This window comes from Copadichromis virginalis, linkage group LG2 (genome assembly GCF_057382275.1).
Source record: "Copadichromis virginalis isolate Kocher_CV1m ecotype Utaka linkage group LG2, C_Virginalis_male_GT1.1, whole genome shotgun sequence".
NCBI lineage: Eukaryota > Metazoa > Chordata > Actinopteri > Cichliformes > Cichlidae > Copadichromis > Copadichromis virginalis.
The window spans coordinates 9811636-9955814 of record NC_140619.1 but is presented as its reverse complement, the minus strand read 5'-3'; the positions used below and the strand labels follow the sequence as shown (position 1 = coordinate 9955814).

At 41.0% G+C, this 144179-nt stretch overlaps 6 protein-coding genes and 2 long non-coding RNA genes across 10 annotated transcripts; 7 read left to right on the top strand and 1 right to left on the bottom strand.

The window, feature by feature from the left end:
* The first annotated feature begins 48094 nt into the window (after positions 1 to 48094).
* On the top strand, positions 48095 to 51398 carry LOC146716981 (TBC1 domain family member 2A-like). Its single transcript, XM_085435549.1, has 6 exons — positions 48095 to 49527; positions 49560 to 49643; positions 49731 to 49851; positions 49936 to 50121; positions 50746 to 50867; positions 51197 to 51398. The coding sequence occupies exons 1-6, from the start codon at positions 49274 to 49276 to the stop codon at positions 51396 to 51398; spliced, it is 969 nt and encodes a 322-aa protein (XP_085291675.1). The 5' UTR covers positions 48095 to 49273.
* Positions 51399 to 68967: 17569 nt separating this feature from the next.
* Positions 68968 to 70685, top strand: LOC146716980 (TBC1 domain family member 2A-like). The gene is made up of 4 exons (XM_085470575.1): positions 68968 to 69138; positions 69223 to 69408; positions 70033 to 70154; positions 70484 to 70685. The coding sequence occupies exons 1-4, from the start codon at positions 68968 to 68970 to the stop codon at positions 70683 to 70685; spliced, it is 681 nt and encodes a 226-aa protein (XP_085326701.1).
* A 10144-nt stretch (positions 70686 to 80829) lies between these two features.
* Positions 80830 to 85351, bottom strand: LOC146716979 (uncharacterized). Its single transcript, XR_014922559.1, has 3 exons — positions 85117 to 85351; positions 83281 to 83417; positions 80830 to 81997 (listed from the first exon to the last, which is right to left on the bottom strand). It is a non-coding gene; the product is annotated as an uncharacterized LOC146716979 (long non-coding RNA).
* Positions 85352 to 87571: 2220 nt separating this feature from the next.
* On the top strand, positions 87572 to 89289 carry LOC146716978 (TBC1 domain family member 2A-like). The gene is made up of 4 exons (XM_085470556.1): positions 87572 to 87742; positions 87827 to 88012; positions 88637 to 88758; positions 89088 to 89289. The coding sequence occupies exons 1-4, from the start codon at positions 87572 to 87574 to the stop codon at positions 89287 to 89289; spliced, it is 681 nt and encodes a 226-aa protein (XP_085326682.1).
* Positions 89290 to 103421: 14132 nt separating this feature from the next.
* On the top strand, positions 103422 to 109476 carry LOC146716977 (uncharacterized). Of its 3 annotated transcripts, none has more exons than XM_085470526.1 (5): positions 103422 to 103665; positions 104724 to 104804; positions 105532 to 105689; positions 106115 to 106172; positions 107111 to 109476. In XM_085470526.1, exon 5 carries the CDS (start codon positions 107670 to 107672, stop codon positions 108657 to 108659), a length of 990 nt encoding a protein of 329 aa, XP_085326652.1. In that variant the 5' UTR covers positions 103422 to 103665; positions 104724 to 104804; positions 105532 to 105689; positions 106115 to 106172; positions 107111 to 107669; the 3' UTR covers positions 108660 to 109476. The 3 variants fall into 3 exon arrangements, with proteins under 3 accessions (XP_085326652.1, XP_085326661.1, XP_085326648.1); XM_085470535.1 differs by having other exon boundaries at positions 104724 to 104811; positions 106118 to 106172; XM_085470522.1 differs by having other exon boundaries at positions 104724 to 104811.
* Positions 109477 to 110862: 1386 nt separating this feature from the next.
* On the top strand, positions 110863 to 112580 carry LOC146716976 (TBC1 domain family member 2A-like). The gene is made up of 4 exons (XM_085435539.1): positions 110863 to 111033; positions 111118 to 111303; positions 111928 to 112049; positions 112379 to 112580. Exons 1-4 carry the CDS (start codon positions 110863 to 110865, stop codon positions 112578 to 112580), a joined length of 681 nt encoding a protein of 226 aa, XP_085291665.1.
* A 7114-nt stretch (positions 112581 to 119694) lies between these two features.
* LOC146716975 (uncharacterized) lies at positions 119695 to 124844 on the top strand. The gene is made up of 3 exons (XR_014922549.1): positions 119695 to 119804; positions 124463 to 124690; positions 124788 to 124844. It is a non-coding gene; the product is annotated as an uncharacterized LOC146716975 (long non-coding RNA).
* Positions 124845 to 136107: 11263 nt separating this feature from the next.
* LOC146716974 (TBC1 domain family member 2A-like) lies at positions 136108 to 137825 on the top strand. Its single transcript, XM_085470507.1, has 4 exons — positions 136108 to 136278; positions 136363 to 136548; positions 137173 to 137294; positions 137624 to 137825. Exons 1-4 carry the CDS (start codon positions 136108 to 136110, stop codon positions 137823 to 137825), a joined length of 681 nt encoding a protein of 226 aa, XP_085326633.1.
* The last annotated feature ends 6354 nt before the right edge of the window (positions 137826 to 144179 follow it).

Genomic DNA, 144179 nt, shown 5'->3' with positions numbered 1-144179 from the left:
AACATTATGCTGTTATTTGTTAAGCACTTGTGCACCTTGTGAAAAGAAATAAGTGGCTGAGATGGATGTCATATGTGCTATTGATATTATTTTACTTGTTTCTAGTTTTCACGGTGCTCCATGATTGTGAGAGGAATAAAAAAGAATTGTGGACATCAGTACGAAGCATGGATTCTTTTGACCAGAGTAGATACACTGGTCCCTTGAATATACTAATCTTTTTGAGGTGGGTGACTGTTCCTGTGTATTTACAGAAACAATGGTTGTGATAACCTCAGCTGTTTCAGAGGGTGACTGTTCGTTGCTTTGCGCACTTTTAAATCTGTATACAATGGTTTGTTCCCTTTTTGTGTTCTGAGGTTTAAACAAAGATGTACTAGATGTATTATACCGGTCCCTCGAATCTACAAATCTTTTAGATGTGGATGACTGTTCATTTTCATCTGTGTTTACAGAAACACTGGGTGTTGGAACCTCAGTAGTTTCTTTTTGGCTGACAGACTCTGGAGCTGTACAAGAGGAATAAAGAGCTGCAATGCTTTTGTGAACCTGACCTGGGAAGGGAGAGAAATATATTTTTGTTTTGTTTTTGTTTGTCTTCTTGTTTTATTTTATTCCTTGTGGGATTTGGATCCAACAAGTAAAGTATGCATATTATGCACACACACAAACACACATGCAGCTATTACCATTTCTTGTATTCTTGAATAAAGACATTGATCTGACACATTTAAAATGCAGCCAATTGTTTTTATTGTTATATTATTAAGAAAAAAGAAAAGGTGGGGGTGGGGGGATGTAAAGAAGAGCTTAAAGGGCTAGAGGAGAGAAAACCCCAACAATTAGCAGGGCATTTTTTTACTTGGACAAATTGTTAATAAAGTTTCCATATCTGTAACAATGATGACAATATAATTGTTTATAAACAATTATATTGACAATTATATGTGTCCAGTATGTTGGCTCATTTTCTTTTACTTTTTGCATTTGAAAATAAAGGTTGGGCTGATTTTGACACCATTACAAGAAGTGTTGTTAATGATTCTTTTTGAATTAAAATCAGGTTACCACAAATTGTTTTTTAATTTAATTTCATTTGAAATGTTTGTCAGTGGGTAAACAATTCGTAATGCAAAGTCAGAAACATCGAGTTATTCTTGTACTGCATGCTTGCAATAAATAAGTTGTCCTAACAGTCAGTCAAAGGAGCTTGGAAAGAAAAGCGTCTGGACTTCTTTGAGTTGAAGTGACTGATATATATATTTTTTGTCTGTTTGTTTTGTTGGTTTTTGTTTTTTGCCCTTTATCACCATTCCTCTTCCCTGCTGTTTTTCTTTCCCTCTTTCTTTCTCCCCTTTCTTTCCCCCAGTCATGTCTGTCCTATGTGTAGCAAGTGAAAATAAAATAAACAATAAAAACAAAGGTGAATCAAATAGACCAATACGGCAAGGCCGGGATGGTCCATTTGGTAAAGTAAATCCGTTAGTTATATTTAACATAATGTTAAATGGCAACATTCTGTTTACAATGTTACCATTTCACATTATGTTAAATGGTAACATTCTGTTTACAATGTTACCATTTTACATTGTGTTAAATGGTAACATTCTGTTTACAATGTTACCATTTTACATTGTGTTAAATGGTAACATTCTGTTTACAATGTTACCATTTTACATTATGTTAAATGGTAACATTCTGTTTACAATGTTACCATTTTACCTTGTGTTAAATGGTAACATTCTGTTTACAATGTTACCATTTTACCTTGTGTTAAATGGTAACATTCTGTTTACAATGTTACCATTTTACATTGTGTTAAATGGTAACATTCTGTTTACAATGTTACCATTAACACCGTCGATCTTCACTGACATGATGCGATCCGATATGCGGGTAACTTCGACCACGTTGTGCCGGAGCTTTATTATTAGACTTCTGACACCTGGCAAATAAACTCTCATGCGATATGAGAACATAACAGCAAAAAGCCAGTAGCTGGTACATGAATGGATAACAATGGGATGCAAATGGAATGTGAAGGCAACAGGTAGTAGGGTGAATTAGGGTTTCGTGTGGTCTTCAGTGCATGAATTTTATTGCCACTTTATTTCAACTTTTTATTAATGTACTCAAAAGAAAAACAAGAACCACAAAGGAGATTCTTGTGATTCTTGTTTGTGCTATCTGTTTGTGAAAGAAAGCACATTTTACCACATCATACTGTGTTTGCTGCCATTTATTTTACTCGTCCTGCCTGAGTGTCTGGGCTGCGTTTGTCTGTGCACCTTTATTCTGGCCTTCTGCTGATGGGTTTCACATGCTGGGCTTTCCCTCTTGGTCCACACCCAGCAGCCTGCTGCTGACCACACACAGCCTACAAACTGATCCATCCATGCATCCATCCATGCATGCATGGCCTGGTTATTGTTGAGTTATCACCTCCAGCTCCTTGCTCATAACCAGGTAGATACTGGGCTGGGCCTGATCTCTGAGCTCAATAACAATGACAAAAATGCCAAACACTTTACTCTTCATGGTAAAAAATGTTTATAATACAGTAAAAACTGGATGTAGCCAAAATCAGTGTTTTATATACAGTGTAAGTGAACAACATTGCTACACTGCTGGTGTTTGATTGATAGAGGCTTTCTTTATAAGAACTATGATATCATTTCTTTTGCTGATTAACAGTTTTTATATAATTTTTATATCATTTATAGCTTTCAAGAAGCCAAAGATCACTGGACGAAAAGACTACAGACCTGTGGCTCTGACATCTGGTCAGGAAGTCTTTTGAGCGCCTGGTTCTCTCCTATCTTAAGACCCTCACGGCCCCCCTCCTGGACCCCCTGCAGTTTGCATACAGAGCCAACAGGTCTGTAGACGATGCCATCAACATGGCCCTACACTTTGTCCTGCAGAATCTATGCTAGGATCCTGTTTGTGGACTTCAGCTCTACCTTCAACACCATCCTTTCAGACCTTCTTCAAGGATTGCTTTCCCAGATGAATGTGCCTGATCCCATCTGCCGGTGGATCACTGACTTCCTGACGGACAGGAAGCAACCAGTGAGGCTGGGGAAGAATGTCTTGGACTCCCGGACCATCAGCACGAGCTCCCCTCAGGGCTGTGTTCTTTCTTCTATGCCCTTCTCCCTGTACACCAACTGCCGCACCTCCAACCACCAGTCTGTCAAATTAATTAAGCTTGCAGATGACACCACCATTATTGGACTCCTCTCAGACGGGGATAAGTCTGCCTACAGGATGGAGGCTGAACATCTGGTGTCCTGATGCAGCCGCAACAACCAGGTGCTGAATAAGTGTTATTTTCATTTACCACTGGCCCAAGTACATTTTTATTGGCTTGTGAACAAAGCTGTAGTTTTTGTATTTTTAAATATTAACGCAATTTAATTGAGACATTATTTATATTATTTCACTTTCAATGTGAAAAATGCTGGAAAAACGTTGAAAATAATGGTCACCCCTGTTCGCTGCAATGTAAAATAGTACAACTGCTGTCAGCCTTCATTAAGTTGCATCATTTAAACATTTGCATATTTTTATTCAACTTCTGCAGGATGCTTTGATGAAAGACTCCCTTTTCCCAAGTAGAGGCTTTACTAGAGGTCACAGGAACAGCACTGCTGTTTTGGATGCGGAAAAATGTTGTCTTTCACTCTACCTGAGCTCAGTGTTTCAGTAAGGGCTCCGCCTCATTGTAGCTGACGCTGAAATGTTTGTGTGGGTTGCCATGACAACACCAGAAGTGCATCTGAGATCGTGTCCAAATTCATGGGCTGCATCCTCCTGAGGACTCGGTGTTCTGACAAAACGTCTTACTTTGGCAAAACGTCCTACCGTAAGTAGTTCATGCGTTCTCGGCGGCTCTAGTGACCCTCGAACTCTCGGCTAGCTATCGAGGTGGTGGATAACATACGTCTCCCCCACAAGAGCACGAACCTACAACTTTTCTACTACTGGTTTTACAAGGCGTACACGGTAAAAACATTATGCTGTTATTTGTTAAGCACTTGTGCACCTTGTGAAAAGAAATAAGTGGCTGAGATGGATGTCATATGTGCTATTGATATTATTTTACTCGTTTCTAGTTTTCACGGTGCTCCATGATTGTGAGAGGAATAAAAAAGAATTGTGGACATCAGTACGAAGCATGGATTCTTTTGACCAGAGTAGATACACTGGTCCCTTGAATATACTAATCTTTTTGAGGTGGGTGACTGTTCCTGTGTATTTACAGAAACAATGGTTGTGATAACCTCAGCTGTTTCAGAGGGTGACTGTTCGTTGCTTTGCGCACTTTTAAATCTGTATACAATGGTTTGTTCCCTTTTTGTGTTCTGAGGTTTAAACAAAGATGTACTAGATGTATTATACCGGTCCCTCGAATCTACAAATCTTTTAGATGTGGATGACTGTTCATTTTCATCTGTGTTTACAGAAATACTGGGTGTTGGAACCTCAGTAGTTTCTTTTTGGCTGACAGACTCTGGAGCTGTACAAGAGGAATAAAGAGTTGCAATGCTTTTGTGAACCTGACCTGGGAAGGGAGAGAAATATATTTTTGTTTTGTTTTTGTTTGTCTTCTTGTTTTATTTTATTCCTTGTGGGATTTGGATCCAACAAGTAAAGTATGCATATTATGCACACACACAAACACACATGCAGCTATTACCATTTCTTGTATTCTTGAATAAAGACATTGATCTGACACATTTAAAATGCAGCCAATTGTTTTTATTGTTATATTATTAAGAAAAAAGAAAAGGTGGGGGGATGTAAAGAAGAGCTTAAAGGGCTAGAGGAGAGAAAACCCCAACAATTAGCAGGGCATTTTTTTACTTGGACAAATTGTTAATAAAGTTTCCATATCTGTAACAATGATGACAATATAATTGTTTATAAACAATTATATTGACAATTATATGTGTCCAGTATGTTGGCTCATTTTCTTTTACTTTTTGCATTTGAAAATAAAAGTTGGGCTGATTTTGACACCATTACAAGAAGTGTTGTTAATGATTCTTTTTGAATTAAAATCAGGTTACCACAAATTGTTTTTTAATTTAATTTCATTTGAAATGTTTGTCAGTGGGTAAACAATTCGTAATGCAAAGTCAGAAACATCGAGTTATTCTTGTACTGCATGCTTGCAATAAATAAGTTGTCCTAACAGTCAGTCAAAGGAGCTTGGAAAGAAAAGCGTCTGGACTTCTTTGAGTTGAAGTGACTGATATATATATTTTTTGTCTGTTTGTTTTGTTGGTTTTTGTTTTTTGCCCTTTATCACCATTCCTCTTCCCTGCTGTTTTTCTTTCCCTCTTTCTTTCTCCCCTTTCTTTCCCCCAGTCATGTCTGTCCTATGTGTAGCAAGTGAAAATAAAATAAACAATAAAAACAAAGGTGAATCAAATAGACCAATACGGCAAGGCCGGGATGGTCCATTTGGTAAAGTAAATCCGTTAGTTATATTTAACATAATGTTAAATGGCAACATTCTGTTTACAATGTTACCATTTCACATTATGTTAAATGGTAACATTCTGTTTACAATGTTACCATTTTACATTGTGTTAAATGGTAACATTCTGTTTACAATGTTACCATTTTACATTGTGTTAAATGGTAACATTCTGTTTACAATGTTACCATTTTACATTGTGTTAAATGGTAACATTCTGTTTACAATGTTACCATTTTACATTGTGTTAAATGGTAACATTCTGTTTACAATGTTACCATTTTACATTATGTTAAATGGTAACATTCTGTTTACAATGTTACCATTTTACCTTGTGTTAAATGGTAACATTCTGTTTACAATGTTACCATTTTACATTGTGTTAAATGGTAACATTCTGTTTACAATGTTACCATTTTACATTGTGTTAAATGGTAACATTCTGTTTACAATGTTACCATTTTACATTGTGTTAAATGGTAACATTCTGTTTACAATGTTACCATTTTACATTGTGTTAAATGGTAACATTCTGTTTACAATGTTACCATTTTACATTGTGTTAAATGGTAACATTCTGTTTACAATGTTACCATTTTACATTGTGTTAAATGGTAACATTCTGTTTACAATGTTACCATTTTACATTGTGTTAAATGGTAACATTCTGTTTACAATGTTACCATTTTACATTATGTTAAATGGTAACATTCTGTTTACAATGTTACCATTTTACCTTGTGTTAAATGGTAACATTCTGTTTACAATGTTACCATTTTACATTGTGTTAAATGGTAACATTCTGTTTACAATGTTACCATTTTACATTGTGTTAAATGGTAACATTCTGTTTACAATGTTACCATTTTACATTATGTTAAATGGTAACATTCTGTTTACAATGTTACCATTTTACCTTGTGTTAAATGGTAACATTCTGTTTACAATGTTACCATTTAACATTATGTTAAATGGTAACATTCTGTTTACAATGTTACCATTAACACCGTCGATCTTCACTGACATGATGCGATCCGATATGCGGGTAACTTCGACCACGTTGTGCCGGAGCTTTATTATTAGACTTCTGACACCTGGCAAATAAACTCTCATGCGATATGAGAACATAACAGCAAAAAGCCAGTAGCTGGTACATGAATGGATAAAAATGGGATGCAAATGGAATGTGAAGGCAACAGGTAGTAGGGTGAATTAGGGTTTCGTGTGGTCTTCAGTGCATGAATTTTATTGCCACTTTATTTCAACTTTTTATTAATGTACTCAAAAGAAAAACAAGAACCACAAAGGAGATTCTTGTGATTCTTGTTTGTGCTATCTGTTTGTGAAAGAAAGCACATTTTACCACATCATACTGTGTTTGCTGCCATTTATTTTACTCGTCCTGCCTGAGTGTCTGGGCTGCGTTTGTCTGTGCACCTTTGTTCTGGCCTTCTGCTGATGGGTTTCACATGCTGGGCTTTCCCTCTTGGTCCACACCCAGCAGCCTGCTGCTGACCACACACAGCCTACAAACTGATCCATCCATGCATCCATCCATGCATGCATGGCCTGGTTATTGTTGAGTTATCACCTCCAGCTCCTTGCTCATAACCAGGTAGATACTGGGCTGGGCCTGATCTCTGAGCTCAATAACAATGACAAAAATGCCAAACACTTTACTCTTCATGGTAAAAAATGTTTATAATACAGTAAAAACTGGATGTAGCCAAAATCAGTGTTTTATATACAGTGTAAGTGAACAACATTGCTACACTGCTGGTGTTTGATTGATAGAGGCTTTCTTTATAAGAACTATGATATCATTTCTTTTGCTGATTAACAGTTTTTATATAATTTTTATATCATTTATAGCTTTCAAGAAGCCAAAGATCACTGGACGAAAAGACTACAGACCTGTGGCTCTGACATCTGGTCAGGAAGTCTTTTGAGCGCCTGGTTCTCTCCTATCTTAAGACCCTCACGGCCCCCCTCCTGGACCCCCTGCAGTTTGCATACAGAGCCAACAGGTCTGTAGACGATGCCATCAACATGGCCCTACACTTTGTCCTGCAGAATCTATGCTAGGATCCTGTTTGTGGACTTCAGCTCTACCTTCAACACCATCCTTTCAGACCTTCTTCAAGGATTGCTTTCCCAGATGAATGTGCCTGATCCCATCTGCCGGTGGATCATTGACTTCCTGATGGACAGGAAGCAACCAGTGAGGCTGGGGAAGAATGTCTTGGACTCCCGGACCATCAGCACGAGCTCCCCTCAGGGCTGTGTTCTTTCTTCTATGCCCTTCTCCCTGTACACCAACTGCCGCACCTCCAACCACCAGTCTGTCAAATTAATTAAGCTTGCAGATGACACCACCATTATTGGACTCCTCTCAGATGGGGATAAGTCTGCCTACAGGATGGAGGCTGAACATCTGGTGTCCTGATGCAGCCGCAACAACCAGGTGCTGAATAAGTGTTATTTTCATTTACCACTGGCCCAAGTACATTTTTATTGGCTTGTGAACAAAGCTGTAGTTTTTGTATTTTTAAATATTAACGCAATTTAATTGAGACATTATTTATATTATTTCACTTTCAATGTGAAAAATGCTGGAAAAACGTTGAAAATAATGGTCACCCCTGTTCGCTGCAATGTAAAATAGTACAACTGCTGTCAGCCTTCATTAAGTTGCATCATTTAAACATTTGCATATTTTTATTCAACTTCTGCAGGATGCTTTGATGAAAGACTCCCTTTTCCCAAGTAGAGGCTTTACTAGAGGTCACAGGAACAGCGCTGCTGTTTTGGATGCGGAAAAATGTTGTCTTTCACTCTACCTGAGCTCAGTGTTTCAGTAAGGGCTCCGCCTCATTGTAGCTGACGCTGAAATGTTTGTGTGGGTTGCCATGACAACACCAGAAGTGCATCTGAGATCGTGTCCAAATTCATGGGCTGCATCCTCCTGAGGACTCGGTGTTCTGACAAAACGTCTTACTTTGGCAAAACGTCCTACCGTAAGTAGTTCATGCGTTCTCGGCGGCTCTAGTGACCCTCGAACTCTCGGCTAGCTATCGAGGTGGTGGATAACATACGTCTCCCCCACAAGAGCACGAACCTACAACTTTTCTACTACTGGTTTTACAAGGCGTACACGGTAAAAACATTATGCTGTTATTTGTTAAGCACTTGTGCACCTTGTGAAAAGAAATAAGTGGCTGAGATGGATGTCATATGTGCTATTGATATTATTTTACTCGTTTCTAGTTTTCACGGTGCTCCATGATTGTGAGAGGAATAAAAAAGAATTGTGGACATCAGTACGAAGCATGGATTCTTTTGACCAGAGTAGATACACTGGTCCCTTGAATATACTAATCTTTTTGAGGTGGGTGACTGTTCCTGTGTATTTACAGAAACAATGGTTGTGATAACCTCAGCTGTTTCAGAGGGTGACTGTTCGTTGCTTTGCGCACTTTTAAATCTGTATACAATGGTTTGTTCCCTTTTTGTGTTCTGAGGTTTAAACAAAGATGTACTAGATGTATTATACCGGTCCCTCGAATCTACAAATCTTTTAGATGTGGATGACTGTTCATTTTCATCTGTGTTTACAGAAATACTGGGTGTTGGAACCTCAGTAGTTTCTTTTTGGCTGACAGACTCTGGAGCTGTACAAGAGGAATAAAGAGCTGCAATGCTTTTGTGAACCTGACCTGGGAAGGGAGAGAAATATATTTTTGTTTTGTTTTTGTTTGTCTTCTTGTTTTATTTTATTCCTTGTGGGATTTGGATCCAACAAGTAAAGTATGCATATTATGCACACACACAAACACACATGCAGCTATTACCATTTCTTGTATTCTTGAATAAAGACATTGATCTGACACATTTAAAATGCAGCCAATTGTTTTTATTGTTATATTATTAAGAAAAAAGAAAAGGTGGGGGGATGTAAAGAAGAGCTTAAAGGGCTAGAGGAGAGAAAACCCCAACAATTAGCAGGGCATTTTTTTACTTGGACAAATTGTTAATAAAGTTTCCATATCTGTAACAATGATGACAATATAATTGTTTATAAACAATTATATTGACAATTATATGTGTCCAGTATGTTGGCTCATTTTCTTTTACTTTTTGCATTTGAAAATAAAAGTTGGGCTGATTTTGACACCATTACAAGAAGTGTTGTTAATGATTCTTTTTGAATTAAAATCAGGTTACCACAAATTGTTTTTTAATTTAATTTCATTTGAAATGTTTGTCAGTGGGTAAACAATTCGTAATGCAAAGTCAGAAACATCGAGTTATTCTTGTACTGCATGCTTGCAATAAATAAGTTGTCCTAACAGTCAGTCAAAGGAGCTTGGAAAGAAAAGCGTCTGGACTTCTTTGAGTTGAAGTGACTGATATATATATATTTTTTGTCTGTTTGTTTTGTTGGTTTTTGTTTTTTGCCCTTTATCACCATTCCTCTTCCCTGCTGTTTTTCTTTCCCTCTTTCTTTCTCCCCTTTCTTTCCCCCAGTCATGTCTGTCCTATGTGTAGCAAGTGAAAATAAAATAAACAATAAAAACAAAGGTGAATCAAATAGACCAATACGGCAAGGCCGGGATGGTCCATTTGGTAAAGTAAATCCGTTAGTTATATTTAACATAATGTTAAATGGCAACATTCTGTTTACAATGTTACCATTTCACATTATGTTAAATGGTAACATTCTGTTTACAATGTTACCATTTTACATTATGTTAAATGGTAACATTCTGTTTACAATGTTACCATTTTACATTGTGTTAAATGGTAACATTCTGTTTACAATGTTACCATTTTACATTGTGTTAAATGGTAACATTCTGTTTACAATGTTACCATTTTACATTGTGTTAAATGGTAACATTCTGTTTACAATGTTACCATTTCACATTATGTTAAATGGTAACATTCTGTTTACAATGTTACCATTTTACATTATGTTAAATGGTAACATTCTGTTTACAATGTTACCATTTTACATTGTGTTAAATGGTAACATTCTGTTTACAATGTTACCATTTTACATTGTGTTAAATGGTAACATTCTGTTTACAATGTTACCATTTTACATTGTGTTAAATGGTAACATTCTGTTTACAATGTTACCATTTTACATTGTGTTAAATGGTAACATTCTGTTTAAAATGTTACCATTTTACATTGTGTTAAATGGTAACATTCTGTTTACAATGTTACCATTTTACATTGTGTTAAATGGTAACATTCTGTTTACAATGTTACCATTTTACATTATGTTAAATGGTAACATTCTGTTTACAATGTTACCATTTTACCTTGTGTTAAATGGTAACATTCTGTTTACAATGTTACCATTTTACATTGTGTTAAATGGTAACATTCTGTTTACAATGTTACCATTTTACATTGTGTTAAATGGTAACATTCTGTTTACAATGTTACCATTTTACCTTGTGTTAAATGGTAACATTCTGTTTACAATGTTACCATTTTACATTGTGTTAAATGGTAACATTCTGTTTACAATGTTACCATTTTACATTATGTTAAATGGTAACATTCTGTTTACAATGTTACCATTTTACCTTGTGTTAAATGGTAACATTCTGTTTACAATGTTACCATTTAACATTATGTTAAATGGTAACATTCTGTTTACAATGTTACCATTAACACCGTCGATCTTCACTGACATGATGCGATCCGATATGCGGGTAACTTCGACCACGTTGTGCCGGAGCTTTATTATTAGACTTCTGACACCTGGCAAATAAACTCTCATGCGATATGAGAACATAACAGCAAAAAGCCAGTAGCTGGTACATGAATGGATAAAAATGGGATGCAAATGGAATGTGAAGGCAACAGGTAGTAGGGTGAATTAGGGTTTCGTGTGGTCTTCAGTGCATGAATTTTATTGCCACTTTATTTCAACTTTTTATTAATGTACTCAAAAGAAAAACAAGAACCACAAAGGAGATTCTTGTGATTCTTGTTTGTGCTATCTGTTTGTGAAAGAAAGCACATTTTACCACATCATACTGTGTTTGCTGCCATTTATTTTACTCGTCCTGCCTGAGTGTCTGGGCTGCGTTTGTCTGTGCACCTTTGTTCTGGCCTTCTGCTGATGGGTTTCACATGCTGGGCTTTCCCTCTTGGTCCACACCCAGCAGCCTGCTGCTGACCACACACAGCCTACAAACTGATCCATCCATGCATCCATCCATGCATGCATGGCCTGGTTATTGTTGAGTTATCACCTCCAGCTCCTTGCTCATAACCAGGTAGATACTGGGCTGGGCCTGATCTCTGAGCTCAATAACAATGACAAAAATGCCAAACACTTTACTCTTCATGGTAAAAAATGTTTATAATACAGTAAAAACTGGATGTAGCCAAAATCAGTGTTTTATATACAGTGTAAGTGAACAACATTGCTACACTGCTGGTGTTTGATTGATAGAGGCTTTCTTTATAAGAACTATGATATCATTTCTTTTGCTGATTAACAGTTTTTATATAATTTTTATATCATTTATAGCTTTCAAGAAGCCAAAGATCACTGGACGAAAAGACTACAGACCTGTGGCTCTGACATCTGGTCAGGAAGTCTTTTGAGCGCCTGGTTCTCTCCTATCTTAAGACCCTCACGGCCCCCCTCCTGGACCCCCTGCAGTTTGCATACAGAGCCAACAGGTCTGTAGACGATGCCATCAACATGGCCCTACACTTTGTCCTGCAGAATCTATGCTAGGATCCTGTTTGTGGACTTCAGCTCTACCTTCAACACCATCCTTTCAGACCTTCTTCAAGGATTGCTTTCCCAGATGAATGTGCCTGATCCCATCTGCCGGTGGATCACTGACTTCCTGATGGACAGGAAGCAACCAGTGAGGCTGGGGAAGAATGTCTTGGACTCCCGGACCATCAGCACGAGCTCCCCTCAGGGCTGTGTTCTTTCTTCTATGCCCTTCTCCCTGTACACCAACTGCCGCACCTCCAACCACCAGTCTGTCAAATTAATTAAGCTTGCAGATGACACCACCATTATTGGACTCCTCTCAGACGGGGATAAGTCTGCCTACAGGATGGAGGCTGAACATCTGGTGTCCTGATGCAGCCGCAACAACCAGGTGCTGAATAAGTGTTATTTTCATTTACCACTGGCCCAAGTACATTTTTATTGGCTTGTGAACAAAGCTGTAGTTTTTGTATTTTTAAATATTAACGCAATTTAATTGAGACATTATTTATATTATTTCACTTTCAATGTGAAAAATGCTGGAAAAACGTTGAAAATAATGGTCACCCCTGTTCGCTGCAATGTAAAATAGTACAACTGCTGTCAGCCTTCATTAAGTTGCATCATTTAAACATTTGCATATTTTTATTCAACTTCTGCAGGATGCTTTGATGAAAGACTCCCTTTTCCCAAGTAGAGGCTTTACTAGAGGTCACAGGAACAGCGCTGCTGTTTTGGATGCGGAAAAATGTTGTCTTTCACTCTACCTGAGCTCAGTGTTTCAGTAAGGGCTCCGCCTCATTGTAGCTGACGCTGAAATGTTTGTGTGGGTTGCCATGACAACACCAGAAGTGCATCTGAGATCGTGTCCAAATTCATGGGCTGCATCCTCCTGAGGACTCGGTGTTCTGACAAAACGTCTTACTTTGGCAAAACGTCCTACCGTAAGTAGTTCATGCGTTCTCGGCGGCTCTAGTGACCCTCGAACTCTCGGCTAGCTATCGAGGTGGTGGATAACATACGTCTCCCCCACAAGAGCACGAACCTACAACTTTTCTACTACTGGTTTTACAAGGCGTACACGGTAAAAACATTATGCTGTTATTTGTTAAGCACTTGTGCACCTTGTGAAAAGAAATAAGTGGCTGAGATGGATGTCATATGTGCTATTGATATTATTTTACTCGTTTCTAGTTTTCACGGTGCTCCATGATTGTGAGAGGAATAAAAAAGAATTGTGGACATCAGTACGAAGCATGGATTCTTTTGACCAGAGTAGATACACTGGTCCCTTGAATATACTAATCTTTTTGAGGTGGGTGACTGTTCCTGTGTATTTACAGAAACAATGGTTGTGATAACCTCAGCTGTTTCAGAGGGTGACTGTTCGTTGCTTTGCGCACTTTTAAATCTGTATACAATGGTTTGTTCCCTTTTTGTGTTCTGAGGTTTAAACAAAGATGTACTAGATGTATTATACCGGTCCCTCGAATCTACAAATCTTTTAGATGTGGATGACTGTTCATTTTCATCTGTGTTTACAGAAATACTGGGTGTTGGAACCTCAGTAGTTTCTTTTTGGCTGACAGACTCTGGAGCTGTACAAGAGGAATAAAGAGCTGCAATGCTTTTGTGAACCTGACCTGGGAAGGGAGAGAAATATATTTTTGTTTTGTTTTTGTTTGTCTTCTTGTTTTATTTTATTCCTTGTGGGATTTGGATCCAACAAGTAAAGTATGCATATTATGCACACACACAAACACACATGCAGCTATTACCATTTCTTGTATTCTTGAATAAAGACATTGATCTGACACATTTAAAATGCAGCCAATTGTTTTTATTGTTATATTATTAAGAAAAAAGAAAAGGTGGGGGGATGTAAAGAAGAGCTTAAAGGGCTAGAGGAGAGAAAACCCCAACAATTAGCAGGGCATTTTTTTACTTGGACAAATTGTTAATAAAGTTTCCATATCTGTAACAATGATGACAATATAATTGTTTATAAACAATTATATTGACAATTATATGTGTCCAGTATGTTGGCTCATTTTCTTTTACTTTTTGCATTTGAAAATAAAAGTTGGGCTGATTTTGACACCATTACAAGAAGTGTTGTTAATGATTCTTTTTGAATTAAAATCAGGTTACCACAAATTGTTTTTTAATTTAATTTCATTTGAAATGTTTGTCAGTGGGTAAACAATTCGTAATGCAAAGTCAGAAACATCGAGTTATTCTTGTACTGCATGCTTGCAATAAATAAGTTGTCCTAACAGTCAGTCAAAGGAGCTTGGAAAGAAAAGCGTCTGGACTTCTTTGAGTTGAAGTGACTGATATATATATTTTTTGTCTGTTTGTTTTGTTGGTTTTTGTTTTTTGCCCTTTATCACCATTCCTCTTCCCTGCTGTTTTTCTTTCCCTCTTTCTTTCTCCCCTTTCTTTCCCCCAGTCATGTCTGTCCTATGTGTAGCAAGTGAAAATAAAATAAACAATAAAAACAAAGGTGAATCAAATAGACCAATACGGCAAGGCCGGGATGGTCCATTTGGTAAAGTAAATCCGTTAGTTATATTTAACATAATGTTAAATGGCAACATTCTGTTTACAATGTTACCATTTCACATTATGTTAAATGGTAACATTCTGTTTACAATGTTACCATTTTACATTGTGTTAAATGGTAACATTCTGTTTACAATGTTACCATTTTACATTGTGTTAAATGGTAACATTCTGTTTACAATGTTACCATTTTACATTATGTTAAATGGTAACATTCTGTTTACAATGTTACCATTTTACCTTGTGTTAAATGGTAACATTCTGTTTACAATGTTACCATTTTACATTGTGTTAAATGGTAACATTCTGTTTACAATGTTACCATTTTACATTGTGTTAAATGGTAACATTCTGTTTACAATGTTACCATTTTACATTGTGTTAAATGGTAACATTCTGTTTACAATGTTACCATTTCACATTATGTTAAATGGTAACATTCTGTTTACAATGTTACCATTTTACATTGTGTTAAATGGTAACATTCTGTTTACAATGTTACCATTTTACCTTGTGTTAAATGGTAACATTCTGTTTACAATGTTACCATTTTACATTGTGTTAAATGGTAACATTCTGTTTACAATGTTACCATTTTACATTGTGTTAAATCAGAGCGTTCTCACTCCCGAGGCGTAACATGTCGACGTTTTGTCACGTCCCGCGGCGTTCCTGAGGAACGCGAAAGGAGACCTTCGGCGTTCTTATGGTACGCGGCGGGTTATGGCTGGAATCCAGTGCAATGACGCTCCCGCGGTAGTAGACGTTCCAGCCCTGTATTCCAGCCCTAAACCTAACCTTATCCCTAGCCCTGACCATAACCTTATTCCTGACCTTAACCAGGACTTTAATGATGTTAAATAGCGTGTTTCTAAGCGATTTGAAGAAAAAGAGCGAACATGTGTAGGTTCAGTCCAGACGGTTCTCATATTTCCTCTTTTTCCGAGGTCGTCATTTAGGAACGTGGTGGGTAGCCGAAAACGTAATATGGTGACGATTTGTCACCTAGCGTAAAATGTTACGCTTTGGGAGTGAGAACGGGTTGGTTAAATGGTAACATTCTGTTTACAATGTTACCATTTTACATTGTGTTAAATGGTAACATTCTGTTTACAATGTTACCATTTCACATTATGTTAAATGGTAACATTCTGTTTACAATGTTACCATTTTACATTGTGTTAAATGGTAACATTCTGTTTACAATGTTACCATTTTACATTGTGTTAAATGGTAACATTCTGTTTACAATGTTACCATTTTACATTATGTTAAATGGTAACATTCTGTTTACAATGTTACCATTAACACCGTCGATCTTCACTGACATGATGCGATCCGATATGCGGGTAACTTCGACCACGTTGTGCCGGAGCTTTATTATTAGACTTCTGACACCTGGCAAATAAACTCTCATGCGATATGAGAACATAACAGCAAAAAGCCAGTAGCTGGTACATGAATGGATAAAAATGGGATGCAAATGGAATGTGAAGGCAACAGGTAGTAGGGTGAATTAGGGTTTCGTGTGGTCTTCAGTGCATGAATTTTATTGCCACTTTATTTCAACTTTTTATTAATATACTCAAAAGAAAAACAAGAACCACAAAGGAGATTCTTGTGATTCTTGTTTGTGCTATCTGTTTGTGAAAGAAAGCACATTTTACCACATCATACTGTGTTTGCTGCCATTTATTTTACTCGTCCTGCCTGAGTGTCTGGGCTGCGTTTGTCTGTGCACCTTTATTCTGGCCTTCTGCTGATGGGTTTCACATGCTGGGCTTTCCCTCTTGGTCCACACCCAGCAGCCTGCTGCTGACCACACACAGCCTACAAACTGATCCATCCATGCATCCATCCATGCATGCATGGCCTGGTTATTGTTGAGTTATCACCTCCAGCTCCTTGCTCATAACCAGGTAGATACTGGGCTGGGCCTGATCTCTGAGCTCAATAACAATGACAAAAATGCCAAACACTTTACTCTTCATGGTAAAAAATGTTTATAATACAGTAAAAACTGGATGTAGCCAAAATCAGTGTTTTATATACAGTGTAAGTGAACAACATTGCTACACTGCTGGTGTTTGATTGATAGAGGCTTTCTTTATAAGAACTATGATATCATTTCTTTTGCTGATTAACAGTTTTTATATAATTTTTATATCATTTATAGCTTTCAAGAAGCCAAAGATCACTGGACGAAAAGACTACAGACCTGTGGCTCTGACATCTGGTCAGGAAGTCTTTTGAGCGCCTGGTTCTCTCCTATCTTAAGACCCTCACGGCCCCCCTCCTGGACCCCCTGCAGTTTGCATACAGAGCCAACAGGTCTGTAGACGATGCCATCAACATGGCCCTACACTTTGTCCTGCAGAATCTATGCTAGGATCCTGTTTGTGGACTTCAGCTCTACCTTCAACACCATCCTTTCAGACCTTCTTCAAGGATTGCTTTCCCAGATGAATGTGCCTGATCCCATCTGCCGGTGGATCACTGACTTCCTGATGGACAGGAAGCAACCAGTGAGGCTGGGGAAGAATGTCTTGGACTCCCGGACCATCAGCACGAGCTCCCCTCAGGGCTGTGTTCTTTCTTCTATGCCCTTCTCCCTGTACACCAACTGCCGCACCTCCAACCACCAGTCTGTCAAATTAATTAAGCTTGCAGATGACACCACCATTATTGGACTCCTCTCAGACGGGGATAAGTCTGCCTACAGGATGGAGGCTGAACATCTGGTGTCCTGATGCAGCCGCAACAACCAGGTGCTGAATAAGTGTTATTTTCATTTACCACTGGCCCAAGTACATTTTTATTGGCTTGTGAACAAAGCTGTAGTTTTTGTATTTTTAAATATTAACGCAATTTAATTGAGACATTATTTATATTATTTCACTTTCAATGTGAAAAATGCTGGAAAAACGTTGAAAATAATGGTCACCCCTGTTCGCTGCAATGTAAAATAGTACAACTGCTGTCAGCCTTCATTAAGTTGCATCATTTAAACATTTGCATATTTTTATTCAACTTCTGCAGGATGCTTTGATGAAAGACTCCCTTTTCCCAAGTAGAGGCTTTACTAGAGGTCACAGGAACAGCGCTGCTGTTTTGGATGCGGAAAAATGTTGTCTTTCACTCTACCTGAGCTCAGTGTTTCAGTAAGGGCTCCGCCTCATTGTAGCTGACGCTGAAATGTTTGTGTGGGTTGCCATGACAACACCAGAAGTGCATCTGAGATCGTGTCCAAATTCATGGGCTGCATCCTCCTGAGGACTCGGTGTTCTGACAAAACGTCTTACTTTGGCAAAACGTCCTACCGTAAGTAGTTCATGCGTTCTCGGCGGCTCTAGTGACCCTCGAACTCTCGGCTAGCTATCGAGGTGGTGGATAACATACGTCTCCCCCACAAGAGCACGAACCTACAACTTTTCTACTACTGGTTTTACAAGGCGTACACGGTAAAAACATTATGCTGTTATTTGTTAAGCACTTGTGCACCTTGTGAAAAGAAATAAGTGGCTGAGATGGATGTCATATGTGCTATTGATATTATTTTACTCGTTTCTAGTTTTCACGGTGCTCCATGATTGTGAGAGGAATAAAAAAGAATTGTGGACATCAGTACGAAGCATGGATTCTTTTGACCAGAGTAGATACACTGGTCCCTTGAATATACTAATCTTTTTGAGGTGGGTGACTGTTCCTGTGTATTTACAGAAACAATGGTTGTGATAACCTCAGCTGTTTCAGAGGGTGACTGTTCGTTGCTTTGCGCACTTTTAAATCTGTATACAATGGTTTGTTCCCTTTTTGTGTTCTGAGGTTTAAACAAAGATGTACTAGATGTATTATACCGGTCCCTCGAATCTACAAATCTTTTAGATGTGGATGACTGTTCATTTTCATCTGTGTTTACAGAAATACTGGGTGTTGGAACCTCAGTAGTTTCTTTTTGGCTGACAGACTCTGGAGCTGTACAAGAGGAATAAAGAGCTGCAATGCTTTTGTGAACCTGACCTGGGAAGGGAGAGAAATATATTTTTGTTTTGTTTTTGTTTGTCTTCTTGTTTTATTTGATTCCTTGTGGGATTTGGATCCAACAAGTAAAGTATGCATATTATGCACACACACAAACACACATGCAGCTATTACCATTTCTTGTATTCTTGAATAAAGACATTGATCTGACACATTTAAAATGCAGCCAATTGTTTTTATTGTTATATTATTAAGAAAAAAGAAAAGGTGGGGGGATGTAAAGAAGAGCTTAAAGGGCTAGAGGAGAGAAAACCCCAACAATTAGCAGGGCATTTTTTTACTTGGACAAATTGTTAATAAAGTTTCCATATCTGTAACAATGATGACAATATAATTGTTTATAAACAATTATATTGACAATTATATGTGTCCAGTATGTTGGCTCATTTTCTTTTACTTTTTGCATTTGAAAATAAAAGTTGGGCTGATTTTGACACCATTACAAGAAGTGTTGTTAATGATTCTTTTTGAATTAAAATCAGGTTACCACAAATTGTTTTTTAATTTAATTTCATTTGAAATGTTTGTCAGTGGGTAAACAATTCGTAATGCAAAGTCAGAAACATCGAGTTATTCTTGTACTGCATGCTTGCAATAAATAAGTTGTCCTAACAGTCAGTCAAAGGAGCTTGGAAAGAAAAGCGTCTGGACTTCTTTGAGTTGAAGTGACTGATATATATATTTTTTGTCTGTTTGTTTTGTTGGTTTTTGTTTTTTGCCCTTTATCACCATTCCTCTTCCCTGCTGTTTTTCTTTCCCTCTTTCTTTCTCCCCTTTCTTTCCCCCAGTCATGTCTGTCCTATGTGTAGCAAGTGAAAATAAAATAAACAATAAAAACAAAGGTGAATCAAATAGACCAATACGGCAAGGCCGGGATGGTCCATTTGGTAAAGTAAATCCGTTAGTTATATTTAACATAATGTTAAATGGCAACATTCTGTTTACAATGTTACCATTTCACATTATGTTAAATGGTAACATTCTGTTTACAATGTTACCATTTTACATTGTGTTAAATGGTAACATTCTGTTTACAATGTTACCATTTTACATTGTGTTAAATGGTAACATTCTGTTTACAATGTTACCATTTTACATTATGTTAAATGGTAACATTCTGTTTACAATGTTACCATTTTACCTTGTGTTAAATGGTAACATTCTGTTTACAATGTTACCATTTTACATTGTGTTAAATGGTAACATTCTGTTTACAATGTTACCATTTTACATTGTGTTAAATGGTAACATTCTGTTTACAATGTTACCATTTTACATTGTGTTAAATGGTAACATTCTGTTTACAATGTTACCATTTCACATTATGTTAAATGGTAACATTCTGTTTACAATGTTACCATTTTACATTGTGTTAAATGGTAACATTCTGTTTACAATGTTACCATTTTACATTATGTTAAATGGTAACATTCTGTTTACAATGTTACCATTTTACCTTGTGTTAAATGGTAACATTCTGTTTACAATGTTACCATTTTACATTGTGTTAAATGGTAACATTCTGTTTACAATGTTACCATTTTACATTATGTTAAATGGTAACATTCTGTTTACAATGTTACCATTAACACCGTCGATCTTCACTGACATGATGCGATCCGATATGCGGGTAACTTCGACCACGTTGTGCCGGAGCTTTATTATTAGACTTCTGACACCTGGCAAATAAACTCTCATGCGATATGAGAACATAACAGCAAAAAGCCAGTAGCTGGTACATGAATGGATAAAAATGGGATGCAAATGGAATGTGAAGGCAACAGGTAGTAGGGTGAATTAGGGTTTCGTGTGGTCTTCAGTGCATGAATTTTATTGCCACTTTATTTCAACTTTTTATTAATATACTCAAAAGAAAAACAAGAACCACAAAGGAGATTCTTGTGATTCTTGTTTGTGCTATCTGTTTGTGAAAGAAAGCACATTTTACCACATCATACTGTGTTTGCTGCCATTTATTTTACTCGTCCTGCCTGAGTGTCTGGGCTGCGTTTGTCTGTGCACCTTTATTCTGGCCTTCTGCTGATGGGTTTCACATGCTGGGCTTTCCCTCTTGGTCCACACCCAGCAGCCTGCTGCTGACCACACACAGCCTACAAACTGATCCATCCATGCATCCATCCATGCATGCATGGCCTGGTTATTGTTGAGTTATCACCTCCAGCTCCTTGCTCATAACCAGGTAGATACTGGGCTGGGCCTGATCTCTGAGCTCAATAACAATGACAAAAATGCCAAACACTTTACTCTTCATGGTAAAAAATGTTTATAATACAGTAAAAACTGGATGTAGCCAAAATCAGTGTTTTATATACAGTGTAAGTGAACAACATTGCTACACTGCTGGTGTTTGATTGATAGAGGCTTTCTTTATAAGAACTATGATATCATTTCTTTTGCTGATTAACAGTTTTTATATAATTTTTATATCATATATAGCTTTCAAGAAGCCAAAGATCACTGGACGAAAAGACTACAGACCTGTGGCTCTGACATCTGGTCAGGAAGTCTTTTGAGCGCCTGGTTCTCTCCTATCTTAAGACCCTCACGGCCCCCCTCCTGGACCCCCTGCAGTTTGCATACAGAGCCAACAGGTCTGTAGACGATGCCATCAACATGGCCCTACACTTTGTCCTGCAGAATCTATGCTAGGATCCTGTTTGTGGACTTCAGCTCTACCTTCAACACCATCCTTTCAGACCTTCTTCAAGGATTGCTTTCCCAGATGAATGTGCCTGATCCCATCTGCCGGTGGATCACTGACTTCCTGACGGACAGGAAGCAACCAGTGAGGCTGGGGAAGAATGTCTTGGACTCCCGGACCATCAGCACGAGCTCCCCTCAGGGCTGTGTTCTTTCTTCTATGCCCTTCTCCCTGTACACCAACTGCCGCACCTCCAACCACCAGTCTGTCAAATTAATTAAGCTTGCAGATGACACCACCATTATTGGACTCCTCTCAGACGGGGATAAGTCTGCCTACAGGATGGAGGCTGAACATCTGGTGTCCTGATGCAGCCGCAACAACCAGGTGCTGAATAAGTGTTATTTTCATTTACCACTGGCCCAAGTACATTTTTATTGGCTTGTGAACAAAGCTGTAGTTTTTGTATTTTTAAATATTAACGCAATTTAATTGAGACATTATTTATATTATTTCACTTTCAATGTGAAAAATGCTGGAAAAACGTTGAAAATAATGGTCACCCCTGTTCGCTGCAATGTAAAATAGTACAACTGCTGTCAGCCTTCATTAAGTTGCATCATTTAAACATTTGCATATTTTTATTCAACTTCTGCAGGATGCTTTGATGAAAGACTCCCTTTTCCCAAGTAGAGGCTTTACTAGAGGTCACAGGAACAGCGCTGCTGTTTTGGATACGGAAAAATGTTGTCTTTCACTCTACCTGAGCTCAGTGTCCCAGTAAGGGCTCCGCCTCATTGTAGCTGACGCTGAAATGTTTGTGTGGGTTGCCATGACAACACCAGAAGTGCATCTGAGATCGTGTCCAAATTCATGGGCTGCATCCTCCTGAGGACTCGGTGTTCTGACAAAACGTCTTACTTTGGCAAAACGTCCTACCGTAAGTAGTTCATGCGTTCTCGGCGGCTCTAGTGACCCTCGAACTCTCGGCTAGCTATCGAGGTGGTGGATAACATACGTCTCCCCCACAAGAGCACGAACCTACAACTTTTCTACTACTGGTTTTACAAGGCGTACACGGTAAAAACATTATGCTGTTATTTGTTAAGCACTTGTGCACCTTGTGAAAAGAAATAAGTGGCTGAGATGGATGTCATATGTGCTATTGATATTATTTTACTCGTTTCTAGTTTTCACGGTGCTCCATGATTGTGAGAGGAATAAAAAAGAATTGTGGACATCAGTACGAAGCATGGATTCTTTTGACCAGAGTAGATACACTGGTCCCTTGAATATACTAATCTTTTTGAGGTGGGTGACTGTTCCTGTGTATTTACAGAAACAATGGTTGTGATAACCTCAGCTGTTTCAGAGGGTGACTGTTCGTTGCTTTGCGCACTTTTAAATCTGTATACAATGGTTTGTTCCCTTTTTGTGTTCTGAGGTTTAAACAAAGATGTACTAGATGTATTATACCGGTCCCTCGAATCTACAAATCTTTTAGATGTGGATGACTGTTCATTTTCATCTGTGTTTACAGAAACACTGGGTGTTGGAACCTCAGTAGTTTCTTTTTGGCTGACAGACTCTGGAGCTGTACAAGAGGAATAAAGAGCTGCAATGCTTTTGTGAACCTGACCTGGGAAGGGAGAGAAATATATTTTTGTTTTGTTTTTGTTTGTCTTCTTGTTTTATTTTATTCCTTGTGGGATTTGGATCCAACAAGTAAAGTATGCATATTATGCACACACACAAACACACATGCAGCTATTACCATTTCTTGTATTCTTGAATAAAGACATTGATCTGACACATTTAAAATGCAGCCAATTGTTTTTATTGTTATATTATTAAGAAAAAAGAAAAGGTGGGGGGATGTAAAGAAGAGCTTAAAGGGCTAGAGGAGAGAAAACCCCAACAATTAGCAGGGCATTTTTTTACTTGGACAAATTGTTAATAAAGTTTCCATATCTGTAACAATGATGACAATATAATTGTTTATAAACAATTATATTGACAATTATATGTGTCCAGTATGTTGGCTCATTTTCTTTTACTTTTTGCATTTGAAAATAAAAGTTGGGCTGATTTTGACACCATTACAAGAAGTGTTGTTAATGATTCTTTTTGAATTAAAATCAGGTTACCACAAATTGTTTTTTAATTTAATTTCATTTGAAATGTTTGTCAGTGGGTAAACAATTCGTAATGCAAAGTCAGAAACATCGAGTTATTCTTGTACTGCATGCTTGCAATAAATAAGTTGTCCTAACAGTCAGTCAAAGGAGCTTGGAAAGAAAAGCGTCTGGACTTCTTTGAGTTGAAGTGACTGATATATATATTTTTTGTCTGTTTGTTTTGTTGGTTTTTGTTTTTTGCCCTTTATCACCATTCCTCTTCCCTGCTGTTTTTCTTTCCCTCTTTCTTTCTCCCCTTTCTTTCCCCCAGTCATGTCTGTCCTATGTGTAGCAAGTGAAAATAAAATAAACAATAAAAACAAAGGTGAATCAAATAGACCAATACGGCAAGGCCGGGATGGTCCATTTGGTAAAGTAAATCCGTTAGTTATATTTAACATAATGTTAAATGGCAACATTCTGTTTACAATGTTACCATTTCACATTATGTTAAATGGTAACATTCTGTTTACAATGTTACCATTTTACCTTGTGTTAAATGGTAACATTCTGTTTACAATGTTACCATTTTACATTGTGTTAAATGGTAACATTCTGTTTACAATGTTACCATTTTACATTGTGTTAAATGGTAACATTCTGTTTACAATGTTACCATTTAACATTATGTTAAATGGTAACATTCTGTTTACAATGTTACCATTAACACCGTCGATCTTCACTGACATGATGCGATCCGATATGCGGGTAACTTCGACCACGTTGTGCCGGAGCTTTATTATTAGACTTCTGACACCTGGCAAATAAACTCTCATGCGATATGAGAACATAACAGCAAAAAGCCAGTAGCTGGTACATGAATGGATAAAAATGGGATGCAAATGGAATGTGAAGGCAACAGGTAGTAGGGTGAATTAGGGTTTCGTGTGGTCTTCAGTGCATGAATTTTATTGCCACTTTATTTCAACTTTTTATTAATATACTCAAAAGAAAAACAAGAACCACAAAGGAGATTCTTGTGATTCTTGTTTGTGCTATCTGTTTGTGAAAGAAAGCACATTTTACCACATCATACTGTGTTTGCTGCCATTTATTTTACTCGTCCTGCCTGAGTGTCTGGGCTGCGTTTGTCTGTGCACCTTTATTCTGGCCTTCTGCTGATGGGTTTCACATGCTGGGCTTTCCCTCTTGGTCCACACCCAGCAGCCTGCTGCTGACCACACACAGCCTACAAACTGATCCATCCATGCATCCATCCATGCATGCATGGCCTGGTTATTGTTGAGTTATCACCTCCAGCTCCTTGCTCATAACCAGGTAGATACTGGGCTGGGCCTGATCTCTGAGCTCAATAACAATGACAAAAATGCCAAACACTTTACTCTTCATGGTAAAAAATGTTTATAATACAGTAAAAACTGGATGTAGCCAAAATCAGTGTTTTATATACAGTGTAAGTGAACAACATTGCTACACTGCTGGTGTTTGATTGATAGAGGCTTTCTTTATAAGAACTATGATATCATTTCTTTTGCTGATTAACAGTTTTTATATAATTTTTATATCATTTATAGCTTTCAAGAAGCCAAAGATCACTGGACGAAAAGACTACAGACCTGTGGCTCTGACATCTGGTCAGGAAGTCTTTTGAGCGCCTGGTTCTCTCCTATCTTAAGACCCTCACGGCCCCCCTCCTGGACCCCCTGCAGTTTGCATACAGAGCCAACAGGTCTGTAGACGATGCCATCAACATGGCCCTACACTTTGTCCTGCAGAATCTATGCTAGGATCCTGTTTGTGGACTTCAGCTCTACCTTCAACACCATCCTTTCAGACCTTCTTCAAGGATTGCTTTCCCAGATGAATGTGCCTGATCCCATCTGCCGGTGGATCACTGACTTCCTGACGGACAGGAAGCAACCAGTGAGGCTGGGGAAGAATGTCTTGGACTCCCGGACCATCAGCACGAGCTCCCCTCAGGGCTGTGTTCTTTCTTCTATGCCCTTCTCCCTGTACACCAACTGCCGCACCTCCAACCACCAGTCTGTCAAATTAATTAAGCTTGCAGATGACACCACCATTATTGGACTCCTCTCAGACGGGGATAAGTCTGCCTACAGGATGGAGGCTGAACATCTGGTGTCCTGATGCAGCCGCAACAACCAGGTGCTGAATAAGTGTTATTTTCATTTACCACTGGCCCAAGTACATTTTTATTGGCTTGTGAACAAAGCTGTAGTTTTTGTATTTTTAAATATTAACGCAATTTAATTGAGACATTATTTATATTATTTCACTTTCAATGTGAAAAATGCTGTAAAAACGTTGAAAATAATGGTCACCCCTGTTCGCTGCAATGTAAAATAGTACAACTGCTGTCAGCCTTCATTAAGTTGCATCATTTAAACATTTGCATATTTTTATTCAACTTCTGCAGGATGCTTTGATGAAAGACTCCCTTTTCCCAAGTAGAGGCTTTACTAGAGGTCACAGGAACAGCACTGCTGTTTTGGATGCGGAAAAATGTTGTCTTTCACTCTACCTGAGCTCAGTGTTTCAGTAAGGGCTCCGCCTCATTGTAGCTGACGCTGAAATGTTTGTGTGGGTTGCCATGACAACACCAGAAGTGCATCTGAGATCGTGTCCAAATTCATGGGCTGCATCCTCCTGAGGACTCGGTGTTCTGACAAAACGTCTTACTTTGGCAAAACGTCCTACCGTAAGTAGTTCATGCGTTCTCGGCGGCTCTAGTGACCCTCGAACTCTCGGCTAGCTATCGAGGTGGTGGATAACATACGTCTCCCCCACAAGAGCACGAACCTACAACTTTTCTACTACTGGTTTTACAAGGCGTACACGGTAAAAACATTATGCTGTTATTTGTTAAGCACTTGTGCACCTTGTGAAAAGAAATAAGTGGCTGAGATGGATGTCATATGTGCTATTGATATTATTTTACTCGTTTCTAGTTTTCACGGTGCTCCATGATTGTGAGAGGAATAAAAAAGAATTGTGGACATCAGTACGAAGCATGGATTCTTTTGACCAGAGTAGATACACTGGTCCCTTGAATATACTAATCTTTTTGAGGTGGGTGACTGTTCCTGTGTATTTACAGAAACAATGGTTGTGATAACCTCAGCTGTTTCAGAGGGTGACTGTTCGTTGCTTTGCGCACTTTTAAATCTGTATACAATGGTTTGTTCCCTTTTTGTGTTCTGAGGTTTAAACAAAGATGTACTAGATGTATTATACCGGTCCCTCGAATCTACAAATCTTTTAGATGTGGATGACTGTTCATTTTCATCTGTGTTTACAGAAATACTGGGTGTTGGAACCTCAGTAGTTTCTTTTTGGCTGACAGACTCTGGAGCTGTACAAGAGGAATAAAGAGCTGCAATGCTTTTGTGAACCTGACCTGGGAAGGGAGAGAAATATATTTTTGTTTTGTTTTTGTTTGTCTTCTTGTTTTATTTTATTCCTTGTGGGATTTGGATCCAACAAGTAAAGTATGCATATTATGCACACACACAAACACACATGCAGCTATTACCATTTCTTGTATTCTTGAATAAAGACATTGATCTGACACATTTAAAATGCAGCCAATTGTTTTTATTGTTATATTATTAAGAAAAAAGAAAAGGTGGGGGGATGTAAAGAAGAGCTTAAAGGGCTAGAGGAGAGAAAACCCCAACAATTAGCAGGGCATTTTTTTACTTGGACAAATTGTTAATAAAGTTTCCATATCTGTAACAATGATGACAGTATAATTGTTTATAAACAATTATATTGACAATTATATGTGTCCAGTATGTTGGCTCATTTTCTTTTACTTTTTGCATTTGAATGTAAAAGTTGGGCTGATTTTGACACCATTACAAGAAGTGTTGTTAATGATTCTTTTTGAATTAAAATCAGGTTACCACAAATTGTTTTTTAATTTAATTTAATTTGAAATGTTTGTCAGTGGGTAAACAATTCGTAATGCAAAGTCAGAAACATCGAGTTATTCTTGTACTGCATGCTTGCAATAAATAAGTTGTCCTAACAGTCAGTCAAAGGAGCTTGGAAAGAAAAGCGTCTGGACTTCTTCGAGTTGAAGTGACTGATATATATATTTTTTGTCTGTTTGTTTTGTTGGTTTTTGTTTTTTGCCCTTTATCACCATTCCTCTTCCCTGCTGTTTTTCTTTCCCTCTTTCTTTCTCCCCTTTCTTTCCCCCAGTCATGTCTGTCCTATGTGTAGCAAGTGAAAATAAAATAAACAATAAAAACAAAGGTGAATCAAATAGACCAATACGGCAAGGCCGGGATGGTCCATTTGGTAAAGTAAATCCGTTAGTTATATTTAACATAATGTTAAATGGCAACATTCTGTTTACAATGTTACCATTTCACATTATGTTAAATGGTAACATTCTGTTTACAATGTTACCATTTTACATTGTGTTAAATGGTAACATTCTGTTTACAATGTTACCATTTTACATTGTGTTAAATGGTAACATTCTGTTTACAATGTTACCATTTTACATTGTGTTAAATGGTAACATTCTGTTTACAATGTTACCATTTTACATTATGTTAAATGGTAACATTCTGTTTACAATGTTACCATTTTACATTGTGTTAAATGGTAACATTCTGTTTACAATGTTACCATTTTACATTGTGTTAAATGGTAACATTCTGTTTACAATGTTACCATTAACACCGTCGATCTTCACTGACATGATGCGATCCGATATGCGGGTAACTTCGACCACGTTGTGCCGGAGCTTTATTATTAGACTTCTGACACCTGGCAAATAAACTCTCATGCGATATGAGAACATAACAGCAAAAAGCCAGTAGCTGGTACATGAATGGATAACAATGGGATGCAAATGGAATGTGAAGGCAACAGGTAGTAGGGTGAATTAGGGTTTCGTGTGGTCTTCAGTGCATGAATTTTATTGCCACTTTATTTCAACTTTTTATTAATATACTCAAAAGAAAAACAAGAACCACAAAGGAGATTCTTGTGATTCTTGTTTGTGCTATCTGTTTGTGAAAGAAAGCACATTTTACCACATCATACTGTGTTTGCTGCCATTTATTTTACTCGTCCTGCCTGAGTGTCTGGGCTGCGTTTGTCTGTGCACCTTTATTCTGGCCTTCTGCTGATGGGTTTCACATGCTGGGCTTTCCCTCTTGGTCCACACCCAGCAGCCTGCTGCTGACCACACACAGCCTACAAACTGATCCATCCATGCATCCATCCATGCATGCATGGCCTGGTTATTGTTGAGTTATCACCTCCAGCTCCTTGCTCATAACCAGGTAGATACTGGGCTGGGCCTGATCTCTGAGCTCAATAACAATGACAAAAATGCCAAACACTTTACTCTTCATGGTAAAAAATGTTTATAATACAGTAAAAACTGGATGTAGCCAAAATCAGTGTTTTATATACAGTGTAAGTGAACAACATTGCTACACTGCTGGTGTTTGATTGATAGAGGCTTTCTTTATAAGAACTATGATATCATTTCTTTTGCTGATTAACAGTTTTTATATAATTTTTATATCATATATAGCTTTCAAGAAGCCAAAGATCACTGGACGAAAAGACTACAGACCTGTGGCTCTGACATCTGGTCAGGAAGTCTTTTGAGCGCCTGGTTCTCTCCTATCTTAAGACCCTCACGGCCCCCCTCCTGGACCCCCTGCAGTTTGCATACAGAGCCAACAGGTCTGTAGACGATGCCATCAACATGGCCCTACACTTTGTCCTGCAGAATCTATGCTAGGATCCTGTTTGTGGACTTCAGCTCTACCTTCAACACCATCCTTTCAGACCTTCTTCAAGGATTGCTTTCCCAGATGAATGTGCCTGATCCCATCTGCCGGTGGATCACTGACTTCCTGACGGACAGGAAGCAACCAGTGAGGCTGGGGAAGAATGTCTTGGACTCCCGGACCATCAGCACGAGCTCCCCTCAGGGCTGTGTTCTTTCTTCTATGCCCTTCTCCCTGTACACCAACTGCCGCACCTCCAACCACCAGTCTGTCAAATTAATTAAGCTTGCAGATGACACCACCATTATTGGACTCCTCTCAGACGGGGATAAGTCTGCCTACAGGATGGAGGCTGAACATCTGGTGTCCTGATGCAGCCGCAACAACCAGGTGCTGAATAAGTGTTATTTTCATTTACCACTGGCCCAAGTACATTTTTATTGGCTTGTGAACAAAGCTGTAGTTTTTGTATTTTTAAATATTAACGCAATTTAATTGAGACATTATTTATATTATTTCACTTTCAATGTGAAAAATGCTGTAAAAACGTTGAAAATAATGGTCACCCCTGTTCGCTGCAATGTAAAATAGTACAACTGCTGTCAGCCTTCATTAAGTTGCATCATTTAAACATTTGCATATTTTTATTCAACTTCTGCAGGATGCTTTGATGAAAGACTCCCTTTTCCCAAGTAGAGGCTTTACTAGAGGTCACAGGAACAGCGCTGCTGTTTTGGATACGGAAAAATGTTGTCTTTCACTCTACCTGAGCTCAGTGTCCCAGTAAGGGCTCCGCCTCATTGTAGCTGACGCTGAAATGTTTGTGTGGGTTGCCATGACAACACCAGAAGTGCATCTGAGATCGTGTCCAAATTCATGGGCTGCATCCTCCTGAGGACTCGGTGTTCTGACAAAACGTCTTACTTTGGCAAAACGTCCTACCGTAAGTAGTTCATGCGTTCTCGGCGGCTCTAATGACCCTCGAACTCTCGGCTAGCTATCGAGGTGGTGGATAACATACGTCTCCCCCACAAGAGCACGAACCTACAACTTTTCTACTACTGGTTTTACAAGGCGTACACGGTAAAAACATTATGCTGTTATTTGTTAAGCACTTGTGCACCTTGTGAAAAGAAATAAGTGGCTGAGATGGATGTCATATGTGCTATTGATATTATTTTACTCGTTTCTAGTTTTCACGGTGCTCCATGATTGTGAGAGGAATAAAAAAGAATTGTGGACATCAGTACGAAGCATGGATTCTTTTGACCAGAGTAGATACACTGGTCCCTTGAATATACTAATCTTTTTGAGGTGGGTGACTGTTCCTGTGTATTTACAGAAACAATGGTTGTGATAACCTCAGCTGTTTCAGAGGGTGACTGTTCGTTGCTTTGCGCACTTTTAAATCTGTATACAATGGTTTGTTCCCTTTTTGTGTTCTGAGGTTTAAACAAAGATGTACTAGATGTATTATACCGGTCCCTCGAATCTACAAATCTTTTAGATGTGGATGACTGTTCATTTTCATCTGTGTTTACAGAAATACTGGGTGTTGGAACCTCAGTAGTTTCTTTTTGGCTGACAGACTCTGGAGCTGTACAAGAGGAATAAAGAGCTGCAATGCTTTTGTGAACCTGACCTGGGAAGGGAGAGAAATATATTTTTGTTTTGTTTTTGTTTGTCTTCTTGTTTTTTTTTTTGTTTTTTTTTTATTCATATTTTGGATGGACAGAAACGTTAACAAATATACAACTGGAATAATCATACTGTCAGTTCTCTGTCCGTTTCTTAACAACAACCAACAAATAAGGACTAACAGTAACTAAGACAAACAGACAAACAAACAAACAAACAAAAAAAAACAAACAAACAAACAAAAAAACAAAAAAACCCAAAAAAAAAAAACCCAGGAGAAACAAAATGATATACCGCCTCCTGGGAAACATCAGCAAAAACAAAAGTAATGGGGGCAAAACACCCAGGTGCCTAAAAACAAAACATAACCTTGACCACTGATGACATTAAGACAATTTCTTCCCTCTACTGACTTTCAAAGTAAAAAAAAAAGAAAAAAAAAAAAGACAACAACAAAAATACCAATGACACATGAACCCCCCCCCCCCCCCCCCCCCAAAAGAACATTTATCATAATATCTAGGAGACATTGTCGATGTACACCAAAAAAGGACCCCAGACCTGCTCAAAAATGTCTTCTCTCCCCTTAATTCTGTACATAACCCGTTCATATGATGCCATCTTAGACATTTGTTCAGTCCATTCCCTGAGAGAACAGGGGCTGGATGACTTCCAGTGCCTAAGTATTATCCTGCATCCAGTTATGAAAGCCAGACGCATCCACAATCTCTGTTTTTTTGAAAGGATAATTTGTCTTCTTGTTTTATTTGATTCCTTGTGGGATTTGGATCCAACAAGTAAAGTATGCATATTATGCACACACACAAACACACATGCAGCTATTACCATTTCTTGTATTCTTGAATAAAGACATTGATCTGACACATTTAAAATGCAGCCAATTGTTTTTATTGTTATATTATTAAGAAAAAAGAAAAGGTGGGGGTGGGGGGATGTAAAGAAGAGCTTAAAGGAAAGGGCTAGAGGAGAGAAAACCCCAACAATTAGCAGGGCATTTTTTTACTTGGACAAAATTGTTAATAAAGTTTCCATATCTGTAACAATGATGACAGTATAATTGTTTATAAACAATTATATTGACAATTATATGTGTCCAGTATGTTGGCTCATTTTCTTTTACTTTTTGCATTTGAAAGTAAAAGTTGGGCTGATTTTGACACCATTACAAGAAGTGTTGTTAATGATTCTTTTTGAATTAAAATCAGGTTACCACAAATTGTTTTTTAATTTAATTTCATTTGAAATGTTTGTCAGTGGGTAAACAATTCGTAATGCAAAGTCAGAAACATCGAGTTATTCTTGTACTGCATGCTTGCAATAAATAAGTTGTCCTAACAGTCAGTCAAAGGAGCTTGGAAAGAAAAGCGTCTGGACTTCTTTGAGTTGAAGTGACTGATATATATATTTTTTGTCTGTTTGTTTTGTTGGTTTTTGTTTTTTGCCCTTTATCACCATTCCTCTTCCCTGCTGTTTTTCTTTCCCTCTTTCTTTCTCCCCTTTCTTTCCCCCAGTCATGTCTGTCCTATGTGTAGCAAGTGAAAATAAAATAAACAAGAAAAACAAAGGTGAATCAAATAGACCAATACGGCAAGGCCGGGATGGTCCATTTGGTAAAGTAAATCCGTTAGTTATATTTAACATAATGTTAAATGGCAACATTCTGTTTACAATGTTACCATTTCACATTATGTTAAATGGTAACATTCTGTTTACAATGTTACCATTTTACATTATGTTAAATGGTAACATTCTGTTTACAATGTTACCATTTCACATTGTGTTAAATGGCAACATTCTGTTTACAATGTTACCATTTTACATTATGTTAAATGGTAACATTCTGTTTACAATGTTACCATTTTACATTGTGTTAAATGGTAACATTCTGTTTACAATGTTACCATTTCACATTGTGTTAAATGGTAACATTCTGTTTACAATGTTACCATTTTACATTATGTTAAATGGTAACATTCTGTTTACAATGTTACCATTTCACATTGTGTTAAATGGTAACATTCTGTTTACAATGTTACCATTTTACATTGTGTTAAATGGTAACATTCTGTTTACAATGTTACCATTTACATTATGTTAAATGGTAACATTATGTTTACAATGTTACCATTTTACATTATGTTAAATTGTCAGTAGGCCTGGTACCGGAACCGGTACTGGACCCCCTTTTAGTTTCAGCCATCAGAAGAGGGTACACTGTGGTCATAACAATACTCAGACTGTAGCATTTAAAGGTCCCAAAGTGTACTAGGAAAATATCCCCCGCACGATTACACCAGCAGCCTGAATTGTGAATGTGAGGGAGGATGGATCCATGCTTTCATGTTGTTCACTCCAGGCTGATATAAAAATGATATAACTAATACTACTTCTACTAATAATGACAATAACAACAAAATAATAATAATAATGTCAAAAATACCAGTAATAATAATAACAACAATAACAACATAAACAACAACATTACTACTAATAATAATAAAGATAAACAAATGTATTAAAAAATTAATAATGATAATAATAATAATAAAACTGATCATAACAGTAACAATATCAATCATAACAACAACAGTACTAACAACAATAATAACAATAACAATGAAGGTGTTGCTGCAGATCTGAGTCCCGACTCTGCTGCCTTTCTAGTGCGGCAAAGAAAGTAAGAAATAGAAAAAGAAAAACACAAATAAACTGAGTGTGAGGGTTTTTCTACAAGTTACACTGAATATTTGCACAGACATGCTGACTGTTTGCTGGGAGACGTCACCTGTCTTTTATAGAATAGCAGGTAAGCTGTTCTCTGCCGCTGCTCACACACAGACTCACACGTGGTCTGGCAGACCAACTCGTCATCGTACGTGAGCCGGCTGTCTGTGACGTCGTCTCTTCCGCTCATCTGGTGAACGCCGTCACAGACGTAATGTCCTGAGAGGAGAAGGCGCACTTATTAACGTCTCATAAACTTTCAAAGCTGACCTGCATTCAGCACATGTGTCTGAAAGCACCCACTCACCGCTGTAAGCTGAGGAGCCCAAACGACTGATCACGCTGACCAACAAATAGCGAGCAGTTTACTGGGAGAGGGCAGCGGCACCACCCGTTAGCTTAGAAATGGGCTCCATCCATACTTGAAATGAACGGTGTGCCTTTTCCCTTACCTCTTCAGTAAAGGCTGTGTCCTGGCTGATCACCAGCTGCTGTGTCAGAACAATGGGGCTGTTCTTCTTCTCCACGGTGAACGATGGAGTGAACGTAAACCACTTCAGCTGGAGGATCAGCACACTGAAAGAGATGAGACAAAGAGGAGAGGCTCAAAGGAAGACGCAAGGAGGACATGACATGAACAAAACTGACACCGACTGAACTGTGGTGGTTTGAGGCCTTTGGGGACCGATTTGAGGTTACTCACTTTGGCAGGTTCAAGAACAACAGCTCCTCTTTGATCTTCTTAGCTCCGCACTGGCATTCGTAGTCCAACAGGCCGCCCTGCAGCAGGGAGCAGGAGGAACAGGTGCATTAGAGTTAAACTCTTTTACAGATGAATTCACATATTCGTGGGAGCAAGCCTGTTCACAGAATAGAGTCTAAACGAGCTCTTACTTTCAGACTCCAGCCCCGCCCTTCAGCAGCTCCGCAGCATCCTGCTGGCTGGCACAACCTTGCCATTGGCTGCTGCCAGGGACTCAACAGGTTAGAACAAAAATATAAATATTATATCTGAGTTCTTATGTGGACCCGCCTTCCAGACACAACGTCACCTTCCATGAATGTCCACAGGTTAGCGGCCCTCGCTCTGCTGGTCCTCCAAAGTAAGAAAAAATGAGAAAAAATAAGGAGCAGACCAAGCAAAAGAGGGTATTTAAAGAGACAGTGCTCTTAAGGTGCATTTTTGGCGAGTTTTATTATCTAAATGTCATTGTGTCACTTTCTTATGAGGCTTCAGTGAACTGAAAAAGCTTCTGGGATGAGAAGCGAAACGTCTTCAAAAAAGTTAAAGAAGTCCGGTTGCTTTTTTCCCCCAAGCTCCTTAGAGTTCTCTGAAAATGGTCAGGTAGAAGGACTGGACTGAAAATGAGTAAAAAAGCAGCCAAAGCCCAAGGAAGTTGAAAGACTGGAAACTATTGCTGAGGTCATGTCAGTGTAAAAAGTTACCTACAAGTCTGGCACCTTGGAAGCAAAACATAAAGAAATAAGGTGTAAGGCCAAATGTTTGGTCCTGCAGCCAACCGGACCATGAAATATAGAGCACAGGTGAACAAAGTGAGGCAGCAGTTTGCTGATTTCCACCTTGTGCCTTTCATGTTGATCAGCTTAGTAGTTTGCCAGCTTTCTAGCTGTTAAAGACTTTTGGCGAGAGGTTATTCATATTTGAACTCTAATTGAACCCCTCTTTTTTACTGTTTTTTTGTTTGTTTGTTTTTGGGGGTTTTTGTTGTCTTAGATGGCCTGACTCAGCAGGTGGGGGCAGTTTCTGAGTTCACCTTCGTTCAAACAGTGCAGAAATGGTTTCGCTATGCTCCAGACCGGATGGGTGGTGCAGGACGCCCGATATCCAGCCCCGTCATGGAGTAAACTAAAAACAGTAAATAATACATTTAACAAACAAGCAAGCTCTAAATTTAAGCGGAGAGACTGCAGACGTAGCCGCACCATTCCAGGGATTTTTGGTTAGCATGAGGGGTCTAGCCAGGACCCTTACTGGATACTGGGTGGGAATCGAACGTGCGACTCCAAAGATATGTAGTATTACCACTACACTATCCAGCTGCGCTACACTATCCAACAAAAAAAGTTTTTAGAAAATTTGATAAAGTCTGATGCTTAATATTGTAGGGATATTAATCTCCCTATGATATTAATACGGATTAAAATTGTAACATTATGTTTACAATGTTACAATTTTACATTATGTTAAATTGTAACATAATGCTTAACAGATAATGGTTATCCTCTTTTTATATCATACATCATTGTCTCTGTAGGAGGGTCTGGAGCACCCCCTGCAGAGCCGCTGGGCTCAGTACCTTGCAGGCAGGTCCGACGATGACTTCATCATCTCACCTGAGCTCAAAATTCTGGTGCGTGAAGGCGTCCCTCGGGAGTATCGGCAGAGTGTGGCGCTGTTTGGTCCGAGCCAGAACTTTGACAAGCCAAGAGTGCCACACGCAACGCTATCAGCAGGTACAGCTGTAGAGAGAGAGAGTGTGTTGAAATAAGAAGAGAAAATTCTCTCAATTATGGAGACAGTCAAATGGTTTATTTATGTTTGATGTGTGCTTTACATTTGTGTGGCTGTTAATAAAGTTAGCGCGCTCTAGGGGGCGTATGCGTTCATCAAAAAATGGCCGAAGGCTGATGTGTGATTATTCCTCCCAAAATGTCGTTGATGAAGTTAGCTATGCACGTTAGATTTTACTGCGCATTTTCATACCTCTGCCAACAGGTTATGGGCCCAGGAAGCTAAGAAGTTTTCCAAAAGAGTCCATGTCGTTTTGCCACCGAGAGAAACGCCGCGACGTACTGCGCACTCGGTGAGGATTAGCATACCATGCTAGCGCCATGAGCCGACGAGCCGCTGAGTCAAATAGCCGTTGGGCTCGGCTAGTTTTTGATGGGGATGAAAAGAATTACGAACTATGGGAGACGAAATTTTTGGGCCACCTTCGTCTGCAAGGTTTAAGAGACATTATTTTGAAGCAGCCTACCGACGCGGAGGGAGAAGAAGAGAGAGCAAAGAATGCAGAGGCCTACGCGGAGCTGATCCAGTTTCTGGATGACAAAAGTTTGTCTCTTGTTATGCGAGAAGCAGCGGATGATGGACGGAAGGCGCTGGGGATTCTAAGAAACTATTATGCAGGTAAAGGAAAGCCTCGTATAATTAGCCTGTACACAGAACTCACTTCGCTCCAAAAGTGAGAGTGTGACTGAGTATGTGATACGAGCAGAGACAATAATCACAGCCCTGAGGAATGCTGGTGAAACTTTGAGTGATGGGCTATTGGTAGCAATGGTTTTGAAGGGACTGCCAGAATCGTTCAAACCGTTTGCTATCCATGTCACACAAAGTGAAGTTGAAGTGACTTTTGCTGAATTTAAAACTAAACTGCGAAGCTTTGAAGACACAGAGAAAATGCGCGCCGCAGCGTCAGATGACAACATCATGAAAGCACGTGCACGACCGAGCGACAATCCCACGTTTGAAAAATCGAATGACCGTTTTTTAGTCACACACGCAGACATAGTGTGTTTCAGATGCGGACTAAAGGGACACAAAGCCAGGACGTGTCAGCGCAAGCAGTGGTGTAGCGAGCACCACCCATCGGGACTCAACATGCAGACGGAAACGGCGGCAAGACAATGCACGGAAAGTTTCCGAGGAGTGGGGTAGCAAAGACTACGCATTCCGGGTAAGCAGCGAGGGTGCAGCGTTCCAGTCAGAGCATGGCATCAACAAAAAGGGTCTGATGGTGGACACAGGGGCAACTTCGCATATTGTTACAGATATAACGACGTTCAGGAGATTCGACGACAGTTTCCAGCCCAAGTCACACTACGTAGAGTTGGCTGACGGCACCAAGTGCACTGGAGTTGCAGAGCAAAGAGGGGAGGCAGAGTTTTGCTTGATGGACAGCAGGGGGCAGTGCCACAAAACAACCTTGAAACAGGCACTGTACATCCCATCGTATCCACAAGACATCTTCTCTGTGAAAGCAGCTACCTCAAATGGAGCAACTATGATCTTCAAGCAAGGAAAAGACACCCTGCGACACAAAGACGGTACAAGGTTCCCAATATATGAGTACAACAGACTGTACTACCTACAAACAGTAAACACTGAAGGTAAAGACCAGTGTAAGGGTTGCTATGACATGCAAACATGGCATGAAATTCTTGGTCACTGTAATTATGATGACATTCAGAAATTACAGGGGGTTGTTGATGGTATGGCAATCAAAGGAAAAACAGACAAATCTGTCTTGCATTGTGAAGTGTGCACACAGGGAAAGTTTGTTCAAACTAGAAACAGGGACCCTGATGCACGAGCCAAAACCGCCTTAGAGCTGGTACACACAGATCTAGCTGGTCCAGTAGACTCAGAGTCCAGAGATGGATATAGATTTGCACTATCATTCACTGAGCAGATTCTCCACACGGAGCGGACATTCCCGGACTCTCTCATCATTGCTCTTGGGGACTTTAACAAAGCCAATCTGAGCCATGAGCTTCCAAAATATAAGCAGCATATTAAATGCCCGACCAGAGAGGAGAGAACATTAGACCACTGTTACAGTACGATCAGCGGGGCCTATCGCGCGGTGCCCCGCGCTTCACTCGGACTTTCTGACCACGTCATGATCCACCTAATCCCCGCGTACAGACAGAGGCTGAAGCTCTCCAAACCTGTCGTGAGGACTAAAAAACTGTGGAGCAACGAGGCTGTGGAGGAGCTTCGCACGTGTTTGGAGTCTACAGACTGGGACACAATGAAGGCTGCTTCTAACAGCTTGGACGAGTTTACGGACACTGTCACCTCCTATATCCACTTCTGTGAGGACAGCATTGTGCCATCACGCACCAGGGTGAGTTATAACAATGACAAACCCTGGTTTACTCCTAAACTCAAAAAGCTGTGGCTGGAAAAGAGTAAGGCGTTCAGAAGCGGAGACAGGGACTGCTACAGAGAGGCCAAGTACAGGTTCACTAAAGAAGTGGACATTGCCAAACATCAGCACTCTGAGAAGATGCAGCAGCAGATCTCAGAGAATGACTCGGCCTCTGTGTGGAAAGGTTTTAGGAATATAACAAACTACAAGCCTAAAACCCCCCACTCCACTGATGACTTGCTCTTGGCCAACACCCTTAACGACTTTTACTGCCGTTTTGACGAGCCATCAGGCAGCCTTCACACCTTCAACGACCCCAACAATAGAGGCACTTTGGACACTCATTCCCCCACCTCTCCCCCCTCCATAGAGCCATCACCACCTTCAAACTGTTCACCTGCAACACCCGCCCCCTCACCCCACACAAAAGAGGATTTCACACCACCTCCTCCGACCACAACTCTTCATATTCATGAAGCAGATGTGAGGAAGCAGTTTAAGAGTCTGAATGCTCGGAAAGCTCCCGGCCCAGACGGTGTGTCTCCTGCCACCCTCAGACACTGTGCAAACGAGCTGGCCCCAGTGTTTTCTGGCATCTTCAACTCCTCACTGCAGGCATGTCATGTGCCTGCCTGCTTCAAGTCCTCTACCATAATCCCTGTCCCCAAGAAACCTAGGATCACTGGACTAAATGACTACAGACCCGTGGCTCTGACATCTGTGGTCATGAAGTCTTTTGAGCGCCTAGTTCTCTCCCATCTCAAGACCCTCACGGCCCCCCTCCTGGACCCCCTGCAGTTTGCATATAGAGCCAACAGGTCTGTAGATGACGCCATCAACATGGCCCTACACTTCATCCTGCAGCATCTGGACTCCCCAGGAACCTACGCCAGGATCCTGTTTGTGGACTTCAGCTCTGCCTTCAACACCATCCTTCCAGACCATCTCCGAGGCAAGCTTTCCCAGATGAATGTGCCTGATCCCATCTGCCGGTGGATCACTGACTTCCTGACGGACAGGAAGCAGCACGTGAGGCTGGGAGAGAATGTCTCGGACTCCCGGACCATCAGCACCGGCTCCCCTCAGGGCTGTGTTCTTTCTCCTCTGCTCTTCTCCCTGTACACCAACTGCTGCACCTCCACCCACCAGTCTGTCAAGCTAATCAAGTTCGCAGACGACACCACCGTCCTTGGGCTCATCTCGGACGGGGACGAGTCTGCCTACAGGAGGGAGGTTGAACGTCTGGTGTCTTGGTGCAGCCACAACAACCTGGTGCTGAATGCCCAGAAGACAGTGGAGATTATTGTGGACTTCAGGAAGCACACAGCCCCACTCCCCCCCATCATCCTGACTGACACCCCCATCACCTCTGTGGACTCATTCCGCTTCCTGGGTACCACCATCACCCAGGACCTGAAGTGGGAGCCCACCATCACCTCCGTCATCAAGAAAGCCCAGCAGAGGATGTACTTCCTGAGGCAGCTGAAGAAATTCAACCTGCCAACACGGACGATGATGCAATTCTACACTGCAATCATCGAGTCCATCCTCACCTCCTCCATCACCGTGTGGTACGCTGGAGCCACTATCAGGGACAAACAGAGACTGCAGCGTGTTGTGCGCTCTGCTGAGAAGGTGATTGGCTGCAGACTCCCATCTCTGCAGGACCTGTACACCTCCAGGACACTGCGGCGTGCAGCCCGGATCTCAGCTGACCCTTCTCACCCTGGACACAGTCTGTTTGACCTGCTCCCCTCAGGCAGGAGGCTCCGGTCCATTCGCACCAGAACCTCTCGCCATAAGAACAGTTTCTTCCCCTCTGCTGTTGGACACATGAACAATTACCACATGATTGTCCCCGCCACTAACACATGACCCTACGCTGTGTCACTGCATCATTTCATGTTTGGCACTGATCACCACCTGCACTCATGTATATATCTTTCTACGTAGCACTCATAATTCTTATTCTCATGTATATATCTCATGTATATCTCATGCACATATCTTTCTTTCTACATAGCACTTTAATTCTTATTGTCTGCACTGAAGCACCGCAGCAATTTCCTAATGTTGTAAACCTCAACATCTGGCAATAAACCCATTCTGATTCTGATTCTGATTCTGATGACTATTCCAGTGCAGTGTTTGTGTATTTTCTGAAAAATAAGAGTGACACAGCAAAAGCAACACAGAAGTTTTTGGCTGATACAGCCCCGTATGGGCAAGTTAAATGTATCAGGTCTGACAATGGAACAGAGTTTATGGGAAATGAGTATCAGGCACTCCTTAGCAAAAATGGAATCAGGCATGAGACCTCAGCACCATACTCACCACACCAAAATGGTACTGCAGAACGCAATTGGCGTACTCTTTTTGATATGGCCAGGTGTATGTTAATAGAGAAACAGTTACCTAAAGAGTTGTGGACTTACGCAGTGCAAACAGCAGCTGTAGTGAGGAATAGATGTTTTAACAGACGCACAGAACAGACACCATATTTAATGCTGACAGGAAGAAGGCCAAACCTTTCCAGGATGCAGACATTTGGGTCAGTGTGTTATGCCTACAGGCAGAACAAGAGAAAACTAGACTCAAGGTGTGAGAAAGGAATTTTTGTTGGATATGACAAGAACAGTCCAGCTTATATGGTCTACTACCCGGGCAGTGGGAAAGTACAGAAGCATAGACTGGTGAAGTTTGAGAGTAAAACAAGAGTAGAGAGACAAACACAGACTGACAAGGTGCCAGATGATGAGGGTGACTTTGAGACACCAAACAGGTTCACCAAGACCAGGGCCCTGTTTCAGGAAGCCAGTTTAGTGGAAAAACTGAGTAAGTATACCCTGAGTTAACGAAAACTCTGGGTTTTCGGTTTCACAAAGCGAGTTCAGCTGAAGCCTGAGTGAGTCACTATGACGACACACGCCGTGAAGCTAACCTGCCCCCTAGCAGGTTTACTACAACTAACCCTGACTGTCTCCGCCCCTTTGTCGGAAACCTGACAGTAGGAAGTGTCGGACATGGCGTGTCCCTTCCTTTAAGAGCCAGTAGATCGTGAAGCCCAAATTCTCCGCAGAGCTCTCCGCCGGGAGAGAGTGATCAGAGCGCGTTTGGACATTTTATCATTTCCTGATGATTTTCTGTGCGAACGTTACCGTTTCTCAGCACAATCTATAATTTATTTGAATAACATCCTCAGGCCATATATTACGCATGTGACACATCGCGGACATGCTCTCAGTTCATTACATATTATTTGTATTGCACTTCGTTTTTTTGCAAACGGGAGCTTTCTGTATAATATTGGTGACGCTGAGCACGTTTCCAAGGCTACCGTCTGTCGGGCAGTCAGGAATGTTACAGTTGCACTGAAACGTCTCCTGTACTCGTCTGTGGTGTTCCCCGGTCATAGACCCACAAGATTAATCAAAGAGGGATGCCACAAAATTGCAGGTAGCAGGATGAACGAAACTTAATTCATGATGTGGTGATATTTGAACTACTACTTAAATTTTACATTTATTTTCAGGGTTCCCAGGCGTGATTGGCTGTATAGATGGCACTCACATTCCAGTCATTGCTCCTTCACTAAATGAAGGAGACTATGTGAACAGGAAGTCTTTCCACAGCATTAATGTACAGGTACATAGCTCCCTGTAGCATTTCAAACTAACAAATTATTTCATTATAGTAATGGATGCTAATTTGTGTTCTCTGCACTGTGAAGATCATATGTGATGCTGCCAACATTATCACAAATGTGGAAGCCAAGTGGCCAGGCTCTGTCCATGACTCACAAATATTCCGTGAATGTACACTGAGCACAAAATTTGGACATGGTGAGTTGAGAATACTTTAAAATATATAAAGACCAATTGCTTCAGGGACATTTGAACTGAAGTGTATCCTTCTGTCTTAGGAGAGTTCACTGGCTACTTGCTTGGTGATAGTGGGTTTCCATGTTTACCCTATTTGCTTGCCCCTTACCCTGACCCTGAACCGGGCCCACAGCAGCGATATAATCTGGCTAATTGCAGGACAAGAGCCAGAATTGAAATGACTATCGGAATGCTTAAGGCCCGGTTACAGTGCCTGCAAAGACTCAGGGTCACCCCAGAAAGGGCATGTGACATTATTGTGGCATGTGTGATTCTTCACAACATTGCCACAATTAGAGGAGAACACTGTCCTTCTGAACCAAACATCAGCAGTGATCCAAACCATGAACAGCCTGACCCTCCCACGGACATACAAGATGGAAGTGCAGTCAGAGACACCATATGTCACAATCATTTCTTTTGACCCATCACCTCAACATGTTGAAAGACGAATAAACAGATTTTTTGTTCAACTGGCTTTATTGGTCGCCTGTATTTCCTGTACACAAAGTATTAAAAGATGTAAACCTCATAAAGTGTCTCTGTTGCTTCCTCCTCTGTAACAGCTGTCAATGTTTCTTCATTATTTTCCTGTAGTAAAGAAATAAACAACATTGCTGTTCTACTGTACACTCATATAATCTGTGGAGTATTACTCACAACTGCATGTTGGTCTGGCTCAACAGGAGGCTGCACCAGATGCAGTACACCATCACCATCAACTGATAGAATATGAGGTTTATACAGGTCACTTATAACTTACAAGGGACCAAATGGCAATTAACAAACATACCAATCAGCTTACACTTCATTGTCATTATGCTCTCAAAGACAACCAAGACTGAGGGAAGGCAAAATCAGTAGGAAAATAACTTCACTACAAAATAATCCATTATGGTAAAGAGTTTATCAAATGAATGAGTAGCACTGCAAAGGTGACTGTGAAGAAAGGATGTATGCACATCATGTATTATTTTGGATTTACCCCCTATGTAGGCACTTGTGTCTTGCGGGGTTATTGACTCAGAGGATGTCCCCGCAGAGATGCCTTCGGCCACAGGGCGCCCACTGTTTTGGCTGAGGGCCAACTGCTCAGCCTCTGTGAGTGGTGGTGGTGGAGGACCCCCACCTGTTTTTCGGGCCTCTGCTTTTTTTCTAGTGGCCATAATGGGGTCACATTTGAGCATACAGAGTAAGCAAATATGTACTTGTAATGTGCTCAGATAATTTCAATAAGTGCTTACAGAAAGGAAATTAATGTAGCCTCTAACTGCAATTGATTTACATCGGACAAACAGACCAAGCACTATGGCTCATAATACAATTACACCTCACCTGTTTGGACTATATTTTTATATTTCATTTTTACTTGCTGCCAGGAACGTTTGGGGCCTGTTGGGTTGCACCTGCGCTCACATCACATCACAAAATAAAATGTATAAAATAACAAATAAAATAACATATGATAAAATAACGTGTTAAATGGGTGGAAATCCCTCGATCAATGTTTAGATTAACACTCACACATTGACTCTGTCGGCTATGTTTTGCCATGCATGCTCCCTGTCTTTCGCAGCTGTGGCTGTGTTACTTTTTTCCGCGGAATTTGCGTGTTATCGGCATATGCTGCCATCAGAATTTCGGCCTCAAGCGCTGTAAAATACATTGACCACGCCTTCTTTCCCTCCGACTCCATGGTGACTCACTTAATCTGTGCTCCGCTTATCAGGGCTTTATGTATCCTCGTCCGCGCGCTTCACTTGGGGTTAAAGCAACTCCGCGTTGACTGAACTAATTGTTATCAGCCTTTCTGAAACCGAATATTCCGAGTTGGACAGTTCGGGGTTACTCAACCCTGCGTATCGTTTTTCACTCTGAGTTTTCTAAACCGGCTTCCTGAAACAGGGCCCAGAGAACAGACTGATGTGAGTACAGAACACACAGATACTCAGGAACAGATCCCAGTAAGCATGTCTGAGATGAGCAGCCAGTCACAGGAGAATGAACTCGACTGCGAGGCTGCAAGGTATCCTTCCAGAGTGAGAAAGAGGCCTGGGTATTTAAGTGAATATGTTACTGATAAGGAGGATTGTGATCAAGTACTTACAAACATGGATTATTGTTACAGAGCAATGTGTAACATTCCCCAAACATTCAAGGAAGCAATAACTTCATCTAACTCAGAGAAATGGGTCAGTGCAATGGATGAAGAGATGCAATCACTAAGAGAAAATGACACATTTACCTTAACCACTTTGCCTGAGGGTAAGAAGACAGTGGGGGGTAGATGGGTGTACGCAGTCAAAAACAATGTTGATGGATCTGAGAAGTACAAGGCACGTTATGTTGCTAAAGGATATAGTCAGAGGATAGGTGTGGATTATGAAGAAACATTTTCCCCTACTGCTAACCTGACTAGTATCAGAGTGTTGATGCAAAAGGCAGCACAAGAAAACATGCTTTTACACCAGATGGATGTTAAAGCTGCCTATCTTCATGCACCAATAGATTGTGAGGTATTCATGGAACAACCTGAGGGTTATGAGGTAAAATCCGACACAAATGAAAAACTGGTGTGCAAGTTGAAAAAGTCGCTATATGGGCTAAATCAGAATCAGAATCAGAATACTTTATTGATCCCTGGGGGAAATTATTTTTTGTTACAGTGCTCCATTTTAAACCAACATTAAGACAAGACAGACAATACGCTAACTAAGAATAGTACAATATATACATATATATATATACATACATACATAAGTCACTTATAAATAAATATTTGGAAAAGAAACATGTGTAGCTGTAGCAGCAAACAGTGTGTTAAGTGGATGCGTTGTACAGGGAGATGGCCACAGGCAGGAATGATTTCCTGTGTCGTTCAGTGGTGCTTTTCGGTAATCTCAGTCTCTCACTGAACGAGCTCCTGTGACTGACCAACATGTCATGGAGTGGGTGGGAGGTGTTATCCAACATTGTCTTTATCTTGGACAGCATCCGCCTCTCCGACACCACCTTGAGGGAGTCCAGCTCCATCCCCACAACATTGCTGGCCTTACGGATCAGTTTATTAAGACATTAAAACAATCAGGCCGGAATTGGAACAAGTTGTTGCATGAATATCTGAGTGAGAACAACTTTGTGCAAAACCCCGCTGACCATTGTGTTTACACAAAAATGACAGAAAATAAGAAGGTGATTCTGATTGTATGGGTAGATGACCTGATCATTGCTGCTAGTGATGAAAGTGAACTAACTGTTGTGAAGAAAATGCTTGCAGCAAAATTCAAAATGAAGGATTTGGGTAAACTGAGACATTTCATTGGTATAGATTTTGACCAGAGTGATAACTGTGTAAAAATGTCACAAAAACAATATGTGGAAAAAATACTTGAAAGATTCAACATGCAGGATTGTAAAGAAAGACAGACACCTTGTGAGCAAAAACTGAACTATGCTGATGATGCAGAAAAGATGAGTGATGTCAAAAGGTACAGAGAGGCAGTTGGTAGTCTGATCTATTTGGCTACATGCACAAGACCGGACTTGAGTTTTATAGTCAGTAAACTTTCACAGTACTTTACTGAGCCAACTGAAGACAAATGGACTACAGTAAAACATGTACTGAGTAGGGCTGGGCCATATTATACCGTTCACGGTAATACCGGTATAATGTTAGGCAACAATCCGGTTGTTCAGTGATGACGCGACGAATCCTACTTCCGGGTCTAAAGTAGTCGGCGTTTAATATGGCTTTTGTGTTGTTAACATGTTTAATGTTATGTATTTTCTTCTATTTAATCTCAAAAAGCTCCTAAAACAGTCAGTGATCACTGTTGACCTCCCTCGGCTTTTATTACCACTAATCATTTATTTAAGCTCAGTTTTTAAAACCTTACGATGTAACTACAGCCCAGCCCGTGCAGCAGTATATGAATGACTAACCTCGTATTGTGGATGGATTATCTCAGTTGTTCTCCTGGCTGAAGTTTGGTCCTTTTACAGCATCCTGCCATGCGATTACATTTGTTCCTGACCACCGAGAACACTCACGGTAACTTTTATCGAGTGGGAAAAAAAGTTAGCTTGTTTATATTATGCTAACATAGCTGTGTCGCAAGCACGTAGCACATCATTATATACCAGCTAGCCAAACTTCAGTAACCCTACAAACGTCACTGCTATTTAGTTTTCTGTCTTCATTTATGCTGGAAGTGATAGCAGAGCTGTACGTTTTAATTTGTTTCCAAAACCCCGCAGTCAGGACATGCTATATTGTATTTGGATAGAAGCTAGCGAGCTAACTTCCTGCTAACTTCTAACTCCGTTAAATGTCATAAATTCAGTTTTCATGGATGCCTGGATGTTAAACTCAATTGTTACACCCGGTAGAGCAGAACGCTGATCATTTTATTAAAGATGAAAGACTTTAGACAGTTTTTCAACTCTCAGTAATGCCATAGTGATTGTTTGATATATGGACCTGCAGCAGAGTTTAGACCCAGACACGGCTAGTGACGTCAGACTGAACAATCGGATAGGAAAATGAAATATCGCGATAGAATATGAGTAAAACGCGCATGCGCAGTGCCTTTGTTTTCATACGCACATGGCCGATTGTTGAGTGAAACAGATGAACCAGAATTGGTTTGTAAAAATGGTGCAACTTCAGTGATGTGGAACTGGTTTGGTGTTTGTCCGTCAGATACACGACAAAGCACATTTTTTTGCAGAACATGCAAGCGGCCGTCGTTATTGTCGTATTTGTCGGACTAAGATGCTCTTAAATCTGGGAGTAATCTGGGTCCTAAACTCCTTATACTTCAGTTCAAACGAACACTGCAACTTTAATAAAACGATCAGCATTGCTGCTTTACCAGGTGTAACTATGAAGTTTAACTTCCAGGCATCCATTAAAACAAAATTTATTACATTTAACAGAGTTAGAAGTTAGCGGGAAGTTAGCTCGCTAGTTACCCAAGCATGATATAGCATGTTCTGACTGAGAGATTTCTGAAAAAAATCAAACGTACAGCTCTGCTATCACTTCCAACATAAATGAAGACAGGAAACTAAACAGCAGTGACGTTTGTAGGGTTACTGAAGTTGGGCTAGCTGGTATATAATGATGTGCTACGTAATCGCTAGCGACACAGCTATGTTAGCATAACATAAACAGGGAAGCTGGAGGACGAACACTAACACTTTTCCACTTATAAAAGTTAACGTGAAGGTTCCTCATGGTTAGAGACAAATGCAATCGCATGGCAGGGTGCTGTAAACGGACCAAACTTCAGTCAGGAGAACAACTGAGATAATCCATCCACAATACGAGGTTAGTCATTAATATACTGCAACAACATGGGAATAGAGCAGCTGCCAGAGAATTCAACATTAATGAATCAATGGTACAGAAGTGGAGGAAGCAAGAAGAATGAGTTTAATAAAGTTTGATTTATCTGACTGCTTTGTTTCGCTTGATGTGCGTTATAATCCCGTGCACCTCATGGTCCGAAAAATACGTATTGCATACTGCAGTTTAATTTTGCAAAGCACCTCTTTTTAACTTCAGTGGATATTATATATGGTTATGCTCAGGATATGTCAGCCCATTTCTACTGGAAATGCCTTTTGATTAAACTTTCAGCAAGGAATTTGTATTTGCACTGTTACATTTTTATAAAGCTTTAATGTACATAAAAACCAGCTTCTTATTTAAGTGAAAATAAATGGAAGGTTTTCTTTTTGCGCTAGTAATGTTGTGGAGTTGTATTTTGTCTCGCATCAATTATATCGTCAGTTATATCGTTATCGCAAATTTTCAAATATATATCGTGATAAATATTTTTGGCCATATCGCCCTGCTCTAGTACTGAGGTATCTGAAAGGGACAACCGAGAAAGAACTGTGTTACAGGAAATGTGACAACAAAGAACTGAGGTTGTGGGCATACAGCGATGCTGATTGGGCAGCTGATGTAACAGACAGACGGAGTACAACTGGTTATTGCATAAGCTTGTCTGTAGATGGTCCTTTAATCTCATGGAAAACCAAAAGACAACCTACTGTTGCATTATCTACCTGTGAAGCGGAGTACATGGCTTTAGCTGCGACCCTACAAGAAGTTTTGTACCTAATGCAACTGTTACAAGGTATTGATGGACAAAAATATGCACCGCCAAAAGTTCATGAAGATAATCAGGGTGCAATTGCGTTGGCGAAGAATCCTGTGACGAGACAGAGATGTAAACATGTTGACATAAAGTACAACTTTGTGAGATCAACTGTGAGTGCAGGAAAAATAACTCTGGATTATTGTTCAACAGAAGAGATGGTTGCAGATGTAATGACAAAGCCTGCAACAAAAGTTAAGCTGTTCAAGTTTGAGAAGTTTATGTTTGGGCATTAACATGGTATACGAACATGTATACAGTACTGAGGAAGAAACCTTTTGTTTGTTGTTTTTTTTGTTTACTTAAGAGCATCATAATATGAGAGCAAGTGGGGGTGTTGAAATAAGAAGAGAAAATGCTCTCAATTATGGAGACAGTCAAATGGTTTATTTATGTTTGATGTGTGCTTTACATTTGTGTGGCTGTTAATAAAGTTAGCGCGCTCTAGGGGGCGTATGCGTTCATCAAAAAATGGCCGAAGGCTGATGTGTGATTATTCCTCCCAAAATGTCGTTGATGAAGTTAGCTATGCACGTTAGATTTTACTGCGCATTTTCATACCTCTGCCAACAGAGTGCTTTATCCGCACCTGAGCACAGGTGGCTCCTCCTCCTTCCTGTTGGGAATGCTGGCGAGCACTCAGTAATCCTGTTCTGTTTCCAGCTGTGTGAGAAGAGTCGGACAGCTCCTAATCCTGCCTCCAGGCAGGTCCAGCTGGACCTTCACCGAACCCTGACGACCAATCAGCACTTCTCCTCGCCGTCCAGCCCCGCCCTCCAGCCCGGCCCTCCAGCCCTGCCCTCCAGCAGCTCCGCCGCATCCTTCTGGCCTTCTCCGGGCATAACCCTGCCATTGGCTACTGCCAGGTACTCAACAGGTCAGAACAAAAGTATAAATTTTATATCTGAGTTCTTATGTGGACCCGCCTTCCAGGCAGAACCTCACCTTCCATCAATGTCCACAGGTTAGCGGCCCTCGCTCTGCTGGTCCTCCAAAGTGACGAAGACGCCTTCTGGTGTCTGGTGGCAGTGGTGGAAGCCATCATGCCTCAGGACTACTACACCAAGAATCTGGTGGCCTCTCAGGTCAGCAGACACACTCACCTGCTTGCCTGCTGTGATCTGTTTTAGTGATCAGTGAGGCTGATCTCTGTGAGTCTTTGTGCTCAGGCGGACCAGCGCGTGCTGAAGGACTTCATGGCGGAGAAGCTTCCTCGCCTGGCATCTCACTTTGAGGATCACAACATTGACGTCTCTCTGGTCACCTTCAACTGGTTCCTGGTGGTTTTTGTGGAGAGTCTGCCCAGCGACATCCTGATGCCTCTGTGGGACGCCTTCCTGTATGAGGGTACCAAGGTACCATACACCCGAACACACCATGACAGAAATGCAGACAACACTTGAATGCACCACAGTAGTGTCCATGGAAACAAAAATGATTTTGTTTTCACCTTTAGATGTCTTTATTTACATTTTAGGAGTAATAAGACATTGTTTACTAAGCATGGGGAACTGTCATGTGACATGAAATAGGAGTGGGAAAGCAGATAATTCTAGTAACGACCTCACAGTCTACCACAAGCAGCGTAAATCCAGACGATGAGCGGGACAATGCCTTTGGGCTTGTTTCTGCAATGTGACAAATGCAGCACAGCTTTTACATCGTTTGTCTCAGGAAATAAAATCACAGTTCAGACACAGAAATATATACCACACAGGGATAAATGCTGACAACAGCTTCAGCCACGTAGATCCAACCCAAAAGTTTAATTTAAACTTAAAGCTCAACTACCAAGTAAGTTAATATTATCTGGCAACTGAGGAACCAAGTGGCTTATTGGAAATCGATCAGAGCTGTAATGAGTAAAGGGCCCAACTGCACCACAACTGAAAGAGTAATTTTATGACTCACCTCCTCAAAGTTTCCAATTAATTGTGTGGCGTGAGTGTCCTGTTATGAAATGCGTGTCTGTGCTGCAGGTGATCTTCAGATACACTCTGGCTCTGTTCAAATACAAAGAGGACGACATCCTGAAGATTCACGACAGCGTGGAGATCTACCAGTACCTACGCTTCTTCACAAAGACCGTCTCCAATGCCAGGTACGCACTCGCCTCCACCCGCCTTAATCTACGAGCTGTTACACTCTCAGAAGTGTAGCGGATGTAGCTGTTGAATCTTTGAGCTTCAAACCCTTTTTACTGAAATTTTGCGAGAAGTTTAAATTTCCCTGATCACAGTAACAACGATTTAAAGATTTTTAAGTATCTGCAGCTCTCGGATACATGTGGTCCAGTCAGTCCAGTATTTCCTGCTCAAACTGCAGTACCTGAAGTATCAAGCAGCATAAAACAGAAACACTCAAGCTGATCAGTTTCCAGTTCCTCTGTGTTGGTGATCGAGTCCTTTCCACCTGCGTGTGTCCATGCAGGAAGCTGACCAGCATCGCCTTCAACGACATGAACCCATTCCCCAGCCGGCTGCTGAGGAACAGGCGAGTGCTCCACCTGGAGCGCCTGCAGGCGGAGCTGCGTGAGCTGGAGGAGCAGCACAAGGAGGTCATCACCGAGAGCGTCGTACGGAAAGACAAAGAGCTCGACGTCATGGTGAGCGAGGACGACGAGGACCTCTGATCACACGGGACGCTTCAGCTGCTCACTTCGAGACGACGATGAGTTTTCCATGAGTTCAAGAGAATTTTACTAAACCGGCTGTTAACTGGTTTCCTTCACACTAAACACAGGATTGTGTCAGGTTCACCATCTCTACTAACACTACAAGGAAACAGACGCATACAGATTTAACTGCATCACATCTCTGAAACAAGCTTGCAGTAAACAAATGTGTACTGTGTTCACGTGTGTAATAAGTCAGGCTGCAGAAATGTGCAGATGTATTTCAGTGAATTCATTTGGATTAATATGTGATAGCTTATTTATTTCATTGCATCTTTTGCTTTATACCTAAAAATGCGTGACATTTCTAAATGTAGTCACATCCCTATGAAACATGGTTGATTATCAGCTGTAGTCACAGCTGGTGATAAAGTAATTAAATGTCCAGCTATTCAAAAATAGGGCATTCTGCACAATGAGTACTTTTTGGTACTTGAAGTATATTTTGATGCTGATGCTTCAGGGCATTGTGCTGCATTGTCGAAGCTCTCTGGGCTTCCGGTTAGAACGACCTCACAGTGTTTTATTTTGATCTGGTGTAAAGTGCATTGTGCGGAAATGACAGCATGATAGTCACATGATAAAACTGACTTTTCTTTTTTTTTAAATTTTACTGGGTGTGCATCTTGTTCAAATGTCTTTTTCAGCATTTGTACATAAATATTCTGTATATAAATATTTGATTTTCATTTATTTTACAGAGTCCTTTATTTTGTTTCACAAATATGACATTCATGTCAAATGACATCTGCAGACTTTATAATGACCAGCAGGGGGCAGTGTATTGCAGTCTATGAGAACATTTACTGAGACCTGTTTCATGCACTAGTTTCATGTCTCATTGAATCCAACATGATGTTGATTTTGTAAATTAAGGTCACATCTTCATCACATCTAATTTCAAAACACTGATCAATTTAAAAAAAAAAATGAATTCCATACCAATTGCAGGAATAAAATAGGAATAAATAACAAACGAGAAATACATACAAAACAAGAGAAAGGCACACATGAGAGAACAGGTCACATGACAGCACAGCATTATCTACCCACAATTTGAACTAAATAACAGATAGCACAGGCAATGAAAACAAACGGAAATCAGAATAAATTTAAAAACTTTTATTGATGTTAACTTGAAGTGCTGAATTAGCCCTGTTGTCAGTTCAAATCACTTCAATCTATAGCGCACTTTAAGGTCTTTAGACCTTAAAAAGTAATACACTGCAAGGTAAGCTTGCAGCATCTTACTTTAAGGTCAACTGTGAAACTTTGTGGAAAGCCTGAGACAAGTTGATGAGTCAGTGAAGCGCACTTCCTTCTGATGACGGCTATACTGAGGTGAGTTTTTAAGCATATCCTGAACTTTATTCATTATTAGACTTCTGACACCTGGCAAATAAACTCTCATGCGATATGAGAACATAACAGCAAAAAGCCAGTAGCTGGTACATGAATGGATAAAAATTGGATCCCTCTTAGATTGAATTGGTTGCCCTCTTATATTACGTTGTTTTGAACCTAACCGCATCCACTGAATTAATGCAGTTTTCAGGACAGTAAAAACAGAGAACTCTGATATACACAATTTCTGATTGCTGATAGTGTTTCTTAATGCAAAATGGGCTTCCATTTAAAATGCAATTGCTTTATGTTCGATCTTTAGTGAAGAAGGGTCATTTTTGATTCTGTGGACAAGGGATGCAAATGGAATGTGAAGGCAACAGGTAGTAGGGTGAATTAGGGTTTCGTGTGGTCTTCAGTGCATGAATTTTATTGCCACTTTATTTCAACTTTTTATTAATGTACTCAAAAGAAAAACAAGAACCACAAAGGAGATTCTTGTGATTCTTGTTTGTGCTATCTGTTTGTGAAAGAAAGCACATTTTACCACATCATACTGTGTTTGCTGCCATTTATTTTACTCGTCCTGCCTGAGTGTCTGGGCTGCGTTTGTCTGTGCACCTTTGTTCTGGCCTTCTGCTGATGGGTTTCACATGCTGGGCTTTCCCTCTTGGTCCACACCCAGCAGCCTGCTGCTGACCACACACAGCCTACAAACTGATCCATCCATGCATCCATCCATGCATGCATGGCCTGGTTATTGTTGAGTTATCACCTCCAGCTCCTTGCTCATAACCAGGTAGATACTGGGCTGGGCCTGATCTCTGAGCTCAATAACAATGACAAAAATGCCAAACACTTTACTCTTCATGGTAAAAAATGTTTATAATACAGTAAAAACTGGATGTAGCCAAAATCAGTGTTTTATATACAGTGTAAGTGAACAACATTGCTACACTGCTGGTGTTTGATTGATAGAGGCTTTCTTTATAAGAACTATGATATCATTTCTTTTGCTGATTAACAGTTTTTATATAATTTTTATATCATATATAGCTTTCAAGAAGCCAAAGATCACTGGACGAAAAGACTACAGACCTGTGGCTCTGACATCTGGTCAGGAAGTCTTTTGAGCGCCTGGTTCTCTCCTATCTTAAGACCCTCACGGCCCCCCTCCTGGACCCCCTGCAGTTTGCATACAGAGCCAACAGGTCTGTAGACGATGCCATCAACATGGCCCTACACTTTGTCCTGCAGAATCTATGCTAGGATCCTGTTTGTGGACTTCAGCTCTACCTTCAACACCATCCTTTCAGACCTTCTTCAAGGATTGCTTTCCCAGATGAATGTGCCTGATCCCATCTGCCGGTGGATCACTGACTTCCTGACGGACAGGAAGCAACCAGTGAGGCTGGGGAAGAATGTCTTGGACTCCCGGACCATCAGCACGAGCTCCCCTCAGGGCTGTGTTCTTTCTTCTATGCCCTTCTCCCTGTACACCAACTGCCGCACCTCCAACCACCAGTCTGTCAAATTAATTAAGCTTGCAGATGACACCACCATTATTGGACTCCTCTCAGACGGGGATAAGTCTGCCTACAGGATGGAGGCTGAACATCTGGTGTCCTGATGCAGCCGCAACAACCAGGTGCTGAATAAGTGTTATTTTCATTTACCACTGGCCCAAGTACATTTTTATTGGCTTGTGAACAAAGCTGTAGTTTTTGTATTTTTAAATATTAACGCAATTTAATTGAGACATTATTTATATTATTTCACTTTCAATGTGAAAAATGCTGTAAAAACGTTGAAAATAATGGTCACCCCTGTTCGCTGCAATGTAAAATAGTACAACTGCTGTCAGCCTTCATTAAGTTGCATCATTTAAACATTTGCATATTTTTATTCAACTTCTGCAGGATGCTTTGATGAAAGACTCCCTTTTCCCAAGTAGAGGCTTTACTAGAGGTCACAGGAACAGCGCTGCTGTTTTGGATGCGGAAAAATGTTGTCTTTCACTCTACCTGAGCTCAGTGTTTCAGTAAGGGCTCCGCCTCATTGTAGCTGACGCTGAAATGTTTGTGTGGGTTGCCATGACAACACCAGAAGTGCATCTGAGATCGTGTCCAAATTCATGGGCTGCATCCTCCTGAGGACTCGGTGTTCTGACAAAACGTCTTACTTTGGCAAAACGTCCTACCGTAAGTAGTTCATGCGTTCTCGGCGGCTCTAGTGACCCTCGAACTCTCGGCTAGCTATCGAGGTGGTGGATAACATACGTCTCCCCCACAAGAGCACGAACCTACAACTTTTCTACTACTGGTTTTACAAGGCGTACACGGTAAAAACATTATGCTGTTATTTGTTAAGCACTTGTGCACCTTGTGAAAAGAAATAAGTGGCTGAGATGGATGTCATATGTGCTATTGATATTATTTTACTCGTTTCTAGTTTTCACGGTGCTCCATGATTGTGAGAGGAATAAAAAAGAATTGTGGACATCAGTACGAAGCATGGATTCTTTTGACCAGAGTAGATACACTGGTCCCTTGAATATACTAATCTTTTTGAGGTGGGTGACTGTTCCTGTGTATTTACAGAAACAATGGTTGTGATAACCTCAGCTGTTTCAGAGGGTGACTGTTCGTTGCTTTGCGCACTTTTAAATCTGTATACAATGGTTTGTTCCCTTTTTGTGTTCTGAGGTTTAAACAAAGATGTACTAGATGTATTATACCGGTCCCTCGAATCTACAAATCTTTTAGATGTGGATGACTGTTCATTTTCATCTGTGTTTACAGAAATACTGGGTGTTGGAACCTCAGTAGTTTCTTTTTGGCTGACAGACTCTGGAGCTGTACAAGAGGAATAAAGAGCTGCAATGCTTTTGTGAACCTGACCTGGGAAGGGAGAGAAATATATTTTTGTTTTGTTTTTGTTTGTCTTCTTGTTTTATTTGATTCCTTGTGGGATTTGGATCCAACAAGTAAAGTATGCATATTATGCACACACACAAACACACATGCAGCTATTACCATTTCTTGTATTCTTGAATAAAGACATTGATCTGACACATTTAAAATGCAGCCAATTGTTTTTATTGTTATATTATTAAGAAAAAAGAAAAGGTGGGGGTGGGGGGATGTAAAGAAGAGCTTAAAGGAAAGGGCTAGAGGAGAGAAAACCCCAACAATTAGCAGGGCATTTTTTTACTTGGACAAATTGTTAATAAAGTTTCCATATCTGTAACAATGATGACAGTATAATTGTTTATAAACAATTATATTGACAATTATATGTGTCCAGTATGTTGGCTCATTTTCTTTTACTTTTTGCATTTGAAAATAAAAGTTGGGCTGATTTTGACACCATTACAAGAAGTGTTGTTAATGATTCTTTTTGAATTAAAATCAGGTTACCACAAATTGTTTTTTAATTTAATTTAATTTGAAATGTTTGTCAGTGGGTAAACAATTCGTAATGCAAAGTCAGAAACATCGAGTTATTCTTGTACTGCATGCTTGCAATAAATAAGTTGTCCTAACAGTCAGTCAAAGGAGCTTGGAAAGAAAAGCGTCTGGACTTCTTTGAGTTGAAGTGACTGATATATATATTTTTTGTCTGTTTGTTTTGTTGGTTTTTGTTTTTTGCCCTTTATCACCATTCCTCTTCCCTGCTGTTTTTCTTTCCCTCTTTCTTTCTCCCCTTTCTTTCCCCCAGTCATGTCTGTCCTATGTGTAGCAAGTGAAAATAAAATAAACAATAAAAACAAAGGTGAATCAAATAGACCAATACGGCAAGGCCGGGATGGTCCATTTGGTAAAGTAAATCCGTTAGTTATATTTAACATAATGTTAAATGGCAACATTCTGTTTACAATGTTACCATTTCACATTATGTTAAATGGTAACATTCTGTTTACAATGTTACCATTTTACATTGTGTTAAATGGTAACATTCTGTTTACAATGTTACCATTTTACATTGTGTTAAATGGTAACATTCTGTTTACAATGTTACCATTTTACATTGTGTTAAATGGTAACATTCTGTTTACAATGTTACCATTTTACATTGTGTTAAATGGTAACATTCTGTTTACAATGTTACCATTTTACATTATGTTAAATGGTAACATTCTGTTTACAATGTTACCATTTTACATTGTGTTAAATGGTAACATTCTGTTTACAATGTTACCATTAACACCGTCGATCTTCACTGACATGATGCGATCCGATATGCGGGTAACTTCGACCACGTTGTGCCGGAGCTTTATTATTAGACTTCTGACACCTGGCAAATAAACTCTCATGCGATATGAGAACATAACAGCAAAAAGCCAGTAGCTGGTACATGAATGGATAAAAATTGGATCCCTCAGGGAGGCACCACCACTTGATCTTCTCCACCGTCGTCGTTGGCCAAGGTTGAGTCGGAGATCCATCACAAGTAGCCGATGTTGAGGGCCAATATTGGTTGATGGTATGACTTTTACGTTCGTGACTAGGCTGAGATGGGGTCTTCGGACTAGCCAGTAGTCGATTTGGGTGTCTCTGCCGCCGCTGGAGTACGTGATGAGGTGTGCCGGCTTCTTTTTGAAGAAGGTGTTGGTCACGGCAAGATCGTGGGCCTCTGCGTAGTCCAGTACCCGGCAACCCTCGTCGTTTCTGGTCCCAAATCCTTGGCCGCCATGGAATCGGTGATATCCGTCTCTCCCCTTGCCTACATGTCCATTTAGGTCGCCGCCTACCGCCACGTGTTCCTCAGGGCTAATCGTTTGCAGGTGGTCGTCGAGGGCGCGCCAGAATTCTGTCTTCTCCTCGTCGGGGCAGTTGGTCTGTGGTGCATAGCAGGAGATCAGGGGGGGGCTAGAGGGGCTTGAGCACCCGCCCCTTTCCTGATGAGTGCCCAAAGTGCCCTTTTGTTGAGGCAACTTTTAAATTTTTTTTATTTATTTATTTATTTATTTTATGTGTGTGTGCGTGCGGAGTCCTGTCTGTGCCCCTCAACAATAATATTTAACTATTAATCATAGTTTTGCTAAATAAAAGGATCTGGCTTGCATCAGTCACATGATCACATTTAACCAATGATCGCCCTCGACGGCAGAACGCGCTGGTTACGAGCCGGGAACGAGCTCACAAAGAGCACGCGCATTTGTTGCGGTCCGGAGCTGTAGGAGAAACACAAGTTAACTCAGAGACACAGACTGATGCGACAAACCAGTAAGTAGGTGTACAGCGCACACTGTAGTGTGTAGCACACAGGAGTATTAGCTTATTACGTACACGTTGGTAAGCTGTCTTGTTGCAACTGACGAACTGAAACAAACGAGCGTGCTGTGTGTGCAACAGCGTGACAAACATTACCTGTCCTTTTATTAACTGCACAAGTAGTGCTGGTCATAGCTGCTGGCTACCTGTGTAAGGCTGTCATGGGTCTGTAGCTCTGTCACCGTTTTAGGGAACATATTTAGTTTTAAAGCAAGTTTCTGGGCATTTCCTGCCTTTCTGGAGGGATTATATTTCACTAAAAAACGATCTAATATGCATGTCCACATAATAATTATTATAATTATAATATATTAAAAAACACACGCTGTATTTTAAAGAACATACATTAAGAAGCAGATTATATTAGATTTATATTTTAAATAAGACAAAAGTTGGATTTTACAGCAGTAAAATGATTGTATCTCTACAGTTTAAAAATGTAATAAGCTTTGCCCTGCACAGAGTGGATAGTGAAACAAATGGAATCATCATAAATACATTATTTCATATTTATTACTTCCCCCTCCTCATTGCTTTATTATTGTAGCTCTAGTAATAAATAATAATTTAAGGATGCCCATAGTATATACAGTATTCTGAAGAAGGTCTAAAATGTCACTGTGTGTGCATGTGTGTGTTTTATTTAGCTGGATTTAAAAAAATATTACTCATGATATAACATTGTGCAGACATGGCTGGTAAGGACATGAGGAGGAAACAGTAGGAGCTGTATGAGGCTACTAAAGGCAGTGCTATAACATTTTGCTGTCATCATTTTATTATAGATTAAGTGCAAGAGTTGTTAGGTGTGGATAATTAGATTATAGTTTATTGCAATAGCAAGTTGTGCCTTGTTCTCAGATAGACAGCAAGTGGAGAGTGATATATGAAATGATGGGAAGGAAGGAAGAAGAGAAGCAAAGAGTGATTCACAGGCAGAGCCGAGTTTATGTCACAGTTTTTCGTTGCCTTATGGTTACAAGCGCTGTCACCAATCTTTGCATTTTGTTATTATCTCATGAAACTTGTTTAATCAGCTACCATCTCTCCTGTGGACTTTTTAATGTCTACAGTCTCAGATCAACACAGCCCTGCCCTTCCCATATTAGATTCTTGATGAATGTGTGTTGTTGTTATTCAGCATGGTTCAATGTGCCCCTTTTTAACTTTGAGCACCCGCCCCTTTAAACCTCTCTGCACGTCCCTGCAGGAGATAATCCGTAGGACGGTCGGGTCGGCGTCGATCTTCACTGACATGATGCGATCCGATATGCGGGTAACTTCGACCACGTTGTGCCGGAGCTTTATTATTAGACTTCTGACACCTGGCAAATAAACTCTCACGCGATATGAGAACATAACAGCAAAAAGCCAGTAGCTGGTACATGAATGGATAAAAATTGGATCCCTCTTAGATTGAATTGGTTGCCCTCTTATATTACGTTGTTTTGAACCTAACCGCATCCACTGAATTAATGCAGTTTTCAGGACAGTAAAAACAGAGAACTCTGATATACACAATTTCTGATTGCTGATAGTGTTTCTTAATGCAAAATGGGCTTCCATTTAAAATGCAATTGCTTTATGTTCGATCTTTAGCGAAGAAGGGTCATTTTTGATTCTGTGGACAAGGGATGCAAATGGAATGTGAAGGCAACAGGTAGTAGGGTGAATTAGGGTTTCGTGTGGTCTTCAGTGCATGAATTTTATTGCCACTTTATTTCAACTTTTTATTAATGTACTCAAAAGAAAAACAAGAACCACAAAGGAGATTCTTGTGATTCTTGTTTGTGCTATCTGTTTGTGAAAGAAAGCACATTTTACCACATCATACTGTGTTTGCTGCCATTTATTTTACTCGTCCTGCCTGAGTGTCTGGGCTGCGTTTGTCTGTGCACCTTTGTTCTGGCCTTCTGCTGATGGGTTTCACATGCTGGGCTTTCCCTCTTGGTCCACACCCAGCAGCCTGCTGCTGACCACACACAGCCTACAAACTGATCCATCCATGCATCCATCCATGCATGCATGGCCTGGTTATTGTTGAGTTATCACCTCCAGCTCCTTGCTCATAACCAGGTAGATACTGGGCTGGGCCTGATCTCTGAGCTCAATAACAATGACAAAAATGCCAAACACTTTACTCTTCATGGTAAAAAATGTTTATAATACAGTAAAAACTGGATGTAGCCAAAATCAGTGTTTTATATACAGTGTAAGTGAACAACATTGCTACACTGCTGGTGTTTGATTGATAGAGGCTTTCTTTATAAGAACTATGATATCATTTCTTTTGCTGATTAACAGTTTTTATATAATTTTTATATCATATATAGCTTTCAAGAAGCCAAAGATCACTGGACGAAAAGACTACAGACCTGTGGCTCTGACATCTGGTCAGGAAGTCTTTTGAGCACCTGGTTCTCTCCTATCTTAAGACCCTCACGGCCCCCCTCCTGGACCCCCTGCAGTTTGCATACAGAGCCAACAGGTCTGTAGACGATGCCATCAACATGGCCCTACACTTTGTCCTGCAGAATCTATGCTAGGATCCTGTTTGTGGACTTCAGCTCTACCTTCAACACCATCCTTTCAGATCTTCTTCAAGGATTGCTTTCCCAGATGAATGTGCCTGATCCCATCTGCCGGTGGATCACTGACTTCCTGACGGACAGGAAGCAACCAGTGAGGCTGGGGAAGAATGTCTTGGACTCCCGGACCATCAGCACGAGCTCCCCTCAGGGCTGTGTTCTTTCTTCTATGCCCTTCTCCCTGTACACCAACTGCCGCACCTCCAACCACCAGTCTGTCAAATTAATTAAGCTTGCAGATGACACCACCATTATTGGACTCCTCTCAGACGGGGATAAGTCTGCCTACAGGATGGAGGCTGAACATCTGGTGTCCTGATGCAGCCGCAACAACCAGGTGCTGAATAAGTGTTATTTTCATTTATCACTGGCCCAAGTACATTTTTATTGGCTTGTGAACAAAGCTGTAGTTTTTGTATTTTTAAATATTAACGCAATTTAATTGAGACATTATTTATATTATTTCACTTTCAATGTGAAAAATGCTGTAAAAACGTTGAAACTAATGGTCACCCCTGTTTGCTGCAATGTAAAATAGTACAACTGCTGTCAGCCTTCATTAAGTTGCATCATTTAAACATTTGCATATTTTTATTCAACTTCTGCAGGATGCTTTGATGAAAGACTCCCTTTTCCCAAGTAGAGGCTTTACTAGAGGTCACAGGAACAGCGCTGCTGTTTTGGATGCGGAAAAATGTTGTCTTTCACTCTACCTGAGCTCAGTGTTTCAGTAAGGGCTCCGCCTCATTGTAGCTGACGCTGAAATGTTTGTGTGGGTTGCCATGACAACACCAGAAGTGCATCTGAGATCGTGTCCAAATTCATGGGCTGCATCCTCCTGAGGACTCGGTGTTCTGACAAAACGTCTTACTTTGGCAAAACGTCCTACCGTAAGTAGTTCATGCGTTCTCGGCGGCTCTAGTGACCCTCGAACTCTCGGCTAGCTATCGAGGTGGTGGATAACATACGTCTCCCCCACAAGAGCACGAACCTACAACTTTTCTACTACTGGTTTTACAAGGCGTACACGGTAAAAACATTATGCTGTTATTTGTTAAGCACTTGTGCACCTTGTGAAAAGAAATAAGTGGCTGAGATGGATGTCATATGTGCTATTGATATTATTTTACTCGTTTCTAGTTTTCACGGTGCTCCATGATTGTGAGAGGAATAAAAAAGAATTGTGGACATCAGTACGAAGCATGGATTCTTTTGACCAGAGTAGATACACTGGTCCCTTGAATATACTAATCTTTTTGAGGTGGGTGACTGTTCCTGTGTATTTACAGAAACAATGGTTGTGATAACCTCAGCTGTTTCAGAGGGTGACTGTTCGTTGCTTTGCGCACTTTTAAATCTGTATACAATGGTTTGTTCCCTTTTTGTGTTCTGAGGTTTAAACAAAGATGTACTAGATGTATTATACCGGTCCCTCGAATCTACAAATCTTTTAGATGTGGATGACTGTTCATTTTCATCTGTGTTTACAGAAACACTGGGTGTTGGAACCTCAGTAGTTTCTTTTTGGCTGACAGACTCTGGAGCTGTACAAGAGGAATAAAGAGCTGCAATGCTTTTGTGAACCTGACCTGGGAAGGGAGAGAAATATATTTTTGTTTTGTTTTTGTTTGTCTTCTTGTTTTATTTGATTCCTTGTGGGATTTGGATCCAACAAGTAAAGTATGCATATTATGCACACACACAAACACACATGCAGCTATTACCATTTCTTGTATTCTTGAATAAAGACATTGATCTGACACATTTAAAATGCAGCCAATTGTTTTTATTGTTATATTATTAAGAAAAAAGAAAAGGTGGGGGTGGGGGGATGTAAAGAAGAGCTTAAAGGAAAGGGCTAGAGGAGAGAAAACCCCAACAATTAGCAGGGCATTTTTTTACTTGGACAAATTGTTAATAAAGTTTCCATATCTGTAACAATGATGACAGTATAATTGTTTATAAACAATTATATTTACAATTATATGTGTCCAGTATGTTGGCTCATTTTCTTTTACTTTTTGCATTTGAAAGTAAAAGTTGGGCTGATTTTGACACCATTACAAGAAGTGTTGTTAATGATTCTTTTTGAATTAAAATCAGGTTACCACAAATTGTTTTTTAATTTAATTTAATTTGAAATGTTTGTCAGTGGGTAAACAATTCGTAATGCAAAGTCAGAAACATCGAGTTATTCTTGTACTGCATGCTTGCAATAAATAAGTTGTCCTAACAGTCAGTCAAAGGAGCTTGAAAAGAAAAGCGTCTGGACTTCTTTGAGTTGAAGTGACTGATATATATATTTTTTATCTGTTTGTTTTGTTGGTTTTTGTTTTTTGCCCTTTATCACCATTCCTCTTCCCTGCTGTTTTTCTTTCCCTCTTTCTTTCTCCCCTTTCTTTCCCCCAGTCATGTCTGTCCTATGTGTAGCAAGTGAAAATAAAATAAACAATAAAAACAAAGGTGAATCAAATAGACCAATACGGCAAGGCCGGGATGGTCCATTTGGTAAAGTAAATCCGTTAGTTATATTTAACATAATGTTAAATGGCAACATTCTGTTTACAATGTTACCATTTTACATTGTGTTAAATGGTAACATTCTGTTTACAATGTTACCATTTTACATTATGTTAAATGGTAACATTCTGTTTACAATGTTACCATTTTACATTATGTTAAATGGTAACATTCTGTTTACAATGTTACCATTTTACATTATGTTAAATGGTAACATTCTGTTTACAATGTTACCATTTTACATTGTGTTAAATGGTAACATTCTGTTTACAATGTTACCATTTTACATTGTGTTAAATGGTAACATTCTGTTTACAATGTTACCATTTTACATAATGTTAAATGGCAACATTCTGTTTACAATGTTACCATTTCACATTATGTTAAATGGTAACATTCTGTTTACAATGTTACCATTTTACATTATGTTAAATGGTAACATTCTGTTTACAATGTTACCATTTTACATTATGTTAAATGGTAACATTCTGTTTACAATGTTACCATTTTACATTGTGTTAAATGGTAACATTCTGTTTACAATGTTACCATTTTACATTGTGTTAAATGGTAACATTCTGTTTACAATGTTACCATTTTACATTATGTTAAATGGTAACATTCTGTTTACAATGTTACCATTTTACATTATGTTAAATGGTAACATTATGTTTACAATGTTACCATTTACATTATGTTAAATTGTAACATTATGTTTACGATGTTACCATTTTACATTATGTTAAATTGTCAGTAGGCCTGGTACCGGAACCGGTACTGGACCCCCTTTTACTTTCAGCCATCAGAAGAGGGTACACTGTGGTCATAACAATACTCAGACTGTAGCATTTAAAGGTCCCAAAGTGTACCAGGAAAATATCCCCCGCACGATTACACCAGCAGCCTGAATTGTGAATGTGAGGGAGGATGGATCCATGCTTTCATGTTGTTCTAGTGTAAGGGTTGCTATGACATGCAAACATGGCATGAAATTCTTGGTCACTGTAATTATGATGACATTCAGAAATTACAGGGGGTTGTTGATGGTATGGCAATCAAAGGAAAAACAGACAAATCTGTCTTGCATTGTGAAGTGTGCACACAGGGAAAGTTTGTTCAAACTAGAAACAGGGACCCTGATGCACGAGCCAAAACCGCCTTAGAGCTGGTACACACAGATCTAGCTGGTCCAGTAGACTCAGAGTCCAGAGATGGATATAGATTTGCACTATCATTCACTGATGACTATTCCAGTGCAGTGTTTGTGTATTTTCTGAAAAATAAGAGTGACACAGCAAAAGCAACACAGAAGTTTTTGGCTGATACAGCCCCGTATGGGCAAGTTAAATGTATCAGGTCTGACAATGGAACAGAGTTTATGGGAAATGAGTATCAGGCACTCCTTAGCAAAAATGGAATCAGGCATGAGACCTCAGCACCATACTCACCACACCAAAATGGTACTGCAGAACGCAATTGGCGTACTCTTTTTGATATGGCCAGGTGTATGTTAATAGAGAAACAGTTACCTAAAGAGTTGTGGACTTACGCAGTGCAAACAGCAGCTGTAGTGATGTTTTAACAGACGCACAGAACAGACACCATATTTAATGCTGACAGGAAGAAGGCCAAACCTTTCCAGGATGCAGACATTTGGGTCAGTGTGTTATGCCTACAGGCAGAACAAGAGAAAACTAGACTCAAGGTGTGAGAAAGGAATTTTTGTTGGATATGACAAGAACAGTCCAGCTTATATGGTCTACTACCCGGGCAGTGGGAAAGTACAGAAGCATAGACTGGTGAAGTTTGAGACTAAAACAAGAGTAGAGAGACAAACACAGACTGACAAGGTGCCAGATGATGAGGGTGACTTTGAGACACCAAACAGGTTCACCAAGACCAGAGAACAGACTGATGTGAGTACAGAACACACAGATACTCAGGAACAGATCCCAGTAAGCATGTCTGAGATGAGCAGCCAGTCACAGGAGAATCAACTCGACTGCGAGGCTGCAAGGTATCCTTCCAGAGTGAGAAAGAGGCCTGGGTATTTAAGTGAATATGTTACTGATAAGGAGGATTGTGATCAAGTACTTACAAACATGGATTATTGTTACAGAGCAATGTGTAACATTCCCCAAACATTCAAGGAAGCAATAACTTCATCTAACTCAGAGAAATGGGTCAGTGCAATGGATGAAGAGATGCAATCACTAAGAGAAAATGACACATTTACCTTAACCACTTTGCCTGAGGGTAAGAAGACAGTGGGGGGTAGATGGGTGTACGCAGTCAAAAACAATGTTGATGGATCTGAGAAGTACAAGGCACGTTATGTTGCTAAAGGATATAGTCAGAGGATAGGTGTGGATTATGAAGAAACATTTTCCCCTACTGCTAACCTGACTAGTATCAGAGTGTTGATGCAAAAGGCAGCACAAGAAAACATGCTTTTACACCAGATGGATGTTAAAGCTGCCTATCTTCATGCACCAATAGATTGTGAGGTATTCATGGAACAACCTGAGGGTTATGAGGTAAAATCCGACACAAATGAAAAACTGGTGTGCAAGTTGAAAAAGTCGCTATATGGGCTAAAACAATCAGGCCGGAATTGGAACAAGTTGTTGCATGAATATCTGAGTGAGAACGACTTTGTGCAAAACCCCGCTGACCATTGTGTTTACACAAAAATGACAGAAAATAAGAAGGTGATTCTGATTGTATGGGTAGATGACCTGATCATTGCTGCTAGTGATGAAAGTGAACTAACTGTTGTGAAGAAAATGCTTGCAGCAAAATTCAAAATGAAGGATTTGGGTAAACTGAGACATTTCATTGGTATAGATTTTGACCAGAGTGATAACTGTGTAAAAATGTCACAAAAACAATATGTGGAAAAAATACTTGAAAGATTCAACATGCAGGATTGTAAAGAAAGACAGACACCTTGTGAGCAAAAACTGAACTATGCTGATGATGCAGAAAAGATGAGTGATGTCAAAAGGTACAGAGAGGCAGTTGGTAGTCTGATCTATTTGGCTACATGCACAAGACCGGACTTGAGTTTTATAGTCAGTAAACTTTCACAGTACTTTACTGAGCCAACTGAAGACAAATGGACTACAGTAAAACATGTACTGAGTAGGGCTGGGCCATATTATACCGTTCACGGTAATACCGGTATAATGTTAGGCAACAATAGGAAAATGAAATATCGCGATAGAATATGAGTAAAACGCGCATGCGCAGTGCCTTTGTTTTCATACGCACATGGCCGATTGTTGAGTGAAACAGATGAACCAGAATTGGTTTGTAAAAATGGTGCAACTTCAGTGATGTGGAACTGGTTTGGTGTTTGTCCATCAGATACACGACAAAGCACATTTTTTTGCAGAACATGCAAGCGGCCGTCGTTATTGTCGTATTTGTCGGACTAAGATGCTCTTAAATCTGGGAGTAATCTGGGTCCTAAACTCCTTATGCTTCAGTTCAAACGAACACTGCAGCATCACTGAGCGTTAAAAACTGTCTAAATTCTTTCATCTTTAATAAAACGATCAGCATTGCTGCTTTACCAGGTGTAACTATGAAGTTTAACTTCCAGGCATCCATTAAAACAAAATTTATTACATTTAACAGAGTTAGAAGTTAGCGGGAAGCTAGCGGAAGTTAGCTCGCTAGTTACCTAAGCATGATATTGCATGTTCTGACTGAGAGATTTCTGAAAAAAATCAAACGTACAGCTCTGCTATCACTTCCAACATAAATGAAGACAGGAAACTAAACAGCAGTGACGTTTGTAGGGTTACTGAAGTTGGGCTAGCTGGTATATAATGATGTGCTACGTAATCGCTAGCGACACAGCTATGTTAGCATAACATAAACAGGGAAGCTGGAGGACGAACACTAACACTTTTCCACTTATAAAAGTTAACGTTAAGGTTCCTCATGGTTAGAGACAAATGCAATCGCATGGCAGGGTGCTGTAAACAGACCAAACTTCAGTCAGGAGAACAACTGAGATAATCCATCCACAATACGAGGTTAGTCATTAATATACTGCAACAACATGGGAATAGAGCAGCTGCCAGAGAATTCAACATTAATGAATCAATGGTACAGAAGTGGAGGAAGCAAGAAGAATGAGTTTAATAAAGTTTGATTTATCTGACTGCTTTGTTTCGCTTGATGTGCGTTATAATCCCGTGCACCTTATGGTCCGAAAAATACGTATTGCATACTGCAGTTTAATTTTGCAAAGCACCTCTTTTTAACTTCAGTGGATATTATATATGGTTATGCTCAGGATATGTCAGCCCATTTCTACTGGAAATGCCTTTTGATTAAACTTTCAGCAAGGAATTTGTATTTGCACTGTTACATTTTTATAAAGCTTTAATGTACATAAAAACCAGCTTCTTATTTAAGTGAAAATAAATGGAAGGTTTTCTTTTTGCGCTAGTAATGTTGTGGAGTTGTATTTTGTCTCGCATCAATTATATCGTCAGTTATATCGTTATCGCAAATTTTCAAATATATATCGTGATAAATATTTTTGGCCATATCGCCCTGCTCTAGTACTGAGGTATCTGAAAGGGACAACCGAGAAAGAACTGTGTTACAGGAAATGTGACAACAAAGAACTGAGGTTGTGGGCATACAGCGATGCTGATTGGGCAGCTGATGTAACAGACAGACGGAGTACAACTGGTTATTGCATAAGCTTGTCTGTAGATGGTCCTTTAATCTCATGGAAAACCAAAAGACAACCTACTGTTGCATTATCTACCTGTGAAGCGGAGTACATGGCTTTAGCTGCGACCCTACAAGAAGTTTTGTACCTAATGCAACTGTTACAAGGTATTGATGGACAAAAATATGCACCGCCAAAAGTTCATGAAGATAATCAGGGTGCAATTGCGTTGGCGAAGAATCCTGTGACGAGACAGAGATGTAAACATGTTGACATAAAGTACAACTTTGTGAGATCAACTGTGAGTGCAGGAAAAATAACTCTGGATTATTGTTCAACAGAAGAGATGGTTGCAGATGTAATGACAAAGCCTGCAACAAAAGTTAAGCTGTTCAAGTTTGAGAAGTTTATGTTTGGGCATTAACATGGTATACGAACATGTATACAGTACTGAGGAAGAAACCTTTTGTTTGTTGTTTTTTTTTGTTTACTTAAGAGCATCATAATATGAGAGCAAGTGGGGGTGTTGAAATAAGAAGAGAAAATGCTCTCAATTATGGAGACAGTCAAATGGTTTATTTATGTTTGATGTGTGCTTTACATTTGTGTGGCTGTTAATAAAGTTAGCGCGCTCTAGGGGGCGTATGCGTTCATCAAAAAATGGCCGAAGGCTGATGTGTGATTATTCCTCCCAAAATGTCGTTGATGAAGTTAGCTATGCACGTTAGATTTTACTGCGCATTTTCATACCTCTGCCAACAGAGTGCTTTATCCGCACCTGAGCACAGGTGGCTCCTCCTCCTTCCTGTTGGGAATGCTGGCGAGCACTCGGTAATCCTGTTCTGTTTCCAGCTGTGTGAGAAGAGTCGGACAGCTCCTAATCCTGCCTCCAGGCAGGTCCAGCTGGACCTTCACCGAACCCTGACGACCAATCAGCACTTCTCCTCGCCGTCCAGCCCCGCCCTCCAGCCCCACCCTTCAGCCCTGCCCTCCAGCAGCTCCGCCGCATCCTTCTGGCCTTCTCCGGGCATAACCCTGCCATTGGCTACTGCCAGGTACTCAACAGGTCAGAACAAAAGTATAAATTTTATATCTGAGTTCTTATGTGGACCCGCCTTCCAGGCAGAACCTCACCTTCCATCAATGTCCACAGGTTAGCGGCCCTCGCTCTGCTGGTCCTCCAAAGTGACGAAGACGCCTTCTGGTGTCTGGTGGCAGTGGTGGAAGCCATCATGCCTCAGGACTACTACACCAAGAATCTGGTGGCCTCTCAGGTCAGCAGACACACTCACCTGCTTGCCTGCTGTGATCTGTTTTAGTGATCAGTGAGGCTGATCTCTGTGAGTCTTTGTGCTCAGGCGGACCAGCGCGTGCTGAAGGACTTCATGGCGGAGAAGCTTCCTCGCCTGGCATCTCACTTTGAGGATCACAACATTGACGTCTCTCTGGTCACCTTCAACTGGTTCCTGGTGGTTTTTGTGGAGAGTCTGCCCAGCGACATCCTGATGCCTCTGTGGGACGCCTTCCTGTATGAGGGTACCAAGGTACCATACACCCGAACACACCATGACAGAAATGCAGACAACACTTGAATGCACCACAGTAGTGTCCATGGAAACAAAAATGATTTTGTTTTCACCTTTAGATGTCTTTATTTACATTTTAGGAGTAATAAGACATTGTTTACTAAGCATGGGGAACTGTCATGTGACATGAAATAGGAGTGGGAAAGCAGATCATTCTAGTAACGACCTCACAGTCTACCACAAGCAGCGTAAATCCAGACGATGAGCGGGACAATGGCTTTGGGCTTGTTTCTGCAATGTGACAAATGCAGCACAGCTTTTACATCGTTTGTCTCAGGAAATAAAATCACAGTTCAGACACAGAAATATATACCACACAGGGATAAATGCTGACAACAGCTTCAGCCACGTAGATCCAACCCAAAAGTTTAATTTAAACTTAAAGCTCAACTACCAAGTAAGTTAATATTATCTGGCAACTGAGGAACCAAGTGGCTTATTGGAAATCGATCAGAGCTGTAATGAGTAAAGGGCCCAACTGCACCACAACTGAAAGAGTGATTTTATGACTCACCTCCTCAAAGTTTCCAATTAATTGTGTGGCGTGAGTGTCCTGTTATGAAATGCGTGTCTGTGCTGCAGGTGATCTTCAGATACACTCTGGCTCTGTTCAAATACAAAGAGGACGACATCCTGAAGATTCACGACAGCGTGGAGATCTACCAGTACCTACGCTTCTTCACAAAGACCGTCTCCAATGCCAGGTACGCACTCGCCTCCACCCGCCTTAATCTACGAGCTGTTACACTCTCAGAAGTGTAGCGGATGTAGCTGTTGAATCTTTGAGCTTCAAACCCTTTTTACTGAAATTTTGTGAGAAGTTTAAATTTCCCTGATCACAGTAACAACGATTTAAAGATTTTTAAGTATCTGCAGCTCTCGGATACATGTGGTCCAGTCAGTCCAGTATTTCCTGCTCAAACTGCAGTACCTGAAGTATCAAGCAGCATAAAACAGAAACACTCAAGCTGATCAGTTTCCAGTTCCTCTGTGTTGGTGATCGAGTCCTTTCCACCTGCGTGTGTCCATGCAGGAAGCTGACCAGCATCGCCTTCAACGACATGAACCCATTCCCCAGCCGGCTGCTGAGGAACCGGCGAGTGCTCCACCTGGAGCGCCTGCAGGCGGAGCTGCGTGAGCTGGAGGAGCAGCACAAGGAGTTCATCACCGAGAGCGTCGTACGGAAAGACAAAGAGCTCGACGTCATGGTGAGCGAGGACGACGAGGACCTCTGATCACACGGGACGCTTCAGCTGCTCACTTCGAGACGACGATGAGTTTTCCATGAGTTCAAGAGAATTTTACTAAACCGGCTGTTAACTGGTTTCCTTCACACTAAACACAGGATTGTGTCAGGTTCACCATCTCTACTAACACTACAAGGAAACAGACGCATACAGATTTAACTGCATCACATCTCTGAAACAAGCTTGCAGTAAACAAATGTGTACTGTGTTCACGTGTGTAATAAGTCAGGCTGCAGAAATGTGCAGATGTATTTCAGTGAATTCATTTGGATTAATATGTGATAGCTTATTTATTTCATTGCATCTTTTGCTTTATACCTAAAAATGCGTGACATTTCTAAATGTAGTCACATCCCTATGAAACATGGTTGATTATCAGCTGTAGTCACAGCTGGTGATAAAGTAATTAAATGTCCAGCTATTCAAAAATAGGGCATTCTGCACAATGAGTACTTTTTGGTACTTGAAGTATATTTTGATGCTGATGCTTCAGGGCATTGTGCTGCATTGTCGAAGCTCTCTGGGCTTCCGGTTAGAACGACCTCACAGTGTTTTATTTTGATCTGGTGTAAAGTGCATTGTGCAGAAATGACAGCATGATAGTCACATGATAAAACTGACTTTTCTTTTTTCTTTAAATTTTACTGGGTGTGCATCTTGTTCAAATGTCTTTTTCAGCATTTGTACATAAATATTCTGTATATAAATATTTGATTTTCATTTATTTTACAGAGTCCTTTATTTTGTTTCACAAATATGACATTCATGTCAAATGACATCTGCAGACTTTATAATGACCAGCAGGGGGCAGTGTATTGCAGTCTATGAGAACATTTACTGAGACCTGTTTCATGCACTAGTTTCATGTCTCATTGAATCCAACATGATGTTGATTTTGTAAATTAAGGTCACATCTTCATCACATCTAATTTCAAAACACTGATCAATTTAAAAAAAAATGAATTCCATACCAATTGCAGGAATAAAATAGGAATAAATAACAAACGAGAAATACATACAAAACAAGAGAAAGGCACACATGAGAGAACAGGTCACATGACAGCACAGCATTATCTACCCACAATTTGAACTAAATAACAGATAGCACAGGCAATGAAAACAAACGGAAATCAGAATAAATTTAAAAACTTTTATTGATGTTAACTTGAAGTGCTGAATTAGCCCTGTTGTCAGTTCAAATCACTTCAATCTATAGCGCACTTTAAGGTCTTTAGACCTTAAAAAGTAATACACTGCAAGGTAAGCTTGCAGCATCTTACTTTAAGGTCAACTGTGAAACTTTGTGGAAAGCCTGAGACAAGTTGATGAGTCAGTGAAGCGCACTTCCTTCTGATGACGGCTATACTGAGGTGAGTTTTTAAGCATATCCTGAACTTTATTCATTATTAGACTTCTGACACCTGGCAAATAAACTCTCATGCGATATGAGAACATAACAGCAAAAAGCCAGTAGCTGGTACATGAATGGATAAAACTTGGATCCCTCAGGGAGGCGCCACCACTTGATCTTCTCCACCGTCGTGGTTGGTGTTCTTCGTCGTCGTTGGCCAAGGTTGAGTCGGAGATCCATCACAAGTAGCCGATGTTGAGGGCCAATATTGGTTGATGGTATGACTTTTACGTTCGTGACTAGCCAGTAGTCGATTTGGGTGTCTCTGCCGCCGCTGGAGTACGTGATGAGGTGTGCCGGCTTCTTTTTGAAGAAGGTGTTGGTCACGGCAAGATCGTGGGCCTCTGCGTAGTCCAGTACCCGGCAACCCTCGTCGTTTCTGGTCCCAAATCCTTGGCCGCCATGGAATCGGTGATATCCGTCTCTCCCCTTGCCTACATGTCCGTTTAGGTCGCCGCCTACCGCCACGTGTTCCTCAGGGCTAATCGTTTGCAGGTGGTCGTCGAGGGCGCGCCAGAATTCTGTCTTCTCCTCGTCGGGGCAGTTGGTCTGTGGTGCATAGCAGGAGATAATCCGTAGGACGGTCGGGTCGGCGTCGATCTTCACTGACATGATGCGATCCGATATGCGGGTAACTTCGACCACGTTGTGCCGGAGCTTTATTATTAGACTTCTGACACCTGGCAAATAAACTCTCACGCGATATGAGAACATAACAGCAAAAAGCCAGTAGCTGGTACATGAATGGATAAAAATTGGATCCCTCTTAGATTGAATTGGTTGCCCTCTTATATTACGTTGTTTTGAACCTAACCGCATCCACTGAATTAATGCAGTTTTCAGGACAGTAAAAACAGAGAACTCTGATATACACAATTTCTGATTGCTGATAGTGTTTCTTAATGCAAAATGGGCTTCCATTTAAAATGCAATTGCTTTATGTTCGATCTTTAGTGAAGAAGGGTCATTTTTGATTCTGTAGACAAGGGATGCAAATGGAATGTGAAGGCAACAGGTAGTAGGGTGAATTAGGGTTTCGTGTGGTCTTCAGTGCATGAATTTTATTGCCACTTTATTTCAACTTTTTATTAATGTACTCAAAAGAAAAACAAGAACCACAAAGGAGATTCTTGTGATTCTTGTTTGTGCTATCTGTTTGTGAAAGAAAGCACATTTTACCACATCATACTGTGTTTGCTGCCATTTATTTTACTCGTCCTGCCTGAGTGTCTGGGCTGCGTTTGTCTGTGCACCTTTGTTCTGGCCTTCTGCTGATGGGTTTCACATGCTGGGCTTTCCCTCTTGGTCCACACCCAGCAGCCTCTTGCTGACCACACACAGCCTACAAACTGATCCATCCATGCATCCATGCATGCATGCATGGCCTGGTTATTGTTGAGTTATCACCTCCAGCTCCTTGCTCATAACCAGGTAGATACTGGGCTGGGCCTGATCTCTGAGCTCAATAACAATGACAAAAATGCCAAACACTTTACTCTTCATGGTAAAAAATGTTTATAATACAGTAAAAACTGGATGTAGCCAAAATCAGTGTTTTATATACAGTGTAAGTGAACAACATTGCTACACTGCTGGTGTTTGATTGATAGAGGCTTTCTTTATAAGAACTATGATATCATTTCTTTTGCTGATTAACAGTTTTTATATAATTTTTATATCATATATAGCTTTCAAGAAGCCAAAGATCACTGGACGAAAAGACTACTCTGACATCTGGTCAGGAAGTCTTTTGAGCGCCTGGTTCTCTCCTATCTTAAGACCCTCACGGCCCCCCTCCTGGACCCCCTGCAGTTTGCATACAGAGCCAACAGGTCTGTAGACGATGCCATCAACATGGCCCTACACTTTGTCCTGCAGAATCTATGCTAGGATCCTGTTTGTGGACTTCAGCTCTACCTTCAACACCATCCTTTCAGACCTTCTTCAAGGATTGCTTTCCCAGATGAATGTGCCTGATCCCATCTGCCGGTGGATCACTGACTTCCTGACGGACAGGAAGCAACCAGTGAGGCTGGGGAAGAATGTCTTGGACTCCCGGACCATCAGCACGAGCTCCCCTCAGGGCTGTGTTCTTTCTTCTATGCCCTTCTCCCTGTACACCAACTGCCGCACCTCCAACCACCAGTCTGTCAAATTAATTAAGCTTGCAGATGACACCACCATTATTGGACTCCTCTCAGACGGGGATAAGTCTGCCTACAGGATGGAGGCTGAACATCTGGTGTCCTGATGAAGCCGCAACAACCAGGTGCTGAATAAGTGTTATTTTCATTTACCACTGGCCCAAGTACATTTTTATTGGCTTGTGAACAAAGCTGTAGTTTTTGTATTTTTAAATATTAACGCAATTTAATTGAGACATTATTTATATTATTTCACTTTCAATGTGAAAAATGCTGGAAAAACGTTGAAAATAATGGTCACCCCTGTTCGCTGCAATGTAAAATAGTACAACTGCTGTCAGCCTTCATTAAGTTGCATCATTTAAACATTTGCATATTTTTATTCAACTTCTGCAGGATGCTTTGATGAAAGACTCCCTTTTCCCAAGTAGAGGCTTTACTAGAGGTCACAGGAACAGCGCTGCTGTTTTGGATGCGGAAAAATGTTGTCTTTCACTCTACCTGAGCTCAGTGTTTCAGTAAGGGCTCCGCCTCATTGTAGCTGAGGCTGAAATGTTTGTGTGGGTTGCCATGACAACACCAGAAGTGCATCTGAGATCGTGTCCAAATTCATGGGCTGCATCCTCCTGAGGACTCTGTGTTCTGACAAAACGTCTTACTTTGGCAAAACGTCCTACCGTAAGTAGTTCATGCGTTCTCGGCGGCTCTAGTGACCCTCGAACTCTCGGCTAGCTATCGAGGTGGTGGATAACATACGTCTCCCCCACAAGAGCACGAACCTACAACTTTTCTACTACTGTTTTTACAAGGCGTACACGGTAAAAACATTATGCTGTTATTTGTTAAGCACTTGTGCACCTTGTGAAAAGAAATAAGTGGCTGAGATGGATGTCATATGTGCTATTGATATTATTTTACTCGTTTCTAGTTTTCACGGTGCTCCATGATTGTGAGAGGAATAAAAAAGAATTGTGGACATCAGTACGAAGCATGGATTCTTTTGACCAGAGTAGATACACTGGTCCCTTGAATATACTAATCTTTTTGAGGTGGGTGACTGTTCCTGTGTATTTACAGAAACAATGGTTGTGATAACCTCAGCTGTTTCAGAGGGTGACTCTTCGTTGCTTTGCGCACTTTTAAATCTGTATACAATGGTTTGTTCCCTTTTTGTGTTCTGAGGTTTAAACAAAGATGTACTAGATGTATTATACCGGTCCCTCGAATCTACAAATCTTTTAGATGTGGATGACTGTTCATTTTCATCTGTGTTTACAGAAACACTGGGTGTTGGAACCTCAGTAGTTTCTTTTTGGCTGACAGACTCTGGAGCTGTACAAGAGGAATAAAGAGCTGCAATGCTTTTGTGAACCTGACCTGGGAAGGGAGAGAAATATATTTTTGTTTTGTTTTTGTTTGTCTTCTTGTTTTATTTGATTCCTTGTGGGATTTGGATCCAACAAGTAAAGTATGCATATTATGCACACACACAAACACACATGCAGCTATTACCATTTCTTGTATTCTTGAATAAAGACATTGATCTGACACATTTAAAATGCAGCCAATTGTTTTTATTGTTATATTATTAAGAAAAAAGAAAAGGTGGGGGTGGGGGGATGTAAAGAAGAGCTTAAAGGAAAGGGCTAGAGGAGAGAAAACCCCAACAATTAGCAGGGCATTTTTTTACTTGGACAAATTGTTAATAAAGTTTCCATATCTGTAACAATGATGACAGTATAATTGTTTATAAACAATTATATTGACAATTATATGTGTCCAGTATGTTGGCTCATTTTCTTTTACTTTTTGCATTTGAAAATAAAAGTTGGGCTGATTTTGACACCATTACAAGAAGTGTTGTTAATGATTCTTTTTGAATTAAAATCAGGTTACCACAAATTGTTTTTTAATTTAATTTCATTTGAAATGTTTGTCAGTGGGTAAACAATTCGTAATGCAAAGTCAGAAACATCGAGTTATTCTTGTACTGCATGCTTGCAATAAATAAGTTGTCCTAACAGTCAGTCAAAGGAGCTTGGAAAGAAAAGCGTCTGGACTTCTTTGAGTTGAAGTGACTGATATATATATTTTTTGTCTGTTTGTTTTGTTGGTTTTTGTTTTTTGCCCTTTATCACCATTCCTCTTCCCTGCTGTTTTTCTTTCCCTCTTTCTTTCTCCCCTTTCTTTCCCCCAGTCATGTCTGTCCTATGTGTAGCAAGTGAAAATAAAATAAACAATAAAAACAAAGGTGAATCAAATAGACCAATACGGCAAGGCCGGGATGGTCCATTTGGTAAAGTAAATCCGTTAGTTATATTTAACATAATGTTAAATGGCAACATTCTGTTTACAATGTTACCATTTTACATTGTGTTAAATGGTAACATTCTGTTTACAATGTTACCATTTTACATTATGTTAAATGGTAACATTCTGTTTACAATGTTACCATTTTACCTTGTGTTAAATGGTAACATTCTGTTTACAATGTTACCATTTCACATTGTGTTAAATGGTAACATTCTGTTTACAATGTTACCATTTTACATTGTGTTAAATGGTAACATTCTGTTTACAATGTTACCATTTCACATTGTGTTAAATGGTAACATTCTGTTTACAATGTTACCATTTTACATTGTGTTAAATGGTAACATTATGTTTACAATGTTACCATTTACATTATGTTAAATTGTAACATTATGTTTACGATGTTACCATTTTACATTATGTTAAATTGTCAGTAGGCCTGGTACCGGAACCGGTACTGGACCCCCTTTTACTTTCAGCCATCAGAAGAGGGTACACTGTGGTCATAACAATACTCAGACTGTAGCATTTAAAGGTCCCAAAGTGTACCAGGAAAATATCCCCCGCACGATTACACCAGCAGCCTGAATTGTGAATGTGAGGGAGGATGGATCCATGCTTTCATGTTGTTCACTCCAGGCTGATATAAAAATGATATAACTAATACTACTTCTACTAATAATGACAATAACAACAAAATAATAATAATAATGTCAAAAATACCAGTAATAATAATAACAATAACAACATAAACAACATTACTACTAATAATAATAAAGATAAACAAATGTATTAAAAAATTAATAATGATAATAATAATAATAAAACTGATCATAACAGTAACAATATCAATCATAACAACAACAGTACTAACAACAATAATAACAATAACAATGAAGGTGTTGCTGCAGATCTGAGTCCCGACTCTGCTGCCTTTCTAGTGCGGCAAAGAAAGTAAGAAATAGAAAAAGAAAAACACAAATAAACTGAGTGTGAGGGTTTTTCTACAAGTTACACTGAATATTTGCACAGACATGCTGACTGTTTGCTGGGAGACGTCACCTGTCTTTTATAGAATAGCAGGTAAGCTGTTCTCTGCCGCTGCTCACACACAGACTCACACGTGGTCTGGCAGACCAACTCGTCATCGTACGTGAGCCGGCTGTCTGTGACGTCGTCTCTTCCGCTCATCTGGTGAACGCCGTCACAGACGTAATGTCCTGAGAGGAGAAGGCGCACTTATTAACGTCTCATAAACTTTCAAAGCTGACCTGCATTCAGCACATGTGTCTGAAAGCACCCACTCACCGCTGTAAGCTGAGGAGCCCAAACGACTGATCACGCTGACCAACAAATAGCGAGCAGTTTACTGGGAGAGGGCAGCGGCACCACCCGTTAGCTTAGAAATGGGCTCCATCCATACTTGAAATGAACGGTGTGCCTTTTCCCTTACCTCTTCAGTAAAGGCTGTGTCCTGGCTGATCACCAGCTGCTGTGTCAGAACAATGGGGCTGTTCTTCTTCTCCACGGTGAACGATGGAGTGAACGTAAACCACTTCAGCTGGAGGATCAGCACACTGAAAGAGATGAGACAAAGAGGAGAGGCTCAAAGGAAGACGCAAGGAGGACATGACATGAACAAAACTGACACCGACTGAACTGTGGTGGTTTGAGGCCTTTGGGGACCGATTTGAGGTTACTCACTTTGGCAGGTTCAAGAACAACAGCTCCTCTTTGATCTTCTTAGCTCCGCACTGGCATTCGTAGTCCAACAGGCCGCCCTGCAGCAGGGAGCAGGAGGAACAGGTGCATTAGAGTTAAACTCTTTTACAGATGAATTCACATATTCGTGGGAGCAAGCCTGTTCACAGAATAGAGTCTAAACGAGCTCTTACTTTCAGACTCCAGCCCCGCCCTTCAGCAGCTCCGCAGCATCCTGCTGGCTGGCACAACCTTGCCATTGGCTGCTGCCAGGGACTCAACAGGTTAGAACAAAAATATAAATATTATATCTGAGTTCTTATGTGGACCCGCCTTCCAGACACAACGTCACCTTCCATGAATGTCCACAGGTTAGCGGCCCTCGCTCTGCTGGTCCTCCAAAGTAAGAAAAAATGAGAAAAAATAAGGAGCAGACCAAGCAAAAGAGGGTATTTAAAGAGACAGTGCTCTTAAGGTGCATTTTTGGCGAGTTTTATTATCTAAATGTCATTGTGTCACTTTCTTATGAGGCTTCAGTGAACTGAAAAAGCTTCTGGGATGAGAAGCGAAACGTCTTCAAAAAAGTTAAAGAAGTCCGGTTGCTTTTTTCCCCCAAGCTCCTTAGAATTCTCTGAAAATGGTCAGGTAGAAGGACTGGACTGAAAATGAGTAAAAAAGCAGCCAAAGCCCAAGGAAGTTGAAAGACTGGAAACTATTGCTGAGGTCATGTCAGTGTAAAAAGTTACCTACAAGTCTGGCACCTTGGAAGCAAAACATAAAGAAATAAGGTGTAAGGCCAAATGTTTGGTCCTGCAGCCAACCGGACCATGAAATATAGAGCACAGGTGAACAAAGTGAGGCAGCAGTTTGCTGATTTCCACCTTGTGCCTTTCATGTTGATCAGCTTAGTAGTTTGCCAGCTTTCTAGCTGTTAAAGACTTTTGGCGAGAGGTTATTCATATTTGAACTCTAATTGAACCCCTCTTTTTTACTGTTTTTTTGTTTGTTTGTTTTTGGGGTTTTTTGTTGTCTTAGATGGCCTGACTCAGCAGGTGGGGGCAGTTTCTGAGTTTACCTTCGTTCAAACAGTGCAGAAATGGTTTCGCTATGCTCCAGACCGGATGGGTGGTGCAGGACGCCCGATATCCAGCCCCGTCATGGAGTAAACTAAAAACAGTAAATAATACATTTAACAAACAAGCAAGCTCTAAATTTAAGCGGAGAGACTGCAGACATAGCCGCACCATTCCAGGGATTTTTGGTTAGCATGAGGGGTCTAGCCAGGACCCTTACTGGATACTGGGTGGGAATCGAACGTGCGACTCCAAAGATATGTAGTATTACCACTACACTATCCAGCTGCGCTACACTATCCAACAAAAAAAGTTTTTAGAAAATTTGATAAAGTCTGATGCTTAATATTGTAGGGATATTAATATCCCTATGATATTAATACGGATTAAAATTGTAACATTATGTTTACAATGTTACAATTTTACATTATGTTAAATTGTAACATAATGCTTAACAGATAATGGTTATCCTCTTTTTATATCATACATCATTGTCTCTGTAGGAGGGTCTGGAGCACCCCCTGCTGAGCCGCTGGGCTCAGTACCTTGCAGGCAGGTCCGACGATGACTTCATCATCTCACCTGAGCTCAAAATTCTGGTGCGTGAAGGCGTCCCTCGGGAGTATCGGCAGAGAGTGTGGCGCTGTTTGGTCCGAGCCAGAACTTTGACAAGCCAAGAGTGCCACACGCAACGCTATCAGCAGGTACAGCTGTAGAGAGAGAGAGTGTGTTGAAATAAGAAGAGAAAATTCTCTCAATTATGGAGACAGTAGGGTTGCCAACTCCCTGAAAAATAAATAAGGGACACCTCGTGGCCAGGGCCGGGCAACCCAGTTGTCTTCACCCTTCCCAGTGTGGTAGCTCTTTTTTTGTGTGTGAAATTATTTTTTAACCATTTGACTTGAACTTGATTTAAGCAGATGCATATTCTTTGTGATACACTGTAAAAAAAATATTCCGTAGAAAAACAGAAAATGTCCTGGTAATTTTCTGCCAGTACATTTTCTGTTTTTTTACGGAGGTTTGACGGACCTTTCTGTAAATGATAAAACGGAAAATTCTGTAGATTTACAGTATACTCTCTGTACTATTTACGGACATTTCCTTCAGCTATAAAACAGAAAATTCCGTTTATTCACAGTATATTTTCTGTATCATTAACTGATATTTTCCGTTAATAGAAAAATTGAAATTTCTGTTTATATTACTATTTCCAAGCACTTCTTTTCACTGTAACTCATTAAATATAGTTCTTTATATCCTTAAACGTACATTTCTATGCAATTACAACCTAGTACACCATGTACTCAAAAATTCATAAATTAAAACTTAAATTAATTTGTGCTTCGTACACAACAACATTGGTACAATTAATGTTAAATATTCTTTTATGCTCCTTAACTCAAACACTATACTAAAATATAATGACAGCATCCATCTTGTCATAAAACTACTAAACAGCTGATACATGAACAAAATAACTCACAAGCTTTCAAATTTGAGCATTTTTATTTCCTTGAAATCAGGTTGCCCTCATGTAAATGTGTTTATTTACATTCATTCAAGTGGCTACCAAGTGTTTTCTTCAAACAGGACACCTGACAAACAAAAAATGTCATATTTAACGACATGTTCACATTTAATAATATCCAGAGTACCTTTGAGTTAGAATCACTGCCTTGTGGTAGTTTTGCCTCAGCCAAATGGTTAAGGTGTGGTTTACATCCATCTCTGTCCACTTATGATACAGTATACACATGTAGTCAGTTATAGCCAAACACCTTTGATTACTGAATTGCATTCACTTCATTAATGAAGTGAATGTAATTCACATTTGTGTGAAAATTTGTCTGAGATTAACTCTTTGGGCTCTTTACCTTACAATATAACATACTTGAGTCAAAATTTGTTGACTGTTTAAGTGGTGCCACATGAATACAACTGAACAGATCTAAAGAAGATGTTCCTGAACTTTGGGTTTATTCGAACAGGACTGATGGATAACCACAGGACTTTTCCCCATATGATAACTACAACACATAATAAATTAAGACAGATTACTGTCCCAAACTTAAAGATAAAAGTGTATTTACGGGACTTGTTTTGTCAGTGAGGAGCAAAGTATAATTAGAAGTGCTTGTTCTGATGAAAAGTTAAACTGTAAACAGCAGCATAGTGAATAAGGATCTGTGTCCACGAATCCTCAGCAGTGACAACACTTAAACATCATAGTTCAAAATCCTTAATGCACACCTTTTTCTCCACGGTGTTCAAATTCTCTAAGCTGGTTAAGTAGAGGAAAAAGTCTGACATATTTCATGACCATTAAATGTTAGACAAGGCTCTGAAAACGAGGTTACAGTTACAAACAAAAACCTCTGCTTGTGCGCACAGACCCTAAATCACAACAAATAAGACAATAGTAAGACAAATTACTACAAAGTCTTGTTACCGCTCTTCATATAACAGTGTGACAAAGTCCTGAATGCAGCCTGCATGTTAGTACATCAAGGTCCATCTGAGCTTTAAGTAAAATACACACAGCTTTTCCTTAGATTTTAAGAGTTGCTCAGTTCATACAGGAACTGCAGCAGTCGGAGTTAACGTGTCGCTGTGTTGCTCCTCCGTGTCAGCCATTGAGACTAGTCGCAATTTATTCTGAGGAAAAAAAGAGAAACAACAAGACATTTTTAAAAAGTTTGTATTTTTATAATTTTTTTTTACCTAGAGCATAAACAACATAAACAAAAAAAGGATTAGGGCTGTGCGATATGACGATATATATCAGATTACGATATAAAAATGTCTATCGTTTCATATTATACACTATTCTTTGTTTTGTGGTGTTGCAAAATAAACTGTTTACGGCAATATTTTTTTCATGGTTTTGATGGTCACTGTAGTGGCTATATTATTTCTTAAAGTTCTCTCCTTCTCTTATACTTAAAATAACCACACTATGGACGGACAAGTGACTGTTTTTACGCGTACTTTCGTTACCAACAATGAGGATAAAACCATCGTGTGGCTCCGCCGTCCGCTTGTTTATTTTCCACATAAACCTTTCACAATAAAGCTCAAGTTTCTGTTGAGACTTTTCAAACTAAACTGAAATGATATACATTATTCTCAAACATAAAATTTCAGAATATGCATCAAACAAATGACCTCAAATAAAAACATCAAGTAACTATAAATGGCGCTTACAGTCACCACGCAGATGAAGGCACAGAGAATACCAGCATGGCCAGCAAGGATGAGGCAGAACCAGAAGGACCAGTCAAAAGAAATCGAGGACCTTATTGTTAAATGAGGGGCTACCTCTGTAGCATGGACATGGTTTGGTTATGAAAAGTCTGACACGCCCCAGAAAACTGTACTATGCAAATTATGCCACAAACTGGTCCCCACCACCACTCGAACACGACAAACCTCTTTAACCACCTACACAAGAATCACATGAAAGAGTTTCGAGAGAGTTTACGAATGAAAAGCAAAAAAGAGTCGTCAGGTGCTCAAAATAATCCTTAGACTCAAACGTTAGAACAGGCTTTTCCTTGCAGCACGCCGTGTAATAAATACTCAGAAAGAAAATGGCGGCCATTTAAACTCATGTCTAAAAATGTATAGTTTCATGCATCAGTCAAAACACTCGACTCCAGGTACACGACGCCCAACTGAAAACATTTCACATAAGTCGAGTTGCCCGAGAATCACAGAATTTACAGAAAATGCACTATTTTGTGATATATATCGTTATCAGGAGAGATACGTCTTATATTGGGATATGAGATTTTGGTCATATCACGCAGCCCTACAAAGGATTATAATTCACGTAGAGTTGCATACACATAACACCATTCTGTTGCAACAAAAGCAGTTTATAATTAAAGTAACATACATACCTTGAAAAACTAAATCAACCACAACATTAAACTCACCTTGTGTTTGTAGAGAAGGTGATCAGGGTTTTTCTTCATTTCCTGAGACCAGCTGCTCTGGATCATCACCAGCTTGTATCTTCATCTTTTTTTTTCCACTCGGGGAAGTCTTTCCTTTTCTTGGCCATTGCTCTGCACTGGAAAACCAAAGTGTGTGATCAAAGGTGAAATAAGGGATATTTTTCCACTGCAGGACTTAAAGTGCTTCAAGTAGTGATAGCTGTTGATCCATTTCTCAAATAATCTGTAAGGATCTGGATTTTTAAGAAAGATACAAATATCTCTGCTTATATTTGGCTAAAAGCTTGATATAGACAAGGCATATAGAACCCCTGCACACCAGCACTGCGCTTACATTATAGTTCAACCTTTGGAATACAAGCGCGCTGATCCACACAGGTATGCACACGGGTGTTCACTGCTCGTAGACCCAAATTACACCTTTCTTGGCTGCTACTTCGAAGCACATCTGTCCTGCGTGCTGCACAACAACATTGAATATTTAGTATTTACTGCTGTTTACACTTAGCTAGATTAATGTGATGGTGTTGTGTTTAGTATGTTGCTTTGTTTTTTTTCTGCTTGTTTTCTATTCTTCTCTCAACAGGTGATCCAGGAGATTTTTATTTTTTTTCTCCCCCCCTTTCTCACTGTCCCTCTCCCCTTCTGTTTTTCCTTTCCTTCCTCTTTCTTTCTCCCTTTCCTATCCCTCACTCATGTCTGTCCCATCTGTAACATCTGAAAATAAAATATAATAAATAATAAAAACAAAGATCGACCAAATGGACCAATACGGCAATGCCACGATGATCCATTTGGCAAAGTAAATCCATTGGGTATCCTTGTTGGTCTTCAGACAACAATTCTGATGGCTAAAGAACCAAATGGGACAGGCAAAAAACAAAAAAAACAAACAAAAAAAAAAACATTATAGTTCAATCAAGAAATAGTTATTATTGATTTATTATTGAATTTTTTTAGTAATAATTTTTAGTATTTAATCACATTAGCACAGTGGGGTGACAAAAATATTCCACATACAAGAAATGCTGCTCAGCATTTCATAAATTACATTTTCAACAAATGTTGGAGTAAAAACACAGTTACAGGGAAAATGTGTCTGTCTGTAAATATTAACTAAACATTTCTATGTGCTACAAAATAGACATACTGTAATTGTAAATGTGCTGAGGTGAAACTATACTTTCAATAATTTTACCACTACAGTCTGTTAACCACCGAAATAATCTATGCTGGTCAGCTAGCTAAAAGTCTTTACTTTAGCAGCCCAAATCAGAGGCTAACATTAGCATTTGCTAGCGTCAGCCAGGAAGGTCTGAGGCTTAAACTAGGGTTAGTGTAACTTTGCCTGAAACCCTTTAAAGTGTACAGTAGAGCCAACTGTAAAACACAGGTATTGATACAGTACTTATTAGAGTCCTAGAATAATTTCTAGAACCATGAAGTTCTCACTTTCCCAGTTATCCACATCGCTGACTTTCGCTAATTAGCTAGTTAGCAGTCACAGCTGTGTAATACCCAGAGAGACACAGACAGCTAACTATAATATTTATGAAAACTGGTTCAGCCACTGAAGGGCAAAACTGGTGGTATCACAGTAAAAATTATTTTAACATTAACTAAAATAAAGCTTAAGTCATGTTAAACCTAAATAACAATTATTTTTAAAAAATGAGTCAGCAAAAATATTCCTGACTTGTCTGGAGACAGCCGAAACCAGTTAACAAATAAATTAACAATTCTTTCTAAATAAAAACACGGAGTCTTTTGAAAAACATTATTTTAATAAAACGAAACATGAGTTTTAATACTTACCACAGAAATTTGAAGGCAGTTTCTCCAACTTCAGAATCCAAAATCCAGATGAAGCCTGAAAGAAGCCTAATGGCTGCTCTTGCGCTTACTTTTCCCTCCTTTTCAGGTTCTTTTTCCCACAATGCATTGCAGTAGTTGAGAAATACAGAAAAATACCTGTAAATGACTAATACGGAAAATTCCTTCACGTTTATACAGTAGATTGTACTGTATTTTTACGGATTTTTTTTACAGTGTATGACCATATGGGAAACAAATGATCATTTAGCCATTTATTTTTAGCTCACAATGACAACATTAACACAGTAAAACAGGTCTCTTTCTTAAACAGAAGCCTGTCATGCTTAACTTTTGAGAATATAAGTAAATCTTTCTTTAAAAGAACTCTGTCCTGCTTAACTTAAAATTATATAAATTAATAGAAAGCAATAGAACGAAAAATATTCTTGTAACAGTGCACATTTAGTGCATTTAGTACAATTGGCTTCAGTTGAGGTATTATTTCAGCTTTTCTAAAGCTAATCAGCTGCTCCTGTTTGTAAACCCACTTGTTCCCATGATTACGCATCTTAACTCATCATCATTATTCATCTATGTATTACTTTTATGTATTAGTGATCTATTTGTTGTAATCATCTATCCTTGCAGTTGTTTATTACACAAAATAAATTATATTATTACACTTCTGGCCACATAGCCCTGATATTCACTGCACATGCCCATATTAACCTTAACCAGAGGGTTTTAAAAAAACAAACCAGTGTTTACATACCATATCTGCTTCTGCCATGGCCTGGCGGACAAAAAATTGGTAAAGGGTTCCCCGAGCTTTCACGCTCCTCATGTTCTTCATGTGCCCACCAATAGAAGCATGCCTATGGAAAAAGTGCGCCAGCACACAGTGCAGTGCGCTTTATAGTGCACTTTTCCAGCCAGGTGTTTTCCTTTTCCCATTCCTCCCTGTACTTTTGCAGCCTTTTTTTTTTCTTTCTCTGAGCGAACAAACATTGCTGCTCTAATGCTGGGCTCACACTGTGCGATTTTTGGCCCATTTTGAGCCGATTTTTGAGTCGTGCGACCGATTTGGTGATCAGCCCGATTTTGGCCTTCATCGTGCGTCGTGTAGTATACGTGGGGTAACGAGAAGCGATTAACACCTCACGACCAGCTCCCGATCATCAATCGCTCGTGAGGGTGTCACCGCAGCTGCTCACGCGCAAACACGTAAACGTCGGTGAAAAAGACGTTGCAGCACAGCTGTGCAGCGTGTGATCTGGACACAAGCGATGGAGGCACAACTTGTAGAACTTTGGAAAGCTCATCCGAGCCTTTTCCATGTGGCATCACAAAATTATCACGACCACAACAACCGTGAAAATAGTTGGATTTACATTGCTGCTCAATCACAGCTGCCTGATCAATGTTTTTCATTAGCAATTTAGCAAAGTTGATGTGGTGGTGTGTCTGTGTGAGTGAAAGACAGAGAGAGCGAGCGACAGATTTTCTGTTATAACCTTCATTTTATGGACGCACAGTGTGCCGTCCGAGACTTGCACCGCAGTGTCGGCGTTTGTTTCCCTGTTGGCCATGCTTGTTGTTGTGGTCATCGGTTGTCTTCCGGTATTTTCTCCGTAAGCGACCTTTCCTCAACCAATGAGATGAGCGGTAATCTGACTTGTCATACTCGAATTGTCATAAGTGTGCTGTCAGCTCATTGGTCACAAAGCAGGAGAGGGGCTGGGAATTATGTTTTCAAACAAAGTGTTAATTCCATTAACATTTATAGACTACTTTTGATTCTCACTGTATTACGGGACAAAGTGCGTCCCTTATTAGCTCAATACGGGACGTGTACTTTTGTTTCTAAATACGGGACGATTCCGTTTTTTAAGGGACAGTTGGCAACCCTAGGAGACAGTCAAATGGTTTATTTATGTTTGATGTGTGCTTTACATTTGTGTGGCTGTTAATAAAGTTAGCGCGCTCTAGGGGGCGTATGCGTTCATCAAAAAATGGCCGAAGGCTGATGTGTGATTATTCCTCCCAAAATGTCGTTGATGAAGTTAGCTATGCACGTTAGATTTTACTGCGCATTTTCATACCTCTGCCAACAGAGTGCTTTATCCGCACCTGAGCACAGGTGGCTCCTCCTCCTTCCTGTTGGGAATGCTGGCGAGCACTCAGTAATCCTGTTCTGTTTCCAGCTGTGTGAGAAGAGTCGGACAGCTCCTAATCCTGCCTCCAGGCAGGTCCAGCTGGACCTTCACCGAACCCTGACGACCAATCAGCACTTCTCCTCGCCGTCCAGCCCCGCCCTCCAGCCCCACCCTTCAGCCCTGCCCTCCAGCAGCTCCGCCGCATCCTTCTGGCCTTCTCCGGGCATAACCCTGCCATTGGCTACTGCCAGGTACTCAACAGGTCAGAACAAAAGTATAAATTTTATATCTGAGTTCTTATGTGGACCCGCCTTCCAGGCAGAACCTCACCTTCCATGAATGTCCACAGGTTAGCGGCCCTCGCTCTGCTGGTCCTCCAAAGTGACGAAGACGCCTTCTGGTGTCTGGTGGCAGTGGTGGAAGCCATCATGCCTCAGGACTACTACACCAAGAATCTGGTGGCCTCTCAGGTCAGCAGACACACTCACCTGCTTGCCTGCTGTGATCTGTTTTAGTGATCAGTGAGGCTGATCTCTGTGAGTCTTTGTGCTCAGGCGGACCAGCGCGTGCTGAAGGACTTCATGGCGGAGAAGCTTCCTCGCCTGGCATCTCACTTTGAGGATCACAACATTGACGTCTCTCTGGTCACCTTCAACTGGTTCCTGGTGGTTTTTGTGGAGAGTCTGCCCAGCGACATCCTGATGCCTCTGTGGGACGCCTTCCTGTATGAGGGTACCAAGGTACCATACACCCGAACACACCATGACAGAAATGCAGACAACACTTGAATGCACCACAGTAGTGTCCATGGAAACAAAAATGATTTTGTTTTCACCTTTAGATGTCTTTATTTACATTTTAGGAGTAATAAGACATTGTTTACTAAGCATGGGGAACTGTCATGTGACATGAAATAGGAGTGGGAAAGCAGATCATTCTAGTAACGACCTCACAGTCTACCACAAGCAGCGTAAATCCAGACGATGAGCGGGACAATGGCTTTGGGCTTGTTTCTGCAATGTGACAAATGCAGCACAGCTTTTACATCGTTTGTCTCAGGAAATAAAATCACAGTTCAGACACAGAAATATATACCACACAGGGATAAATGCTGACAACAGCTTCAGCCACGTAGATCCAACCCAAAAGTTTAATTTAAACTTAAAGCTCAACTACCAAGTAAGTTAATATTATCTGGCAACTGAGGAACCAAGTGGCTTATTGGAAATCGATCAGAGCTGTAATGAGTAAAGGGCCCAACTGCACCACAACTGAAAGAGTAATTTTATGACTCACCTCCTCAAAGTTTCCAATTAATTGTGTGGCGTGAGTGTCCTGTTATGAAATGCGTGTCTGTGCTGCAGGTGATCTTCAGATACACTCTGGCTCTGTTCAAATACAAAGAGGACGACATCCTGAAGATTCACGACAGCGTGGAGATCTACCAGTACCTACGCTTCTTCACAAAGACCGTCTCCAATGCCAGGTACGCACTCGCCTCCACCCGCCTTAATCTACGAGCTGTTACACTCTCAGAAGTGTAGCGGATGTAGCTGTTGAATCTTTGAGCTTCAAACCCTTTTTACTGAAATTTTGTGAGAAGTTTAAATTTCCCTGATCACAGTAACAACGATTTAAAGATTTTTAAGTATCTGCAGCTCTCGGATACATGTGGTCCAGTCAGTCCAGTATTTCCTGCTCAAACTGCAGTACCTGAAGTATCAAGCAGCATAAAACAGAAACACTCAAGCTGATCAGTTTCCAGTTCCTCTGTGTTGGTGATCGAGTCCTTTCCACCTGCGTGTGTCCATGCAGGAAGCTGACCAGCATCGCCTTCAACGACATGAACCCATTCCCCAGCCGGCTGCTGAGGAACCGGCGAGTGCTCCACCTGGAGCGCCTGCAGGCGGAGCTGCGTGAGCTGGAGGAGCAGCACAAGGAGGTCATCACCGAGAGCGTCGTACGGAAAGACAAAGAGCTCGACGTCATGGTGAGCGAGGACGACGAGGACCTCTGATCACACGGGACGCTTCAGCTTCTCACTTCGAGACGACGATGAGTTTTCCATGAGTTCAAGAGAATTTTACTAAACCGGCTGTTAACTGGTTTCCTTCACACCAAACACAGGATTGTGTCAGGTTCACCATCTCTACTAACACTACAAGGAAACAGACGCATACAGATTTAACTGCATCACATCTCTGAAACAAGCTTGCAGTAAACAAATGTGTACTGTGTTCACGTGTGTAATAAGTCAGGCTGCAGAAATGTGCAGATGTATTTCAGTGAATTCATTTGGATTAATATGTGATAGCTTATTTATTTCATTGCATCTTTTGCTTTATACCTAAAAATGCGTGACATTTCTAAATGTAGTCACATCCCTATGAAACATGGTTGATTATCAGCTGTAGTCACAGCTGGTGATAAAGTAATTAAATGTCCAGCTATTCAAAAATAGGGCATTCTGCACAATGAGTACTTTTTGGTACTTGAAGTATATTTTGATGCTGATGCTTCAGGGCATTGTGCTGCATTGTCGAAGCTCTCTGGGCTTCCGGTTAGAACGACCTCACAGTGTTTTATTTTGATCTGGTGTAAAGTGCATTGTGCGGAAATGACAGCATGATAGTCACATGATAAAACTGACTTTTCTTTTTTTTTTATTTTACTGGGTGTGCATCTTGTTCAAATGTCTTTTTCAGCATTTGTACATAAATATTCTGTATATAAATATTTGATTTTCATTTATTTTACAGAGTCCTTTATTTTGTTTCACAAATATGACATTCATGTCAAATGACATCTGCAGACTTTATAATGACCAGCAGGGGGCAGTGTATTGCAGTCTATGAGAACATTTACTGAGACCTGTTTCATGCACTAGTTTCATGTCTCATTGAATCCAACATGATGTTGATTTTGTAAATTAAGGTCACATCTTCATCACATCTAATTTCAAAACACTGATCAATTTTTTTAAAAAATGAATTCCATACCAATTGCAGGAATAAAATAGGAATAAATAACAAACGAGAAATACATACAAAACAAGAGAAAGGCACACATGAGAGAACAGGTCACATGACAGCACAACATTATCTACCCACAATTTGAACTAAATAACAGATAGCACAGGCAATGAAAACAAACGGAAATCAGAATAAATTTAAAAACTTTTATTGATGTTAACTTGAAGTGCTGAATTAGCCCTGTTGTCAGTTCAAATCACTTCAATCTATAGCGCACTTTAAGGTCTTTAGACCTTGAAAAGGAATACACTGCAAGGTAAGCTTGCAGCATCTTACTTTAAGGTCAACTGTGAAACTTTGTGGAAAGCCTGAGACAAGTTGATGAGTCAGTGAAGCGCACTTCCTTCTGATGACGGCTATACTGAGGTGAGTTTTTAAGCATATCCTGAACTTTATTCATTATTAGACTTCTGACACCTGGCAAATAAACTCTCATGCGATATGAGAACATAACAGCAAAAAGCCAGTAGCTGGTACATGAATGGATAAAAATTGGATCCCTCTTAGATTGAATTGGTTGCCCTCTTATATTACGTTGTTTTGAACCTAACCGCATCCACTGAATTAATGCAGTTTTCAGGACAGTAAAAACAGAGAACTCTGATATACACAATTTCTGATTGCTGATAGTGTTTCTTAATGCAAAATGGGCTTCCATTTAAAATGCAATTGCTTTATGTTCGATCTTTAGTGAAGAAGGGTCCTTTTTGATTCTGTGGACAAGGGATGCAAATGGAATGTGAAGGCAACAGGTAGTAGGGTGAATTAGGGTTTCGTGTGGTCTTCAGTGCATGAATTTTATTGCCACTTTATTTCAACTTTTTATTAATGTACTCAAAAGAAAAACAAGAACCACAAAGGAGATTCTTGTGATTCTTGTTTGTGCTATCTGTTTGTGAAAGAAAGCACATTTTACCACATCATACTGTGTTTGCTGCCATTTATTTTACTCGTCCTGCCTGAGTGTCTGGGCTGCGTTTGTCTGTGCACCTTTGTTCTGGCCTTCTGCTGATGGGTTTCACATGCTGGGCTTTCCCTCTTGGTCCACACCCAGCAGCCTGCTGCTGACCACACACAGCCTACAAACTGATCCATCCATGCATCCATCCATGCATGCATGGCCTGGTTATTGTTGAGTTATCACCTCCAGCTCCTTGCTCATAACCAGGTAGATACTGGGCTGGGCCTGATCTCTGAGCTCAATAACAATGACAAAAATGCCAAACACTTTACTCTTCATGGTAAAAAATGTTTATAATACAGTAAAAACTGGATGTAGCCAAAATCAGTGTTTTATATACAGTGTAAGTGAACAACATTGCTACACTGCTGGTGTTTGATTGATAGAGGCTTTCTTTATAAGAACTATGATATCATTTCTTTTGCTGATTAACAGTTTTTATATAATTTTTATATCATATATAGCTTTCAAGAAGCCAAAGATCACTGGACGAAAAGACTACAGACCTGTGGCTCTGACATCTGGTCAGGAAGTCTTTTGAGCGCCTGGTTCTCTCCTATCTTAAGACCCTCACGGCCCCCCTCCTGGACCCCCTGCAGTTTGCATACAGAGCCAACAGGTCTGTAGACGATGCCATCAACATGGCCCTACACTTTGTCCTGCAGAATCTATGCTAGGATCCTGTTTGTGGACTTCAGCTCTACCTTCAACACCATCCTTTCAGACCTTCTTCAAGGATTGCTTTCCCAGATGAATGTGCCTGATCCCATCTGCCGGTGGATCACTGACTTCCTGACGGACAGGAAGCAACCAGTGAGGCTGGGGAAGAATGTCTTGGACTCCCGGACCATCAGCACGAGCTCCCCTCAGGGCTGTGTTCTTTCTTCTATGCCCTTCTCCCTGTACACCAACTGCCGCACCTCCAACCACCAGTCTGTCAAATTAATTAAGCTTGCAGATGACACCACCATTATTGGACTCCTCTCAGACGGGGATAAGTCTGCCTACAGGATGGAGGCTGAACATCTGGTGTCCTGATGCAGCCGCAACAACCAGGTGCTGAATAAGTGTTATTTTCATTTACCACTGGCCCAAGTACATTTTTATTGGCTTGTGAACAAAGCTGTAGTTTTTGTATTTTTAAATATTAACGCAATTTAATTGAGACATTATTTATATTATTTCACTTTCAATGTGAAAAATGCTGTAAAAACGTTGAAAATAATGGTCACCCCTGTTCGCTGCAATGTAAAATAGTACAACTGCTGTCAGCCTTCATTAAGTTGCATCATTTAAACATTTGCATATTTTTATTCAACTTCTGCAGGATGCTTTGATGAAAGACTCCCTTTTCCCAAGTAGAGGCTTTACTAGAGGTCACAGGAACAGCGCTGCTGTTTTGGATGCGGAAAAATGTTGTCTTTCACTCTACCTGAGCTCAGTGTTTCAGTAAGGGCTCCGCCTCATTGTAGCTGACGCTGAAATGTTTGTGTGGGTTGCCATGACAACACCAGAAGTGCATCTGAGATCGTGTCCAAATTCATGGGCTGCATCCTCCTGAGGACTCGGTGTTCTGACAAAACGTCTTACTTTGGCAAAACGTCCTACCGTAAGTAGTTCATGCGTTCTCGGCGGCTCTAGTGACCCTCGAACTCTCGGCTAGCTATCGAGGTGGTGGATAACATACGTCTCCCCCACAAGAGCACGAACCTACAACTTTTCTACTACTGGTTTTACAAGGCGTACACGGTAAAAACATTATGCTGTTATTTGTTAAGCACTTGTGCACCTTGTGAAAAGAAATAAGTGGCTGAGATGGATGTCATATGTGCTATTGATATTATTTTACTCGTTTCTAGTTTTCACGGTGCTCCATGATTGTGAGAGGAATAAAAAAGAATTGTGGACATCAGTACGAAGCATGGATTCTTTTGACCAGAGTAGATACACTGGTCCCTTGAATATACTAATCTTTTTGAGGTGGGTGACTGTTCCTGTGTATTTACAGAAACAATGGTTGTGATAACCTCAGCTGTTTCAGAGGGTGACTCTTCGTTGCTTTGCGCACTTTTAAATCTGTATACAATGGTTTGTTCCCTTTTTGTGTTCTGAGGTTTAAACAAAGATGTACTAGATGTATTATACCGGTCCCTCGAATCTACAAATCTTTTAGATGTGGATGACTGTTCATTTTCATCTGTGTTTACAGAAACACTGGGTGTTGGAACCTCAGTAGTTTCTTTTTGGCTGACAGACTCTGGAGCTGTACAAGAGGAATAAAGAGCTGCAATGCTTTTGTGAACCTGACCTGGGAAGGGAGAGAAATATATTTTTGTTTTGTTTTTGTTTGTCTTCTTGTTTTATTTGATTCCTTGTGGGATTTGGATCCAACAAGTAAAGTATGCATATTATGCACACACACAAACACACATGCAGCTATTACCATTTCTTGTATTCTTGAATAAAGACATTGATCTGACACATTTAAAATGCAGCCAATTGTTTTTATTGTTATATTATTAAGAAAAAAGAAAAGGTGGGGGTGGGGGGATGTAAAGAAGAGCTTAAAGGAAAGGGCTAGAGGAGAGAAAACCCCAACAATTAGCAGGGCATTTTTTTACTTGGACAAATTGTTAATAAAGTTTCCATATCTGTAACAATGATGACAGTATAATTGTTTATAAACAATTATATTGACAATTATATGTGTCCAGTATGTTGGCTCATTTTCTTTTACTTTTTGCATTTGAAAATAAAAGTTGGGCTGATTTTGACACCATTACAAGAAGTGTTGTTAATGATTCTTTTTGAATTAAAATCAGGTTACCACAAATTGTTTTTTAATTTAATTTCATTTGAAATGTTTGTCAGTGGGTAAACAATTCGTAATGCAAAGTCAGAAACATCGAGTTATTCTTGTACTGCATGCTTGCAATAAATAAGTTGTCCTAACAGTCAGTCAAAGGAGCTTGGAAAGAAAAGCGTCTGGACTTCTTTGAGTTGAAGTGACTGATATATATATTTTTTGTCTGTTTGTTTTGTTGGTTTTTGTTTTTTGCCCTTTATCACCATTCCTCTTCCCTGCTGTTTTTCTTTCCCTCTTTCTTTCTCCCCTTTCTTTCCCCCAGTCATGTCTGTCCTATGTGTAGCAAGTGAAAATAAAATAAACAATAAAAACAAAGGTGAATCAAATAGACCAATACGGCAAGGCCGGGATGGTCCATTTGGTAAAGTAAATCCGTTAGTTATATTTAACATAATGTTAAATGGCAACATTCTGTTTACAATGTTACCATTTCACATTATGTTAAATGGTAACATTCTGTTTACAATGTTACCATTTCACATTATGTTAAATGGTAACATTCTGTTTACAATGTTACCATTTCACATTATGTTAAATGGTAACATTCTGTTTACAATGTTACCATTTTACATTGTGTTAAATGGTAACATTCTGTTTACAATGTTACCATTTTACATTATGTTAAATGGTAACATTCTGTTTACAATGTTACTATTTTACCTTGTGTTAAATGGTAACATTCTGTTTACAATGTTACCATTTAACATTATGTTAAATGGTAATATTCTGTTTACAATGTTACCATTTCACATTATGTTAAATGGTAACATTCTGTTTACAATGTTACCATTTTACATTGTGTTAAATGGTAACATTCTGTTTACAATGTTGCCATTTCACATTGTGTTAAATGGTAACATTCTGTTTACAATGTTACCATTTTACATTGTGTTAAATGGTAACATTCTGTTTACAATGTTACCATTTCACATTGTGTTAAATGGTAACATTCTGTTTACAATGTTACCATTTTACATTATGTTAAATTGTAACATTATGTTTACGATGTTACCATTTTACATTATGTTAAATTGTCAGTAGGCCTGGTACCGGAACCGGTACTGGACCCCCTTTTACTTTCAGCCATCAGAAGAGGGTACACTGTGGTCATAACAATACTCAGACTGTAGCATTTAAAGGTCCCAAAGTGTACCAGGAAAATATCCCCCGCACGATTACACCAGCAGCCTGAATTGTGAATGTGAGGGAGGATGGATCCATGCTTTCATGTTGTTCACTCCAGGCTGATATAAAAATGATATAACTAATACTACTTCTACTAATAATGACAATAACAACAAAATAATAATAATAATGTCAAAAATACCAGTAATAATAATAACAATAACAACATAAACAACAACATTACTACTACTAATAATAAAGATAAACAAATGTATTAAAAAATTAATAATGATAATAATAATAAAACTGATCATAACAGTAACAATATCAATCATAACAACAACAGTACTAACAACAATAATAACAACAACAATGAAGGTGTTGCTGCAGATCGGAGTCCCGACTCTGCTGCCTTTCTAGTGCGGCAAAGAAAGTAAGAAATAGAAAAAGAAAAACACAAATAAACTGAGTGTGAGGGTTTTTCTACAAGTTACACTGAATATTTGCACAGACATGCTGACTGTTTGCTGGGAGACGTCACCTGTCTTTTATAGAATAGCAGGTAAGCTGTTCTCTGCCGCTGCTCACACACAGACTCACACGTGGTCTGGCAGACCAACTCGTCATCGTACGTGAGCCGGCTGTCTGTGACGTCGTGTCTTCCGCTCATCTGGTGAACGCCGTCACAGACGTAATGTCCTGAGAGGAGAAGGCGCACTTATTAACGTCTCATAAACTTTCAAAGCTGACCTGCATTCAGCACATGTGTCTGAAAGCACCCACTCACCGCTGTAAGCTGAGGAGCCCAAACGACTGATCACGCTGACCAACAAATAGCGAGCAGTTTACTGGGAGAGGGCAGCGGCACCACCCGTTAGCTTAGAAATGGGCTCCATCCATACTTGAAATGAACGGTGTGCCTTTTCCCTTACCTCTTCAGTAAAGGCTGTGTCCTGGCTGATCACCAGCTGCTGTGTCAGAACAATGGGGCTGTTCTTCTTCTCCACGGTGAACGATGGAGTGAACGTAAACCACTTCAGCTGGAGGATCAGCACACTGAAAGAGATGAGACAAAGAGGAGAGGCTCAAAGGAAGACGCAAGGAGGACATGACATGAACAAAACTGACACCGACTGAACTGTGGTGGTTTGAGGCCTTTGGGGACCGATTTGAGGTTACTCACTTTGGCAGGTTCAAGAACAACAGCTCCTCTTTGATCTTCTTAGCTCCGCACTGGCATTCGTAGTCCAACAGGCCGCCCTGCAGCAGGGAGCAGGAGGAACAGGTGCATTAGAGTTAAACTCTTTTACAGATGAATTCACATATTCGTGGGAGCAAGCCTGTTCACAGAATAGAGTCTAAACGAGCTCTTACTTTCAGACTCCAGCCCCGCCCTTCAGCAGCTCCGCAGCATCCTGCTGGCTGGCACAACCTTGCCATTGGCTGCTGCCAGGGACTCAACAGGTTAGAACAAAAATATAAATATTATATCTGAGTTCTTATGTGGACCCGCCTTCCAGACACAACGTCACCTTCCATGAATGTCCACAGGTTAGCGGCCCTCGCTCTGCTGGTCCTCCAAAGTAAGAAAAAATGAGAAAAAATAAGGAGCAGACCAAGCAAAAGAGGGTATTTAAAGAGACAGTGCTCTTAAGGTTCATTTTTGGCGAGTTTTATTATCTAAATGTCATTGTGTCACTTTCTTATGAGGCTTCAGTGAACTGAAAAAGCTTCTGGGATGAGAAGCGAAACGTCTTCAAAAAAGTTAAAGAAGTCCGGTTGCTTTTTTCCCCCAAGCTCCTTAGAGTTCTCTGAAAATGGTCAGGTAGAAGGACTGGACTGAAAATGAGTAAAAAAGCAGCCAAAGCCCAAGGAAGTTGAAAGATTGGAAACTATTGCTGAGGTCATGTCAGTGTAAAAAGTTACCTACAAGTCTGGCACCTTGGAAGCAAAACATAAAGAAATAAGGTGTAAGGCCAAATGTTTGGTCCTGCAGCCAACCGGACCATGAAATATAGAGCACAGGTGAACAAAGTGAGGCAGCAGTTTGCTGATTTCCACCTTGTGCCTTTCATGTTGATCAGCTTAGTAGTTTGCCAGCTTTCTAGCTGTTAAAGACTTTTGGCGAGAGGTTATTCATATTTGAACTCTAATTGAACCCCTCTTTTTTACTGTTTTTTTGTTTGTTTGTTTTGGGGGGTTTTTGTTGTCTTAGATGGCCTGACTCAGCAGGTGGGGGCAGTTTCTGAGTTTACCTTCGTTCAAACAGTGCAGAAATGGTTTCGCTATGCTCCAGACCGGATGGGTGGTGCAGGACGCCCGATATCCAGCCCCGTCATGGAGTAAACTAAAAACAGTAAATAATACATTTAACAAACAAGCAAGCTCTAAATTCAAGCGGAGAGACTGCAGACGTAGCCGCACCATTCCAGGGATTTTTGGTTAGCATGAGGGGTCTAGCCAGGACCCTTACTGGATACTTGGTGGGAATCGAACGTGCGACTCCAAAGATGTGTAGTATTACCACTACACTATCCAGCTGCGCTACACTATCCAACAAAAGAAGTTTTTAGAAAATTTGATAAAGTCTGATGCTTAATATTGTAGGGATATTAATCTCCCTATGATATTAATACGGATTAATAACACAGAGAAGTCATACTTCTGTTATGACAGAATTAATTGGGTAAATTATATTTACAATTGTAACATTGTAAACTTAATGTTATGATTTTACATCATGTTGCAATTTAACATAATGTGAAATTGTAACATTGTAAACATAATGTTACAATTGGAACATCAGTCCATCTATCCATGCATCTTCATCCGCTTTATCCGAGGCCGGGTCGCGGGGGCAGCAGCCTAAGCAAAGAGGCCCAGACCCAACACGCTGTGTACTCACCTTTGCTAAGTACATGTGAGATCTTGAATAAAAAAAACAAAACAAAACACACTTTTCTTTTCTGTTTTATTGAAAGCACTTTACAGAAAGTGTAATTGTTTGTAATGAAGAAAGAAGTAGGTAGGTTTCCATGTGTAATTAGTGTGTGATAATGCTGCAGAAGAAGCTTAATGTGTACTTTGGAAAACCGATGGGGGAAAAAGCTGGCTGAAGAAGAAAAGATAAATGTCCTTTTTTTTCAAGCCTTCTCTGGCCAGCCGTTTCAGTGCCACGGCCCTCGCTTGGTGGGCGGGGAGACGTGCACTGGCGTTTCCTTTTTGCTTTTTCCTGCTCTCGCCAAGTCCTCCGCCAGCTCTACATCTCTCTTATTAGCTTTTATTACCCGAAAATCACAATCAAGAGATGTTGAATAAAAAAAAAGAAAAGAAAAGAAAAGCTACTTTTGTTTTGTGTTTTATTGAAAGCACTTTACAGAAAGTGTAATTGTTTGTAATGAAGAAAGAAGTAGGTAGGTTTGCATGTGTAATTAGTGTGTTATTGCAGAAGAAGCTTAATGTGTAGTTTGCAAAAACAATGGGAAAAAAAGGTGGCCGAAGAAGAAAAGATAAATGTCCTTTTTTTTAAGTATTCCCTCGGCCGGTCGTTTGGCTTATGACATGTGGCGGGGACTCTGCTACAGAACTCACTGCCACGGCCCTGCGCAGGGGGCGGGGAAACGCACTCGCGTTTCCTTTTTGCTTTTTCCTGCACTCAGAAAAATAAAGGTGCCAACTGGAACCAAAAGTGGTTCTTTAGACTGATGCCATAGAAGAACCTTTTTTGGTGCCACAAAGAACCTTTCAAACAATGGTTCTTTGAAGAACCATTTCTTTCAGTGGTTCATTGAAGAACCATTAAAGGTGCCCCAAAGAACCATCAAGAAATGGTTCTTTGGGGCACCTTTAATGGTTTTTCAAAGAACCTTTTTAAAAATGGTTCTTTAAAGAACCATTTTTAAAAAGGTCCTTCAAATGGTTCTTTAAAAGAACCATTTTAAAGAACCTTTTTTGAGTGGTTCTTTAAAAAACCATTTTAAATCTTTCAAAATAAAATGCATCATAAATTGAATTTGAGCAGGGTAAAATAAATACGAGCACAGCATAGACATATATTAATGGTTTATTGTCATTTTGTAGTTACCAAAAGACAAAAAGGCATTTTAACCCTCAGCACAACATCACTACTAATACATGTCACATATTAGTGTTTTAAACAGTAATAATTAATAAATATATTGGCTATACTATAAATAAATATATATATAAATACTATATCTACAGATAACACAACAAATAATACATGTATTGTTTAATTAATAAAACATCAGAAAGTGATAAAACACATTAGAAATAGCAATAGCTTCATAACAGACCAATAAATCAACACATTTTCATCAGCAGATATTTGCATGTTCAGTAAAAACATTTCAACAACAAGTTTATGATTAAAATGATCAATGAACTTCAGCCTTACGCTATGTAATGTACTTTTCATGTTGTACTCATGGTCCTTTGTTAGTCCAGTTTAGGACAATGTCTCTGACGTATGTTTCATATCAAATATATGTCATATCAAAACAAGCCCACACCTGCAGTTGTTTCAGTTTTTCACTGGTGTTTCCTGTCAGCTGGTCAACCTCACTCAGGCGGACATCCATATCAGCCAACCAAATGACAAGTTCCTCCCTTTGTGCTTCAAATCCCTCCCACTCTGAGACAAGGAGCTGAAAGAGAGAGAAAAGAGTCAATTATAAAGAAGAGAGAAAAGTGAAACCCTCAGAAGGTCTGACTCGCATACCTGCAGTTGACCTGTGATGGACTCCAGTTTGGCGTTCACATCATCCCTCGTCGATGCCAACAGCCGAGTCTGCAGGGTGCCCTGGAAGAGCTGAGTTAATGTTCGACTCCTCCTGGTCAGGCTCTCCAGCTGGATGACCCGAGGTCTCCCCTCTCGCCGCTGCCTCTGAACACAGAAACACAAATTGCATCTGAAGCAGGAGGTGCAGATTTTTTTTGCTATTCTTTTCTAAATCCAGGCTAGATCACGTGGAGGTATTTGGAAAATTGTTTTGGCCAGTGGACGACTGTTGTCTTGCAGAAAGTCAAATCAATCAAACAAATGCTATACACAATCAATTCACAAGAACACATTGTAAAAAATAAGTCCAGTTCTTGCCTGATTTCAAGTGAAATCTGCATCAAAACAGGGTAAAATGAGTGTTTGCAGCAAATGTGAGCACAAAGCCTCACTTTGTACAAGCCTGCTATTACAGTTCTCCTCTATGCAGACGACTTTCCTGTTTTCAAGGCACAACTTGGATCTGCTGTACGAATCTTATGGATACACACTAAATGAAATAATAGTGTGCATGACTCCAGATTCTGATCCCTCATCCTAATATGGTCCCAACATAGCAACAGCAATAATGCAAATGCTGAGGCTTCAAAATACAAAGTCCATAAACCAATGGCTGACATGGGTTTTATCATAAGGGTGATAAATATACAGATTTCAGTCTGTCTTAGAGATTTGATGTTCATTTACCTGCAGATGCACTATACGTACCTGCTCCATGGTTTTTCACAACATTTTGCACATCACTATTTAATACAGGAAGTACGTGAACTAAAACATGTCATCTTTCTTTGTGAGAGGACCATATTAATGAAACAAACCTCAATGACATCATAGGGATCCCTAAAGATGCTCCTGCTGCTTCTCTTCCTCCTCATCCAAAGCTTCCTTCTCCTTGTCCTCAACTTCCATCCAATTGTAATTCAATCTAATTGTGTTTCTGCCCCTCCTCTTCCTCATTTTGTTGGAGCTGTGAACACAGTTAATGTGAATCTGGATTAATTTGTGCAAACAAGAAAAATCTACAGCTTTTTGGTCAGAGGTGCTCTTGTGATTTAAGCCGGGTAGAGTAGATTTATGTGTTGATGCTACCTGCTTCAGCTCTGGCTGCTGAGTGATATTTACACCCTGGCTGGATTACAAACTTTAACCATGTGCTGAACTTTGGCCCAGCGTTGATACCTCTTGTTAGTATAACGACCTCTTCTTAGCTTGTATGTATGATGTATGATGGTGGATAAATGAAATATACAAAAAAATTTAACTATATTACAAAAGAACATCTATCTTGGAAACATCAAATGACCGGAGCATAACTTGTCAACTAGTCCGAAACTAAGTTATGCAGGAACAGTCAAAGACACACCTTCTCATGTCACATTTTTATTCATTTCTATATAATTCGATTAGACAATGAAGAGTTATCTAATCTAATTATTCATTCAAAACTCTTATGCATAGCTGCATTTTATACAGCTCATACAGAATTCAAAGTACAGGTTCATGTGAGTATTTAATGTACGGCTCAGATCTACAGAATTTCAGAGTTTCTAGAGCAGACACAGAGCTAACATCACAACAGGCTTCAGGCGCCATTTTAGTGACTTTAACAATATATTAAATTTTAATTTCGGTCTAGCTGACATTAGGTTATGTACGCAGCACGCAATTGAACCACATATTTTAGAAGCCAAAGGTTCAAATTAGCTGGGCTTTGGCCCCCACCCCTGCCACCAGTATATTTTTAAGCAAATATTTCTAACTTTTATTTGAATATTCAGTTTCCTACCATCTTCTCTTAAAGGGTAATTGCCAGGTAACCCGCCCTCCCCTTTCGCACACACATGCACACAAAGAAAACACACAGTATAATTCACAGCCTCATTATAGTGAATAAATATTTATGCCATTTACACCATCAAACTTAGATTGCTAAGGATGAAGAACCTTTTGTTCTTTAAAGAACCATTTGTAATAGCTGAAGAACCATCCACAAAATAAAAAGGTTCTTTGACGTATGATGGTTCTTTAAAGAACCATGAAGCCATCTGAAGAACCATTTAAGAACCATAATTTTTCTGAGTGTGCTCGAGCCAAGTCCTCCGCCCGCTCTTCATCTCTCTCATTACCCCTTATTACCTTACACTCATGCCTTTGCCTTTCACCACTTCAAAACGAAGCCTACTTCAATATTACCTTCATACGCTCTCTTTGCTTTTGGCTTTCCTCATGCTGTGTACTCACCTTTGCTAAGTACATGTGAACAGATCTTGAATAAAAAAAAAAAAAACAAAACACACTTTTCTTTTCTGTTTTATTGAAAGCACTTTACAGAAAGTGTAATTGTTTGTAATGAAGAAAGAAGTAGGTAGGTTTCCATGTGTAATTAGTGTGTGATAATGCTGCAGAAGAAGCTTAATGTGTACTTTGGAAAACCGATGGGGGAAAAAGCTGGCTGAAGAAGAAATGATAAATGTCCTTTTTTTTCAAGCCTTCTCTGGCCAGCCGTTTCAGTGCCACGGCCCTTGCTTGGTGGGCGGGGAGACGTGCACTGGCGTTTCCTTTTTGCTTTTTCCTGCTCTCGCCAAGTCCTCCGCCCGCTCTACATCTCTCTTATTAGCTTTTATTACCCGACAATCACAATCAAGAGATGTTGAATAAAAAAAAGAAAAGAAAAGAAAAGCTACTTTTGTTTTGTGTTTTATTGAAAGCACTTTACAGAAAGTGTAATTGTTTGTAATGAAGAAAGAAGTAAATAGGTAGGTTTGCATGTGTAATTAGTGTGTTATTGCAGAAGAAGCTTAATGTGTAGTTTGCAAAAACAATGGGAAAAAAAGGTGGCCGAAGAAGAAAAGATAAATGTCCTTTTTTTTAAGTATTCCCTCGGCCGGTCGTTTGGCTTATGACATGTGGCGGGGACTCTGCTACAGAACTCCGCCAGTTCGAACCCCCCACGAACTCACTGCCACGGCCCTGCGCGGGGGGCGGGGAAACGCACTCGCATTTCCTTTTTGCTTTTTCCTGCTCGAGCCAAGTCCTCCGCCCGCTCTTCATCTCTCTCATTACCCCTTATTACCTTACACTCATGCCTTTGCCTTTCACCACTTCAAAACGAAGCCTACTTCAATATTACCTTCATACGCTCTCTTTGCTTTTGGCTTTCCTCATGCTGTGTACTCACCTTTGCTAAGTACATGTGAACAGATCTTGAATAAAAAAACAAAACAAAACACACTTTTCTTTTCTGTTTTATTGAAAGCACTTTACAGAAAGTGTAATTGTTTGTGATGAAGAAAGAAGTAGGTAGGTTTCCATGTGTAATTAGTGTGTTATTGCAGAAGAAGCTTAATGTGTACTTTGGAAAAACGATGAGAAAAAAAGGTGGCCGAAGAAGAAATGATAAATGTCCTTTTTTTTCAAGCCTTCTCTCAGCCGGCAGTTTCAGTGCCACGGCCCTCGCTTGGGGGGTGGGGAGACGTGCCCCCCAAGGAGACCTGCTAGATTGTTCAGAAGGTTGTTCTCATCCATCCAGATGGAGGATCACTAACAGGAGCGTGGAAGACTCCAGAATCCACTCTGGCTGGAATCCGGTGGATATGCAGTGTGTACAGGTACAGGACCATTTAAACGGACAGCATTTATAGAATGACTATTAAAAGTCAGCGAGTGTCAGTAATGTTAATGTGGTTATGTTAGTAATACACCGAGTGCTAATATAAGAGCTTTAAGATGCATTTGTAGATATTATTACGTGTTTTACCGTCTTTATGGTGCTAGCTTAAAGTTACGGTGTAAACGTTAGCTTATATTGGAGGAAAGCTGTTACTGGTTAAACGATGTTAGCACAGAAATATTAGCTTCTGTCATGACTGATGAAGTTACTAGTTAATAAAGTTTTCAGTAAAGTGATTAATCGCAGCCACAGGTTGACAGCAAATATCTCGATTAGCTTCAGTGCATCTGTAATAAATATGTGCAAGTTTCAGTGCTTCGTTTAAACTGTATGATACTTATACTGACCCAGGGTCAGTGTAAAATACAATCCTAGCTGTGTGAACAAAGCCACTGTAAATTTAATCCTGCATGACAAACCTCAGGATGCAGGTTATTATTACTCTTTCCTGCTGGCACACCTGAGAGTCAGCTAGAAACTTATAGTGGCGTGGACATCATGCAAAGACTGCCAGACTCTGTAATACTGCAAATGATCAGTGACTCAGGTTAACACTAAACTTCAAACGGTACCTCTGTGTGCTGAACATCTAGGATTGAGTCAGGCTGCATTGACTGTGGGACTTTAATGTGTTAAAAGCAGGTTGAAGACGGCTCAGAAACATTTGAAGATTAAAATTTAGCATTATGGCTGCTGGTGGTTTGTAATATCTACTCAGCTGTATTTTTGTTACTAATTTATGTTTGTTGTTGTTTAACACAGATTTCAGAAGAGCAAATATGCTTAATAGTTTAACTAGATTTCATTTGTCAGTGTTTGACTGCTGAGTCACCGGAAGAACTCATTTCATTCATTCTCCATATGATGTTCATTTACAGAAATGTTTCACAGGAACTGATTTCTCCCAAAGGTTGAACTAGTGTGTTTCCATAGATTACCTCTGTATGAATGTACTTCTTAAATGAAGGCAAGTGTTTGTCCTTTTTTGTTCCTCAGGTACAGTACGTGATATCAAGGGCAGGTGGTCAACACTGGGGACAAGAAGCAGACATACTTCCAAGAGGGAGCTGCAGTGAGGTCAGAGGTCAGAATCTGAAACAGCTCAGGTTTATATTTTAGAGGTTATAAAAAATCAAAATGTATTTATAAAGAAACCTTTAAATAATAGTCATAATTATGATTATTATAAGAAATATCAAACATTTAAGTGGATTTTCTGTTACACATATTGTGTTAGCCCTGCGATAAACTGGCAGCCTGTCTTTGTCCTGTATCAGCTGGGATAGGCTTCATCCTCCCGCAACCTTGAATTGGATACATTTTATTCCAATTATGTAATCTGATCATTTACAAACTCAAGGTATCTAATCAAAATGTAAGTAATAATTATAAAATGGGAAAGCAGAAATAAGTGTGACATAAATGTAAATGTGTGAGCTGACATAGAGCTACATGCAGTCTGAAAAACCTTTGTTGTCAAGTTTGCAGGTATATCAGCACGAGACATTCTTACATAGAAGAGACATTAAAGTCTCTAACTCAGTGAAGCATTATTGGTCCCGTCTGTTTGGATAAATATAGTAAGTTGATGTATGTCCATTTATTGACACATTTTCTTAAGTGCTTATCCAGTTCAGGATCACAGTGGAGCTGCAGCTGGATATGTTCACTAAATAAACCTTACAAAAGTTAACAATAAACCTGCATCCATGTACGTTGTTGTCCACAGGATGAGAAAATCAAACTGGAACACTGTGGAACATGTTAATAAATGTTTGTGTGTTTATGCCTGTGTCTTTCACAGGAGGCGCTGGAAGGTTTCCCTAATAGTTCCTGGTGAATCAAAGCAGAACCATAAAGGTTGCTGGACTGCATGATGGCCTTACCCCTGAGCAGTCATCCTGTTAAAGGATGAACCAGTTAGAAGCTGTTTTCAAAGTAGCTGAGCAGATTTCATCTCAAGTAAGCGATTAACTGTTTGTTCATCTGTTCCGCCACTTAAAGAGCATTTAAGGACGTCTTTTGAGTGTCCAGTTGAATTAATTCTACTGGCTCTCATGGTCATTTGTTATTATAGTCATATTTTTCATGTTCATCCAGCTATTTAGTAAATTCTATCTATTTAGTAATATCCGTCAGCTATAAAATGTAATATAAATATAAAAATATCTAAATATCTCCTGCCCTTTATGTTTTAATGATGTAAGTCTGTTATCGTGTTACATTAGCATTCCTCACATATCAATGAGATGCTGTACAGTACAATCCTACTGACACAGCAGAGGGATAACGACAGCTATTCAACATCGTTACACGACACATTCGAGCTGCATGACGCAGACAAAGTGACTAAATCATCTTTTTGTGGTTTATTGTCTTCAAACCAGCAGACAAAGCCGATGGCAGAAGATGTCAGAGAAGAACTTCAGGCCGTGGACTGAAAAGGTATTTTTTTCTTGTTATCAAAAGACATTTGGAGTGGCAGCTTCTACAACTGGTTGTGCTAAAGTAAAGCTTACAGTCTAAGAAATCACAGTGTTGATATTCAGCACAAAGAGAAAAGCTCACTTGTTTGAATTTATTTACAATCATAGTTTTATAAATTCTGACTGTAAACAGCTTTTACAGCTTTGATATTGTTTGACACTCGATATCAGGTGATAGGGTTTAATTTAAAGGTTTCTGTGTCCCAATGAGCCATTTACACTGATCAGTGTCAGTTTAACTGTAACACATTCATTATTTAGATTCAACAAAGAAATAACTGAATGTAAAAAATGGCAGCCCTCAGGCAGGTTTATAGAGATACATGCATGCATTATGAAATTTATGTATCCCAGATAATTGTTATTCATCTAGTCATGGCAGACCTACCTCTTCCTCCCAAGTTAACTGCAACCCAAAATAACTAGTGGGGCTATTTACACACTCACAACCAGTGTGGGGTAAAAAGAGCCACCAAAAAACTGTCAGCCACAGATGTGCTAGAAGAGTTAGAAGCTCTACTTATGGAGAAACTTTCTAAGTCTAACAGGGGACAGGAACTCCTGCCCAAGTAACATGATATAAGCCCACATACAGCCCAGCCATAAAGTGAACCAAGTTAAAGACAGCATGGGACCAAATGCATGTAACCAGCCTGCACCCACCTGACATTTCTTCCTCCTGAATTAAATGAATGAAGGGATGAAAGTTAAATGACTACAAACCTAAAGCCACTAGTTCCCACACTGGAGCTCCCTGACACTGTGTGTTAACTGTATTTAGCTTGTATCAACAGTTGTAACAGGCTAAGCCACCTGAGACACTGCATTGAATTTGTTCCTGTCTTACTGGTTTCAGCTGACTGGTTTCAACTCAGATATTCTGCTTTTTCCTTTCAGTAGATCAAAGCAGCTCGTGCTCCTTCTGCTTCCAATTTAGAAGAAGAAGAAGAAGGCGAAGGCTTCAGCGAAGTGGCGTTCATGGTCTCAGTGAACAGTCACGGTCACACACTGCATGTGGTTTTAAAAGCAACATGTCTGTTCACCACAACAATGGAGATGTGTAATATTAGTGCAGCTATGGTTTGTTCTTGAACATCAGTTCTGTTTTCTACTTTGATCACTCAGACCAAAAAAGTGTTGTTTTCAGATTCTTTCTTTTAAATCTATAAAGCACCTGTTCATTTTTTTTATTACAATTAGTTTCACATAAATGTTAGTGTTTCCTTTTATGATCTTTTAATGCTTACACTACACTGTACATGAAATCAAACCTAATAATGAGGCAGATAACATTCCTGTTACGATCCAGACTAGTGGTCTTACTGGGGCCGGTGAACAGGACTGTAAGCTTGCCATTGTGCCAGTTAAAGTAAAATCAAAGAGAGGTCAAAGAATAGTGGAAACGTATGCCTTTCTGGACCAAGGGAGTTCAGCATCCTTTTGTACAGCGGGTCTTATGGACAAGCTGAATATTGCTGGGAGGAGGACAAAGATTCTCCTGCGCACCATGGGACAGGAGAAAGTGGTGGACAGTTTCATTGTACCTGAACTTGAAGTTGCTGGATTGGACAGTGACATGTACTGTGATATGCCTAACCTCTTCACTCAGCATAAAATGCCTGTAGATATTGGTAACATCCCAAATCAACAGGACCTGGTTGACTGGCCACATTTGAAGCATGTTCATTTGCCAGAAATTAAGGCCAATGTTGAGCTTTTGATTGGCATGAATATGCCCAGAGCTCTAGAACCTTTGGAGGTCATCCGGAGTGTAGGTGATGGACCCTTTGCCATTAGGACTGTGCTCGGCTGGACTGTGAATGGGCCACTTAATCGAGAATGCTGTGGAAGGCCAGGATGTTTGGCAACAGTTACCGCCAACAGAGTTTCTGCTGTCACACTGGACAAGCTATGGAAACAGCAGTTCAAGATGGATTTTCCTGAGAGCAGCAATGATGAACAGATGGGGCTGTCAAAGGAAGACTTGAAGTTCCTGGAATTGGCCAGCAAGATGGTGACTTTGGGGGATTGGCACTACAGCATTGCCCTGCCACTAAAAGACCGAGACATAAGAATGCCTGACAACTGTGCAATTGAGCAACGAGCCTTAGGTTTGAAGAAAAGGTTCATCAGAGATAAAGACTTTCATAAAGACTACACTGCCTTCATGACAGATCTTATATCTAGAGGATATGCAAAGAGAGTCCCAGTCACAGAATTAGAGCACCAGAAATGGGGAAGGATTAAACGTAACTTTGTTCCTGGAGATGTGGTCCTTATAGTGGATGATTCTGCACCTCGTGGTTCTTGGCTCATTGGGAGAGTCACCGGAGCTGCACCAGATGAAAGGGGGCTTGTGCGTCAGGTCTGGATTAAGACCCCAACCAGCCATGTGTGCAGACCCATCACAAAGATATGCCTTCTTCAGGAGGCCTCTGACCCATGACTATGACATTTTTGACACAGTGTGACATAACTAACTTTGAATTGACTTTAATGTTATGAGATGTACATCAGACTGACTATATTTAGGCTAAGTGCTGGTAACCTCTGGCCTATGACTGACTGACCATGTGCAGACAGAAGAAAAGAAGAGAAGACATGAGAAAATAACTTTGGTGGACTTTTGAGTATGTTATGTTGTCTCACTGGGTGTCTGTGATATGATGAAGTGTGTGTTGTGAGTTATGGTGTTGGATGTGTAATTATTACTGTAAGAATGTAATAATTAGGGGCCGGAATGTTGTGGATAGGCGTAGCTTTGGGTCACGTGGTGTCAGTAATAGTGATTGCTATATCACCTGTTCACGGCCCGAGGGAAATTTTGTGAATGAGTGGGTGATGGGGGAAGTCGACTTTTGCTGACCGCTCAAGCGTCCCAAGGCGTTCCCAGGCCAGCCGAGAGATATAATCTCTCCAGCGTGTCCTGGGTCTGCCCCGGGGCCTGCTCCCGGTGGGACATGCCTGGAACACCTCACCCAGGAGGCGCCCAGGGGGCATCCTTGTCAGATGCCCGAACCACCTCAGCTGGCTCCTTTCGATGTGGAGCAGCAGCTGCTCTACTCTGAGCCCCTCCCGGACGGCTGAACTTCTCACCCTATCTCTAAGGGAGAGGCCAGCCACCCTTCGGAGGAAGCTCATTTCTGCCGCTTGTATACGCGATCTCGTTCTTTCGGTCACTACCCACAGCTCGTGGCCATAGGTGAGGGTAGGGATTGTAACATTGTAAACATAATACAATTTTACATTATGTTACTGTCAGAGTCGGATGGTGCCCCGACCGGTCGACCTGTGTGTGTGTGTTTTTTTGTTCTCCTCTCTCGCTCCGCTTTTTCTCCGCTGCGATTGTTACCTCCGACCCGTAAGTGCTGCCACTCTGAGCTGCCTAATAAGCCTGGACGCGATCGAGACGGAGAGACGGAAGGGGACACTTCACTGATTCTAGGGAGTTTTGTGGACACACGAGGGGAGACGGGGAGAGGAGCACTGAAGGGACTTGCACTGTGGATAACTGTGGATTGATTTTGGCTTCACTGTAAATAAAGACACTGTTCAACTTAAACGAGAGGTCCGCGTCTAGGTTCGCTAACTCACCACCCTTAACAGCTACAATTTAACATCATGTAAAATTGTAACATCATGTTTACAATGTTACAATTTGTAAATTGTAACATTGTAAACATAATGTTACAATTTTATATGATGTTAAACTGTAACATAATGTAAAATTGTAACATTATGTTTACAATGTTACAATTTTACATTATGTTAAATTGTTACATAATGTAAAATTGTAACATTATGTTTACAATGTTACAATTTGTAAATTGTAACATTGTAAACATAATGTTACAATTTTATATGATGTTAAACTGTAACATAATGTAAAATTGTAACATTATGTTTACAATGTTACAATTTGTAAATTGTAACATTGTAAACATAATGTTACAATTTTATATGATGTTAAACTGTAACATAATGTAAAATTGTAACATTATGTTTACAATGTTACAATTTTACATTATGTTAAATTGTAACATAATGCTTAACAGATAATGGTTATCCTCTTTTTATATCATACATCATTGTCTCTGTAGGAGGGTCTGGAGCACTCCCTGCTGAGCCGCTGGGCTCAGTACCTTGCAGGCAGGTCCGACGATGACTTCAACATCAAACCTGAGCTCAAAATTCTGGTGCGTGAAGGCGTCCCTCGGGAGTATCGGCAGAGAGTGTGGCGCTGTTTGGTCCGAGCCAGAACTTTGACAAGCCAAGAGTGCCACATGCAACGCTATCAGCAGGTACAGCTGTAGAGAGAGAGAGTGCTTTATCCGCACCTGAGCACAGGTGGCTCCTCCTTCTTCCTGTTGGGAATGCTGGCGAGCACTCAGTAATCCTGTTCTGTTTCCAGCTGTGTGAGAAGAGTCGGACAGCTCCTAATCCTGCCTCCAGGCAGGTCCAGCTGGACCTTCACCGAACCCTGACGACCAATCAGCACTTCTCCTCGCCGTCCAGCCCCGCCCTCCAGCCCTGCCCTCCAGCAGCTCCGCCGCATCCTTCTGGCCTTCTCCGGGCATAACCCTGCCATTGGCTACTGCCAGGTACTCAACAGGTCAGAACAAAAGTATAAATTTTATATCTGAGTTCTTATGTGGACCCGCCTTCCAGGCAGAACCTCACCTTCCATGAATGTCCACAGGTTAGCGGCCCTCGCTCTGCTGGTCCTCCAAAGTGACGAAGACGCCTTCTGGTGTCTGGTGGCAGTGGTGGAAGCCATCATGCCTCAGGACTACTACACCAAGAATCTGGTGGCCTCTCAGGTCAGCAGACACACTCACCTGCTTGCCTGCTGTGATCTGTTTTAGTGATCAGTGAGGCTGATCTCTGTGAGTCTTTGTGCTCAGGCGGACCAGCGCGTGCTGAAGGACTTCATGGCGGAGAAGCTTCCTCGCCTGGCATCTCACTTTGAGGATCACAACATTGACGTCTCTCTGGTCACCTTCAACTGGTTCCTGGTGGTTTTTGTGGAGAGTCTGCCCAGCGACATCCTGATGCCTCTGTGGGACGCCTTCCTGTATGAGGGTACCAAGGTACCATACACCCGAACACACCATGACAGAAATGCAGACAACACTTGAATGCACCACAGTAGTGTCCATGGAAACAAAAATGATTTTGTTTTCACCTTTAGATGTCTTTATTTACATTTTAGGAGTAATAAGACATTGTTTACTAAGCATGGGGAACTGTCATGTGACATGAAATAGGAGTGGGAAAGCAGATCATTCTAGTAACGACCTCACAGTCTACCACAAGCAGCGTAAATCCAGACGATGAGCGGGACAATGGCTTTGGGCTTGTTTCTGCAATGTGACAAATGCAGCACAGCTTTTACATCGTTTGTCTCAGGAAATAAAATCACAGTTCAGACACAGAAATATATACCACACAGGGATAAATGCTGACAACAGCTTCAGCCACGTAGATCCAACCCAAAAGTTTAATTTAAACTTAAAGCTCAACTACCAAGTAAGTTAATATTATCTGGCAACTGAGGAACCAAGTGGCTTATTGGAAATCGATCAGAGCTGTAATGAGTAAAGGGCCCAACTGCACCACAACTGAAAGAGTAATTTTATGACTCACCTCCTCAAAGTTTCCAATTAATTGTGTGGCGTGAGTGTCCTGTTATGAAATGCGTGTCTGTGCTGCAGGTGATCTTCAGATACACTCTGGCTCTGTTCAAATACAAAGAGGACGACATCCTGAAGATTCACGACAGCGTGGAGATCTACCAGTACCTACGCTTCTTCACAAAGACCGTCTCCAATGCCAGGTACGCACTCGCCTCCACCCGCCTTAATCTACGAGCTGTTACACTCTCAGAAGTGTAGCGGATGTAGCTGTTGAATCTTTGAGCTTCAAACCCTTTTTACTGAAATTTTGTGAGAAGTTTAAATTTCCCTGATCACAGTAACAACGATTTAAAGATTTTTAAGTATCTGCAGCTCTCGGATACATGTGGTCCAGTCAGTCCAGTATTTCCTGCTCAAACTGCAGTACCTGAAGTATCAAGCAGCATAAAACAGAAACACTCAAGCTGATCAGTTTCCAGTTCCTCTGTGTTGGTGATCGAGTCCTTTCCACCTGCGTGTGTCCATGCAGGAAGCTGACCAGCATCGCCTTCAACGACATGAACCCATTCCCCAGCCGGCTGCTGAGGAACCGGCGAGTGCTCCACCTGGAGCGCCTGCAGGCGGAGCTGCGTGAGCTGGAGGAGCAGCACAAGGAGGTCATCACCGAGAGCGTCGTACGGAAAGACAAAGAGCTCGACGTCATGGTGAGCGAGGACGACGAGGACCTCTGATCACACGGGACGCTTCAGCTGCTCACTTCGAGACGACGATGAGTTTTCCATGAGTTCAAGAGAATTTCACTAAACCGGCTGTTAACTGGTTTCCTTCACACTAAACACAGGATTGTGTCAGGTTCACCATCTCTACTAACACTACAAGGAAACAGACGCATACAGATTTAACTGCATCACATCTCTGAAACAAGCTTGCAGTAAACAAATGTGTACTGTGTTCACGTGTGTAATAAGTCAGGCTGCAGAAATGTGCAGATGTATTTCAGTGAATTCATTTGGATTAATATGTGATAGCTTATTTATTTCATTGCATCTTTTGCTTTATACCTAAAAATGCGTGACATTTCTAAATGTAGTCACATCCCTATGAAACATGGTTGATTATCAGCTGTAGTCACAGCTGGTGATAAAGTAATTAAAATGTCCAGCTATTCAAAAATAGGGCATTCTGCACAATGAGTACTTTTTGGTACTTGAAGTATATTTTGATGCTGATGCTTCAGGGCATTGTGCTGCATTGTCGACGCTCTCTGGGCTTCCGGTTAGAACGACCTCACAGTGTTTTATTTTGATCTGGTGTAAAGTGCATTGTGCGGAAATGACAGCATGATAGTCACATGATAAAACTGACTTTTCTTTTTTTTTTTTTTTTACTGGGTGTGCATCTTGTTCAAATGTCTTTTTCAGCATTTGTACATAAATATTCTGTATATAAATATTTGATTTTCATTTATTTTACAGAGTCCTTTATTTTGTTTCACAAATATGACATTCATGTCAAATGACATCTGCAGACTTTATAATGACCAGCAGGGGGCAGTGTATTGCAGTCTATGAGAACATTTACTGAGACCTGTTTCATGCACTAGTTTCATGTCTCATTGAATCCAACATGATGTTGATTTTGTAAATTAAGGTCACATCTTCATCACATCTAATTTCAAAACACTGATCAAATTTTTTTAAAAAATGAATTCCATACCAATTGCAGGAATAAAATAGGAATAAATAACAAACGAGAAATACATACAAAACAAGAGAAAGGCACACATGAGAGAACAGGTCACATGACAGCACAGCATTATCTACCCACAATTTGAACTAAATAACAGATAGCACAGGCAATGAAAACAAACGGAAATCAGAATAAATTTAAAAACTTTTATTGATGTTAACTTGAAGTGCTGAATTAGCCCTGTTGTCAGTTCAAATCACTTCAATCTATAGCGCACTTTAAGGTCTTTAGACCTTGAAAAGTAATACACTGCAAGGTAAGCTTGCAGCATCTTACTTTAAGGTCAACTGTGAAACTTTGTGGAAAGCCTGAGACAAGTTGATGAGTCAGTGAAGCGCACTTCCTTCTGATGACGGCTATACTGAGGTGAGTTTTTAAGCATATCCTGAACTTTATTCATTATTAGACTTCTGACACCTGGCAAATAAACTCTCACGCGATATGAGAACATAACAGCAAAAAGCCAGTAGCTGGTACATGAATGGATAAAAATTGGATCCGTCTTAGATTGAATTGGTTGCCCTCTTATATTACGTTGTTTTGAACCTAACCGCATCCACTGAATTAATGCAGTTTTCAGGACAGTAAAAACAGAGAACTCTGATATACACAATTTCTGATTGCTGATAGTGTTTCTTAATGCAAAATGGGCTTCCATTTAAAATGCAATTGCTTTATGTTCGATCTTTAGTGAAGAAGGGTCATTTTTGATTCTGTGGACAAGGGATGCAAATGGAATGTGAAGGCAACAGGTAGTAGGGTGAATTAGGGTTTCGTGTGGTCTTCAGTGCATGAATTTTATTGCCACTTTATTTCAACTTTTTATTAATGTACTCAAAAGAAAAACAAGAACCACAAAGGAGATTCTTGTGATTCTTGTTTGTGCTATCTGTTTGTGAAAGAAAGCACATTTTACCACATCATACTGTGTTTGCTGCCATTTATTTTACTCGTCCTGCCTGAGTGTCTGGGCTGCGTTTGTCTGTGCACCTTTGTTCTGGCCTTCTGCTGATGGGTTTCACATGCTGGGCTTTCCCTCTTGGTCCACACCCAGCAGCCTGCTGCTGACCACACACAGCCTACAAACTGATCCATCCATGCATCCATCCATGCATGCATGGCCTGGTTATTGTTGAGTTATCACCTCCAGCTCCTTGCTCATAACCAGGTAGATACTGGGCTGGGCCTGATCTCTGAGCTCAATAACAATGACAAAAATGCCAAACACTTTACTCTTCATGGTAAAAAATGTTTATAATACAGTAAAAACTGGATGTAGCCAAAATCAGTGTTTTATATACAGTGTGAGTGAACAACATTGCTACACTGCTGGTGTTTGATTGATAGAGGCTTTCTTTATAAGAACTATGATATCATTTCTTTTGCTGATTAACAGTTTTTATATAATTTTTATATCATATATAGCTTTCAAGAAGCCAAAGATCACTGGACGAAAAGACTACAGACCTGTGGCTCTGACATCTGGTCAGGAAGTCTTTTGAGCGCCTGGTTCTCTCCTATCTTAAGACCCTCACGGCCCCCCTCCTGGACCCCCTGCAGTTTGCATACAGAGCCAACAGGTCTGTAGACGATGCCATCAACATGGCCCTACACTTTGTCCTGCAGAATCTATGCTAGGATCCTGTTTGTGGACTTCAGCTCTACCTTCAACACCATCCTTTCAGACCTTCTTCAAGGATTGCTTTCCCAGATGAATGTGCCTGGTCCCATCTGCCGGTGGATCACTGACTTCCTGACGGACAGGAAGCAACCAGTGAGGCTGGGGAAGAATGTCTTGGACTCCCGGACCATCAGCACGAGCTCCCCTCAGGGCTGTGTTCTTTCTTCTATGCCCTTCTCCCTGTACACCAACTGCCGCACCTCCAACCACCAGTCTGTCAAATTAATTAAGCTTGCAGATGACACCACCATTATTGGACTCCTCTCAGACGGGGATAAGTCTGCCTACAGGATGGAGGCTGAACATCTGGTGTCCTGATGCAGCCGCAACAACCAGGTGCTGAATAAGTGTTATTTTCATTTACCACTGGCCCAAGTACATTTTTATTGGCTTGTGAACAAAGCTGTAGTTTTTGTATTTTTAAATATTAACGCAATTTAATTGAGACATTATTTATATTATTTCACTTTCAATGTGAAAAATGCTGTAAAAACGTTGAAAATAATGGTCACCCCTGTTCGCTGCAATGTAAAATAGTACAACTGCTGTCAGCCTTCATTAAGTTGCATCATTTAAACATTTGCATATTTTTATTCAACTTCTGCAGGATGCTTTGATGAAAGACTCCCTTTTCCCAAGTAGAGGCTTTACTAGAGGTCACAGGAACAGCGCTGCTGTTTTGGATGCGGAAAAATGTTGTCTTTCACTCTACCTGAGCTCAGTGTTTCAGTAAGGGCTCCGCCTCATTGTAGCTGACGCTGAAATGTTTGTGTGGGTTGCCATGACAACACCAGAAGTGCATCTGAGATCGTGTCCAAATTCATGGGCTGCATCCTCCTGAGGACTCGGTGTTCTGACAAAACGTCTTACTTTGGCAAAACGTCCTACCGTAAGTAGTTCATGCGTTCTCGGCGGCTCTAGTGACCCTCGAACTCTCGGCTAGCTATCGAGGTGGTGGATAACATACGTCTCCCCCACAAGAGCACGAATCTACAACTTTTCTACTACTGGTTTTACAAGGTGTACACGGTAAAAACATTATGCTGTTATTTGTTAAGCACTTGTGCATCTTGTGAAAAGAAATAAGTGGCTGAGATGGATGTCATATGTGCTATTGATATTATTTTACTCGTTTCTAGTTTTCACGGTGCTCCATGATTGTGAGAGGAATAAAAAAGAATTGTGGACATCAGTACGAAGCATGGATTCTTTTGACCAGAGTAGATACACTGGTCCCTTGAATATACTAATCTTTTTGAGGTGGGTGACTGTTCCTGTGTATTTACAGAAACAATGGTTGTGATAACCTCAGCTGTTTCAGAGGGTGACTGTTCGTTGCTTTGCGCACTTTTAAATCTGTATACAATGGTTTGTTCCCTTTTTGTGTTCTGAGGTTTAAACAAAGATGTACTAGATGTATTATACCGGTCCCTCGAATCTACAAATCTTTTAGATGTGGATGACTGTTCATTTTCATCTGTGTTTACAGAAACACTGGGTGTTGGAACCTCAGTAGTTTCTTTTTGGCTGACAGACTCTGGAGCTGTACAAGAGGAATAAAGAGCTGCAATGCTTTTGTGAACCTGACCTGGGAAGGGAGAGAAATATATTTTTGTTTTGTTTTTGTTTGTCTTCTTGTTTTATTTGATTCCTTGTGGGATTTGGATCCAACAAGTAAAGTATGCATATTATGCACACACACAAACACACATGCAGCTATTACCATTTCTTGTATTCTTGAATAAAGACATTGATCTGACACATTTAAAATGCAGCCAATTGTTTTTATTGTTATATTATTAAGAAAAAAGAAAAGGTGGGGGTGGGGGGATGTAAAGAAGAGCTTAAAGGAAAGGGCTAGAGGAGAGAAAACCCCAACAATTAGCAGGGCATTTTTTTACTTGGACAAATTGTTAATAAAGTTTCCATATCTGTAACAATGATGACAGTATAATTGTTTATAAACAATTATATTGACAATTATATGTGTCCAGTATGTTGGCTCATTTTCTTTTACTTTTTGCATTTGAAAATAAAAGTTGGGCTGATTTTGACACCATTACAAGAAGTGTTGTTAATGATTCTTTTTGAATTAAAATCAGGTTACCACAAATTGTTTTTTAATTTAATTTCATTTGAAATGTTTGTCAGTGGGTAAACAATTCGTAATGCAAAGTCAGAAACATCGAGTTATTCTTGTACTGCATGCTTGCAATAAATAAGTTGTCCTAACAGTCAGTCAAAGGAGCTTGGAAAGAAAAGCGTCTGGACTTCTTTGAGTTGAAGTGACTGATATATATATTTTTTGTCTGTTTGTTTTGTTGGTTTTTGTTTTTTGCCCTTTATCACAATTCCTCTTCCCTGCTGTTTTTCTTTCCCTCTTTCTTTCTCCCCTTTCTTTCCCCCAGTCATGTCTGTCCTATGTGTAGCAAGTGAAAATAAAATAAACAATAAAAACAAAGGTGAATCAAATAGACCAATACGGCAAGGCCGGGATGGTCCATTTGGTAAAGTAAATCCGTTAGTTATATTTAACATAATGTTAAATGGCAACATTCTGTTTACAATGTTACCATTTCACATTATGTTAAATGGTAACATTCTGTTTACAATGTTACCATTTTACATTATGTTAAATGGTAACATTCTGTTTACAATGTTACCATTTTACATTGTGTTAAATGGTAACATTCTGTTTACAATGTTACCATTTTACATTGTGTTAAATGGTAACATTCTGTTTACAATGTTACCATTTTACATTGTGTTAAATGGTAACATTCTGTTTACAGTGTTACCATTTTACATTGTGTTAAATGGTAACATTATGTTTACAATGTTACCATTTTACATTATGTTAAATGGTAACATTCTGTTTACAATGTTACCATTTCACATTATGTTAAATTGTAACATTATGTTTACGATGTTACCATTTTACATTATGTTAAATTGTCAGTAGGCCTGGTACCGGAACCGGTACTGGACCCCCTTTTACTTTCAGCCATCAGAAGAGGGTACACTGTGGTCATAACAATACTCAGACTGTAGCATTTAAAGGTCCCAAAGTGTACCAGGAAAATATCCCCCGCACGATTACACCAGCAGCCTGAATTGTGAATGTGAGGGAGGATGGATCCATGCTTTCATGTTGTTCACTCCAGGCTGATATAAAAATGATATAACTAATACTACTTCTACTAATAATGACAATAACAACAAAATAATAATAATAATGTCAAAAATACCAGTAATTATAATAACAATAACAACATAAACAACAACATTACTACTAATAATAATAAAGATAAACAAATGTATTAAAAAATTAATAATGATAATAATAATAATAAAACTGATCATAACAGTAACAATATCAATCATAACAACAACAGTACTAACAACAATAATAACAATAACAATGAAGGTGTTGCTGCAGATCTGAGTCCCGACTCTGCTGCCTTTCTAGTGCGGCAAAGAAAGTAAGAAATAGAAAAAGAAAAACACAAATAAACTGAGTGTGAGGGTTTTTCTACAAGTTACACTGAATATTTGCACAGACATGCTGACTGTTTGCTGGGAGACGTCACCTGTCTTTTATAGAATAGCAGGTAAGCTGTTCTCTGCCGCTGCTCACACACAGACTCACACGTGGTCTGGCAGACCAACTCGTCATCGTACGTGAGCCGGCTGTCTGTGACGTCGTCTCTTCCCCTCATCTGGTGAACGCCGTCACAGACGTAATGTCCTGAGAGGAGAAGGCGCACTTATTAACGTCTCATAAACTTTCAAAGCTGACCTGCATTCAGCACATGTGTCTGAAAGCACCCACTCACCGCTGTAAGCTGAGGAGCCCAAACGACTGATCACGCTGACCAACAAATAGCGAGCAGTTTACTGGGAGAGGGCAGCGGCACCACCCGTTAGCTTAGAAATGGGCTCCATCCATACTTGAAATGAACGGTGTGCCTTTTCCCTTACCTCTTCAGTAAAGGCTGTGTCCTGGCTGATCACCAGCTGCTGTGTCAGAACAATGGGGCTGTTCTTCTTCTCCACGGTGAACGATGGAGTGAACGTAAACTGTCATGGTCCGGGTGTGTGCCAGTGTGTCTCCCTCCGAGCCGGCGTCTCCACCCCTGGGAGGGGCCTCAGTGTTTTTGCTGATCGCTGACATCTGTGGGTAATTAGCCGGGGGACTCATAAGGCCAGCGTTCTCAATCTCTCTTCGCCAGATTCTCTGCTAAACATCAGTCAGTGCAGGCCACCACCATAATTTCCTTACGTGTTTTTTTGTGAATCACCTTTGCTTCACTGTATGTTTGTTTTTTGTGCGCCTCCCTTTTTCAGCTACACCTAACTGTTAAACCCCTGGCGAAGAGCTTCTACTTGGATGCTGGACCTTCTTGCAGTCCCTCAGGCTACCACCAAAACTACCTACCTGCCTCTCTGCCTCCACGCCAGGAGTTTTTGGATTTACACACCCGGATTACTCCCCCTCTATGTCATCTCCGACCTCCGTTGGCAAGTACGCAGTACGAAGGAGGATTTTGAGCCAAACAACATATTCATATGCCTCCTTATCTATGTTTGAACATTTGCATTCTGTTACAGTGACCCCGACCTTTTCCTGGACCTTTTGTGACTTGCTTTCCAGTCCAATCCCCGGAATAGCTGTCCTTTCTGACCCGGACCAGATCATTATTTAGTTAACGTCTACGCTCACCTTTTGTTTATGAATATTTTGTGTGCACATTAAACATTATTCTTAAAATATATTTACGAGCTGTTCGGCGTCTTGCGTTTGAGTCCTGTCACTCGTCTGAAACGGTCCCGGCCATAACAGTAGAATCTGGCCAGCAGTTATGGACTCAGCAGACGCGGAACGGTCAGCCATTCAGAGGCAGGGGGCGATATTAGGAAGTCATGAACAATCTATTCAGTTCCTGTTAGCCCAGCAGCAGACTCTTAGAGATGGTCAAAGTAAAATACTGGAGACCCTCCAGGCTCTACAAACTGATATTTCTACTGCTGCTGGTTCCGCCTCGGGCCCCGCGGGCCAAGACTCCGGTACACCAGCTCCTCTGCCTCAACCTGTTGCCGTTGCATCTCCACCTACATCAGCTTTCCGTGATGCTACGTCCCCGGAGCCCGAACCATTCTCAGGGGATCCAGGGAGTTGTAGCGGGTTTTTGCTTCAGGTTGACCTTGTTTTCGGTCGTTCTCCGCGCACATTTGTTGCGGATTCTAATAAGATATCTTATTTGGTGGGTAAACTGCGTAATCGTGCACTTAAATGGGCGGAGGCGTATCTATCGAAGAATCCTTTGTTAACCTGTTCTTATGAGGTGTTTTTGGGGGAATTTCAGAAAACGTTTGCGCACCCCATTTCTGAGGGTAGTTCTGCGCAGAGGCTGCTGGATCTTCGCCAGGGCCGTCAGAGGGTTGCTGATTTTTTGATTGATTTTCGTACTGCTGCCGCCGAAACCGGTTGGCCTGACGACGCTCTGCGTGGGGTGTTTTTCCGGGCATTGAACGAGGGTATGAAAGACCAGCTTGCCTCCCGTGATGAGCCAAAATCTTTTGAGGAACTGGCGTCCCTCTCCCTTCGCATTGACAACAGGTTGCGTGACAGGGAGAGGGACAGGAACTACAAATCCCAGCGCCGTTTACCGCGCTCGTTTCCGGGTACGTCACCGTCGCCGCCTCCGACTGTGGACTCGCATGAGTTTGTCGCCTCGGCTTACGTCACTGATCCCGAGCCGGAGCCTATGCAGATTGGCCGGTCACGGTTGACACCGGAGGAGAGGGAGCGGCGGCGTCGGGCTCATGCCTGTTTTTACTGTGGCTCGCTGGAACACTTGATTGCTGCATGCCCGAAGGAGGGAAAAGGTGTCGCCCGCCGGTAGAATCGGGGATACGGGTGGGCGGTTCGAATTCTGGTCAGAAACCCCGTTTACAACTCCCTGTCACCTTGGAGATGCTACAGAGTACTCATTCGTGCACAGCCTTATTAGATTCTGGTTCTGAACAGAATTTAATCAGTCTCGATCTCGCTGAACGATTAGGCGTTCCGCTCGTGCGCCTTGAGCCGCCCATTCCAGTTAGAGCGATTAATAACCAGGTTTTCACTAGAATTTCTTTTCGCACTGGTCCAGTGTCACTGTGCACTTCGGGGAATCATAGGGAAAAACTCACCTTTTTTGTCCTCGATTCACCTGATACTCCGCTCACTTTGGGTTATCCCTGGCTGTGCTTACACAATCCGCACTTGGATTGGGAGGGGCAAAGGGTTGTCAGCTGGAGCCCTTTTTGCCACTCCAACTGTCTGACTTCCGCCCGTTTTCCCGGCCCGGGGGAGGCTACGGGGACTGACGAATATGTCCCCGATCTCTCAGGGGTGCCGCCTGAGTATCATGATTTGCGGGAGGTATTCAGTAAGATCAAAGCGCAGTCCCTACCGCCCCATCGCCCTTACGACTGTGCGATTGATTTGCTCCCCGGAGCGTCCCTGCCCAAGAGCCGGTTATATAGTATCTCTAGGCCTGAACGTGCTGCGATGGAGGAGTATATTAGGGATTCACTAGCGGCTGGGTTAATCCGTCCGTCTTCGTCCCCCGTGGCGGCGGGGTTTTTTTTTGTAGACAAGAAGGATGGGTCTCTTCGGCCGTGTATTGATTTCAGGGGCTTGAATGACGTCACTGTTAAAAATAAGTATCCCTTGCCACTCATTAGCTCCGCTGTTGAATCGCTACAGGGTGCCACGGTGTTCACTAAGTTAGATCTTCGCAATGCTTATCATTTGGTGCGAATCCGTCAGGGAGACGAGTGGAAGACCGCGTTTAACACCCCCCTGGGTCATTTTGAGTATCTCGTTATGCCTTTCGGTTTAACGAACGCTCCAGCGGTGTTTCAGGCCCTAATAAATGACGTCCTGCGGGATTTCCTCGACCGTTTTGTGTTCGTCTATTTAGATGACATTCTTATTTTTTCTAAGTCTTTGGCTGAGCATCATTCACATGTCCGTGCTGTCCTTCAACGCCTCTTGGAAAACAGACTGTATGCCAAGGCTGAGAAATGTGAGTTTCATTTGACTTCGGTCTCTTTCCTGGGATACATCTTGGCAGGGGGGCAGGTGAAGACGGATCCGGCTAAGGTGAAGGCGGTCACTGACTGGCCTGTGCCTTCTACTCGCAAGCAACTCCAGGGGTTTTTGGGATTTGCGAATTTCTATCGTCGGTTTATAAGGAACTACAGTCTAGTGGCGGCTCCGCTTACACGCCTTACCTCTACGAAGCTTCCGTTCGGCTGGTCCGCCGAAGCTGACAGCGCTTTCACGGAGCTGAAACATCTGTTTTCTACTGCGCCCATCCTCGCTCAACCTGATCCGTCTAAGGCTTTTATTGTGGAGGTGGATGCTTCTGATGTGGGGGTGGGGGCTGTGCTTTCACAACGTGCCGGCCCCTCCTCTAAGCTGCGGCCGTGCGCCTTTTTCTCTCGGCGGCTTTCACCAGCGGAACGGAACTATGATGTGGGGGACCGGGAGCTGCTTGCCGTTAAGTTGGCGTTGGAGGAGTGGCGTCATCATCTGGAAGGCGCGGCGCTACCGTTCCTGGTGTGGACGGATCATAAGAACTTGACGTACCTACGCGGTGCGAAGAGGTTGAATGCACGTCAAGCTCGTTGGTCGCTGTTTTTCGCACGTTTTAACTTTTCCATTTCCTATCGCCCGGGTTCCAGAAACACCAAACCGGATGCCCTCTCTCGGCAGTTTGACTCTGACACGGGTCCGGCGGAGTTTTCCACCATTCTTCCGGCCGGCTGTACGGTGGGAGCTATTACCTGGGAGGTGGAGGACGCCATCGACCGGGGCCTCCGGACGGAACCGGATCCGGGCACGGGACCGCCTAACCGGCGTTTTGTTCCCGCGGCTGCTCGCTCCAAGGTACTGGAATGGGTGCACGCTTCGAGGTTTGCGTGTCACCCGGGCAGGGGCAGGACGACTTCTATGGTTAAGAGACATTTTTGGTGGGCCACTCTGGATAAAGATGTTCGGGAGTATGTGGCTGCGTGCCCTGTGTGTGCCAGGTGTAAGTCGCGTACTCACCGTCCTGCTGGGCTGTTGCAGCCGTTGTCTACGCCTCATCGCCCTTGGTCCCACATCGCCCTGGATTTTGTTACGGGACTCCCGGTTTCGGCTGGGAAGACCACTATTCTCTCGGTCGTGGATCGGTTTTCTAAGGCTGCTCATTTCGTCGCTTTGGAGAAGTTGCCCACTGCGGCTGAGACGTCTACGTTGTTGTTGGACCATGTTTTTCGGCTTCATGGCATTCCTGTGGAAATAGTTTCGGACAGGGGTCCGCAGTTCTCGTCCCAGGTTTGGGGTTCTTTTTGCGCTGCTTTGGGGGCCAGGCCTTGTCTGAGCTCTGGTTACCATCCTCAGACGAACGGCCAGACGGAACGTTTAAATCAGGAGCTGGAGGCCGCGCTCCGCTGTGTGACCTGTCATAACCCTGCGACTTGGGCCTCGTATCTGCCGTGGGTGGAATATGCCCACAACTCCTTGGTTTCGTCTGCTACTGGGTTGTCACCGTTTGAGGCCTCTTTGGGTTATCAGCCGCCCCTGTTTCCGGTGGAGGAGGCTGATCTTGCTGTCCCCTCGGTCCAGCATCATTTACAGCGCTGCCGTCGGGTCTGGTCTCGTACGCGGGAGGCGCTGTTGCGAGCTGTGGCTCGCCAACGTCGCTGTGCCGACCGTCGCCAGTCTCCTGCGCCTGTTTACTCACCGGGACAGAAGGTGTGGCTCGCCGCGAAGGACATCCCTCTCAGGGCATCCTCCCGCAAGTTGTCTCCTCGTTACATCGGCCCCTATTCTGTGGACAGGGTCCTCAGCCCTTCGGCTGTCAAGCTCCGTTTGCCTGCTGCCTTGCGGGTTCACCCGGTCTTTCACGTTTCTCAGGTGAAGCCGGTGGTGTCTAGTCGTCTGTGCCCGCCTCCGGTGCCCCCGCCTCCCGCCCGGCTCATTGACGGGCACCCTGCGTTTTCTGTCCGGCGCATTCTGGATGTGCGGCGGCGGGGTAGGGGGCTGGAGTTTTTGGTGGACTGGGAGGGTTATGGGCCGGAGGAGCGTTCTTGGGTTCCTCGTTCTTTGATGCTTGACTCTGTGATGGTTTCTGATTTTCTTAGGTCACGTCGTGGGGCGGGTGCTGGTCGGCCGCCGGGTGGCGTCCCTTGGGGGGGGGTACTGTCATGGTCCGGGTGTGTGCCAGTGTGTCTCCCTCCGAGCCGGCGTCTCCACCCCTGGGAGGGGCCTCAGTGTTTTTGCTGATCGCTGACATCTGTGGGTAATTAGCCGGGGGACTCATAAGGCCAGCGTTCTCAATCTCTCTTCGCCAGATTCTCTGCTAAACATCAGTCAGTGCAGGCCACCACCATAATTTCCTTACGTGTTTTTTTGTGAATCACCTTTGCTTCACTGTATGTTTGTTTTTTGTGCGCCTCCCTTTTTCAGCTACACCTAACTGTTAAACCCCTGGCGAAGAGCTTCTACTTGGATGCTGGACCTTCTTGCAGTCCCTCAGGCTACCACCAAAACTACCTACCTGCCTCTCTGCCTCCACGCCAGGAGTTTTTGGATTTACACACCCGGATTACTCCCCCTCTATGTCATCTCCGACCTCCGTTGGCAAGTACGCAGTACGAAGGAGGATTTTGAGCCAAACAACATATTCATATGCCTCCTTATCTATGTTTGAACATTTGCATTCTGTTACAGTGACCCCGACCTTTTCCTGGACCTTTTGTGACTTGCTTTCCAGTCCAATCCCCAGAATAGCTGTCCTTTCTGACCCGGACCAGATCATTATTTAGTTAACGTCTACGCTCACCTTTTGTTTATGAATATTTTGTGTGCACATTAAACATTATTCTTAAAATATATTTACGAGCTGTTCGGCGTCTTGCGTTTGAGTCCTGTCACTCGTCTGAAACGGTCCCGGCCATAACAGTAAACCACTTCAGCTGGAGGATCAGCACACTGAAAGAGATGAGACAAAGAGGAGAGGCTCAAAGGAAGACGCAAGGAGGACATGACATGAACAAAACTGACACCGACTGAACTGTGGTGGTTTGAGGCCTTTGGGGACCGATTTGAGGTTACTCACTTTGGCAGGTTCAAGAACAACAGCTCCTCTTTGATCTTCTTAGCTCCGCACTGGCATTCGTAGTCCAACAGGCCGCCCTGCAGCAGGGAGCAGGAGGAACAGGTGCATTAGAGTTAAACTCTTTTACAGATGAATTCACATATTCGTGGGAGCAAGCCTGTTCACAGAATAGAGTCTAAACGAGCTCTTACTTTCAGACTCCAGCCCCGCCCTTCAGCAGCTCCGCAGCATCCTGCTGGCTGGCACAACCTTGCCATTGGCTGCTGCCAGGGACTCAACAGGTTAGAACAAAAATATAAATATTATATCTGAGTTCTTATGTGGACCCGCCTTCCAGACACAACGTCACCTTCCATGAATGTCCACAGGTTAGCGGCCCTCGCTCTTCTGGTCCTCCAAAGTAAGAAAAAATGAGAAAAAACAAGGAGCAGACCAAGCAAAAGAGGGTATTTAAAGAGACAGTGCTCTTAAGGTGCATTTTTGGCGAGTTTTATTATCTAAATGTCATTGTGTCACTTTCTTATGAGGCTTCAGTGAACTGAAAAAGCTTCTGGGATGAGAAGCGAAACGTCTTCAAAAAAGTTAAAGAAGTCCGGTTGCTTTTTTCCCCCAAGCTCCTTAGAGTTCTCTGAAAATGGTCAGGTAGAAGGACTGGACTGAAAATGAGTAAAAAAGCAGCCAAAGCCCAAGGAAGTTGAAAGACTGGAAACTATTGCTGAGGTCATGTCAGTGTAAAAAGTTACCTACAAGTCTGGCACCTTGGAAGCAAAACATAAAGAAATAAGGTGTAAGGCCAAATGTTTGGTCCTGCAGTTACATGAAATATAGAGCACAGGTGAACAAAGTGAGGCAGCAGTTTGCTGATTTCCACCTTGTGCCTTTCATGTTGATCAGCTTAGTAGTTTGCCAGCTTTCTAGCTGTTAAAGACTTTTGGCGAGAGGTTATTCATATTTGAACTCTAATTGAACCCCTCTTTTTTACTGTTTTTTTGTTTGTTTGTTTTTGGGGTTTTTTGTTGTCTTAGATGGCCTGACTCAGCAGGTGGGGGCAGTTTCTGAGTTCACCTTCGTTCAAACAGTGCAGAAATGGTTTCGCTATGCTCCAGACCGGATGGGTGGTGCAGGACGCCCGATATCCAGCCCCGTCATGGAGTAAACTAAAAACAGTAAATAATACATTTAACAAACAAGCAAGCTCTAAATTCAAGCGGAGAGACTGCAGACATAGCCGCACCATTCCAGGGATTTTTGGTTAGCATGAGGGGTCTAGCCAGGACCCTTACTGGATACTTGGTGGGAATCGAACGTGCGACTCCAAAGATGTGTAGTATTACCACTACACTATCCAGCTGCGCTACACTATCCAACAAAAAAAGTTTTTAGAAAATTTGATAAAGTCTGATGCTTAATATTGTAGGGATATTAATCTCCCTATGATATTAATACGGATTAAAATTGTAACATTATGTTTACAATGTTACAATTTTACATCATGTTAAATTGTAACATAATGCTTAACAGATAATGGTTATCCTCTTTTTATATCATACATCATTGTCTCTGTAGGAGGGTCTGGAGCACCCCCTGCTGAGCCGCTGGGCTCAGTACCTTGCAGGCAGGTCCGACGATGACTTCATCATCTCACCTGAGCTCAAAATTCTGGTGCGTGAAGGCGTCCCTCGGGAGTATCGGCAGAGTGTGGCGCTGTTTGTTCCGAGCCAGAACTTTGACAAGCCAAGAGTGCCACACGCAACGCTATCAGCAGGTACAGCTGTAGAGAGAGAGAGTGTGTTGAAATAAGAAGAGAAAATTCTCTCAATTATGGAGACAGTCAAATGGTTTATTTATGTTTGATGTGTGCTTTACATTTGTGTGGCTGTTAATAAAGTTAGCGCGCTCTAGGGGGCGTATGCGTTCATCAAAAAATGGCCGAAGGCTGATGTGTGATTATTCCTCCCAAAATGTCGTTGATGAAGTTAGCTATGCACGTTAGATTTTACTGCGCATTTTCATACCTCTGCCAACAGGTTATGGGCCCAGGAAGCTAAGAAGTTTTCCAAAAGAGTCCATGTCGTTTTGCCACCGAGAGAAACGCCGCGACGTACTGCGCACTCGGTGAGGATTAGCATACCATGCTAGCGCCATGAGCCGACGAGCCGCTGAGTCAAATAGCCGTTGGGCTCGGCTAGTTTTTGATGGGGATGAAAAGAATTACGAACTATGGGAGACGAAATTTTTGGGCCACCTTCGTCTGCAAGGTTTAAGAGACATTATTTTGAAGCAGCCTACCGACGCGGAGGGAGAAGAAGAGAGAGCAAAGAATGCAGAGGCCTACGCGGAGCTGATCCAGTTTCTGGATGACAAAAGTTTGTCTCTTGTTATGCGAGAAGCAGCGGATGATGGACGGAAGGCGCTGGGGATTCTAAGAAACTATTATGCAGGTAAAGGAAAGCCTCGTATAATTAGCCTGTACACAGAACTCACTTCGCTCCAAAAGTGAGAGTGTGACTGAGTATGTGATACGAGCAGAGACAATAATCACAGCCCTGAGGAATGCTGGTGAAACTTTGAGTGATGGGCTATTGGTAGCAATGGTTTTGAAGGGACTGCCAGAATCGTTCAAACCGTTTGCTATCCATGTCACACAAAGTGAAGTTGAAGTGACTTTTGCTGAATTTAAAACTAAACTGCGAAGTTTTGAAGACACAGAGAAAATGCGCGCCGCAGCGTCAGATGACAACATCATGAAAGCACGTGCACGACCGAGCGACAATCCCACGTTTGAAAAATCGAATGACCGTGGGGCCGGCAACGCAGACATAGTGTGTTTCAGATGCGGACTAAAGGGACACAAAGCCAGGACGTGTCAGCGCAAGCAGTGGTGTAGCGAGCACCACCCATCGGGACTCAACATGCAGACGGAAACGGCGGCAAGACAATGCACGGAAAGTTTCCGAGGAGTGGGGTAGCAAAGACTACGCATTCCGGGTAAGCAGCGAGGCTGCAGCGTTCCAGTCAGAGCATGGCATCAACAAAAAGGGTCTGATGGTGGACACAGGGGCAACTTCGCATATTGTTACAGATATAACGAAGTTCAGGAGATTCGACGACAGTTTCCAGCCCAAGTCACACTACGTAGAGTTGGCTGACGGCACCAAGTGCACTGGAGTTGCAGAGCAAAGAGGGGAGGCAGAGTTTTGCTTGATGGACAGCAGGGGGCAGTGCCACAAAACAACCTTGAAACAGGCACTGTACATCCCATCGTATCCACAAGACATCTTCTCTGTGAAAGCAGCTACCTCAAATGGAGCAACTATGATCTTCAAGCAAGGAAAAGACACCCTGCGACACAAAGACGGTACAAGGTTCCCAATATATGAGTACAACAGACTGTACTACCTACAAACAGTAAACACTGAAGGTAAAGACCAGTGTAAGGGTTGCTATGACATGCAAACATGTCGATCGCACTCCTGCATACAAACATCAATAATAAACAGAGCACTTACCCTGACGCTGTACATATCGTAGCAGGGGACTTCAATCACGCAGACTTAAAAAAAGCAATCCCCAAATTCCACCAGCACGTCAAGTGTGCCACTAGGGGTGACAAGATTCTGGACAAAGTTTATTCCAACATCAAAATGGGCTACAGGGCCAGACCTTTGCCACATCTGGGTCAGTCTGACCACTTGTCACTGTTTCTAATCCCTGCATATGCCCCCCTCAAGAAAACTGCTCTTACCATCACAAAGAATATTACCATATGGCCAGAGGGTGCCTCTCAGCAGCTGCAGGACTGTTTTGACAGGACTAACTGGGATATCTTTGAACATCAGGACTTGGAAATGTTCACAGACGTTGTCCTCTGCTATATAAAACACTGCATAGACACTGTTACAGCAGTCAAACGGATCCGGGCTTATCCCAACCAAAAGCCCTGGATGACCCGGGAGGTCAGGCAGCTGCTGAAGGAGAGGAACATTGCGTTCAGGTCTGGCAACAGGGATTACTACACCACAGCCCGATCCAACCTGAAGAGAGGCATCAGAGAGGCAAAGGGGGACTATAGGAGGAGGATCGAGGACCATTTGAAGAGTAATACCAGCCGGCAGGTGTGGCAAGGCATCCAGCACCTAACCAACTATAAGATCAATCTCGGAGCTGCGGACGGTGACCTGGAGCTGGCAGAGGAGCTGAATATCTTCTTTGCCCGCTTTGAGACCAGGGTACCGGAGGTATTGGAGCCACAGCAGCAACACGCCACCCATAGCAGCACCACCCTCACCCTGGAAGAGCACGAGGTGAGGCGCATGCTGCAGGCTGTTAACCCGAGGAAGGCGGCGGGTCCTGATGGTGTGCCAGGTCGAATATTGAGGGATTGTGCAGGACAGCTGGCTGGGATCTTCACCAGGATTTTCAACAAATCCCTCGCACAGGCGACTGTCCCACTCTGCCTGAAGTCCTCCACCATAGTCCCCTTGCCTAAGAAGCCCCACATCACCGGCCTGAATGACTACAGACCGGTGGCACTCACCCCAGTGGTAATGAAATGCTTTGAGAAGCTGGTCCGCAGACACATCACAGCAGCCCTGCCCCGCAGCCTGGATCCACACCAGTTTGCCTACAGAGCAAACCGATCCACGGAAGACGCTGTAGCCACAGCACTCCATGCTGCATTAACTCACCTGGAAGAGCATGGTAGCTATGTGCGGATGCTCTTCGTGGATTACTGCTCAGCTTTTAACACCATCCTTCCACACAAACTGGTGGCCAAGCTACAAGACCTGGGGCTTCCATACAGCACCTGCATGTGGATCAATAGCTTCCTCTCGGGCCGTAGACAGAGAGTCAGAGTTGGCCATCACACATCCTCAGCCCTGAGTCTCAGCACTGGCTCACCCCAGGGCTGTGTGCTCAGTCCACTGCTCTACTCTCTCTACACACACGACTGCACTCCTCGCCACCACAGCAACATCTTTGTGAAATTTGCAGATGACACCACAGTGGTGGGGCTCATTTCCAAGGGAGACGAGTCTACGTACAGAGACGAGGTGGAGCAGCTGACGTCATGGCGTAAGGCCAATAACCTCCTCCTCAACACTTCAAAAACCAAAGAACTCATAATAGACTTCAGAAGGAAAAAGGCAGAGATCCAACCACTATTCATAAATGGGGACTGTGTAGAAAGGGTGGCAAGCTTCCGCTTCCTGGGAGTCAATATAGAGGAGAACCTTTCCTGGAGTGTGAACACCTCCGAGCTGCTGAAAAAGGCCCAACAGAGACTGTACTTCCTGAGAATTCTCAGGAGGAATAACATCACACAGAGACTGCTGGTGTCCTTCTACAGAGCCACCATTGAGAGTGTTCTAACTTACTGCATATGCATCTGGTACACTAGCTGCACAGGGGCTCAGAGGAAAGCACTCCAAGGGATCATTAACACTGCCCAAAAGATCACTGGCTGCCCTCTCCCCACACTGGAAGTTCTACACAACGCCCACTGTTTTAAAAAGGCCCAAAACATCATAAAAGACACCTCACATCCTGGCCACTCCCTGTTCGAACTGTTGCCCTCAGGCAGACGGTACAGGGCAATCAGAGCAAGGACTAATAGACTCAAACACAGCTGTTATCCAACTGCAATAACACATCTGAATACTACAAAAAAATGTCATTCACGCCACTCTTGTGTTAATCTATGCACGGTCTGAAGCATGTGTGTGGGAATGTATGTGAATGTTTTACTGTTATATCTTGTTAGTATTTTAAGTATTCTATCTATTTTATTTATTGAATTTTATTGTTTTATTTATATTTTGATATTGCTAGGGATGATGCAATGATCGGGGACCATTCTTAATTTCGTTGTTCTCATGACAATGACAATAAAGTTTCTGATTCTGATTCTGATGAAATTCTTGGTCACTGTAATTATGATGACATTCAGAAATTACAGGGGGTTGTTGATGGTATGGCAATCAAAGGAAAAACAGACAAATCTGTCTTGCATTGTGAAGTGTGCACACAGGGAAAGTTTGTTCAAACTAGAAACAGGGACCCTGATGCACGAGCCAAAACCGCCTTAGAGCTGGTACACACAGATCTAGCTGGTCCAGTAGACTCAGAGTCCAGAGATGGATATAGATTTGCACTATCATTCACTGATGACTATTCCAGTGCAGTGTTTGTGTATTTTCTGAAAAATAAGAGTGACACAGCAAAAGCAACACAGAAGTTTTTGGCTGATACAGCCCCGTATGGGCAAGTTAAATGTATCAGGTCTGACAATGGAACAGAGTTTATGGGAAATGAGTATCAGGCACTCCTTAGCAAAAATGGAATCAGGCATGAGACCTCAGCACCATACTCACCACACCAAAATGGTACTGCAGAACGCAATTGGCGTACTCTTTTTGATATGGCCAGGTGTATGTTAATAGAGAAACAGTTACCTAAAGAGTTGTGGACTTACGCAGTGCAAACAGCAGCTGTAGTGAGGAATAGATGTTTTAACAGACGCACAGAACAGACACCATATTTAATGCTGACAGGAAGAAGGCCAAACCTTTCCAGGATGCAGACATTTGGGTCAGTGTGTTATGCCTACAGGCAGAACAAGAGAAAACTAGACTCAAGGTGTGAGAAAGGAATTTTTGTTGGATATGACAAGAACAGTCCAGCTTATATGGTCTACTACCCGGGCAGTGGGAAAGTACAGAAGCATAGACTGGTGAAGTTTGAGACTAAAACAAGAGTAGAGAGACAAACACAGACTGACAAGGTGCCAGATGATGAGGGTGACTTTGAGACACCAAACAGGTTCACCAAGACCAGAGAACAGACTGATGTGAGTACAGAACACACAGATACTCAGGAACAGATCCCAGTAAGCATGTCTGAGATGAGCAGCCAGTCACAGGAGAATGAACTCGACTGCGAGGCTGCAAGGTATCCTTCCAGAGTGAGAAAGAGGCCTGGGTATTTAAGTGAATATGTTACTGATAAGGAGGATTGTGATCAAGTACTTACAAACATGGATTATTGTTACAGAGCAATGTGTAACATTCCCCAAACATTCAAGGAAGCAATAACTTCATCTAACTCAGAGAAATGGGTCAGTGCAATGGATGAAGAGATGCAATCACTAAGAGAAAATGACACATTTACCTTAACCACTTTGCCTGAGGGTAAGAAGACAGTGGGGGGTAGATGGGTGTACGCAGTCAAAAACAATGTTGATGGATCTGAGAAGTACAAGGCACGTTATGTTGCTAAAGGATATAGTCAGAGGATAGGTGTGGATTATGAAGAAACATTTTCCCCTACTGCTAACCTGACTAGTATCAGAGTGTTGATGCAAAAGGCAGCACAAGAAAACATGCTTTTACACCAGATGGATGTTAAAGCTGCCTATCTTCATGCACCAATAGATTGTGAGGTATTCATGGAACAACCTGAGGGTTATGAGGTAAAATCCGACACAAATGAAAAACTGGTGTGCAAGTTGAAAAAGTCGCTATATGGGCTAAAACAATCAGGCCGGAATTGGAACAAGTTGTTGCATGAATATCTGAGTGAGAACAACTTTGTGCAAAACCCCGCTGACCATTGTGTTTACACAAAAATGACAGAAAATAAGAAGGTGATTCTGATTGTATGGGTAGATGACCTGATCATTGCTGCTAGTGATGAAAGTGAACTAACTGTTGTGAAGAAAATGCTTGCAGCAAAATTCAAAATGAAGGATTTGGGTAAACTGAGACATTTCATTGGTATAGATTTTGACCAGAGTGATAACTGTGTAAAAATGTCACCAAAACAATATGTGGAAAAAATACTTGAAAGATTCAACATGCAGGATTGTAAAGAAAGACAGACACCTTGTGAGCAAAAACTGAACTATGCTGATGATGCAGAAAAGATGAGTGATGTCAAAAGGTACAGAGAGGCAGTTGGTAGTCTGATCTATTTGGCTACATGCACAAGACCGGACTTGAGTTTTATAGTCAGTAAACTTTCACAGTACTTTACTGAGCCAACTGAAGACAAATGGACTACAGTAAAACATGTACTGAGTAGGGCTGGGCCATATTATACCGTTCACGGTAATACCGGTATAATGTTAGGCAACAATAGGAAAATGAAATATCGCGATAGAATATGAGTAAAACGCGCATGCGCAGTGCCTTTGTTTTCATACGCACATGGCCGATTGTTGAGTGAAACAGATGAACCAGAATTGGTTTGTAAAAATGGTGCAACTTCAGTGATGTGGAACTGGTTTGGTGTTTGTCCGTCAGATACACGACAAAGCACATTTTTTTGCAGAACATGCAAGCGGCCGTCGTTATTGTCGTATTTGTCGGACTAAGATGCTCTTAAATCTGGGAGTAATCTGGGTCCTAAACTCCTTAAACTTCAGTTCAAACGAACACTGCAACTTTAATAAAACGATCAGCATTGCTGCTTTACCAGGTGTAACTATGAAGTTTAACTTCCAGGCATCCATTAAAACAAAATTTATTACATTTAACAGAGTTAGAAGTTAGCGGGAAGCTAGCGGAAGTTAGCTCGCTAGTTACCTAAGCATGATATTGCATGTTCTGACTGAGAGATTTCTGAAAAAAATCAAACGTACAGCTCTGCTATCACTTCCAACATAAATGAAGACAGGAAACTAAACAGCAGTGACGTTTGTAGGGTTACTGAAGTTGGGCTAGCTGGTATATAATGATGTGCTACGTAATCGCTAGCGACACAGCTATGTTAGCATAACATAAACAGGGAAGCTGGAGGACGAACACTAACACTTTTCCACTTATAAAAGTTAACGTTAAGGTTCCTCATGGTTAGAGACAAATGCAATCGCATGGCAGGGTGCTGTAAACGGACCAAACTTCAGTCAGGAGAACAACTGAGATAATCCATCCACAATACGAGGTTAGTCATTAATATACTGCAACAACATGGGAATAGAGCAGCTGCCAGAGAATTCAACATTAATGAATCAATGGTACAGAAGTGGAGGAAGCAAGAAGAATGAGTTTAATAAAGTTTGATTTATCTGACTGCTTTGTTTCGCTTGATGTGCCTTATAATCCCGTGCACCTTATGGTCCGAAAAATACGTATTGCATACTGCAGTTTAAATTTGCAAAGCACCTCTTTTTAACTTCAGTGGATATTATATATGGTTATGCTCAGGATATGTCAGCCCATTTCTACTGGAAATGCCTTTTGGTTAAACTTTCAGCAAGGAATTTGTATTTGCACTGTTACATTTTTATAAAGCTTTAATGTACATAAAAACCAGCTTCTTATTTAAGTGAAAATAAATGGAAGGTTTTCTTTTTGCGCTAGTAATGTTGTGGAGTTGTATTTTGTCTCGCATCAATTATATCGTCAGTTATATCGTTATCGCAAATTTTCAAATATATATCGTGATAAATATTTTTGGCCATATCGCCCTGCTCTAGTACTGAGGTATCTGAAAGGGACAACCGAGAAAGAACTGTGTTACAGGAAATGTGACAACAAAGAACTGAGGTTGTGGGCATACAGCGATGCTGATTGGGCAGCTGATGTAACAGACAGACGGAGTACAACTGGTTATTGCATAAGCTTGTCTGTAGATGGTCCTTTAATCTCATGGAAAACCAAAAGACAACCTACTGTTGCATTATCTACCTGTGAAGCGGAGTACATGGCTTTAGCTGCGACCCTACAAGAAGTTTTGTACCTAATGCAACTGTTACAAGGTATTGATGGACAAAAATATGCACCGCCAAAAGTTCATGAAGATAATCAGGGTGCAATTGCGTTGGCGAAGAATCCTGTGACGAGACAGAGATGTAAACATGTTGACATAAAGTACAACTTTGTGAGATCAACTGTGAGTGCAGGAAAAATAACTCTGGATTATTGTTCAACAGAAGAGATGGTTGCAGATGTAATGACAAAGCCTGCAACAAAAGTTAAGCTGTTCAAGTTTGAGAAGTTTATGTTTGGGCATTAACATGGTATACGAACATGTATACAGTACTGAGGAAGAAACCTTTTGTTTGTTGTTTTTTTTTGTTTACTTAAGAGCATCATAATATGAGAGCAAGTGGGGGTGTTGAAATAAGAAGAGAAAATGCTCAATTATGGAGACAGTCAAATGGTTTATTTATGTTTGATGTGTGCTTTACATTTGTGTGGCTGTTAATAAAGTTAGCGCGCTCTAGGGGGCGTATGCGTTCATCAAAAAATGGCCGAAGGCTGATGTGTGATTATTCCTCCCAAAATGTCGTTGATGAAGTTAGCTATGCACGTTAGATTTTACTGCGCATTTTCATACCTCTGCCAACAGAGTGCTTTATCCGCACCTGAGCACAGGTGGCTCCTCCTCCTTCCTGTTGGGAATGCTGGCGAGCACTCAGTAATCCTGTTCTGTTTCCAGCTGTGTGAGAAGAGTCGGACAGCTCCTAATCCTGCCTCCAGGCAGGTCCAGCTGGACCTTCACCGAACCCTGACGACCAATCAGCACTTCTCCTCGCCGCCCAGCCCCGCCCTCCAGCAGCTCCGCCGCATCCTTCTGGCCTTCTCCGGGCATAACCTTGCCATTGGCTACTGCCAGGTACTCAACAGGTCAGAACAAAAGTATAAATTTTATATCTGAGTTCTTATGTGGACCCGCCTTCCAGGCAGAACCTCACCTTCCATCAATGTCCACAGGTTAGCGGCCCTCGCTCTGCTGGTCCTCCAAAGTGACGAAGACGCCTTCTGGTGTCTGGTGGCAGTGGTGGAAGCCATCATGCCTCAGGACTACTACACCAAGAATCTGGTGGCCTCTCAGGTCAGCAGACACACTCACCTGCTTGCCTGCTGTGATCTGTTTTAGTGATCAGTGAGGCTGATCTCTGTGAGTCTTTGTGCTCAGGCGGACCAGCGCGTGCTGAAGGACTTCATGGCGGAGAAGCTTCCTCGCCTGGCATCTCACTTTGAGGATCACAACATTGACGTCTCTCTGGTCACCTTCAACTGGTTCCTGGTGGTTTTTGTGGAGAGTCTGCCCAGCGACATCCTGATGCCTCTGTGGGACGCCTTCCTGTATGAGGGTACCAAGGTACCATACACCCGAACACACCATGACAGAAATGCAGACAACACTTGAATGCACCACAGTAGTGTCCATGGAAACAAAAATGATTTTGTTTTGACCTTTAGATGTCTTTATTTACATTTTAGGAGTAATAAGACATTGTTTACTAAGCATGGGGAACTGTCATGTGACATGAAATAGGAGTGGGAAAGCAGATCATTCTAGTAACGACCTCACAGTCTACCACAAGCAGCGTAAATCCAGACGATGAGCGGGACAATGGCTTTGGGCTTGTTTCTGCAATGTGACAAATGCAGCACAGCTTTTACATCGTTTGTCTCAGGAAATAAAATCACAGTTCAGACACAGAAATATATACCACACAGGGATAAATGCTGACAACAGCTTCAGCCACGTAGATCCAACCCAAAAGTTTAATTTAAACTTAAAGCTCAACTACCAAGTAAGTTAATATTATCTGGCAACTGAGGAACCAAGTGGCTTATTGGAAATCGATCAGAGCTGTAATGAGTAAAGGGCCCAACTGCACCACAACTGAAAGAGTAATTTTATGACTCACCTCCTCAAAGTTTCCAATTAATTGTGTGGCGTGAGTGTCCTGTTATGAAATGCGTGTCTGTGCTGCAGGTGATCTTCAGATACACTCTGGCTCTGTTCAAATACAAAGAGGACGACATCCTGAAGATTCACGACAGCGTGGAGATCTACCAGTACCTACGCTTCTTCACAAAGACCGTCTCCAATGCCAGGTACGCACTCGCCTCCACCCGCCTTAATCTACGAGCTGTTACACTCTCAGAAGTGTAGCGGATGTAGCTGTTGAATCTTTGAGCTTCAAACCCTTTTTACTGAAATTTTGTGAGAAGTTTAAATTTCCCTGATCACAGTAACAACGATTTAAAGATTTTTAAGTATCTGCAGCTCTCGGATACATGTGGTCCAGTCAGTCCAGTATTTCCTGCTCAAACTGCAGTACCTGAAGTATCAAGCAGCATAAAACAGAAACACTCAAGCTGATCAGTTTCCAGTTCCTCTGTGTTGGTGATCGAGTCCTTTCCACCTGCGTGTGTCCATGCAGGAAGCTGACCAGCATCGCCTTCAACGACATGAACCCATTCCCCAGCCGGCTGCTGAGGAACCGGCGAGTGCTCCACCTGGAGCGCCTGCAGGCGGAGCTGCGTGAGCTGGAGGAGCAGCACAAGGAGTTCATCACCGAGAGCGTCGTACGGAAAGACAAAGAGCTCGACGTCATGGTGAGCGAGGACGACGAGGACCTCTGATCACACGGGACGCTTCAGCTGCTCACTTCGAGACGACGATGAGTTTTCCATGAGTTCAAGAGAATTTCACTAAACCGGCTGTTAACTGGTTTCCTTCACACTAAACACAGGATTGTGTCAGGTTCACCATCTCTACTAACACTACAAGGAAACAGACGCATACAGATTTAACTGCATCACATCTCTGAAACAAGCTTGCAGTAAACAAATGTGTACTGTGTTCACGTGTGTAATAAGTCAGGCTGCAGAAATGTGCAGATGTATTTCAGTGAATTCATTTGGATTAATATGTGATAGCTTATTTATTTCATTGCATCTTTTGCTTTATACCTAAAAATGCGTGACATTTCTAAATGTAGTCACATCCCTATGAAACATGGTTGATTATCAGCTGTAGTCACAGCTGGTGATAAAGTAATTAAATGTCCAGCTATTCAAAAATAGGGCATTCTGCACAATGAGTACTTTTTGGTACTTGAAGTATATTTTGATGCTGATGCTTCAGGGCATTGTGCTGCATTGTCGAAGCTCTCTGGGCTTCCGGTTAGAACGACCTCACAGTGTTTTATTTTGATCTGGTGTAAAGTGCATTGTGCAGAAATGACAGCATGATAGTCACATGATAAAACTGACTTTTCTTTTTTTTTTAAATTTTACTGGGTGTGCATCTTGTTCAAATGTCTTTTTCAGCATTTGTACATAAATATTCTGTATATAAATATTTGATTTTCATTTATTTTACAGAGTCCTTTATTTTGTTTCACAAATATGACATTCATGTCAAATGACATCTGCAGACTTTATAATGACCAGCAGGGGGCAGTGTATTGCAGTCTATGAGAACATTTACTGAGACCTGTTTCATGCACTAGTTTCATGTCTCATTGAATCCAACATGATGTTGATTTTGTAAATTAAGGTCACATGTTCATCACATCTAATTTCAAAACACTGATCAATTTTTAAAAAAAATGAATTCCATACCAATTGCAGGAATAAAATAGGAATAAATAACAAACGAGAAATACATACAAAACAAGAGAAAGGCACACATGAGAGAACAGGTCACATGACAGCACAGCATTATCTACCCACAATTTGAACTAAATAACAGATAGCACAGCCAATGAAAACAAACGGAAATCAGAATAAATTTAAAAACTTTTATTGATGTTAACTTGAAGTGCTGAATTAGCCCTGTTGTCAGTTCAAATCACTTCAATCTATAGCGCACTTTAAGGTCTTTAGACCTTGAAAAGGAATACACTGCAAGGTAAGCTTGCAGCATCTTACTTTAAGGTCAACTGTGAAACTTTGTGGAAAGCCTGAGACAAGTTGATGAGTCAGTGAAGCGCACTTCCTTCTGATGACGGCTATACTGAGGTGAGTTTTTAAGCATATCCTGAACTTTATTCATTATTAGACTTCTGACACCTGGCAAATAAACTCTCACGCGATATGAGAACATAACAGCAAAAAGCCAGTAGCTGGTACATGAATGGATAAAAATTGGATCCCTCTTAGATTGAATTGGTTGCCCTCTTATATTACGTTGTTTTGAACCTAACCGCATCCACTGAATTAATGCAGTTTTCAGGACAGTAAAAACAGAGAACTCTGATATACACAATTTCTGATTGCTGATAGTGTTTCTTAATGCAAAATGGGCTTCCATTTAAAATGCAATTGCTTTATGTTCGATCTTTAGTGAAGAAGGGTCATTTTTGATTCTGTGGACAAGGGATGCAAATGGAATGTGAAGGCAACAGGTAGTAGGGTGAATTAGGGTTTCGTGTGGTCTTCAGTGCATGAATTTTGTTGCCACTTTATTTCAACTTTTTATTAATGTACTCAAAAGAAAAACAAGAACCACAAAGGAGATTCTTGTGATTCTTGTTTGTGCTATCTGTTTGTGAAAGAAAGCACATTTTACCACATCATACTGTGTTTGCTGCCATTTATTTTACTCGTCCTGCCTGAGTGTCTGGGCTGCGTTTGTCTGTGCACCTTTGTTCTGGCCTTCTGCTGATGGGTTTCACATGCTGGGCTTTCCCTCTTGGTCCACACCCAGCAGCCTGCTGCTGACCACACACAGCCTACAAACTGATCCATCCATGCATCCATCCATGCATGCATGGCCTGGTTATTGTTGAGTTATCACCTCCAGCTCCTTGCTCATAACCAGGTAGATACTGGGCTGGGCCTGATCTCTGAGCTCAATAACAATGACAAAAATGCCAAACACTTTACTCTTCATGGTAAAAAATGTTTATAATACAGTAAAAACTGGATGTAGCCAAAATCAGTGTTTTATATACAGTGTAAGTGAACAACATTGCTACACTGCTGGTGTTTGATTGATAGAGGCTTTCTTTATAAGAACTATGATATCATTTCTTTTGCTGATTAACAGTTTTTATATAATTTTTATATCATATATAGCTTTCAAGAAGCCAAAGATCACTGGACGAAAAGACTACAGACCTGTGGCTCTGACATCTGGTCAGGAAGTCTTTTGAGCGCCTGGTTCTCTCCTATCTTAAGACCCTCACGGCCCCCCTCCTGGACCCCCTGCAGTTTGCATACAGAGCCAACAGGTCTGTAGACGATGCCATCAACATGGCCCTACACTTTGTCCTGCAGAATCTATGCTAGGATCCTGTTTGTGGACTTCAGCTCTACCTTCAACACCATCCTTTCAGACCTTCTTCAAGGATTGCTTTCCCAGATGAATGTGCCTGATCCCATCTGCCGGTGGATCACTGACTTCCTGATGGACAGGAAGCAACCAGTGAGGCTGGGGAAGAATGTCTTGGACTCCCGGACCATCAACGCGAGCTCCCCTCAGGGCTGTGTTCTTTCTTCTATGCCCTTCTCCCTGTACACCAACTGCCGCACCTCCAACCACCAGTCTGTCAAATTAATTAAGCTTGCAGATGACACCACCATTATTGGACTCCTCTCAGACGGGGATAAGTCTGCCTACAGGATGGAGGCTGAACATCTGGTGTCCTGATGCAGCCGCAACAACCAGGTGCTGAATAAGTGTTATTTTCATTTACCACTGGCCCAAGTACATTTTTATTGGCTTGTGAACAAAGCTGTAGTTTTTGTATTTTTAAATATTAACGCAATTTAATTGAGACATTATTTATATTATTTCACTTTCAATGTGAAAAATGCTGTAAAAACGTTGAAAATAATGGTCACCCCTGTTCGCTGCAATGTAAAATAGTACAACTGCTGTCAGCCTTCATTAAGTTGCATCATTTGAACATTTGCATATTTTTATTCAACTTCTGCAGGATGCTTTGATGAAAGACTCCCTTTTCCCAAGTAGAGGCTTTACTAGAGGTCACAGGAACAGCGCTGCTGCTTTGGATGCGGAAAAATGTTGTCTTTCACTCTACCTGAGCTCAGTGTTTCAGTAAGGGCTCCGCCTCATTGTAGCTGATGCTGAAATGTTTGTGTGGGTTGCCATGACAACACCAGAAGTGCATCTGAGATCGTGTCCAAATTCATGGGCTGCATCCTCCTGAGGACTCGGTGTTCTGACAAAACGTCTTACTTTGGCAAAACGTCCTACCGTAAGTAGTTCATGCGTTCTCGGCGGCTCTAGTGACCCTCGAATTCTCGGCTAGCTATCGAGGTAGTGGATAACATACGTCTCCCCCACAAGAGCACGAATCTACAACTTTTCTACTACTGGTTTTACAAGGCGTACACGGTAAAAACATTATGCTGTTATTTGTTAAGCACTTGTGCATCTTGTGAAAAGAAATAAGTGGCTGAGATGGATGTCATATGTGCTATTGATATTATTTTACTCGTTTCTAGTTTTCACGGTGCTCCATGATTGTGAGAGGAATAAAAAAGAATTGTGGACATCAGTACAAAGCATGGATTCTTTTGACCAGAGTAGATACACTGGTCCCTTGAATATACTAATCTTTTTGAGGTGGGTGACTGTTCCTGTGTATTTACAGAAACAATGGTTGTGATAACCTCAGCTGTTTCAGAGGGTGACTGTTCGTTGCTTTGCGCACTTTTAAATCTGTATACAATGGTTTGTTCCCTTTTTGTGTTCTGAGGTTTAAACAAAGATGTACTAGATGTATTATACCGGTCCCTCGAATCTACAAATCTTTTAGATGTGGATGACTGTTCATTTTCATCTGTGTTTACAGAAACACTGGGTGTTGGAACCTCAGTAGTTTCTTTTTGGCTGACAGACTCTGGAGCTGTACAAGAGGAATAAAGAGCTGCAATGCTTTTGTGAACCTGACCTGGGAAGGGAGAGAAATATATTTTTGTTTTGTTTTTGTTTGTCTTCTTGTTTTATTTGATTCCTTGTGGGATTTGGATCCAACAAGTAAAGTATGCATATTATGCACACACACAAACACACATGCAGCTATTACCATTTCTTGTATTCTTGAATAAAGACATTGATCTGACACATTTAAAATGCAGCCAATTGTTTTTATTGTTATATTATTAAGAAAAAAGAAAAGGTGGGGTTGGGGGGATGTAAAGAAGAGCTTAAAGGAAAGGGCTAGAGGAGAGAAATCCCCAACAATTAGCAGGGCATTTTTTTACTTGGACAAATTGTTAATAAAGTTTCCATATCTGTAACAATGATGACAGTATAATTGTTTATAAACAATTATATTGACAATTATATGTGTCCAGTATGTTGGCTCATTTTCTTTTACTTTTTGCATTTGAAAGTAAAAGTTGGGCTGATTTTGACACCATTACAAGAAGTGTTGTTAATGATTCTTTTTGAATTAAAATCAGGTTACCACAAATTGTTTTTTAATTTAATTTCATTTGAAATGTTTGTCAGTGGGTAAACAATTCGTAATGCAAAGTCAGAAACATCGAGTTATTCTTGTACTGCATGCTTGCAATAAATAAGTTGTCCTAACAGTCAGTCAAAGGAGCTTGAAAAGAAAAGCGTCTGGACTTCTTTGAGTTGAAGTGACTGATATATATATTTTTTATCTGTTTGTTTTGTTGGTTTTTGTTTTTTGCCCTTTATCACCATTCCTCTTCCCTGCTGTTTTTCTTTCCCTCTTTCTTTCTCCCCTTTCTTTCCCTCAGTCATGTCTGTCCTATGTGTAGCAAGTGAAAATAAAATAAACAATAAAAACAAAGGTGAATCAAATAGACCAATACGGCAAGGCCGGGATGGTCCATTTGGTAAAGTAAATCCGTTAGTTATATTTAACATAATGTTAAATGGCAACATTCTGTTTACAATGTTACCATTTCACATTATGTTAAATGGTAACATTCTGTTTACAATGTTATCATTTTACATTATGTTAAATGGTAACATTCTGTTTACAATGTTACCATTTTACATTATGTTAAATGGTAACATTCTGTTTACAATGTTACCATTTTACATTGTGTTAAATGGTAACATTCTGTTTACAATGTTACCATTTCACATTGTGTTAAATGGTAACATTCTGTTTACAATGTTATCATTTTACATTATGTTAAATGGCAACATTCTGTTTACAATGTTACCATTTCACATTATGTTAAATGGTAACATTCTGTTTACAATGTTATCATTTTACATTATGTTAAATGGTAACATTCTGTTTACAATGTTACCATTTTACATTATGTTAAATGGTAACATTCTGTTTACAATGTTACCATTTTACATTGTGTTAAATGGTAACATTCTGTTTACAATGTTACCATTTTACATTATGTTAAATGGTAACATTCTGTTTACAATGTTACCATTTTACATTATGTTAAATGGTAACATTCTGTTTACAATGTTACCATTTTACATTGTGTTAAATGGTAACATTCTGTTTACAATGTTACCATTTCACATTATGTTAAATGGTAACATTCTGTTTACAATGTTATCATTTTACATTATGTTAAATGGTAACATTCTGTTTACAATGTTACCATTTTACATTATGTTAAATGGTAACATTCTGTTTACAATGTTACCATTTTACATTGTGTTAAATGGTAACATTCTGTTTACAATGTTACCATTTTACATTGTGTTAAATGGTAACATTCTGTTTACAATGTTACCATTTTACATTGTGTTAAATGGTAACATTCTGTTTACAATGTTACCATTTTACATTATGTTAAATGGTAACATTCTGTTTACAATGTTACCATTTTACATTATGTTAAATGGTAACATTCTGTTTACAATGTTACCATTTTACATTATGTTAAATGGTAACATTATGTTTACAATGTTACCATTTACATTATGTTAAATGGTAACATTATGTTTACGATGTTACCATTTTACATTATGTTAAATTGTCAGTAGGCCTGGTACCGGAACCGGTA

Coding starts and splice junctions, on each gene's coding strand:
- LOC146716974 (XM_085470507.1), top strand. CDS start 136,108: ATGTGGACCCGCCTTCCAGGCAGAACCTCACCTTCCATCAATGTCCAC. Junction 136,279..136,362: donor AGAATCTGGTGGCCTCTCAG/GTCAGCAGACAC, acceptor CTTTGTGCTCAG/GCGGACCAGCGCGTGCTGAA. Junction 137,295..137,623: donor AAGACCGTCTCCAATGCCAG/GTACGCACTCGC, acceptor GTGTCCATGCAG/GAAGCTGACCAGCATCGCCT.
- LOC146716976 (XM_085435539.1), top strand. CDS start 110,863: ATGTGGACCCGCCTTCCAGGCAGAACCTCACCTTCCATGAATGTCCAC. Junction 111,034..111,117: donor AGAATCTGGTGGCCTCTCAG/GTCAGCAGACAC, acceptor CTTTGTGCTCAG/GCGGACCAGCGCGTGCTGAA. Junction 111,304..111,927: donor TCCTGTATGAGGGTACCAAG/GTACCATACACC, acceptor TCTGTGCTGCAG/GTGATCTTCAGATACACTCT.
- LOC146716981 (XM_085435549.1), top strand. CDS start 49,274: ATGTCGTTGATGAAGTTAGCTATGCACGTTAGATTTTACTGCGCATTT. Junction 50,122..50,745: donor TCCTGTATGAGGGTACCAAG/GTACCATACACC, acceptor TCTGTGCTGCAG/GTGATCTTCAGATACACTCT. Junction 50,868..51,196: donor AAGACCGTCTCCAATGCCAG/GTACGCACTCGC, acceptor GTGTCCATGCAG/GAAGCTGACCAGCATCGCCT.
- LOC146716980 (XM_085470575.1), top strand. CDS start 68,968: ATGTGGACCCGCCTTCCAGGCAGAACCTCACCTTCCATCAATGTCCAC. Junction 69,139..69,222: donor AGAATCTGGTGGCCTCTCAG/GTCAGCAGACAC, acceptor CTTTGTGCTCAG/GCGGACCAGCGCGTGCTGAA. Junction 70,155..70,483: donor AAGACCGTCTCCAATGCCAG/GTACGCACTCGC, acceptor GTGTCCATGCAG/GAAGCTGACCAGCATCGCCT.
- LOC146716978 (XM_085470556.1), top strand. CDS start 87,572: ATGTGGACCCGCCTTCCAGGCAGAACCTCACCTTCCATGAATGTCCAC. Junction 87,743..87,826: donor AGAATCTGGTGGCCTCTCAG/GTCAGCAGACAC, acceptor CTTTGTGCTCAG/GCGGACCAGCGCGTGCTGAA. Junction 88,013..88,636: donor TCCTGTATGAGGGTACCAAG/GTACCATACACC, acceptor TCTGTGCTGCAG/GTGATCTTCAGATACACTCT.
- LOC146716977 (XM_085470526.1), top strand. CDS start 107,670: ATGGACAAGCTGAATATTGCTGGGAGGAGGACAAAGATTCTCCTGCGC.